This window comes from Triturus cristatus, chromosome 6 (assembly GCF_964204655.1).
Source record: "Triturus cristatus chromosome 6, aTriCri1.1, whole genome shotgun sequence".
NCBI lineage: Eukaryota > Metazoa > Chordata > Amphibia > Caudata > Salamandridae > Triturus > Triturus cristatus.
In genome coordinates this window covers 156112249-156256427 of record NC_140589.1, presented here as the reverse complement: position 1 = coordinate 156256427, position 144179 = coordinate 156112249, and the positions used below count along the sequence as shown (strand labels likewise).

At 48.1% G+C, this 144179-nt stretch overlaps 1 protein-coding gene across 3 annotated transcripts; it reads right to left on the bottom strand.

The window, feature by feature from the left end:
- Positions 1 to 28346: 28346 nt before the first annotated feature.
- MIXL1 (Mix paired-like homeobox) lies at positions 28347 to 140907 on the bottom strand. 3 transcript variants are annotated; one of them, XM_085610413.1, is made up of 3 exons: positions 140558 to 140907; positions 32004 to 32377; positions 28347 to 30223 (listed from the first exon to the last, which is right to left on the bottom strand). In XM_085610413.1, the coding sequence occupies exons 1-3, from the start codon at positions 140589 to 140591 to the stop codon at positions 29603 to 29605; spliced, it is 1029 nt and encodes a 342-aa protein (XP_085466539.1). In that variant the 5' UTR covers positions 140592 to 140907; the 3' UTR covers positions 28347 to 29602. The 3 variants fall into 3 exon arrangements, with proteins under 3 accessions (XP_085466539.1, XP_085466540.1, XP_085466538.1); XM_085610414.1 differs by lacking the exon at positions 140558 to 140907 and adding an exon at positions 46888 to 48251; XM_085610412.1 differs by lacking the exon at positions 140558 to 140907 and adding an exon at positions 34899 to 35364.
- Positions 140908 to 144179: the final 3272 nt, after the last annotated feature.

Genomic DNA, 144179 nt, shown 5'->3' with positions numbered 1-144179 from the left:
TGCATTGCCCTCACCCTTCTGTTGGCCAAGAGGCAGGTGGCCTGTAGGTGGGATAGTGACAGAGCCCCCAAATCCAAACAATGGCTGACTCATTTAATATAGTGCAATGAACAGTTTGAATTATACACTGACCCATTGCCTCTCAACCCCAAAATATTTGGATTCTGCTGAAGTCGCATCTACTAGTCCAAGCAGAGGCGTCCATGAGGAACTGAGGCGGGATTGGGAACCACCAGTGTAAAGCCCTTGCAGATTGAACCTGTTGGAATGGACCACGAGTCATGCCACATTGTCCTGTCTGCCTCAGCCATGTCATGCCCTGCTAAATGGACATCTTGCAATAAATTGCATCACTAAAAAGTGAGACGGGATCCCGCGCCGTGCGGGCGAGGCAGCTGGCGGGTTGGGCGGAGGCACAGGGCCTGTGCGACGTATGGCGGGTCTGGCACCCGCGGCAATACACTCACACCTCGGCCGCACATCACACCCATGCACGCATTGACGCGATTTTTGTCCCCCCCGCCGATTGTGTAGGCGTCCAGGACATCCGCATCCTCCCTAGGGGGATATCCGATCATTCTCCGCTCCTACTAGGCCTGGGTCCCCCGCCCCGCACGGCTCGCCAAATGTGGCGCTTTAATGCATGGTTCCTCCAGGATAAGACGCTCCGTAGGGAAGTGGGGTCCGCTTTGGCGCATTACTTTGGTGACAATGACGGGTCAGTCTCCTCGGCGGGTACCCTTTCAGAAGCTTGTAAGGCCACTTATAGGGGGGCCGCCAAGGCACATGTGGTAAAGCATCGCCAGACGCAGTTGCAGCAGCTCACCGCCTGTGAGGCCCGTGCGCAGCGCCTGGAGCAGTCTATCTCCGAATCCGGTGATCCGGTCGAGACTCGGCAGCTGCGACTCCTGCGTGAGGAGATTCGTCAACGGTCGCTTGACGCGGCCAAGCTCCTCTGGCAATCCTCGGTGGCGAGGGTATACGGATGGGGCGATAAGAATGGTGCACTCCTGCATCGGTTGGCCACTTACCCCAGGGCGTCACGCATCATCCCAGCGGTGACCGACTCTGATGGCACGCTCCAATCCTCCTCCGTGGCTATAGTGGACACCTTTGCTCAGTACTACTCACAGCTGTACCGGGCACGGGCGTCGGATCTGTCCCTGGCATCACTGCTTGCCGCTAGTAATTTACGACTTCCCCGACTCCGGTTGGGTGACTGGACGAGTCTGGAGGTGCCCATTTCTCCTGAGGAGATCGGGGACGCGATAGGGCGTACCTCTGCAGGGAAGACCCCGGGCCCGGACGGCTTCCCCCAGGAGTTTTATGCCACCTATAGGGATCAACTGGTCCCGCGGTTGGGTGCCCTCTATGCGGAAGCGGTCAGCAGAGGCTCCTTCCCTCCGGAAGCGGATATAGCCACGATTGTGGTTCTGCCCAAGTCCACACCGCCGCCCAGTGACAGGTCGGCCTATCGGCCGATCTCTCTTATCAACACCGATATCCAGCTTTACGCAGCTGTCCTGGCCCAGCGGCTCCGGCCCTTTTTATTGTGCTTGGTGCACCCGGACCAGTGCGGCTTTATGCCGGACCGGGGTACTCGACACTGCCTTCGTCGCCTTCATGTGGCCTTGGCACATTGCCACCGCATATCTCCTTATCTCACCCTCCTGCTTGCCGATTTCGAGAAAGCCTTCGACTCGGTGGGGTGGCCATACCTGTTTGATGTTCTGACCCACATGGGTTTCGGCCCCAAGTTTGTTGGAATGGTACGGGTCCTTTATGCACGCCCCCGCGCTAGAGTGTTGGTTAATGGGGCACTGTCGAGATCATTTCGGATCGGCCGGGGTACGCGGCAGGGGTGTTCGCTCTCGCCCCTCCTCTTTGCGCTTGCAATGGAGCCCCTGGCCGCCCTGATCAGAGCGGATCCTCTCCTTCGGGGCTGGGAATGGCCGGGCCTCGAGGCGGACAAGATCGCCCTCTACGCCGACGATGTCCTGTTGTACCTGGGTGACCCGGCGCGCTCAGGCCCCCTTGCACTTCATCTCTTGGGCCGCTTTGCCCCGCGCTTCTGGCCTCCACCTAAACTCGCGCAAGTCGGTCCTTGTGCCTCTGCACCCCTCTCGGGAATGTTTTGACTGGCAAGACACCATTCCCCTCCGCCGGATGTCCTTCAAGTACCTGGGCATCTGGGTCTCCCTCCTCCCGGAATTGAGCTGGGCACTCAAAGTGACCCCCCTGGTCCAGAAAGCCAAGGCGGATCTGGCGCGATGGCAAACACTCCCGCTCAACCCGCTGGGGAGGGTGGTGCTTTACAAAAGGATGATTCTCCCCCGGTTCCTTTATGTACTGCAGAACACCCCTGTGTCCTTTCCAAGGCTGTGGTTTCGCGAGCTGGACGGGCTGGCCACCAGATTTCTCTGGAGTGGTGGGAGAACACGATTGGCCCTGTCGATATGCCGCCTGCCCACCTTTGATGGGGGGCTAGGCATGACCAATCTCTATCTTTACTACCTGGCCACCCGCCTCCTGGTCATTCACGATTGGTTCGGGGGGGGATGGTCTGACCCGACCTACAGAGTGGAATTGGAGGACCTGGGTTTCTCCTGTATTCAGGACCGCCTGTACGGCGCCCCCATCCCCGCCTCCTACCCAGACATCACCAAGGCGATCTTCCTGGCCTGGCGAGTGGCGCTCCGCCACACCCGGTGGACTGGGAGGCTGACGCGCACCACCCCCCTCTGGCACGGGACATGGTTGCGGGAAGTTGCGGGACTGGAGGGTTTTAAATCATGGGATTTGCTCGGCATCTCCCAGCTGGGAGATGTCTGGCGGGGGGGACGCATGTGCTCGTATTCGGAAATGCAGGCGCGCTTCTCCCTCCATTCGTCTCAATTTTATAGGTACCTCCAGCTGCGACACGCTATACACACATACACCCCACTGGACATTAGACTGCCGGACCACAGCCCCCCGGAGGCTCAGGTCATGCTGGGTAACCTGGGGAGGGGGGGCATATCCAGAATATATCGCTCTCTCGTTAACAATACCCCTGCACCCCGGGAAGGGCTGAAGGAGCGGTGGGAGGAGTGGGTAGGTCCTCTGGACGAGGTCGATTGGCGGGACGCCCTTATGGCCCCCAGGCTGGTGACGGCCTCCGCCAAACTGAGGCTTATTCAAATCTATTACCTCCACACGGCCTACCTCACGCCGGCTCGCCTGTACCGTGCGGGCCTCTCCACTGACGCAGCTTGCCCTCGCTGTGGCTTCGATCCGGCCAACTTCATCCATATGGTGTGGTCTTGCCCGGAACTGGGGGGGGGGGGTACTGGAGGGGCATAGAAGCTGATCTCACGGAGGTCTTGGGGTGGGAAGTGCCACATGACCCTAAGCACACCTTACTGGGCATCACTGACGGCCTGGATGGCACTCGTGCTGAGAAATTGTTTCTCATGACAGCGTTAATGGTGGCGAAGCGAGATATTGCAGCGGCCTGGAAGCAACCACAGCCGCCTAGTTTGGCCAAATGGAGCAACGGAGTGGACTGGTGTGCGGCACAGGAACGGACTCTCTACCAGGCGCGGGGCTGTCGCAAAAAGTATCGAAAGGTCTGGGGGAAATGGTTAGGCAATGTATTGTGAGCATGTGGTCCGGGAGGGGGTGGGGGGGGCTTCGGGAGGGGGGCGGAGAGGTGGTGCGCTCTTAGACGGTGCTATTGTGCGATGATGGTCCGACAGGCTCACTGTTTTTCTGTTGTATCACGTAAAACAATAAAAACTTGTTTATCAAAAAAAAAAAGTGAGACGGGAGAGCTTTCTTCAGCTGTTTTTTTAATGTCCTATCATCATGTAATTCTGTATATTTCCTCTGTACTGTGCATTGTGCTGTCAAGGGAAGATATTGTGTAATGTTGATCTGTTACTGTATTAGTTTCCACTTTATACAATAAGAAGTCTGCAGGTCAGAGCTTCCATTCCATTGAGACAAATTAAATCGTTTTTTCACGAGCAGTGCTGGACCATCTGAACAAAGAACCAAAAGTTTGCTACAAATTCTTGTTTTTTTAAATGTCAATATTAAAATGAATGAGAAAAGAAATTTAAATGATGAAAAAAAGTTCATAATGGTTTAAAAAAAATATAGAACAGTTGCAAACAAATAAGTTAAAAATAAAAAAACTTTAAAAACGTGCAAAACAATAAGATATCATGTTGACAAAGCCCTGCGTCCAATCTCCTCTGCGCTCAGCTAGACATGGTGTGCAGAGGGAGTCAATCTGGATGCTTGCAGATGGTTGGGTGCAAGGCCTAACCAGAGGCCAAGTCTTGTGCGCAACCACCACTGCGCGTAGCTGTAGGCTGTGCACAATGGGTTTGCCTGCCTGAAGGTTTAAACATGCTAAATTTAGAATAAAAAATAAAGAACCCTAGGCATAAACTGAAAAACCCACAAAGGTTTAAGTGACTTCATAATTTGGTAAGATTCAAAGACTTGATGCACGGATAAAAAAAACTAACATTCGTTGGAAAACAATAGGAGATAAGAACTAATGTTCAAAACTCTATAAAAGAGCTGACATATTCGCCAGCTATAGTTTAAACTTGCGCCCCCATACTGCACTGATTATGACATTGCATATTATATCACTCATGTCATCATTGAGAACATCACTAACTTTTTTTCCAGTAAATATATATATACACATGTGTAGAGATATATATATAATGGATAAGCATTCTTATTAAATGTTTCAGTGGTTTCAAAGCTCGTATTTCACAGAAAAGAGGTGCAACTGTGAGTACATTCCCATAATTCACAGTGCTGAATTCATTTGAAGGTTTAACTTCCTTAAATAAATAAACAAGTTAAACCCAACGTTTCCTCTTTTTTTCCAGTGCTGCCAAAAAAGCCTTTAAAACGAGAGGGTTGCTCCTAGAACATTAATCAGCGCTCCTGACAATCTCGCCTTTGCAGGCCCAGCCTTGATACAAGCATCTGTCAATGAATCTTCCCCAGTGTGGGAAAATAAACATTGTAAGCGCAGAACACACTGGACTTTATTTTCTTCTTTTATATATGTCTAGTTACACCTACTCTATATGTGCCACATAAGAAAAACACATTTTAGGATGTATGTTTTTAATTTGCATTTAACATATGATAATTAATAAACATTCTTGCATAAAATAGTTTAATTACCACAACACACATTTCACAAAATATTTACAGACGTAACTACTGTCTCAGTCACACCATGATGGTCAAATATTCTACCACTTACTAAAGAGCACTAAAATGATTTAATAAATCGACGATAATATAACCCCAGAGTCACAGTGAGTGGAGTTGTCCCCCCTCAACCAGCTTCGTGGATTGATACCGCCTCTGTCTTTCTGGTTACCGATGCCAGCTTACCCTGAGTTCCAGCACCGGGAACAGATTCAGCATTGGTCTTCCAAGCAATTTTAAAAATAGTTCAAATGGCCGCAGTCCCCTCTGGTACGCCACCTGGCCCCACAGGTCTCCATGAGGCTTCATTCAACACCCATCCCACACCAAGTCTGAAAATGGCACCATGTCCTCCAGTGGGCGTCATTCCAGCTCATGTCATTCTGGCACTGCTTCCCCTCCTGGCTACCATTCCAGCACCATCACTGACCCCAGGACTGATGCAGAGTTCGAGCCCAGCTCCAGCGCCGTCGATGCCTGAAGCGATACCACCATCGCCCAGGCCAGCTCTACCCACAGCCAAAAAGGTTAGGTTGAGAACAGAGATGCAAAGTCTCCTTCAGGAGAAAAAGTACAGGGAAGACACTCAGTTTTTAATGGGACCAAGTTCATCACTTATCAGATTCAGATCAAAGTCAGCCCTGAGCACATGTAGTTTTGGTTCTACAGACAGCTCTTCATGAAGCCAGTAGACTTGACACTTTTCCTGAAATAGACATATATCAAGCCCCAGGTCACGCGCCACCAGAAATAGCCTCTTTTCATTTAGTTATTTAAAAAGTGACAGAAACGGTAGAACTTACTCTTCCCTCCGATCTTCATCCTAAGATTTTAGTAGATTCTTCTAACATGAACTCCATCTAATGAACCCTAGTTTCCATTTAATGAGGCATTGATAGAGGCAGTGACCCGGTCACGCCCCACTTCAGAGGCGAGCGGAGCTATAGCAAGCAGGGCTAGGGCAGCTCATAATGGTCCAGGCTTTCTTTCCCTTCACCCCTCTCCTTAGAGCTTAGCTAGTCAGGCCTCACACACCACTATACTGGACTAAGCCTGGGTGCCGTCCTCCCCCATCATGGAGATTGAGCGGAGCCATCGGAGTGCCTTTTCATTGAAGTTATTTTATCAGCTTGTCAAGCTTCTACTAGATCTGTCTGTTCTGGTGGAGAGCACAAATTTGTTTCCAGTGTTGACTGTCTGAAACCAAGCTTAGCCATTATCCTGCAGTTTGAAACGCCTTGAGCCCAAGAAGGTGTGCAGTCGGTACAATAAAAGTATATATAGCAGTCTTGTCAGCCTTTGTGTGCCTACCAGATCAGCTGTCTGTTTTCAAGTCACGAGTGAGCTAAGATCCTAGCATGCAGCATGCTTTCATGGTCACTACACACATGCCCTATGCAATATGGTGGTTTCCAGTCTGCCAGGTCACCACACTTTGCTGAGGTAGTGATGGACAGGGTGCAGCACATTACATAATAAAAGCTAGATTAGACAACAATGATTCCATTGGTCGGTCCATGAGCTCTTTAATCGCCCCCAGGAGACCTACTTGGATCCATTTCTCAGGCTTTTACAGGGATGGCTAGAATAGTTCAATGGACCTTCCTTTTGACGGAGAAATACTTTTTGGCCAAAAAGCCGATGCCACTTAAAAAAAAAGTTCAAGGAGAGTTGAGCTACAGCTAGGTCTTTAGGTCTCCAAGTATCAGTGTGAGATGCTTTTTTTATGCCAAGACCGATTTCTAGGTGCTGTCTCTAGAAACGACGCCAATTTTCATACGCTGCCTAGCAACAAGAGCCCAATCTCCTCATGCATCAGTACTGAGGCAGGTGAAAAGGCTATGCAAAACAAGTAGTATAGTTGGCAGGGTATGCCCAGACGTGGGTCCCTTGCTCACTTTACCACTGGATTCAAGATAGCCTAGCTGACGAGGGTTATGAACCCGAAACCGGTCCCAGGATGCTTGTTTCCAGTCCAGGGAAGACATGGCTTGGCAGTTCGGGCTGGACTGTTCGGATGAGGCACAGGGTCAGACTGATTTGCATATGGCCATGTCTGAACTGGGGTGGTGGAGTGAGCTAAAGAATGATGATGGATTAAACCCAGATCAGTTGACTGGGGGTGAGTGTTTGATTTGCTCAAACGCTCCGTCCATCATCCCCTCTGGTATCGCTTTGTTCGCTCATAGTTGGCAGGGTATGCCCAGACGTGAGTCCCTTGCTCACTTTACCACTGGATTCAAGATAGCCTGGCTGACGAGGGTTATGAACCCGAAACCGGTCCCAGGATGCGTGTTTCCGGTCCAGGGAAGACATGGCTTGGCAGTTCGGGCTGGACTGTTCGGATGAGGCACAGGGTCAGACTGATTTGCATATGGCCATGTCTGAACTGGGGTGGTGGAGTGAGATAAAGAATGATGATGGATTAAACCCAGATCAGTTGACTGGGGGTGAGTGTTTGATTTGCTCAAACGCTCCGTCCATCATCCCCTTTGGTATCGCTATGCAAAACAACTTCAGGTCTTCTCTTCCTCCTCCCTGCACCACCAGGGAAACCACGGAAATGTGGCCATGAAAGAAATAAACTGTCAGTGGGAGGACGGTTTGCATCTTTTCTACAACCGTGGATGGCCATTATTTGAGACCAGTGTGTCTTACAAATAGAAGAAACAGAGTATACTCTACCTTTACAGAAGCAACCCCCAGAATACCTCTGCGACTGTCCCTTCTATGAACACCTGGGCATCATGAAGCAGAAGGGAGCAGATGAGTTTAGAGCAGGATAATGGAGGGGAATACACCTCTCAGTACTACCTGACCCCAAAAAGGACGCAGTCTTTGTCCGATCGTAGACCTCAAGCTCTTGAATCTCTTTCTAAGCAATGAAAAATTCACGATGGTGTCCCCCCAGTTTAGGTCCTCCTTTCACTGCACACTGAAAACTGGATGGTGTCTTGTCAGCTTGTAGGAAGCCTTCTTTCACATCCCAGTCCTGCATTCGCACAAGAAGTATCTGCGATTCATGGTGTGGTCCACTCGCTGCCAGTTTGCAGTCCTCCCACTCTGCCTCACATTGGCTCCGCGAGACTTCACCAAGGTGATGGCAGCAGCTTATCTCAAGAGGTTGAGAGTTGCTGTGTTTCCTTAGCTCGACAACTGGCTGCTGAAAGCCGTTGCTGTTGCATCACATGCAAAGGACAACATCTCTGTTGTTCTACTTTGGGTTTTCAGTCATTGTACCCAAATCTCCCCTGGAGCCCTCCTAGCACCTCCTGTTCATAGGGGTAGATCTAGATATCACCGTAATCCGAGCATTCCCTCCTCCACAGAGGATTCAAAATATTTGGAACACTGTTCCGAGGTTTTAACCAGGTGCTCCTATTCCTATCCTGATGGTCATGTGACTGTTTTGTCTGTGTCTTCTTAGTCAATCGGACCAGAACTTAACAGTGAACATGACTCCAGTATGGTGCATCAACAAACAGGAAGGAGTGGGATCTCATCCGCTGTCTTGAGAAGCGTTGACACTCGGCTCACCAACAAGGGGTGTAGATGGTTGTCTACCAACCAGCTGGATCGCTCAGCATCAGAGCTGACAGCCTCACTCGGTGGTGTCTCCACCCAGAGGTGGTTCAGTGATTCTACACCTGGTGGGCCATCCCAAAGGTGAACTGTTTGCCACTTGTGAGAGTACCCACTACCTGGTGTCCTGTACCTTCCAGTGTCCATTACAGTGGGCCTTGCTATGTAGCGGGGAGTTTCCACCTCATTACGTTCTTCCACCCATACCCTTGTTTCCTAGAGTTCTGAGGAAGATTCAGCAAGACCGGGCACAAGCCATACTGTCCTTATTGCTCCAGACTGACATAGAAGAGTGTGCTACACCGACCTTCTACACCTTCACCTATTTACTGTGTTTCAACATCCACTCAGAGTGGATCTCCTCATCCAACCGGGAGGATAGATTCTACACCCCAATCTCCAGACTCTCCGCCTTCATGCCTGGACATTGAGCAGAGTCGTTTGAGTATCTTTTGTCTTCAACCAGAAGTGGTTGATGTTCATTTATCAGCTCATCGATCATCAACTACATCTGTCTCTTCTGGTAGATTGCACAAATGTGTTACAAGTAGTGTCTATCTGAAGGCAAGCTTAGCCAAATTCTTGCAGTTTATATTGTCTTTAGCCCTACAAGGTTGTGCAGTTGGTACAGTAAAAAGATAGATAGCAGTCTTCTTAGTCTTTGTGTTTTGAACACAAGTTGGTCGCACACTGCTCGTCACACCAGCAAGTTGCCCCAAAGGACTGTGGTGAATGTAGTGGCGACGGCGGGTACGCCTATGCCACGATGTGTAAAAAGAAAAAAGTATGTGTTGCATTTAGCCATCCCTGGACACGTGTTTCGAGTTAGTTGCCTCTCGTCAGCAGGGAGCAGGACAATGTAAAGGGGTGCCGAGTGGACTGCCAAAATGTAATTAAAACAGGTCAAATACCTCTCATGGCGCGCAGGTGCAGAACCAGGGCTCGTCAGCCCGATAGCTCGCGGGAGCCGTAATAATTTGAACACAAGTTGGTCGCACACTGCTCGTCACACCAGCAAGTTGCCCCAAAGGACTGTGGTGAATGTAGTGGCGACGGCGGGTACGCCTATGCCACGATGTGTAAAAAGAAAAAAGTATGTGTTGCATTTAGCCATCCCTGGACACGTGTTTCGAGGTAGTTGCCTCTCGTCAGCAGGGAGCAGGACAATGTAAAGGGGTGCCGAGTGGACTGCCAAAATGTAATTAAAACCGGTCAGATACCTCTCATGGCGCGCAGGTGCAGAACCAGGGCTCGTCAGCCCGATAGCTCGCGGGAGCCGTAATAATTTGAACACAAGTTGGTCGCACACTGCTCGTCACACCAGCAAGTTGCCCCAAAGGACTGTGGTGAATGTAGTGGCGACGACGGGTACGCCTATGCCACGATGTGTAAAAAGAAAAAAGTATGTGTTGCATTTAGCCATCCCTGGACACGTGTTTCGAGGTAGTTGCCTCTCGTCAGCAGGGAGCAGGACAATGTAAAGGGGTGCCAAGTGGACTGCCAAAATGTAATTAAAACAGGTCAAATACCTCTCATGGCGCGCAGGTGCAGAACCAGGGCTCGTCAGCCCGATAGCTCGCGGGAGCCGTAATAATTTGAACACAAGTTGGTCGCACACTGCTCGTCACACCAGCAAGTTGCCCCAAAGGACTGTGGTGAATGTAGTGGCTACGGCGGGTACGCCTATGCCACGATGTGTAAAAAGAAAAAAGTATGTGTTGCATTTAGCCATCCCTGGACACGTGTTTCGAGGTAGTTGCCTCTCGTCAGCAGGGAGCAGGACAATGTAAAGGGGTGCCGAGTGGACTGCCAAAATGTAATTAAAACAGGTCAAATACCTCTCATGGCGCGCGGGTGCAGAACCAGGGCTCGTCAGCCCGATAGCTCGCGGGAGCCGTAATAATTTGAACACAAGTTGGTCGCACACTGCTCGTCACACCAGCAAGTTGCCCCAAAGGACTGTGGTGAATGTAGTGGCGATGGCGGGTACGCCGATGCCATGATGTGTAAAAAGAAAAAAGTATGTGTTGCATTTAGCCATCCCTGGACACGTGTTTTGAGGTAGTTGCCTCTCGTCAGCAGGGAGCAGGACAATGTAAAGGGGTGCCGAGTGGACTGCCAAAATGTAATTAAAACAGGTCAAATACCTCTCATGGCGCGCAGGTGCAGAACCAGGGCTCGTCAGCCCGATAGCTCGCGGGAGCCGTAATAATTTGAACACAAGTTGGTCGCACACTGCTCGTCACACCAGCAAGTTGCCCCAAAGGACTGTGGTGAATGTAGTGGCGACGGCGGGTACGCCTATGCCACGATGTGTAAAAAGAAAAAAGTATGTGTTGCATTTAGCCATCCCTGGACACGTGTTTCGAGGTAGTTGCCTCTCGTCAGCAGGGAGCAGGACAATGTAAAGGAGTGCCGAGTGGACTGCCAAAATGTAATTAAAACAGGTCAAATACCTCTCATGGCGCGCAGGTGCAGAACCAGGGCTTGTCAGCCCGATAGCTCGCGGGAGCCGTAATAATTTGAACACAAGTTGGTCGCACACTGCTCGTCACACCAGCAAGTTGCCCCAAAGGACTGTGGTGAATGTAGTGGCGACGGCGGGTACGCCTATGCCACGATGTGTAAAAAGAAAAAAGTATGTGTTGCATTTAGCCATCCCTGGACACGTGTTTCGAGGTAGTTGCCTCTCGTCAGCAGGGAGCAGGACAATGTAAAGGGGTGCCGAGTGGACTGCCAAAATGTAATTAAAACAGGTCAAATACCTCTCATGGCGCGCAGGTGCAGAACCAGGGCTCGTCAGCCCGATAGCTCGCGGGAGCCGTAATAATTTGAACACAAGTTGGTCGCACACTGCTCGTCACACCAGCAAGTTGCCCCAAAGGACTGTGGTGAATGTAGTGGCGACGGCGGGTACGCCTATGCCACGATGTGTAAAAAGAAAAAAGTATGTGTTGCATTTAGCCATCCCTGGACACGTGTTTCGAGGTAGTTGCCTCTCGTCAGCAGGGAGCAGGACAATGTAAAGGGGTGCCGAGTGGACTGCCAAAATGTAATTAAAACAGGTCAAATACCTCTCATGGCGCGCAGGTGCAGAACCAGGGCTCGTCAGCCCTCTAGCTCGCGGGAGCCGTAATAATTTGAACACAAGTTGGTCGCACACTGCTCGTCACACCAGCAAGTTGCCCCAATGGACTGTGGTGAATGTAGTGGCGACGGCGGGTACGCCTATGCCACGATGTGTAAAAAGAAAAAAGTATGTGTTGCATTTAGCCATCCCTGGACACATGTTTCGAGGTAGTTGCCTCTCATCAGCAGGGAGCAGGACAATGTAAAGGGGTGCCGAGTGGACTGCCAAAATGTAATTAAAACAGGTCAAATACCTCTCATGGCGCGCAGGTGCAGAACCAGGGCTCGTCAGCCCGATAATTTGCGGGAGCCGTAATAATTTGAACACAAGTTGGTCGCACACTGCTCGTCACACCAGCAAGTTGCCCCAAAGGACTGTGGTGAATGCAGTGGCAACGGCGGGTACGCCTATGCCACGATGTGTAAAAAGAAAAAAGTATGTGTTGCATTTAGCCATCCCTGGACACGTGTTTCGAGGTAGTTGCCTCTCGTCAGCAGGGAGCAGGACAATGTAAAGGGGTGCCGAGTGGACTGCCAAAATGTAATTAAAACAGGTCAAATACCTCTCATGGCGCGCAGGTGCAGAACCAGGGCTCGTCAGCCCGATAGCTCGCAGGAGCCGTAATAATTTGAACACAAGTTGGTCGCACACTGCTCGTCACACCAGCAAGTTGCCCCAAAGGACTGTGGTGAATGTAGTGGCGACGGCGGGTACGCCTATGCCACGATGTGTAAAAAGAAAAAAGTATGTGTTCCATTTAGCCATCCCTGGACACGTGTTTCGAGGTAGTTGCCTCTCGTCAGCAGGGAGCAGGACAATGTAAAGAGGTGCCGAGTGGACTGCCAAAATGTAATTAAAACAGGTCAAATACCTCTCATGGCGCGCAGGTGCAGAACCAGGGCTCGTCAGCCCGATAGCTCGCGGGAGCCGTAATAATTTGAACACAAGTTGGTCGCACACTGCTCGTCACACCAGCAAGTTGCCCCAAAGGACTGTGGTGAATGTAGTGGCGACGGCGGGTACGCCTATGCCACGATGTGTAAAAAGAAAAAAGTATGTGTTGCATTTAGCCATCCCTGGACACGTGTTTCGAGGTAGTTGCCTCTCGTCAGCAGGGAGCAGGACAATGTAAAGGGGTGCCGAGTGGACTGCCAAAATGTAATTAAAACAGGTCAAATACCTCTCATGGCGCGCAGGTGCAGAACCAGGGCTCGTCAGCCCGATAGCTCGCGGGAGCCGTAATAATTTGAACACAAGTTGGTCGCACACTGCTCGTCACACCAGCAAGTTGCCCCAAAGGACTGTGGTAAATGTAGTGGCGACGGCGGGTACGCCTATGCCACAATGTGTAAAAAGAAAAAAGTATGTGTTGCATTTAGCCATCCCTGGACACGTGTTTCGAGGTAGTTGCCTGTCGTCAGCAGGGAGCAGGACAATGTAAAGGGGTGCCGAGTGGACTGCCAAAATGTAATTAAAACAGGTCAAATACCTCTCATGGCGCGCAGGTGCAGAACCAGGGCTCGTCAGCCCGATAGCTCGCGGGAGCCGTAATAATTTGAACACAAGTTGGTCGCACACTGCTCGTCACACCAGCAAGTTGCCCCAAAGGACTGTGGTGAATGTAGTGGCGACGGCGGGTACGCCTATGCCACGATGTGTAAAAAGAAAAAAGTATGTGTTGCATTTAGCCATCCCTAGACACGTGTTTCGAGGTAGTTGCCTCTCGTCAGCAGGGAGCAGGGCAATGTAAAGGGGTGCCGAGTGGACTGCCAAAATGTAATTAAAACAGGTCAAATACCTCTCATGGCGCGCAGGTGCAGAACCAGGGCTCGTCAGCCCGATAATTTGCGGGAGCCGTAATAATTTGAACACAAGTTGGTCGCACACTGCTCGTCACACCAGCAAGTTGCCCCAAAGGACTGTGGTGAATGCAGTGGCAACGGCGGGTACGCCTATGCCACGATGTGTAAAAAGAAAAAAGTATGTGTTGCATTTAGCCATCCCTGGACACGTGTTTCGAGGTAGTTGCCTCTCGTCAGCAGGGAGCAGGACAATGTAAAGGGGTGCCGAGTGGACTGCCAAAATGTAATTAAAACAGGTCAAATACCTCTCATGGCGCGCGGGTGCAGAACCAGGGCTCGTCAGCCCGATAGCTCGCGGGAGCCGTAATAATTTGAACACAAGTTGGTCGCACACTGCTCGTCACACCAGCAAGTTGCCCCAAAGGACTGTGGTGAATGTAGTGGCGACGGCGGGTACGCCTATGCCATGATGTGTAAAAAGAAAAAAGTATGTGTTGCATTTAGCCATCCCTGGACACGTGTTTCGAGGTAGTTGCCTCTCGTCAGCAGGGAGCAGGACAATGTAAAGGGGTGCCGAGTGGACTGCCAAAATGTAATTAAAACAGGTCAAATACCTCTCATGGCGCGCAGGTGCAGAACCAGGGCTCGTCAGCCCGATAGCTCGCGGGAGCCGTAATAATTTGAACACAAGTTGGTCGCACACTGCTCGTCACACCAGCAAGTTGCCCCAAAGGACTGTGGTGAATGTAGTGGCGACGGCGGGTACGCCTATGCCACGATGTGTAAAAAGAAAAAAGTATGTGTTGCATTTAGCCATCCCTGGACACGTGTTTCGAGGTAGTTGCCTCTCGTCAGCAGGGAGCAGGACAATGTAAAGGAGTGCCGAGTGGACTGCCAAAATGTAATTAAAACAGGTCAAATACCTCTCATGGCGCGCAGGTGCAGAACCAGGGCTTGTCAGCCCGATAGCTCGCGGGAGCCGTAATAATTTGAACACAAGTTGGTCGCACACTGCTCGTCACACCAGCAAGTTGCCCCAAAGGACTGTGGTGAATGTAGTGGCGACGGCGGGTACGCCTATGCCACGATGTGTAAAAAGAAAAAAGTATGTGTTGCATTTAGCCATCCCTGGACACGTGTTTCGAGGTAGTTGCCTCTCGTCAGCAGGGAGCAGGACAATGTAAAGGGGTGCCGAGTGGACTGCCAAAATGTAATTAAAACAGGTCAAATACCTCTCATGGCGCGCAGGTGCAGAACCAGGGCTCGTCAGCCCGATAGCTCGCGGGAGCCGTAATAATTTGAACACAAGTTGGTCGCACACTGCTCGTCACACCAGCAAATTGCCCCAAAGGACTGTGGTGAATGTAGTGGCGACGGCGGGTACGCCTATGCCACGATGTGTAAAAAGAAAAAAGTATGTGTTGCATTTACCCATCCCTAGACACGTGTTTCGAGGTAGTTGCCTCTCGTCAGCAGGGAGCAGGACAATGTAAAGGGGTGCCGAGTGGACTGCCAAAATGTAATTAAAACAGGTCAAATACCTCTCATGGCGCGCAGGTGCAGAACCAGGGCTCGTCAGCCCTCTAGCTCGCGGGAGCCGTAATAATTTGAACACAAGTTGGTCGCACACTGCTCGTCACACCAGCAAGTTGCCCCAATGGACTGTGGTGAATGTAGTGGCGACGGCGGGTACGCCTATGCCACGATGTGTAAAAAGAAAAAAGTATGTGTTGCATTTAGCCATCCCTGGACACGTGTTTCGAGGTAGTTGCCTCTCATCAGCAGGGAGCAGGACAATGTAAAGGGGTGCCGAGTGGACTGCCAAAATGTAATTAAAACAGGTCAAATACCTCTCATGGCGCGCAGGTGCAGAACCAGGGCTCGTCAGCCCGATAATTTGCGGGAGCCGTAATAATTTGAACACAAATTGGTCGCACACTGCTCGTCACACCAGCAAGTTTCCCCAAAGGACTGTGGTGAATGCAGTGGCAACGGCGGGTACGCCTATGCCACGATGTGTAAAAAGAAAAAAGTATGTGTTGCATTTAGCCATCCCTGGACACGTGTTTCGAGGTAGTTGCCTCTCGTCAGCAGGGAGCAGGACAATGTAAAGGGGTGCCGAGTGGACTGCCAAAATGTAATTAAAACAGGTCAAATACCTCTCATGGCGCGCAGGTGCAGAACCAGGGCTCGTCAGCCCGATAGCTCGCAGGAGCCGTAATAATTTGAACACAAGTTGGTCGCACACTGCTCGTCACACCAGCAAGTTGCCCCAAAGGACTGTGGTGAATGTAGTGGCGACGGCGGGTACGCCTATGCCACGATGTGTAAAAAGAAAAAAGTATGTGTTCCATTTAGCCATCCCTGGACACGTGTTTCGAGGTAGTTGCCTCTCGTCAGCAGGGAGCAGGACAATGTAAAGGGGTGCCGAGTGGACTGCCAAAATGTAATTAAAACAGGTCAAATACCTCTCATGGCGCGCAGGTGCAGAACCAGGGCTCGTCAGCCCGATAGCTCGCGGGAGCCGTAATAATTTGAACACAAGTTGGTCGCACACTGCTCGTCACACCAGCAAGTTGCCCTAAAGGACTGTGGTGAATGTAGTGGCGACGGCGGGTACGCCTATGCCACGATGTGTAAAAAGAAAAAAGTATGTGTTGCATTTAGCCATCCCTGGACACGTGTTTCGAGGTAGTTGCCTCTCGTCAGCAGGGAGCAGGACAATGTAAAGGGGTGCCGAGTGGACTGCCAAAATGTAATTAAAACAGGTCAAATACCTCTCATGGCGCGCAGGTGCAGAACCAGGGCTCGTCAGCCCGATAGCTCGCGGGAGCCGTAATAATTTGAACACAAGTTGGTCGCACACTGCTCGTCACACCAGCAAGTTGCCCCAAAGGACTGTGGTGAATGTAGTGGCGACGGCGGGTACGCCTATGCCACAATGTGTAAAAAGAAAAAAGTATGTGTTGCATTTAGCCATCCCTGGACACGTGTTTCGAGGTAGTTGCCTGTCGTCAGCAGGGAGCAGGACAATGTAAAGGGGTGCCGAGTGGACTGCCAAAATGTAATTAAAACAGGTCAAATACCTCTCATGGCGCGCAGGTGCAGAACCAGGGCTCGTCAGCCCGATAGCTCGCGGGAGCCGTAATAATTTGAACACAAGTTGGTCGCACACTGCTCGTCACACCAGCAAGTTGCCCCAAAGGACTGTGGTGAATGTAGTGGCGACGGCGGGTACGCCTATGCCACGATGTGTAAAAAGAAAAAAGTATGTGTTGCATTTACCCATCCCTAGACACGTGTTTCGAGGTAGTTGCCTCTCGTCAGCAGGGAGCAGGACAATGTAAAGGGGTGCCGAGTGGACTGCCAAAATGTAATTAAAACAGGTCAAATACCTCTCATGGCGCGCAGGTGCAGAACCAGGGCTCGTCAGCCCGATAGCTCGCGGGAGCCGTAATAATTTGAACACAAGTTGGTCGCACACTGCTCGTCACACCAGCAAGTTGCCCCAAAGGACTGTGGTGAATGTAGTGGCGACGGCGGGTACGCCTATGCCACGATGTGTAAAAAGAAAAAAGTATGTGTTGCATTTAGCCATCCCTGGACACGTGTTTCGAGGTAGTTGCCTCTCGTCAGCAGGGAGCAGGACAATGTAAAGGGGTGCCGAGTGGACTGCCAAAATGTAATTAAAACAGGTCAAATACCTCTCATGGCGCGCAGGTGCAGAACCAGGGCTCGTCAGCCCGATAGCTCGCGGGAGCCGTAATAATTTGAACACAAGTTGGTCGCACACTGCTCCCTGCTGACGAGAGGCAACTACCTCAAAACACGTGTCCAGGGATGGCTAACGCAACACATACTGTTCTTTATACATTGTGGCATAGGCGTACCCGCCGTCGCCACTACATCTACCACAGTCCCTTGGGGCAACTTGCTGGTGTGACGAGCAGTGTGCGACCAACCTTTGCATAATTTATTACGGCTCCCTTGAGCCAACGGGCTGACGAGCCTTGGATCTGCACCTGCGCGCCATGAGAGGTACTTGACCTGTTTTAATTACATTTTGGCAGTCCACGCGGCACCCCTTTACACTGACCTGCTCCCTGCTGACGAGAGGCAACTACCTCGAAACACGTGTCCAGGGATGGCTAACGTAACACATACTGTTCTTTATACATTGTGGCATAGGCGTACCCGCCGTCGCCACTACATCTACCACAGTCCCTTGGGGCAACTTGCTGGTGTGACGAGCAGTGTGCGACCAACCTTTGCATAATTTATTACGGCTCCCTTGAGCCAACGGGCTGACGAGCCTTGGATCTGCACCTGCGCGCCATGAGAGGTACTTGACCTGTTTTAATTACATTTTGGCAGTCCACGCGGCACCCCTTTACACTGACCTGCTCCCTGCTGACGAGAGGCAACTACCTCGAAACACGTGTCCAGGGATGGCTAACGCAACACATACTGTTCTTTATACATTGTGGCATAGGCGTACCCGCCGTCGCCACTACATCTACCACAGTCCCTTGGGGCAACTTGCTGGTGTGACGAGCAGTGTGCGAACAACCTTTGCATAATTTATTACGGCTCCCTTGAGCCAACGGGCTGACGAGCCTTGGATCTGCACCTGCGCGCCATGAGAGGTACTTGACCTGTTTTAATTACATTTTGGCAGTCCACGCGGCACCCCTTTACACTGACCTGCTCCCTGCTGACGAGAGGCAACTACCTCGAAACACGTGTCCAGGATGGCTAACGCAACACATACTGTTCTTTATACATTGTGGCATAGGCGTACCCGCCGTCGCCCCTACATCTACCACAGGCCCTTGGGGCAACTTGCTGGTGTGACGAGCAGTGTGCGACCAACCTTTGCATAATTTTTTACAGCTCCCTTGAGCCAACGGGCTGACGAGCCTTGGATCTGCACCTGCGCGCCATGAGAGGTACTTGACCTGTTTTAATTACATTTTGGCAGTCCACGCGGCACCCCTTTACACTGACCTGCTCCCTGCTGACGAGAGGCAACTACCTCGAAACACGTGTCCAGGGATGGCTAACGCAACACATACTGTTCTTTATACATTGTGGCATAGGCGTACCCGCCGTCGCCACTACATCTACCACAGTCCCTTGGGGCAACTTGCTGGTGTGACGAGCAGTGTGCGACCAACCTTTGCATAATTTATTACGGCTCCCTTGAGCCAACGGGCTGACGAGCCTTGGATCTGCACCTGCGCGCCATGAGAGGTACTTGACCTGTTTTAATTACATTTTGGCAGTTCACGCGGCACCCCTTTACACTGACCTGCTCCCTGCTGACGAGAGGCAACTACCTCGAAACACGTGTCCAGGGATGGCTAACGCAACACATACTGTTCTTTATACATTGTGGCATAGGCGTACCCGCCGTCGCCACTACATCTACCACAGTCCCTTGGGGCAACTTGCTGGTGTGACGAGCAGTGTGCGACCAACCTTTGCATAATTTATTACGGCTCCCTTGAGCCAACGGGCTGACGAGCCTTGGATCTGCACCTGCGTGCCATGAGAGGTACTTGACCTGTTTTAATTACATTTTGGCAGTCCACGCGGCACCCCTTTACACTGACCTGCTCCCTGCTGACGAGAGGCAACTACCTCGAAACACGTGTCCAGGGATGGCTAACGCAACACATACTGTTCTTTATACATTGTGGCATAGGCGTACCCGCCGTCGCCACTACATCTACCACAGTCCCTTGGGGCAACTTGCTGGTGTGACGAGCAGTGTGCGACCAACCTTTGCATAATTTATTACGGCTCCCTTGAGCCAACGGGCTGACGAGCCTTGGATCTGCACCTGCGCGCCATGAGAGGTACTTGACCTGTTTTAATTACATTTTGGCAGTCCACGCGGCACCCCTCTACACTGACCTGCTCCCTGCTGACGAGAGGCAACTACCTCGAAACACGTGTCCAGGGATGGCTAACGCAACACATACTGTTCTTTATACATTGTGGCATAGGCGTACCCGCCGTCGCCACTACATCTACCACAGTCCCTTGGTGCAACTTGCTGGTGTGACGAGCAGTGTGCGACCAACCTTTGCATAATTTATTACGGCTCCCTTGAGCCAACGGGCTGACGAGCCTTGGATCTGCACCTGCGCGCCATGAGAGGTACTTGACCTGTTTTAATTACATTTTGGCAGTCCACGCGGCACCCCTTTACACTGACCTGCTCCCTGCTGACGAGAGGCAACTACCTCGAAACACGTGTCCAGGGATGGCTAACGCAACACATACTGTTCTTTATACATTGTGGCATAGGCGTACCCGCCGTCGCCACTACATCTACCACAGTCCCTTGGGGCAACTTGCTGGTGTGACGAGCAGTGTGCGACCAACCTTTGCATAATTTGTTAGTCTTTGTGTCCCTGCCAGATCAGCCGTCCTTATTCAGGTCACGAGTGTTGCTTCACCTTTTTAAGGGAATCGGGAATTGATTTCCACCATCACCTTTTATTGTTCCTCAATGGGATTTGAAAGTTGTTTTTTTTTTAAATGGGAGCTCCATTTGTGCTTCGGCACAGTTTCCAAAATGTTTGTATTAATAAATGTATAATAATAATAATCTTTATTGATGTACCATTTCAATATAAATAATAAACTATCTAACACAAAAGACAAGACACCTGGCCTTACATGTAGAAACTAACACGTACTGGTACAGCCAATAGTTCTTGCCTTTATATGAGTGCTGAGCTGTTGGCTTTACATGTTTGTAAAACACTGTTTAAAAAAATAACATAAAAAAGAAAATACTGGAGGAAAAACAAACACACATCTTAAGGTATCTCAAAACTACACTAAATTTGTTTTAATTTTTTTATAAATTGCATGAATTATTTTTCAAATACTTTTCGCTCAGGAAACGCTGGACATAATTTAAAAATCAATAAGGATGTGACAGAATGTACAGAGAAATGATTCAGAAGTCTTAATTTACTTTCCACAGGATTCAGTCATTTTCTCACCTGCAATACCCCAGGGAGCAGATTTCAGGGACTCCAGGAGAAGTGCCATGCTAAGTACACCTGCTTTAGATACCAGCTGAGTGAGTGCAGGAGATGACCCTTCACCCAACGCCATGAAAGACTTTGTAAACCAAAGCTTGTGTTTTCACTCAATTTAGAAGGCAGGAGATAAAACAAAAACCTTAAAGTCTGCTTGTCAGCCATACCCTAGCAAAAATATCCCTGTTGCTTTTACAAAGAAACTTGGAGAGCAACACAGCATATGGGCAGGAGAGTTGTTGAGGGATAAAGCAGCCCGAGAGGAAGAGAGCTAGCAAACACATGCTCTCCCAGAGAGCTGAATGAAAACAATTAGGTCCATATTATCAACGGCCAGCGATAATTATCGCTGGCCGTGCTTAGCGATACATTTTTTATCGCAGGCTATCTCTGGAATGCATCGCCAGAGATAGCGAGGTTATCGCCGTTTTGCAGGGAACATCGCTAGTTTTCCAGCGATGTTCCCTGCAAAACGGCGATAACCTTGCTGATACGACCCTGTGGTCGTATCAGCATAATCCACCCCCTATGTAAAGCATAGGTATGTCTGGATTTTAGCAGACGTTAGTTTTTGGCGAAAACCGCAGTTTTCGCCAAAATTTAACGTGTGCTAAAATCCTGTGGGCTGCCTTGTAAATATCGCGATGTGAACATCAGTGATATTTGCAAGGTAGTCCTTCCGGGGAACGCCCAGTGACGCCCACTTTGCATCTCGTTAGAGACGCAAAGGGAGGCGCTGGTAAAAAGGGTGCTAACATACGATTATGAATGTTAGCACCTCTTGTAAATAGGGCGATATTTTTATCTCGGCTTTTTGGGCTTTTTAAGCCAAAAAAGCGGAAATAAAGCCCTTGTAAATATGCTCCCAAGTACCTTAAATGTGAGCAATGGAATGATATAAGTCAGCCAATCCAAAAAGAGACTATGGTACAGGGGAGAGAAAAGGCAAGCCATAGAATAAGAAGCAAGCAAATGAGGGACAGTAAAGTCAACCAATGGTAAGCTAAGGGCTGGCTGTAAGCTCTCAACAGATCTTTTACAACCAGACAGCAGGTGCTGTCTAGTAGGCTCGACCGAAAAATGATTCATCCCGGGTGTGCCTACCAAATAAAACTAACATGGAAGAACATTTTAGCGTTTAAAAATAAATTTGATGGAAAAATACAAAGAATTAAGACATCACATTTTTGTCTTGGTTAGCCAATATAAATTCAGTAGCGCAACAACCCCAGAGAGCCAGTGTGGGAGGGCTGACAGCAGATACTTTCTGCATTCCTCTGTAAAAGCCGGATCACGGAATAGAGCATGAGCAATTACACCGAGCGCCCTCCTGTTTTTCCCAAATTCCCCCCACATCAAATAGGCCGAAACGCAGTCTTAGATCGCCTATTTCCAGCCTCCAAGATACTGCGCTTCCCAGGTGGGGCTGTCATTGGCGACAACCGTGTGTGCGCACCACTAAACTACTGCGCCGCTTAGTATCTAATACCAGGAAATCTGCCGAAAAAGACTTGGTGCCTCATTTAAAGTTCCTGGAAGGTGAAAATTCACCAATTTCGTGAGGGAAGCCTTAAATAAGCAGTAGAATTACCCATGCTGAGGTCCCTCCACCCGTGGATATTATTGTAAAGGAAATTCAGCCGTTGAGTGTACTCAGTAGTTAGTTGTCTCCAGAAAAGGGAGGATTTTGAGTCCACTTCAACCTCTAAATAGGACCCCTGATCGCAACCAGCTGCAAGAAAGTGGCTTCAAGTGTTTCAATCGTAGTCCTCTTTTCCCACCATGTGCGCATGTCCACATCCATGTCCACATTAACCACTGCCCTATCAGGAGCCAAGGGCAAGGGTGAACGTCAGCAGGTTTGAGTGAGCCCTCCCACAGCCTTGGTTTCAGTGTATCTGCTCGAGCCTCAGCCCTCAGTGCAGCTGACCTGCGTCTGGAGCAGCGCGTGCCCGAGCTGTGGACCTCCGGGCGCTCCTGGGCCTGAGCAGAAGTGGCTGGAAGAGGAAGCAAATGTCTCAGTAAAATACATTGATTTCAATCCAGTCGACTATTAAAAGCCTCTAAGCCATAGCTCGTGGTGAGTGGGAATTTAGATCTGCAAGGGTGCCAATACGTATCCTTATTCTAGGCCTCTGTCGATATAAATTCTTCTGAGATAGTTGAGTTATGGCCTAATGTACTGTTGGGAAACCTCTGAATTGCTCTCAGTAACCCTGGTAGAATAACCCATGGTGGCCATCTTCTTCTACAGCGACCCATGGCTGGGCCATCAGATGCTGTTTTAAGCATGCGTAAAGCCTCTTGTTGCTTGTACGCATGCAGCGATGTATAAGCATGAACAGGATTACAATGTTCTCAAGCCTCCAACTAAAAAAGGTCTCACACCTTGTAAGAATATTTGCTTCAGTTACCTGCAACACCCTCGGCTCCAGTAGCACTACTACCGCCTCAGTGTCACTTCCCCTGGTACTACCGCCTCAGTGTCACTTCCCCTGGTACCACCTCCTCAGTGCCACTTCCCTTAGTATCGCCACCTCAGTGCCACTTCCCCTGGTACCACTGCCTCAGTGCCACTTCCCCTGGTACCACCACCTCAGTGCCACTTCCCCTGGTACTACCGCCTCAATGCAACTTCCCCTGGTACCACCTCCTCAGTGCCACTTCCCCTGGTACTACCACCTCAGTGCCACTTCCCCTTGTACCTCTGCCTCAGTGCTACTCCCACTTGTACCTCCACCTCAATTCCACTTCCCCTGGCACTACCTCCTCGGTGCCACTTCACCTGGCACTACCTCCTCGGTGCCACTTCACCTGGCACTACAACTTCAGTGCCTCTTCCCCTGGTACTACCACCTCAGTGCCATTTTCACTTGTACTACCTCCTTTCTCCTCGGTGTATCTTGGGGCCGACTGCCTCAGACTTTAAGGAGGTATGCTGTATGTCTCTGTAGAATGATCTACATCGGCCTCATCATCAAGAGAACTAACATACTCTTCCCATACTGGGTGGTGACACAATCACCACCCACCCAACACCCCTCCGTAAGCTACTCGCATAGCTCCAACACATTCTAGCGCTGCAAATCTCCTCTAAGACCAGCCGTTGTTTAGCTACCAAATATCTTGAGTGTATATAACATGCAGCATCCTAAACATATGCAGGTAGTCACTATCAGTATTTTAAATGTGCAGGTACCGACTGTCCCGTACTGAGTCCCTGCACTTCTTCAATTAGAACACGAGAGTACCTGCACTTCTCAGCACTGCTGCACTACATTTAATAAAAGAGTACCTACACTTCTCAGCACTGCTGCACTACATTTAATAAAAGAGTACCGGCACTTCTCAGCACTGCTGCACTACATTTAATAAAAGAGGACCGGCACTTCTCAGCACTGCTGCACTACATTTAATAAAAGAGTACCTGCACTTCTCAGCACTGCTGCACTACATGTAATAAAAGTACCGGCACTTCTCAGCACTCCTGTACTACATGTAATAAAAGTACCGGCACTTCTCAGCACTGCTGCAATACATTTAATACAAGAGTACCTACACTTCTCAGCACTGCTGCACTACATGTAATAAAAGTACCGGCACTTCTCAGCACTCCTGTACTACATGTAATAAAAGTACCGGCACTTCTCAGCACTGCTGCACTACATTTAATACAAGAGTACCTACACTTCTCAGCACTGCTGCAATACATTTAATACAAGAGTACCTACACTTCTCAGCACTGCTGCAATACATTTAATGGGAGAGTACCAGCACTTCTTAGGAGCAAACAGAAATAGTGAGGACCTGCGCTTCGATATTCCCGTTTAAAGCACTGGTCGCTCTTATTGGGTAAAATCTTGGCTTGAGGGAGTGTTCTTGGGCACTGAGTTCTGCAGGGCTGAAAATGATCTATCCAAGACGTTCTTGGAAGACAAACACTCACAGTGGAACCTTCACTAAGCCAGCACCTAACCCTGTATCACTCTCCCTATCAAAGCCCTATATATTTGGGAAAGACGTGTGCACACTCTGTGGCACCCACTGCAACAATGCCTATTCCCGTAGGAATCAGAGTATATAACAAAAAACCCAAAGGTGCACCACATACACAATATAAGAATAAGAAAGTCCTTTGTAAATAACAATTTTCTTCAGAGGTCACTTATTGTAAACATTTTTAATTTTCATTTAAATAGAAATTCCAAAACATATAATCAATCCATCAGTGTGATTTAGTGAACAGTCCAGCCGACGCGTTTCGTCCTGTAACAGGACTTCTTCAGGGCTGTCAAACAATGAACAGAGAGATATATACATATAAATAACATATATACACCAATACATAAATATACAATTATAAAAACACTAAATACATAAATATAAACACCCTAAGAGCAACAACAAGACAGAACGACATTTTTACTAAAGTGTATGGAAAATAGTTCCGATATGGGGTATATTCAATCCTATTGAACATTGTAATTTATTGTAACATAGAGCATTCGCTTGAGGTAGCCCGAGCGACGTGTTGGATCTATTGATTGTCCAAACAAATTAGCAAAAGGGAAGAGGGTAAGACAAGAAGAACAAGAAGAGGGGGCAACGGAAGAGAGAACCTCACCTACCATAGATTGATGACGTAATTCATAAATGGCAAAGTCCTTATGGATTAGTTTAATCCTTGTGAAGAGTAAGCAAGGGTCCAGTGTAAGATTCTATCAGCTGTACAGTCAAAAAAAAGGAATAAACATGAAAAAGGGGAAGGGGAGGAAAGTGGGAAAGGGAAGGGGAAAAAGAGAAAGAGACATGACTAAAATCAGTCATAATCACAGAATAATAACCAAAAAAGGTTGAAGTTAAGGGACTAATGCTATCATTATGATAAATATAAACCAATTGGGCTAGAGATGACTTACATAAAGGCGTCAAAAGCAAGTGAAAAGCTCCTCGTGGATATGTATCATTCCAAAGCCTCTTGTAATAGATGGAAGTGTTGTACTGACAGGGCTTGAGATTGTTACTAAACAAGAAAAAAGGAAGAAAGAGGGGGAGACACGTATATATAACTATCAAACAAAAGAATGCAGCAAGAAAAACAAGCGGACTTTAAAAAACCCTCATTATAAAAAATATATGCAAGGGAAGAAGATAAGTACAACTTACAAAAGACCGCCACATGTTGGGGGTGTGAGCTTTGGTAGTGCAGTGTGCTATTGCACGCCGTGATCTTCCTGTGAGTGCGACTGTGTATATAGTCATCTTGGATAAAGAATGTGATGTCCAAGAAGTCTATTTCCTGCTGATTGTAATATTCACGGGTTCTGTTTTCCTTTTCACTCGGGTTATCTTAACCCTGGGTATTTCTGTTTTTATGACAAGTCTTTGTTTATTTCATGATTTCCTGCCTCCTCGTTCCATCTGGGAAGTAGTTTTCAGTTAGACATATTCATGTTTTGTCTCATGTAATCAATTGACTTCGTTATTTTATTTTCTTATACATACACATTATTCATTCCTTTTTTAGAACCTTGGAATGATGTTTAATACAAACATGTTGTCCGCCTGAGATCAATTTTGACTGTGGAACCCCTGGGATTATTACCCCCCAGATGTTGGCAGCTACATTGCTTACTTTGACGTGGCGGTCTTTTGTAAGTTGTACTTATCTTCTTCCCTTGTATATATTTTTTATAATGAGGGTTTTTTAAAGTCCGCTTGTTTTTCTTGCTGCATTCTTTTGTTTGATAGTTATATATACGTGTCTCCCCCTCTTTCTTCCTTTTTTCTTGTTTAGTAACAATCTCAAGCCCTGTCAGTACAACACTTCCATCTATTACAAGAGGCTTTGGAATGATACATATCCACGAGGAGCTTTTCACTTGCTTTTGACGCCTTTATGTAAGTCATCTCTAGCCCAATTGGTTTATATTTATCATAATGATAGCATTAGTCCCTTACCTTCAACCTTTTTTGGTTATTATTCTGTGATTATGACTGATTTTAGTCATGTCTCTTTCTCTTTTTCCCCTTCCCTTTCCCACTTTCCTCCCCTTCCCCTTTTTCATGTTTATTCCTTTTTTTTGACTGTACAGCTGATAGAATCTTACACTGGACCCTTGCTTACTCTTCACAAGGATTAAACTAATCCATAAGGACTTTGCCATTTATGAATTACGTCATCAATCTATGGTAGGTGAGGTTCTCTCTTCCGTTGCCCCCTCTTCTTGTTCTTCTTGTCTTACCCTCTTCCCTTTTGCTAATTTGTTTGGACAATCAATAGATCCAACACGTCGCTCGGGCTACCTCAAGCGAATGCTCTATGTTACAATAAATTACAATGTTCAATAGGATTGAATATACCCCATATCGGAACTATTTTCCATACACTTTAGTAAAAATGTCGTTCTGTCTTGTTGTTGCTCTTAGGGTGTTTATATTTATGTATTTAGTGTTTTTATAATTGTATATTTATGTATTGGTGTATATATGTTATTTATATGTATATATCTCTCTGTTCATTGTTTGACAGCCCTGAAGAAGTCCTGTTACAGGACGAAACGCGTCGGCTGGACTGTTCACTAAATCACACTGATGGATTGATTATATGTTTTGGAATTTCTATTTAAATGAAAATTAAAAATGTTTACAATAAGTGACCTCTGAAGAAAATTGTTATTTACAAAGGACTTTCTTATTCTTATATTGTGTATGTGGTGCACCTTTGGGTTTTTTGTTATCTATCCAAGACGTTCCTTAACATGGAAGAAATGTTTAGAATGTTGAGTTTGGGACCCTAATTTGCATTTAGAGTCTTGGTCACACCTCCAATGCCCTCCATTGTAGCGCCTAGCTATCCAGCGAAGCGTGGATCTTTACGTTTCTACATTGACGCCAGTATGTCACCTGTACAGTGGCTACATTTTAGCTCACATTTTGGAACACATGGAGTTAGGGCGCCATCGTGTGGCAGTGGTAAATATTACAGGTGGGCAAGAGTTGGGATTGCCAATACTTCTTGCCTGAGTTACTAAATTACACACGAGGATGCTAATTTTTATTACACAGGAGATATGGCGACTGAGATTCCGCAGATGCGCCATACACTGCACCCCACACATACACACGTGCACACGTACGTATGTATGTGCACCTCTGCAATATGTGACTGTGTAAATCACATATATTTAATGCATGAGTAAACTGCAACTTTTCCTAGACATAATTGCATTTCTATAAAGCTAACGAGTGTGAACTGCGCCCTGTGGGTGCAACATTAATCGTGGGCTGTTTTATTCCGTGTTTAGGACTCTAGTTTATTCTCATATCAAGACTTGGAAACTTGTCCTGCGTGGCCCAGATCCGCTGTTCCCCAGGAGGGCGCGTCGTATGATGGCGCTCCGCCGCAGTCCTATGTCACCGGAAACCCTACATCGCAGCGATGTTTAGAAACCAGAATTGCAGGAGCCCTTCTCTTCACCGGGAAAAGACTTGCTTTTATTCTTAATTGCATCCTTTGAGACCACGAGGCTGCTTTTTGACATTTTATTCAATGCAAAGAAATTATCATACAAATAAAAAACAAAACAAAAAAAATTACAAACGTTGTGAACGTATATCTTTTAAATGACTGCCTACCTGTCTCCTTCAGTGTTTTTAAATAAAAACCCTCAAAGCTAGTCAATCATATACAGCAAAAAACTCTACTGTGATATATAGATTAAAAACAACTTTTCATCCCTGTTTACACTGCCATTGTATGGTGTCAGAACAGCACTACGTCAACCAGTGTTGGTGTTTGCTTGACCACAGCAGCGTCGATTGAGAAAGCTCCAGAAAGGGAAAAATAACGCCATAGCACCAAAAAATGTACATACTGCACACTGATATAATATATCAAAAATAATGTCTGAACTCTAGTCTTGTGTGACGTGCATGGCTTTTGATCGCCTTGAACAACAGCCCTGAATTTTGGATGTTCTATAAACTGGCTCCTGAGTTCGATTAAATGGCAACATCAACATTTATACAAATAAATCTTGTCGTTTTTGGTCACGCTACGGGTTCATCCCTTATGTCTAAAGAAGAAGAGTCCAAAGAGATCGTGTATACAGACTATTCGATTGTACCGAGGCGAGTAAACGCCTTACTTGTGGTCAGTACAACGTCAAACGCGTCATGTCGCGTGGAGTTATGTGCAGTGAGCATCACTCGTGGATAGCTACGTCTGATAGGCTCAGTCTGTCAAAAACGAGGAAGGAGGTGAACTACGTCGTTTGATTGTCTGACTTCTGTTGCTCAACCAAACTAAGGTGACACCTCAGGCCGACCAGAGCTTGCCTGAACAAATCGGCCCTCTTCGAATGACACCAGCATTAAGCCCCAGCCCCAGCCCTTTCTCTGTTTTTTGCATCTGCCTAAATCTGCTGAGAAAATCTGGAAGCCTGAGAAGGTCACGGTAAGCAAAATTTCCGACGGCCACCTTCAGGTTTGTTCGCAAGTAGAGAGTGGTAATCGATAGCTCAGCACTGGCCACAGTTGACACAATAAAGTGGACATCTTTGATTGGAATAATTCTGTTGCCCAAAAAATACAGTCATTGTGGCTAAAAATCTATAAGAAGGCCAGGACTGGATACTGGGGCGCAGGGCTTTTTATTTTCAAGAAATGTTGCATCATTTTCTCAAACTATGTGTCCGTGTTACTAATGTCAGGCAAATGTGGAACAGAAACCTTTTTTGCGCTTATGATCCAGGCTTTTAGTTGCCTTCCCATGGCTCTGGGCTGGAAGCTTGCAGCTACCATTCAGACCCGGACTCTGAAAACCTCTCGCTGCTGCTGTCGGATCCCGGGGAGTACTGCCCGTAGGGGCTGGAGTGTGAGATGGGCGCTGGGAGCTGGGACAGATCCACGTAGAGGCCGGTGTTGCTGCACCCGGTGTCAGTAGACAGAGGCAATGGGGGTATCTTGACGTTCATCTCTGGCCCAATGGTCTTGTTAGGGGGGAAATTGTCATATTCCACAACCATACAATCCTGGTGCTGCTTGCCAACATTGTTCTGAAAATCAAATAAGTAGGCAGCCCCCTTGTACTGTGGATCCTGCATTGGGTTGGAGGGCTGGAGGGTTGCGTCATGCTGCAGGTACTCCTGCTCGGGGCGGCCATGTTGCATTGGGATCATGCGCTGGGGGGTGGCGCAGAAGTTGTCTGTGGGAGATGCTGAGCCTGACGAGTGATGGGACAGGTCAGGCTGCTGGCTCATCTGACTTGCCATGGCCATCTGCTGCTGCGGCATGGGCCAGTAGGTGTATTTAGACTGGCCCCCGGTGTTTCCTGGAAAATGCTCCGCGGTCCCGGAGCTTCTAGGTGGATTCGATTTACAACGGCGGGACTTGGCACGTCGGTTCTGGAACCAAACCTGGAATGAAGAGGCAACAAGCATTTGTGTCAGGAAATAAAGTGAATTCCTCTCAGTACTATAGCAATATAGACTGCTGGTGAGCGCCATACCTGTAGTTAAATGCCCACTGCCCGAGTTATAGGCCTGAGTCACAGACAAGGTCCAGAAAGAGGGAGAGGGGTTTTAAGAACCGGTAGAGCCCGGGGCAGACAGGCAATCACGCTATTGGAACATTCCACCCACTGAGAACAGTGTGTTGTTTTAACAGAAAGGAAGAGAACGTTGAACACTGGGATGTGGGAGCAGAGGGCCTCTATCAGCCATTCTTGGCCTCTCAGCATTGCACAGAAATTAAATATATGAGGTTCAAAGACAGCACAAAATATGAACCACGTAAACAAGAGGAAACGAAACCATCAAGTACTGGAGGAGTCTTTAACAAACACTTGATGGTTTCAAGGTCCTGACTTGATGGAATATAAGTGGTTCATTCCATTCCAATTGTTTGTAATCACTATATTTCGAACTGGTGTTACTTTCCCAGTCTTTCTCACTCTCTTTTCTCCTAGTCACCTGCCATGCTTTCTGATTTCCTCTGGCACCTCTCACCTGGGAGAACAGAATTTATTGCACATCAGCTTCAAGAGCGAGTCTTCCTAAGAGCCTGGACAATCTTATAAGGAGGCGGGTAAAAGGGAATAAGGCTTATGTACATCAACAATAGCCGTTCTTTGGGAACACCAACCCCGTGGTCTGTGATTATGTGTAAGACAGTGCGGCTGCTTCAAGGAGCCATCCAGGCTAGCATCGCTAACCGTCACCAGCAGTAGGCATGTTAGCAAGTTCCTCTGGTGACGCCAGCTTGGGTTTTGAGTCCTCTTGGGACACTATTCGCTGAGTGACCCCTAAGACGTGTTCCTCCAGTCAAGGGGTAACTCAATGTACAGATACCAGAACCCTCTGCTCCTCATCTCTGCCTTAAATATAACACCGCCCTTTTTCAAACCTTAACTAACTCCCACTCAGCAGTGTTGCAGAAGCAGGCTGGCTCCTGCAATGAAAAGTAGAGTTTCTGTCCTGCCACTGACTCCCGGCATTCGGTTAACTCGCTAGACATTCCATGGCCCTACTGCAAAGGACGGGTGGTACCTGCGAGCGCATGGATGATACAGGAAAAGGTATCTTATTAAACATCCCTGATTCTAAACGGTGTATTGAGTAATAAAAGTTTCCTAACCTTCCATCATACTATGAAAGATGGGTTAGTGCTTCGCAGCAACCAAATGGCGATCTATCGATGTAAACAACTCGAAGTGAAGACAGCCTTTGTCAATCTCGTCTCAACAAGAAACGCTTTCTCCACACAGACATTCAATGCCACACGGGTTACTCAACAACATGGGTTTGCAGTCCCTCGAAAATACTGCCTTGCATTAAAAATGGAACAAAAATTACTATTCCTTTAAGAGGCAGGCATCTTCCAGCTGTTGCTATTGGTTCGCTGATTTAACTGAACAGAACTCTTAAGAGTATGAACAAGTTTCGACTGATCTTGTAATTGTGTCCTCCTTCATCAGGATTATACCACTGTTCAAGTGCAGTTGAATTGTTACTGTGTACATTCTGCTCTGATTGCTGATATTATATATGGAAGTTAGCAAATACCACTGTGCCCAAGCTCAAATTGGCCTATCAAACATAACCCACATCAGGAGCCTTCAAGAACTGTATTTGGGGTATATATGTGTAGTGATTATTTCTTCATTGGACTCGGGGGGGGGAGGGGGGGCGGTCTCACCTGGATCCGCGACTCTGGCAGCAGGGTGATGGCCGCCAGCTCCTCCCGCAGGTGGATGTCGGGGTACCCGTTGCTGCTGAAGACGAGCTCCAGAGCCTGCAGCTGGGCCGGGGAGAAGCTGGTCCTCTTCCGGCGGTAGGACACCGGGGTGGGCTGTGGCTGTTTCTGTGGCGGCGGCGAGGGCTGTGGGTGCTTCGGGGGGAGTTGCTGCTGTTGCCGCGGTGCTGGCTGCGGGGGCTGCTGGTGCTGGGCAGACTGCGGGTGCTGCAAGGCTGGCTGGTGCTGCTGCTGCGGGATGCCCAGCTGCTGCGGGCTGCTTCCGGAGGATGCATATTCCTGGAAGGTGCTGATGGCATTTAATCCTTCACCGCCTCCTACAAAAATAAATCAGAATTAAAATATGTAGCGGCTCTGTGAGCAGTATCACAGCGCTACGGGGAGCGCCTGCCAGTCACCACATACATACACACACACACACACACACACACACACAGGTGTGCTCGTTCCGCCCACCCCATCACTTCTGGGCTGTACAAAGCACTGAGCGAAGTCTATTTTTTAGGAACTGTGAGGTGCACTGTGGCTCTGTTTTAGAGACTAATTACCCCCACCCTACAGGTAGGCATGTCACAGGATTACTGACCCACGTGCGCAATCTCTGGGGCGGGCTGCTAATGTTAAGCTCCCACTCTAGCCCTTTGTCTATGTTCATTGCTAATAGCCTGCTATGGTAAGAAAAACAGGAGGGACAAAAAGTGAGCACTGAGGTCTGATTTTAGGAGCAGATCTGTGGGTTATGGAGAATAGTCCAGAAATGGAGGCGGCCACAACTGACACAACAAATTAAATATATTATCGACTTTATCGGCAATGTTGCCCAAAAAGTACAAGCAGACCGGAAAGTTACATATTCAATCAGATTGTCAAAAAATCATAATTTTCAATGTCCGACGCTGTCGGAAAACCAATAACTCATCTACACAAATTCTGTGTTAGTGATGGTAACGCGTGCAATAAATGTGAGGCGATCACTTCTGAACCGGGAGAAACAAACATTCGCTTGAGTTTCTTTTGATAGACCCGTTTTTGATAACTTGCTTCTTTACCTGCATTGCTCCCACCGTTGACTCGCTTTTAATGCTTGTCTCTTAAAACCCTTGACACTTCACTTGGCGCGTCGATATATGAAAGGAGCTGTGTCTAAGCTGATGTTAAGTATTTTTAAGAACTCTAATTCGTTGTACTTTCACTATAAATGTTTTCTTCCGGTTCACACAGTTGGGATTAATGCGTCTCTCTTTAAAGCTCTCTGATCTGAGGTCTCAAATGTTGGGAACGAATAAACTGATTTAGTCAGTGACTTGTAGATCAGTGGGTTCATCGCCTGCTGCAGCGAACCGCCTCATACTGTTTCCTGCCGTCGTCATGAAAATAAGACAATTCACCTGAGGAATAAACAGTTACTACTCAAACAAACACGTGCAGACAGTCCATTGCCAAGCTGTATTCGACACTGCACTCTAGAGGATTCTCCGCAGCGGGCAGTTAATCCCACCGAGCTACCCTACCCGTCGATGCCTAATCTTTCTGCCACACAGAAAGCAGCGGGAAGTGGGGCCAACCGGAAAACATGAGAATTATTTGTAAAAATAGGTAAATCTACTATATGGCCAACATTCTACACTCTTGAAAACATTACATATATGTGAATAAGCGCCATTTCACGCATTGCGCACTCCTCGCGCTTGTGGGGCGTCAAACATGCTGACACTTTTACATGTTTTAATGTAGCCAGCATTGTCAGTCATGTTTTCAAAAAAGACACTCTCGAACCATCCTTGAAAGCGCTGGCTTCAAAGCCGTGCGCGAGGCGACGAGCAGGTGTTTTAGAACCTGGCACTCCAGATATTAGGTATACTCTGCCAAAACTCACGGAATGGGAGCAAAAACAAGCCTTTGTGAACCCCCACAAATACACACACACACTTGTCTCCCCGCACACATTAACACAATCTGGTAGTGGGTGCGCATATGGAGGGAACACTGGATGTATCCTTGCAAATTCAGTAGCCTCTTGGAACATCCGGAGGCCACCCAATGCCCCAGGGGCCACCGGAAGAGTGAGGGTGGGGGTTAGGGAGGAGTGGGGGGCACGGGAGGGGTGAAGGAAAGTGGAGGGTGAGAAATTCTGGAAACAGGAAGGATACTGAAGAAAGTGTAGCAATAGAGGGATGGGGGAATTAGGGTCGAGGGAAGGGTGTGTGATATTAAAGGGGAGGAGGGGGGGGGCAGGGAGAGTAGAAAGTCAGGGACACTGGGAGAGTGAGGGGGTATGAAGGGGGCTCGGGGCAGAGGGCCTCCGATGGCGCCTGGAGTATTGAGGGGGATGTTGGGTGAGGTGCACGGGGGTGTGAGGGCCCTGCAGGATGGAGGGACACCAAGAAGCAGGGGAGAAACTGGAGGTGGAGAGAGAGGTGAGGGTCCGGGGCGGGTGAGGGGAGCTGGAGTGCTGTTGAACAAGCCAGAGGGTGATGGAGGGCAGTGGAGGGGTCAGGTAGAACCGCGGGGTCGAAGAATACTGATAGGATGATGAAGACAGATTTATGAAGCGCACAGATGCTCCTGGGAGTGCCATGGCGCTATATCATATTTTCGGAGAAGGCCGCCATACTCGGATCTAGCAAATCCGAGGCACCACATTCAAGTGTTCCCGAGGGCAGCGGAAGCAGCGAGTAGCAGGAGCCCCAGCGCGTGCATATGAAACTGAAAATTACCAGTGCTCGGGGTGCAGTGGGCGTCTCACTGCTCTGAGCCCCGGTGCCACTGCACCCTCTGCACCATGGATAGCCAAGTTCATGAGCGAGGCTGGGACTTCCAGCAGACGGGTGACCCTACCTGCAGTGAAGCCGTGCGGGAGGCTCCCATGGAGCCCGCCGGGGGCGCCGGTGCTCCCGCGGCCCGAGTACACCTCTCCGAGGCCCGGTGCGCACCTCCTGCCCCCCACGTCTGTCGCCGCCATGCTGCTCATTCCTTGCTTCCTTCTTCCGGTGCTCGCGTGCAGGGGTCGCCTTCCTGGGATGGTGCTGTCTTGTGGTCTGGGGCTGCCTGCCGCCCATAAGCCTCTTATACCGGGAGGAGGGCAAGGGGGGACCCCCGACTGATCCAGGCGCGCAGGTGTGAACCCCTCGCGGCGGGGCGCAGGCTGAGGAGGGCCGGGAGGAGGGGGTGACACTGGGGTCCCGTCCAGACGCCATTGTCAGGGCTTCCTCTGGGGGGCTGGCGGGGGTCCCCGCAGGCCGCAGACAATACACATCCCCTCCAATAATATTTTCTTTGTGTGCGGGAGCCGGGGCCATTGGAAATACACACGCCCGGGGGTACAAGTTCAAACAGGGCCCTGGGAACACAGACGCCCCACACCCAGGGCCGCACTACTGCCAAGTTAACAAACAGGCAGGGACTGTCCATCCAAGGGTTGTGTTATATATGGCACTAAAGAGCGACCCCCCGTCTCTTTAATAGCGCTACAATGTGGCTGAACATGGGCCAAGACTACTTATTAAGACTACTCATGCATGAAAGTTACTACAGGTTACTTTCGCAGGTTGTGTTGCTTTGCCAAAGATCACACATGTTGGTCACCAGGGGGTAGCCAGGATTGGAAAAGGGAAGTCCTGAACCAATAATGATTTAACCACAGGGCCATACCTCTCTAGCGCTAGAACGTTTGCCGTATGGCCACGTCTCTCAAGCGCTAGAACATTTACAGTTCACCAAAAAAGGGGTTAATCTGAATAGAAATAGCTCGAGAGCTTATGCCCATCCAAACATCACATCCTTTCAGCCGCGCTCTCCAAAGAATTACCATGGTGAGTGGGCGGCAGACATTAGGACCTTAACTGGTGTAGGTTTCAGTTGGCCAGTCACAAGTGGCTTATAATAGACCCAGTTACAGCATATGGGGTATTGTACATACGGTTGTTTATGTCTAGCTGACAATACAAGGCACATTCTACAGGTACAAAAAACACGCCAGTGATAAGACACACCTGGGGTTGTCTCCACAGTTGACCCGTAGATGTCGAACCACGCAGGTGCTGTCAAATGGGTCACTGAAACCACTTGTAAGGGGCAATCGCAATTTGCATTTATAAAACATTGCATAGAACGAAGACCGATTCAGATGCTCAATTTGCACATGTGCAACCGATGCGTAAACACACGACATGCATAATCTGAGATAGGGCGCACCGTGACCTGCTCACGTGCCTTGGATCCTACTGGCTTCTGGTACCCGTCCTACCAAACACACACGCACCCGGTCTCTCCTCAAACTCAACAAGCTGTTCACACAACTAGCAATGACAGTGAAAGATGGCCACGTGCACAGGAAGTGCCAAAGCGAAGTGCCTTTAGTTGGGGATACTTGGACTACATGCAATATTAGATTTATGGTGTATCAGAAACGTAAAGTAATTAAAACATTCTACTATAGTTTAAATGATTGTAATGATTTATACACAAGTGCCTTTAATGAACAAAAAGAACAGAAATGTGACAGAACAAAGACACCCTCCAGTTCCAGGTACCTTTCTGGATCTCAGAACTAATAACGGAATTATTTTTGCAAAGGTGGGTTTCCTGCTGGCAGTTCCAGTTCATCAGTAGCCATTGGTTTCTGCCGGATATGTGTTTTTTTGACATACACTTTTTGGACATCTGAACTTCAATTCATCTAGGATCTTGTTGTTGTTGTGTTTAAGTGAGCATTTGTATTAAACCAGCAGAGAATGACACGTTTCCATTTGATTGCACACATATCTTAGTCCGCACGCACATCTGCCATAACAGAATCCAGTAGAGACCATTTAGGAATGGTAAACTGGGCTTTCCAAAGGTGTTTCCGCCTCACCTCAGATGGACTACCATCCTTTTATAGAGACATTGAGACGAAAACTTCTCCGATGGACGCAGACACGTTGCCTTTTTTCCCTTTTTTAAGACACTGTTTAAAGTAGAAGGAGCTTATTTACAAGCCCCTTGCGCCGCCAATGCATCACTTTTATAATGGGAAAATGTGACGCAACGGCGGCGCAAGGGGTTTTTAAATAAGCCCCGAAATTTGTAAACTGCAGGCATTTTATTTTATCCCAGTAACTAAAAAGTCTTAGCTCTAACTGTAGCATTTCAGGGTCTCTTCTTCTCCGGTGCTCTCCTTCGACAGCCTTGGAGTGTCCCAGTGTTTACCCACATGAAATCCTCTTGAAACAAGTTTAATTGGAATGGACCTATATCCCTCGCCCCTGTGTTTGCTGGCTGGCTACATCTCAAGGCTTAATTGGTGCCGGTGGTTGCCGGTGCTCGGCACTTAATTGTCAAAATCAACGCTTATGACAGTCTGCCACAAGCTGGTGCTGTCTGGCTAATTTAAAGAGACCAAGGCAATAGTTAATTACTAATCCAAAATACATAAAAAATGACTATTACCTGCCGCCCAAGCCAATCTTATAGCTTTGGGGGCTTGGAATAGCCGAATTGTCACACCTGTAGGAGTGTGATGGTTAGTAGTGGTGTTGTTACTATCATTGGCAGCATGGCAGGGGCAATGTGTGGCCTCCTGACGAGAGCTTATTTTTTTTACAAATTAAGCACTGCTAAATCCACCGCACGTTGGGCCAGTCTCTGAGCTTCCGTGGGACATCCACCATGCTCCATTGTGCTTCTGCCCACCACAGCATACAGCATTGAGCTGTAAGTGAGCCCACTTCAGCCCCTGGCTGTCTTCAATGTGAGTGATGGCATTTTCCTCGTGCACTCTTTGCACATCTTCCTAAAACGTAATCCACGTCAGTGGCAGGCCTGATGACCAGTCACGCTTTCATTTCTGCTTTTTGTTCACTTTAAAAAAATATTATTTTTGTGAAGGCTCATTTTTTTGGCATTTGCATACATAGACACAACACCTTTGGAAGACAGCATTTTTACTTTGTACTTGACTTTTTTTTTTTTAATAAACTTTTTATTATGGTTGTCATCAGGGCACAAACAAATCAGGTATTTTGTCCAAATATTGAGAGCATTATATCCAAACATCTGTTATTTTACGATAATTGGCGTATGAGTATTACACATATCACAACAAAAGACAACAGTCCATGTATTACATTCCCAACTCCCCGTCATTTTCATTGTCAGATTCCCCCTCCGCCCTTATTTCTGGTGGTTCCCAGATATATCCCCTGTACTTATTCCAAGCCCCCCAAACCTTGCTCCATTTCTTAGGGCAGCCTCGATTGATAAATACTCCTTTTACGGCCACCATGGCAGCCTCAAGATCCCCACACCAGGCGGTGAGCGATGGCGACTCTCTTACACCCCACCTTTGTGCGAGGTTGCGCTTCGCCATCATTATCCCCAGTGTGGCCCATTCCTGTGCTGGGCGTGACAGATCGTTCGGCTCCCATACATTTAGTATACATCTCCTGGGTTCGGGAGCAAATGACACCTCCACCGTCTGTGATATGGTCCTCATCACTTTTACCCAGTACTCCACTATCCTGGGGCACTCCCACACAGTATGAAAGAAAGTACCCTCCTCCCCACATCGCCTCAAGCAGTACGGGTGTGGTGCTGACCCTATTTTGTGGAGAGTGTATCTTGTGTAATAGGTTCTATGTAACATTTTGAGCTGCACTAGTTTAAGTCTCGCGGGGAGGCCAACACCTCCCGCCATTCGGAGTCTTCGAAATCACCCATATCCCGGGACCATTTTTCCCTGAGGGCCACGTGGGGGTCCGGTAAATTGTTCACTAATTTTCGGTATGTAAGGGAAGTAGCCCGCTTATACATACAGTCTGTCAATAGCCTATCCTCCAGAGGGGTAGCCTCAGGAACCTCGGTGCCAGGTGGCAGGGCCGCCTGCAACGCATGCCTTATCTGCAGGTAGCTAAAGCGCTCAGAGGGCGCCAGTTCATATTGCACTTGAAGGTGTTCAAATGTAGTGACTCCCACCTCATGCCACATATCGCCCACCGTTGATATTCCAATTGCGTCCCACTTGTCAAAGCCCTTGCAATGCCGCAATCCACAGAGCCGCTGCGTAACCCACAAAGGGGTGAGTTGGGTTATCGTTCCCTTCCATCCTAATTTAGCATGTGCTTCATGCCAATGGTTGACAGTCTGCCTTGTGGGTCCGAGTAGCACTGGTGTACGCTTCCTGTTATAAAGTGCAGACATCATGCCATCAACCCCAAGCCTTGAAAGTGGGATCCGCCTGTGGAGCGTGGATCCACTGATTGATTACTTTCAATTGGGCCGCCCAGTAATACAGCTGTATGTCGGGCAGTGCGATGCCTCCGTCGTACCACCCTTTAGTTAGTTTGCGCTGTGCTATGCGTGCAGGTTTGTTCCCCCACAGCAGCCCGGAAACCTGAACCGCAATATTTTTAAAGTAAGTAGGTGGCACTGAGTACGGCGTATTTTCGAGTGCATACAAGAATCAAGGCAGCGCCATCATTTTAAAAAGCGCTGCCTTCCCCAACAGTGTCAGGGGCAGCGCCCCCCAATGAGTAGCATCTCTTTTTAAACGTTCCAGGGGAGGCATGAGATTTTTTTTAACAAATTCGTCAGGGTCCGCCGTATTGTAAATACCTAGATACTTGAATGCGTCCACCGAGATCTGCAGTGGGCAGTCCTCTGGAAGTTGCAGCGGCGGGCCCTGGAGCACAAAAAGTATCGACTTGGACCAATTTATAGTGTAGCCTGATGCCCAACCAAACTGGTCACATATATTTAGGAGTACCAGTATGGATCGCCTAGGAGCGGTCAAATAAAGTAAAACGTCATCCGCATACAGCGAGATGCGGTATTCCCATTCTGCCGTCCAGCTCAGGCCTTGGATCATGGGCTCCCACCTGATCCATGCCGCTAGTGGCTCCAATACCAGCGCAAACAATAACGGTGACAGCGGGCAGCCTTGCCGCGTGCCCCGGGACAGTGGGAAGTCATGGGATATATGCCCATTAGCTGCCACATGGGCCAGCGGCTTTGTGTAGAGAAGACGTACCCATGCACAGAACTTTGGGCCAAAGCCCAAATGTGCCAGTACCGCGAACAAGAAGGGCCATTCCACCATATCGAACGCCATACGGGCGTCCAACGACAGAATTACTGCTGGCTCATGAATATAAGGTATGCGGGCCATCACTCTGTGAAAACTCCTCAAGTTCAGTGCTGTGTTCCTATTAGGCATAAATCCGGACTGATCCGGGTGAACCAGGGTTGTGAGGTGAGGGGTAAGCCTGAGCACAAGGACCTTTGCTAGTATTTTAGCTTCAGCATTGATTAAGGAAATGGGGCGGTAGGAAGCACAGTCTTCCGGGGGTTTCCCGGGTTTCGGAATCGTCACCACTGTGGCCAGGCGCTGACCCTGCGGGAGTTCGCCTGTCTTCAGACTGTCGCAGTACATATTTAGCAGGTGTGGGGCCACTGTCCCCGCCAACCTTTTGTAAATTTCCACGGGGATACCATTAGGTCCTAGTGCTTTCCCAGATTGTAAGGAGCCAATCGCCGCCTGTAGCTCGCCGGTCGTCAGGTCTGCCTCTAGTGTAAGGGCCATTTCCGGTGTAAGTTTGGGCATTGCAATATCCTTGACATAGGTCAATGCCTCTTCCACTGACAGTTCCGACAGCGATGTGTACACCTGCTGGAAATGTTGTGCCAGCATGTGTACTATGGCACGTGGGTCTGTTTCTTTTAAATTATCTCTCGTTTGAAGCTGCGCTATCCACTTGTCAAGAATTCCTGTCATACAAGGGAAACACGCCCTTATGTAAACAGGAGAGCTGTTACATAACTCAAGGGAAACACGCCCTTATGTAAACAGGAGAGCTGTTACATAACTCAAGGGAAACACGCCCTTATGTAAACAGGAGAGCTGTTACATAACTCAAGGGAAACACGCCCTTATGTAAACAGGAGAGCTGTTACATAACTCAAGGAAAACACGCCCTATAAAGGGAGGAACCGGGAGGTACAAGGCTGTCGGATATTGTGTTTACACCGACGTACCTGCTTCGTGAAGAGCAGTGTTCCGGAGTGGTGCTCCAGTAAGGCAAGAACGGAGGTAGGTCGAGTCGTTACTCCCTGGGCCGTGTCTTGCCCCATCGTCACCTGTGAAGGACCCGGAAGCTCTACCGGTCAACCATTGAGCTTCGCTTTTTGACTCGGCTGAGTCCAAGCGCAGTGGCGCTTTTGCTGGTTGGAGTCGTAACTCCCAGCCCGACCAGAGACACAGGGACTGCCAGCTGTAACGCACACCAGGAGGTGTTTGCCGCGTTACAGACTCGGAAGTCCACAGGATCGATCGAGCGGCTGCTCTCGGTTCAGTCTTCTTGCTTGTGATTGGGGTATCGGTGACGCATCACCAGGAGGTGACTCCGCGTCCCGGTGCAGTCTGAGGAAGAGGTTGAGCGGCTGCTCCCTTCAGGTAGAGACCCCGGCTGGGTGTTTCCCTGACTCCTCGATTCTCCCCAACACTCTTCGTGCCCCTCACAGCCTACCGATTGGCATTGTCGGCCATTTCATTTCTGCCCTCTGTTGGCATACGCCGGGATCGGCGTATATGCAGAGGACGGTTAGGACCATCCGTGCTGTGGGCTGGTAACGTACTTAGCCTGGAGGATTCCAGTGACTATAACTTTTGTTTGTTCTTTGTATTTTATTTGCCTTCATTAAAAGAACTAACCCTTCACAAGTGGTTGCGTCCTCATTGTCGTGTCTGTTAAACGATCCTGAGACGTTCAGGGCGTTACACCACTTTCTGTCACGCTCCCTTTTATCGAGCCACGCCAGAAGCTTCCCAGCTTTATCGCCGGTCTCGTATAACTTATGTTTCGTAGTCGAAAGTCTGAGTTTAGTCACCTCCCCCAGATGTTCCCTATGCAGTTGCTGTTTGAGGCGTAAGCTTTGGGCCGTGGCGGGAGTTGGATTTTGAGAATTTTGAGCGTCAGCCTTCTGTAGTTCTGATTCTATAGCAGTGAGTTCCCACTGCTGTTCTCGCCTATATCCTGTTATAGAGGAGATGGCCTGCCCTCTGAGTACGGTCTTACAGGCCTCCCATAGGTTGGTCGGAGAGTGGACTGACGCAACATTTTCTTGGAAGTAGTGTTGTGTCGTGGTGAGCATAGATTTCATGATCTTGGGAACCCGTAAGTATCCAGGGAGTATGGGGAAAATTCGCCGCCGTCCTCCCAGGTGATACGTGTACGTTAAGATAATTGGTGAATGGTCAGAAATAACCTTAGGTCGAATTTAAATTGTGTCCACATGTTTGAGGCTTTCTGGGGATGCGAGAAAGTAGTCTATTCTAGACAAGCTGTTATGTACCCCTGATTGAAAAGTATATTGGCGCACGCCATGGGATGCCGATGCCGCCAGACGTCCGTAAGCCCTAGTGCCTCCAGAAAGCTCCCTAGGTGTGATACTCCCGAAGTCCGCTCCCTCACAGGGTGTCGGTCAACGGCCCCATCCACCACGGCATTAAAGTCTCTCCCAATCAGTAGTTCTCCCTCCGGGAGATCGAGGAGGAAGTCATTAAGGGCCGGAAGCGTAACTGCCTGTAGCGCCGGGGGATCATATACTGATACCATATTGATAGGGTGTCCTTCCCACTGACCTACCAGAGCCGCAAAGCGTCCGCCCGCGTCAGTCTTTGTTCTATGTATTATGAGTGGTGACTGTTTTCGTATTAAGATACCCACCCCTCTGGACCCCGACGAGAGCTCCGAGTGGGCAACCATCCTGAACCCCCACCTGTCTAACGCCTGTTATGTTATGTTATGTTAATTGCAATTTATAGAGCGCGCTAACACCAAAGGCTTCATGGCGCTTTAAGACAGAATGAGTGAGAGGGAAGCGTGAGTGACGATGTTTTTAACCAAGGGGTGGGAAGAGGTGAGTTTTGAGTGATTTTCTGAAATTCAGGAGGGAAGGGCTGGATTTGATGGAAAGAGGGAGAGGATTCCAAAATCCGGGAGCTAGGTGGGAGAAGCGACGACCACCGAATTTCTTGGTTTTGGCTTTGGGGGTGACTAGCAGATGAAGGTGGGCTGATCGAAGGTTGCGCGTTGGTCAATGGGGAGTGATTAGGAATTTGAGAAATGCGGGGCCGGCGCAGTGGAGGGCCTTGAATGTGAGGCAGGCCACCTTGAAAGCTGCCCTTTGGCTTATTGGTAGCCAGTGCAGGCTGTGAAGTAGAGGTTTTGCCGATTGCCATCTAGGAGTTATATGAATGAGGCGGGCCGCTTGGTTCTGGACAACCTGAAGGCGGTGCAGCAAAGATTGTGGGAGACCGTGGTAGAGGGAGTTGGAAAAGTCCAGACGAGAAAGTACTAGCGAGATGATGACCTGGGTGAGTGCGGCGGGCGGAAGTAGGTGGCGAACTTTGCGGATCTTCCGGAGCTGGTACATACAAGATGAGATGACCGCACCCACTTGAGCTCTGAGAGACAGTTCGGTGTCGATAATCACTCCCAAGCTCTTCACTGATTTGACCGGGACTGGGGGGGACCTAGCTCAGATGGCCAGAACTGCGAACCCCAGTGAGCATGGCTGAGTCCGGGGAGAAGGAGCTTGGTTTTCCCGGGGTTCAGTTTTAGCTGATTCAAGTTCATCCAATGTTGGATATGGATCATAACAGTTTGAGACGTATTGATGGCATGAGGTGAGTTTAGAGGGAGGACAATCTGTAAATCATCGGCATAGTTGTAAACAGTAATGTCCCATTTCTGAAGTGAGTGGATCAAGGGCCGGAGGTATAGGTTGAACAGGAGTGGTGAAAGGGAGGAGCCCTGAGGGACTCCACAGGTCGTGGGGGTTTTTGTTGCGGTATAGGGGCCCAGGCGGACAGCCTGTGTTCTTCCGGTCAGGAAGGACTCGACCCACTTAAGGGCGGTACCCTGGATGCCTGCCTGTCCGACACGGTGGAGAAGGATGTTATGGTCCACGGTGTCGAATGCGGCCGACAGGTCCAGGAGTACAAGGGCTTGGGGGATCCCTGCGTCCGCATTACTCCTAAGCGTGTCCAGGACTGCGAAAATGACGGCCTCAGTGGAGTGAGCAGGTCTGAAGCCAGCTTGGTTGGGCTCAAGGTGGCAAGAAGATTCAATAAAATTAGACAGGCATCGGGTGACGTGGGCCTCCATTAATTTGGAAAAGTAGGGAAGGAGGGAGATGGGACGATAATTGGATGGTTCCGCGGGGTCGGCGCCAGGTTTTTTGAGGAGGGGCACTAGGATGGCCTCCTTGAGAGAGCTAGGAACGATGCCGCTGCTGAGTGAGCCATTCAGCAGGGTTAGGATACAATCAGGTAGATTGAGGCAGATATTCTGTAAGACAGATGGCGGACAGCAGTCGTTAGGGGAGCCAGATTTGATACGAGTAGCGAGTTCCGCTAATGAGATAGGGTTTAGAGCCGGAAGGTGGTAAGAGTCAGGGGGTTGTTGGAGGAGGTGTCCGAAGAGTATGGCTGGGATGGGGAAGGGATAGAGTTTTTAATTTTTATGATTTTTTCCACAAAGAAGAGGTTGAGAGTGTCACATGTTTCTTGAGTGGGGGTCTGGGCTGGGAGGGTTCTGTTGTCTGTGGTGAGTTCATTCATGACTTTGAACACCTCCTTTGATTTATTAACCGCAGACGAGATCCTATTGGAAAACTGTTCCGATTTTGCTAGGGTAATGGCAGTTTTGTATTCTTTGCGTGCAGCCATGTAAGACAACCTGGCTGAGTTAGAATAATCGCGTTTCCAGATTCGTTCCAGCTGGCGCGTTTTTAATTTGTGATGCTTGAGGTCATCAGAGAACCACCTATGAGAGTTATGATGCCTAGTGCGGGGGAATTTGGTAAGGGGGGCAAACTGGTCCATGGCTGACCTCAGCCAGGAACCGATGTCATTTTCTATAACGTCGATGTTATCAGTGGGATTAAAGACTGGGCGGGTGTCGGCCAGGGTAGTGAGAAAGCCCTGGGAATCATATGTGCTCCATTTCCGTGAGGAGCCACCAGCCATCAGAGGAGCAGGAATCCGGCCGACGACAGTGATGGAAGTGTCAACTAAATGATGGTCTGACCAGACGCAAGGGGATATTGCTGGCTGAGACAGAGCCAGATTGCAGGTCCAGATCTGGTCCAGGATATGGCCCTTGATATGAGTGGGACGGGTGACCTGTTGGATAAGGTTTAGGCTGTTGAGAGACTCAAAGAGCTCAATAGCATGGGGGCCGGCGTTGGTATTGTTAAACCAGTAGTTCAGGTCGCCGAAGAGGGCGAAACTGGAGTGTTGCGTTAGTAGATTGGATAGCTGTTCGCTCATGATGGTGGAGAAGGATGGCATAGGATGTGGAGGCCGGTATAAGAGGAGGAAGGTGAGGGCACCGGCGTCAGTTTCCAAGCTAACCAGCAAGTTGTCCACCTCTGGAAGGGGGAGGGAGTAAGAAGAAGTAGAGTTCAGGCGCTTAGATATGATGGCTGCCACCCCACCCCCGGGCCGGTCACCGGGGCGATCGGCGTGGAGGATGTAGTAGTCAGGGGGGAGGGCCACCAGAATATCTGGGAGGGATTCTGATGTTAACCAAGTTTCCGTTAGCAGGAGTATGTCAGGGTTGTTATTAGACAACAGGATGTAAATGTCCTCGTGGTGTTTTACCAAAGAGCGGGTGTTCAGATATGACACCCTGATGGAAGTGGCGTTCCTGGTCGGTTTAACTGTAGGAGTGCGTCCACATGGAGAGAGTAGAGCAGGTGTATACGCTGTGTGTATACGGTTGTGGGAACTAGGAGACACCGGGGGGGGCAAGATGCTGTAAGTCTTTGAGAGCTTGTGCTGAGTATGAGATGGGACGGCCAGCATGGGTTGCCCTAGGGCCGGGCCTGGCGCGGACGGGCGCAGACGGGCTTTCCTTTGGCGCGCCTTTGGCGCGCAAGCGGCGCGCCCGCTGCGCTCGTCCGCTGCGCGTCCGAAAGATGCACATGATTTATAGGTCTGGAAGGGCGGTGGCGGGGGGCGTGGCCTCTGAAGGGGGCGTGGCCTGCGGCCTCGCCGAGATGGCGGCAGGAAGAGATTGTTTGCTCTGGGGGCCTCGGCAGCGCTAGATCCACTGCGCGGAGCACAACCGGAGCAGAGTAAGTGACACGTGCAACAAGTTAAAGTGGCAATCAAATTATTCGTACATTTTTTTAAAAAGAAGTAAAAACGCTCTCGGCTTCCGCCTCAAGAGCTCGGTTCAGTCTTAATGCATGCAGTACCAGTGAGGTGCGTCTCTTGCAACAGGACCACAGCCGGGGAACTTCGTTTAAGACATTGCAATACCAAACCTCTTTTAATTTTATCCCAGAGGCCGTGTACATTCCACGTAATTAGTGATAGGGACTTCACCTGTGTGGTAGAGATCCACCCTCGTTCAGCTGGCTGCGAGTGTGGTGTTGCCATAATTGTTGGAATGTGCAATCGTTATAACGGATTCACGTGAGCAGTGCCATTGCCAACCCTCATTTGAGAATGTGTCATACCTGAGTGCCTGCGCATAAAATGCTAACAAAAGAAAACCTAACCATAACAACGTACCCATACCCTCCACCCCCCCTCCCTGCCTCCCTGCTAGACGGACTTAAAACTACCCGCCACCCCAACTTTGCAGAGCGCTTCATGCCCAATCCCTGTAACAGTACTTGCGTTTCGGGGGTGAGAAGTCCGAGGAACACCGTAGTCTATCCCCTCCTTGAAGACCATTGTTCTTTCAAACCTTACTGCAGCTGCCGTGCAGGTCCTACATTCGTGGATCCCGGCCCACCCTCCCATCAGATGTGGACGATCACAAGAATCAGATACCATCTGGTGGCGTGTCCATTACTTCGCTATTATCTCCCCTGATTCTGTCCTTGCCGATCTGCGTGATCCGTGTGAGCCATGGTTCCCTCTCTCAGTCTTTAACCTCCGACCTGTGCGTGTTGTCTTCTTCCCGCGCTCGTCCGTGATCCCTGGGGTCCTTCTCCACCCGTCGCTGCTGCTGGTGCCTCTCCGACCGCTTGTGTCCGTCCATTCGTCGCCACCCCTCGAGCCAGTCATGGGTCTCTTCAGGATGATCAAAAAAACAAGTTTTGCCATCGGCTACGACTCGCAACTTCGCTGGGAATAGCATGGAATAGGTAATTTCTCTGCGCCGAAGATCCTTTTTGATCTCCAAGAAGCTTCTGCGACGTTTGGTAACTGCAGCTGTGAAGTCCGGAAAAAAGGAGACCACAGAGTTTTGGATGCGAAGCGGCGGGGCCACTCTCGCTGTTTGCAGTATGGCATCCCGGTCACGAAAATTGAAAATTCGGGCCAGTACAGGCCTGGAAGGCGCCCCTGGCTTAGGCTTGCCGCCTGGCATCCTGTGCGCCCTTTCAACTGAGAAAAAGGTGGATAGCCCCCTCGGCTGGAGTCTTGTCTTAATGAGCTCCTCAACATATAGGTCCATGGCCGGGCCCCCTTCACTCTCGTGTATGCCCGTAATTCGGACGTAATTTCGGCTAGAGCGCCCTTCCTGATCGTCCAGCTTCGCCGCCATTATTTTATTTTCGGCCTCCAGGTGGTTAACTGTTTGAAGCAATGTGGCCGTGTCCCCAACCAGGGTTTTCGTTATTTGTTCCACTTCCGTGACCCTTGCGGTCATTTTCTGGAAATCAGCCCGCAGGAAAGATACATCCATAGAAATGGTGCCCACTGTGGATTGCACCTGAGTGAGAGCGGCCATAATGTCATTGAGCGTTACTTTATTCGCTCCCCCGTTGTCCGGTGCGTTTTCTTGCGAGTCTCTGCGGTCCGGCATAGCCGGTGATTCCTTTGCGTAGGCATATTTGTCCAGTTTGCCCTGGGTGTTCGCGCGCGGGCCCCTGTCCCCCATACTTACTTGGGGAACTCTACCTCGGTCAGTAGTCGCCGCCGCCAGCCGCGGGGTTTTCCTTCCCCGCGCGGCCTGTCGGGTTTCTCGCCGTGGAGTCACCTGATATGTGTTGAGGCAGAGGGCCACACCGTTCACAAACACGCGGGTCCCGGGGGCCACCACACACAGCCGATCGACCACCAACAGCCACCCCGGGTATGTAAGCAGTCAGCACATAGGTAGCAGTGAGCCAATCCAATAATCCCCAGTGCAGGGGGGCAGGTCTACAACCGGCTCCAGGCGCCAATTTGGTCAGCTCCTCCAGGCACCGGCGTGGTTCTAGTAATGGCGGTGGAAGGCTGCCCCGGGCCGCACCGTTTTCCCCTGGTGCCGTCGTTCAGAGCCCACGATCATTCGGGTGGCTCCCATCAGGAGGTTCAGGGCAGTTGGGGCTGTGTCCCTCAGAGAATGAGCATCTGCAGATGGGGCTCCCTGGTAGTGGAGGGCCTGGTCCCCGCCGGGCTCTCCAGTCCTCACCCAGCACTGGGCGGGCGCTCTCACCTCTCCCCCACGGTCCGCTCCTCTCAGTCAGCTGTTTCCGGAGCTCGGACCCGAGTCGATCCCAGGCGGGCAGCGACCCACCGCAGATCCCAGCAGCAGCCAGCAACAAGACCGCCCGGCTCCACAGTTGCGCTGCTGCTTGATCAATAGCCCGCGTCGCAGGCAGTACCCCAATGATCGCCCCACCGTGCCGTAGCCTCGTGGGGGGGGGATAGGAGAGAGATCAGTACGTCGTCCGCCGCCATTAGTGGCGGCCGCTGAGTCCGCCGACGGCGCCCCTCAAACCAACAGTAGAGCGCCGTCTGCCAGATCTGACATTCAGGCCAGTCCCCGGCTTCGACTGCACATCTAGACCGCCCTGCGTCGTCCGATCTCACTGGCGCTCCGGCGGCGGCTCACGCCCAGAGGGTGGACCGATTGGGACTCCGGTGTTTCCGATCTGTGTTGGTGGTCTTCAGGGTGCGATTTGTGCACGGATTATGTGGCAGATTGTTTGGGGAAGCAACTCTGTCCCTGGAGCTCCTCTAGGCTGCGGCCATCGTGATCGGCAGCAAGCCACGCCCCTGCTACTTGACATTTTTAAAGATTTTGAAAAACACACTCAGGGTTATCATGTCCTGACCAATTGGCTCTGCCCATACTTGTAGCCAGGGCTGGTAACTCAGTGGATTAATACATTAGCGCCAGGGATAAAAAAACAATCCTAGCTATCTCGTCAAGAATTTTCAATTCTATTAAGGATACATTATCCTGGGTGCTACAATATGCAGTGTTCTTTAACCTGCAAGGGTTTTTCTTTTTGCAGTTTTATATAGCGTAAACCAGACGTGAAGGTTTTGGAGCGCTTAACATGAGCCTCAGTTACATTACACAAGTACAAATCGACAATTTATCGAACTGCATTAAGAAGAACTTATTAAAAGTGTTATTTTTGTATAACTGGCTGGTAAGAGCGCATTGCATTGATCCGAGGGCAGGCTGCAAGGAAATGTCACTTCCTTTTAGTAAAACATTAAACATTAAACCAAACCCTGAAAAAAAACAAGCATTGGCATAGCCAATAGGTCTCGTCTTTGAGACCTGCTGCATAACTAAATACTTATAAGGGTCCCAAAGGCGAGACCTATTGGCTATGCCAATGCTTGTATGTACGGAAGCCTTTGTTTCTATTCACGTTCAGTGACTTGTGTCACTGAAAGCAGAACAATTTCTAACCAAACCTGCAAAACTCAAATAAATGAGCTAAGATGGGCGATGAAGGCGGAGATGTTGAAAGCCTGCAGAGAGGTACTATAAGTGAAATACAGGTGGCAACAGGCAGAAACCCCTTCGCGACCCTTACTAGCAGAAGAGGAAATCTAAGCGTCCTATTTGCTTTATTTTGCAGGGTGAGTGACTGCAGTATCTGTTATTAAATACTTTTTGGGAAGCACTCACTTCAATTTATAAATGCGTAGTTACACATACAATATGCGAAAGCCATGTGGTACATAGTAAATGCATCTTTTGTGCAGGCATTTTAACATAAACACATTTTTACTCAGCGCCTGGCCTTATGCTATTTACATCCAGGGATGGCTAGAAGGCATTACAATTCATCTAGTGCATTCTTATTGAGTGCCAATGTTCTTGCATCTATTTGAATAGAAGTGGCAGGCCTCGGTTAATGCCGCACTAAAAAGTAGCAGTCTGTTGCGCTGCCCGGTGAGTGCTACACGAAGCTATTTACCATGAGGAAATGAGGGTCTCGGCCTCCCGAACGCTGAGGAGCCATTGCACATTCCGATCACAGGCCCGCATTTTAAATACGCGTTCCCACAAACAATAAATGCAAAGTCAATAAATTACCCCCAGCATAAAAGGCACATCTTACCTCGTCCCTATGTCAGTGGTGGGGAACATTTTCACTCTTTCCTTGGTAGCTGTATCATGTCTCCCCCGAGGATTTATTGCGTGCAGATAAAAGCTTTGCAGGTCTGAAGTCACTGCTGAGGCACTCTTAGAATCTGCTGCCATGTCCCACAGTCCCACACACAGCGTTTCCCTTGTGGGAGCCAGCAGGGGCACCATCTGTTTGTAAGATAATTCCAAAGCTCGCTCCCGCAAGGGAAACGCCAACCGTGCATGCGTTGCAATTGAAAGCAATGCAAAGCGTGCACGTTTTTGGGCAAAAAAACGAATCGATTCCAAGAGGTCCCATCCTAAGCAGCGCATGAGACCTAAAAAGGGACACACTCCTCCCATTTCTATCTATTTTACTTGTATTCCTGTCCAAACACGGATTACAAACTTTCGAAATCAGTGCAGGTATTAAAAATCAGATGAGGCCTGGCTCCAAATTCTACAAAGGGCCATTACCAGGCTGCGGAAAGAAACTGGATTTATGGAGCGGAGCTTGCTCGCGACCAAGATGGCCGCTTGAGCCGAATGCTCCGTGCAGTCGTCATACAATCCTGAAATTATCCTGCAACTGTGTGGAGGTTATGTTTACCTGCTGTGAATTCCGAGCTCCTGAACCCGGCGGCGACATACTATAGCGATTCCGGCCGGCCCGGGACACCTGGGGCCGGAGATCTGACGTCCATGAAGTTGCGGCCTGTCCTAGCCTGAGACGCTGAGCTCGAGTGAGTACTGGAGGCGGAGACAGCGCGGGCCAATTGGGGCTGGTGACGGAGGGGTGCGTGCTTGGAGCTGACAGGCGCTGCCATGGTGTCCCCCTTGCCTGCGACTCGACAGGACACCTCTACTGTGGGCGCCCTTCCTCTGATGGCACCATCGAGGGCTGCGGCGAGGCACTGGGAGGCACGCGGTGCATTGAAGCGGGAGCGGAGCCTGAGAGATGAGAGACCCGGTGCAGCGGGTCCTGTGGTGAACGGCGGAGGCCGCGCACTGCGTGCAATTGCTCCGGTGGCCTCTCAGCAGTGCAGGTAGGCGGTTAGCCCCCCTGCCTTTAGAGACATATCTAGCGGGCCTGTTTCGGGAGAGACTGCTGCTGATACGCGGCCACCATTGTTTTCTTAAGAGCCTGGGGGCACTGTAGGTGGAGACTGTGTATACCACTGACTGCGGGGTAGCAGCTGAGGCACTAGTGAAGCAACCTGGGACACCCCCGGTCGGCTGGGCATTGTGGAAAACAGCAGGGGGCAGCACTATTTCTTGGGGGTCACTTATGCAGCTCGGACCCTATTGAAGAGCGACTGATCTGGGCCCAGACGGTGCCTCTACTCTCCTAGAGCTCTGCGGGGGACTTGGTCGAGGTGCCTCTGCGGATACCACCTAAGGTCCGGTGAGGTGCCTCGTGACACCAGTTGCGGTCTGGGGCGCGCCCTTTCTAGGGGTCCCCCCTGTGGCTGCGGTGGTGGAGTTCACGTGCCTTCCTCCGCATCTGAGCACGTGGGGGATGGACAGAAGAGATTGGCGAGAAGGCGCAGAGAGGTGACAGAAAGTTGACGAGTCAGCCTCCCACTCCGCTTCGTCACGAGAGCGGTGGTGACCTATGGAGACCCTGGTGAGAGCAGCTGTGGGGCACGTCCGAATTGCTGGTCGCTGAGGTGGGACCTAGGGAGGAACCCTGGAGGAGCTGTCTGTAGCGTCAGAGATTGTAGTGACAGAGCCCTGGAAGCCATCTGGGGGGGTCCCATGGTGAATTGAGAGGTGACGTGGATCATTTGCTGAGTCCTGTGATACCGGTTGCTGGGATCTCCGGTTGTTGCGGCAGACAAATTGCTGACTTTTTGAGGCCAACTGTACACGAACGACCGCAGCGGAGGCGGTGTGTACCCTGTGCTGTGGAGGAGCGATACCTGCTGATGTGGTGAAGGTGTGCGTTGGTCCCTGGGGAGCGGGCACTTGGCAGTTACGAGACCGGGTTTCTGCTTTCTTGTGCTGAGGTCACCCTGTGTGGAGATACCACTTGAGAGCACGACGGTGCCCCAGTACCGACAAGATGGGAAGAGTGGATAAGGCACAGCCTAAACTCTTGTTTAATCAAACGAGATCTAAATCCAGTGACGCAGCCTCTGAGAATGGCACAGGAGACCGACAGCAGCCAGATGTAGACGCAGGACAAGATCTACGCAGTCTGCTGATCAATATGGAAAAGAATTTGCAGGGGAGTATCACGTCACTCGGTGCCAAGATCGACGCGATGTCCTACAGGATGGACCGCAGGCCGGAACGAGTGGACAAACATGCGGAACGGCTGGATATGTCGGAGCGCAGGCTGACAGAGACAGAGGAGGCGCAGTCTGCCTTAGACACTGAGCATAAACAACTGGGCAGGGTTCTGAAACTCTTACAAGACAAAACAGAAGATTTGGAGGCGCGCTCTCAGCGCTGTAACTTGCGCATTACTGGCTTTCCGTAAAACACCCAAACACGCAACATGGAATTTTATGTCGAGTGGTTGCTCAAAACCCTTCTAGGGGAGGCTTCCTTCTCGGATATGTTTGTGGTAGAGAGAGCGCACCGGTCACTGGGGCTGAGGCCCTCCCCTGGTGCGGCATCTAGGCCGATAATCGCTAAGTTACTCAACTACAGCGACAGAGACGTTGCGTTGAGATTGGCTCGTGAGAAACAGCCGTTGCGACATGAGGGCTCACCGATATCACTGTTTCTGGACTTTACGGCACGGGTCCAGGAGGCCCGCCGATTGTTTGCACCACTTAAGAGACAGCTGCGAGACCAGGGGATGGACTACGCCATGCTCTACCCGGCAAGACTTAGAGTTAATAGGCAGGGACGATCCCACTTCTTTACTGATCCCAAAGCCCTACAGTCGGCTATGAAGGGGCGGGAAAAAGAACGGCGACACAGCCCGGAGAAACACCAGACGGCAGGCGCGACGAGTGGCTTGCTGGATGAACAAGACTGATGCTTTGAAGTTCTCCTGGTGTGCTAAGTACCATTTTATGGGCGGGTGGGAGAGAAGCGGGGGGATGTTGGGGGTCAGCTGTACGGCGCACGAGTCGTTTCTGGGATGGCCCTTGGAGGTCTGCTGCTGAAGTCCCTGGGTTCTGGCTTCTGTTGAGACACGAATACCTTGTTAATGTCCTGTGGGGGTAACGATACTAGGGTTGAGTGGTATGGTGAGCACCCCAGTGCTATGTGTTAGTTCTGCAGATGTTTGGCGGGAGGATGTGAAGCGATGATTAGTTGGCGGAGAGGCCTTTGTGTCCTCGATATATCTTGAATTGACACACAATGAGCAGAACTTTTCCCTGGGGAGCACTTATCCTTCTCCACCTCTTTCTTATTTAGCACCCTGATGGGGGTGTTGTGACGCAGTTGTACACTATACATGTGACAATGCACGGAGTGGGACTCTATGTTTTTTTTTTTTGATGATCGCTTCTGTTTGTCGTTTGAGCAACATCCACCCACGCGTGTATCACACTGGCAAATGTTACATCTGGTTGGGGGGTGGGGAAGGGTAGGTTTTGTTGGTGTGTGAGGTTGTACCGTGGCCAAGTTGGGGCTGGTCTGACATGGGAGGAGGGTGTGGGGGGTTTGTACAATGTATTATTGTTTCATGTGTTAGTGGGTTTATTTTCACAGGTTAGATATGCGCTGTTGTGGTTTTTGGACCATGTTTGGTCTGGTATGACAGGTATAGAGGGGGTCAGTATTGAGACTGACATATGCAATGCTTTCAGTGATGATTCCTATTGCTGTGCCGATATGCACAGGTGGATTTTGACATGCCATGTGCCCACTTGACAGTACACTCTGCCCCCTCATGAAGGATAGTACCGAACACAGCACAGATAATGGCCCGGATACGCTAGCAGTGCTCACGTGGAATGTGCGTGGGCTGAACGATTTCCAGAAGACTCGGAAGGTGCTAAGTTACCTACATAGACATAATGTTGACATAGCTCTCCTACAGGAGACGCACCTCCCGGTTGACGGCCCTGTATTGTGTACAAAGGGGCTGCGAGGACAAATACACACATCCGGTTTCACCACGCATGCTAGAGGGGTCTTGACGTGGGTTAACCCCAAGAGGGCCATACAACTGACGCCTTTGGAGACAGATAGGGAGGGGCGGTATGTGCTCACCAAATGTAGTGGTAAAGGTTTTGACATGTTCATCCTAAATGTTTATGGTCCTAATTATGACAATCCAGATTTTTATCGCAAACTGACCGAGCTTCCCTTCTTGCACCTTGGGACGCGGTTCCTGTGGGGTGGTGACTTTAATTTTGTTAGAAATCCAACAGTCGATAGGTCTGGTGGTCCGAACAGGCGCGTGTTGGATTCGGCTGGGGTAGTAGACTCTGCACTGATACGATTGGACATGTGCGATGTATGGCGCACTAGACATGCAGAACAAGGGGGCTTCACGCATTATTCTGCGTATCACAATGTGCATACTAGAATTGACTATTGGTTTGCATCCCGGCAGCTATTACCGCGTATACAGATATGCACGATTTTGCCACGCACATATTCTGACCATTCTCACCCTCCTGATGGTCCTTACTGCGCCTAAACCGCGGGTACCCCCTTTTCTGTGGCGCTTTCCGCCATACTCCCTTCTGGACACAGTCTTCAAAGAAGAAATGGCCATAGCAATAAAGACGTTTTTTGAAATAAACATAGGATCTGTGGACTCTTTCCAAACAGTCTGGGAAGCTTTTAAAGTGTATATCCGGGGAGTTGCCATTTCTAAACATGCGGGGGTCCTTAATTCGATACGTTCTAGACTGTCTGGGTTGGAACGTAAGCTCAAGAGGCTGGAGACCTCTTTGTTAGATGGCCCGGATGATGTATGTCAGGCTGCGCTGACGTAAGCTCTACTAGAATATAATGAGGAGACAGATGCGGAAGTTAAACATCTTGGAAAGTATGCCACTGCCCGCACTTATAGCGGGGGGGAGCGGCCGGGAGCGATACTAGTGTGGCTTCAAAGACGGAACCAAAATGCCTTTGCGATTCCGGAAATCAAAACGCCGGAATGGGACACTTTCCTGACCGACGCCCAGGTAGCAGAGAAATTCAGGGGTTATTACTCAGAATTGTATTCCTCAAGAGGTTGCTGCCCAGATGAACAAATCTTGGACTATTTAGAGCATATCAAGTTGCCATGGCTGTCTAATTGGCACCGGGAGTTACTGATGCATCCGATAGAGCACGATGAAATAACGCTTGCGCTCTCTGGTATGAGGGCGGGCGGTGCAACGGGAGGGGATGGTCTCACCGCTACCTTTAATAAGGCGTTCATCGACCTGTTGTTACCGCACCTTCACACATTGTTTGAGGATATGTGCACTTCTGGGGAGATGCCCCCTACGATGAGGGAGGCAGTCATAATTGCTATCCTTAAGCTGGGCAATCCACCAGAAGACTGCGCCTCCTATAGGCCTCTGTCTCTGATCAACGTAGATACAAAAAATGTTGTGAAACTGTTTGCCAATCGACTGCTGCCCCTGGTCACGACCCTGGTTGCTCCAGAACAGGCAGGCTTTGTACCTAGTTGAAGCTTAACCCCTTGCGTGCTCATGACGGAACCACGCCGTCATGAGCCACGGGCGGCGTGTGCTCATGACGGCGTGGTTCCGTCATGCTGCGGCCGTTGGCGGCCGCTCCTCCCACGCGGCACTAATTCTCTGCCAGTGCGGGCGAAATAGAGAGTGGGCGAAATCGTGACGGAACCACGCCGTCATGAGCACAGCTCGCCCGTGACTCATGACGGCGTGGTTCCGTCATGAGCATGGCGGCGCCGCGCTCACCCCTCACCCCCCCCAGCGCTGCGGCGGAGTTCGCGCCGCAGCGAAGGGGTTAATGTATAACCTGCGCACAGTCTTGCGGCCTTCCAACACACTAGACAGGAGGTGCCGGCGATAGCAGTATTTTTAGACACTGAAAAGTCGTTCGACTATGTCGAATGGCCCTTCTTAAGACACGTACTTGCTCGTATGGGCGTGGGTGAGGTATTCTTACAACTTATAGCAGTACTTTATCACTCACCCACAGCGCGCATTAAAATAGGAACGCTAGTTACAGCTCCTATACAGATATGCCGAGGTACGAGGCAGGGTTGCCCCTTATCCCCCATACTTCATGCATTGGTGGCGGAGCCCCTGGCGTGTGCACTCCGAGAATACCACAGCCACAGAGGTATTCGCTTCCCGAATTACCGACTGATAGTCTCTACATATGCGGACGACACACTGCTTTACGTTCGCGATCCGGACAACAATCTCTCACCAGTTTTGTGAGAGATAGTTCTATATGGTTCCTTATCCGGTCTTCGGGTTAACTGGCACAAATCAGTCATGTTCCCCCTAACTCCTGCCACGAAGTCCACTGAGCCTGAATATCCACTACAGTGGACTACAGAAGCGGTGCGATACTTGGGGATTAGACTGCATACTGACTCTGTGGTGGTTCTAAGGGAAAATTACGGGGTTGCAGTCTCTAAATTGGAAGAGGAGGTAGCGCGCTGGAATAACCTCCCCCTGTCATTGATGGGGAGGGTAGCCCTTATGAAAATGGTCGTATTGCCACGATTCCTTTTCCTGCTTGTAAACATCCCCATGGTCCTACCCCGTGTGCTTTTCCATCGCCTAAGAACCATATTGGTCCACTTGGCCTGGGCTGGCAAACAGCCGAGGGTAGCCTGGCAAACGTTGACGTTGCCCTACTCACGGGGAGGTCTGGGAGCGCCCGACTTGGAATTATACTACAGCGCAGCCCAAAACTCTCAAGCATACCATTGGATACACGCCCCGGATGACATTCCACATGTGCGCATAGAGTCAATAGTAGCAGACTCTAGACCGCTTCCGGCTCTGCTCTCTACTCCGCCTGATAGGCGCACGTGTATTTTACAGTCCCTCAACTCAGTTGCACATGCCTGGCAGCGTCTGCTGTCTCTCCAGGCAGGGAACTTACTAAACTCCCCAGTGGCCCGGCTTGAATGGTGCTATTGGCTGGCGCCATGCAGAGAGAAGGGCGTAATAGCAGCATTGCACACTCTTGGTATCCAGACTGTAGGTGACCTTTTTCATGATGGGACAGCGCGCGCGTGGTCGGACCTACTGAGTGATGAGTCCCCCCCCACTACTGGCTCAATTTCAATTTCATAGAATCCGACATGCACTAAAGGAACTGTTGGGTGACGATATGGAGGAACCCCCTGAGGTTTTGGCTTTGACGGCAGTTATTAAAGCAAAAACTCGAGCTAAGATGGTCTCTAGGATATATAATATCACTATGACAGCCAGGGGAGACAAGCCTAGGCTGGCCTGGCAACACGATTTACAAATCGATCTCCCGGATGACAAGTGGTTCTATTGCTGCATGAGCACCAAAAGGGTCTACTTGAATGGCCGGCACCGGCTGGTGCACTTCAAATTCCTCAATAGGGTGTACTATACCCCGGAACAACTTCACCGCTATGGACTGCGTGATGACCCCCGGTGCGAGAGATGCGGTACACAGGTTGCAGATTTTTTTCACTTAGCCTGGACGTGCCCGGGGAGTGCTCGATTCTGGGGGATGGTTTTCGCAGAACTCAACCGGATTACGGAGTTGTCATTGTCTCCCGACCCACTATTGGTGCTGATTGGGTACTCTAAACCCCTACCCAAAGCTGCTCGACGTCTGATTGACATGGCATTGTTACCCACGCCCACTATAGTACAGTGGACCAAACATATGATTTTTTTGCTGTACCCAGTCTGAAAACTATAGTGAGATGCTTCCACCACGCAACCGCCTGAAGAACTTCTGGGCCATATACAAGAGTGGGATGGCAAACTCGGTTGGAACTGACATAGGTGCAGACACCGGGGAGCAGTGGACAGACCCCCAAGGACAGATAAACACCCCACAGTGACTGATCACTATCTAAAGGTCCCCCCTTATACGATTTGGGCTCTGCGCTTGGTATTCTGGGGAAAGTTGTTGTCATGATGTACGGCGATGTGTATTTTGGGCACTGTTAATGACCTGTGCGATATTCCCGATCTGCAATTGCTGTTGAGTGCTGCTGCATGCAATTGACCAACACAGCAATGTAACTCATATGCATGATATGTCAATGTCTGATTGATTATGTTAAACATTTAATAAAAACATTAAAAAAAAAAAAAGAAACTGGATTTACGTTTTTGGGGGGATAAAGCTGATCGTATTGCACTGTTTCTAAAATGAATAGCAGTTCAGAGCAGCATGTAAACTACCAGCCCCCTGGGGGTCAGAGTAAAGTTGCAGCACACCCGAACAGCCTGACATAGAAGCACCCCCAGATGCAGCACTCTGATAACAGTGTGAGGGAGCATTAGTGGAGACAAGCAAGACATGCAGCTCCGTGAGAGTAACGTCCAGTGGCAGTGCGGCAGGGGCAGCATAAAGCAGGCGAAGCGCTATGGAACAACCTAAAATACCGCAGCAGCACCTTGGGATAGTGAAAGCTAGCCGCCCCCTGGCACTGCATGAAGTTGAAACTCTGTGAAGGCAGCTTACCATAGCAGCAACCTGGCAGCAGCAAAGAGCTGCACTACTGTTGGAAAAGCATAAAGCAGAAGCAGCCTGGGAGCAGTGAAAAGCAGCAGCACCTTGGGATAGTGAAAGCTAGCCGCCCCCTGGCACTGCATGAAGTTGAAACTCTGTGAAGGCTGCTTACCATAGCAGCAATCTGGCAGCAGCAAAGAGCTGCACTATTGTTGGAAAAGCATAAGTAGAAGCAGCCTGGGAGCAGTGAAAAGCAGCAGCACCTTGGGAGACTCAACCCCGGTTCCCCAGCTCCAAATTTGGCAGCTCAGGCCGTACGCCACATCATCTCTCTAATGAAATACAATTATTAAAATAAAGAGGATCGTATCGAAAAGCGTATGGTCAAGTTGCATATGAGCAGGGTTCTGCTGCAGAGTAGGTTGAGCTTCTTATGCATGCTTCTTTGGTTGTGAGGCTCAAGATCCTTTGCCCTCAGCCAGCCCTTGCTCTTTTGTACCCAACAGCACTGTGCTGTCCGAGGCATGCTGTTTTGTTTTTAGCGGTGCGTGCATTGGTTTGAAAAGTCCCAGAATGCAGATAGTTGTGTGCAAATCGAGGGCTGGCTGAAGTTGTCACGCGTGACACAAGGCCCTTTGGCAGCTGTGCACTCATGGTCCAGACTTTACATCCTCCGCGTCCACCCAGCGTTGGGTAATGCTGCCCTGTCTGTGGTGCAATCTCATGCGCAGGGGGGGAGCGTTGCCCTGCCAAATTCTCTGCTCTTGGGGGTGTGGGGGAAGGGAGGTTTAACGACAGTAATGCGTCGCTGTCTTTTATATAGCTTTTTGAGAAGCCCTGCAGATTCGTGAAGCCGCTGTCTCATTGGATCTCAAAACCTTGGAAGGATAACCCGCTGATGCTGTCAAGCGCGACAAAGAACCTATAGCACTGTACATGGAGCTCTGCAGCAGAGGCTTGTACCCGCTAAGCTGCGCAGTCAGCTATTTTATTTATTCTATTTTATGCATTTTTATATAGCGCAGACTTTACCCAAAGGTGTCAGGGCATTACGATAGAACCAAGTATGCTACATGAGGAGATATACAAACAATAGAACTAAGTACATCACATGAGAAGATTTACAAACTTACACACGGGATAGTTGAAAAAGTAAAATAAAATAAGAGGTGGCAATCACAACAAAAAAACACATACATTAGGATTAAGTTAGTACAGGCATAGAATACATATTTACAACATGGCAAGAACTTACAACATCAGGAGAATGCCAAGCGGCCTTGAGGGACATGAAAAGGGATGTATTAATTCTGGAAATGTCTTTGGAAGAGAAGAGGTTTGCTTTGAAGTCCGGGTAGAGGTGGTGGTACGGAGAAATGGAGGAAGCGAGTTCCAGATTCTAACTGCATTGCCTGAGAAGGATTGAGTCATCGATCTTTCTCTTTTGAAGGTAGGGGGCTCAAGCAGTAAGTTTTCAGCATTACATGAAGGTCTAGACTAGAGCCTCCAGAGATTTTACGTTTATTCGCCGGGTATCAAGGGGAGGAAGTGTGCAAGTCTTTGTGGGTGATGCAGGTAGTCTTGTAGATTGACCTTGCTTCGATGGGAAGCCATCAAAAAGAAAACAGTATGGGTGTGATGTGATAATTTCTTTTGGCCCCATAAACAAAACAAGCATTTACAATGCAACGGTCTCGGCATTGTTAAAGTTAGAGCTGTTGGCATTGCTCATGACATTCTTGTATGTTTTTGTTTTTAAAACATGTAAAGAAACAGCATTGTTATTTACAATGTCAATAGCTTAATCACTCTCCAATGCGAGACCTATTGCATTTGCACCCACACACAGAGCCACCCACACACAGAGCCACCCACACACACAGAGCCACCCACACACACAGAGCCACCCACACACACAGAGCCACCCACACACACACAGAGCCACCCACACAGAGCCACCTACACACACAGAGCCACCTACACACACAGAGCCGCCTACACACACAGAGCCACTCACATAGAGCAACCTACACACAGAGTTACCCCCACACAGAGCCACTCACACAGAGCCTCCCACCCACACACACAGAGCCAGTTATGGGGCTCTTTGTGCTATTATTGCAAGCTCTTCAATAAAAAGAATACAAAAAAAAGATATCTACTACCATTAGCATACAGGGCAACGATTTACGAGGAGGCCTTTGGGGTGCAAGGTAGCTCCACAAGGGGATGTCTCCTTATATGAAAGAAGACCAGAGGGCATCAATTGCAGAAATATGCAGGTCAGCCACCTTGTATACGCCATGTAGCTTTATTAACATGTACAGGATAATACAGGATTTGGAACTTAAAGATGTTTTTGGTCCCAATGTTCTTGCCTCTACCAAGTATTAAGGACAGTCTTATTTTTATTGTGTGGCATCCAATAAGTGTAACGATTTTAAACAACTGAATCAATAAAGTTGTTCACCCAGTCATTGTAATAAAGAATTTCAACATGCAACCTTAAGCTTCCTGTATTCTTGCTTTCCTATATCTCATTTTGTCATGGAGGGAAGCACGAGGTGGTAATGCCTCAATTACTTACTGGTAATTTATTTACTCCGAGCCCTGCTTCCTCACTTTCATCCATTTCCCTTCTTCCCACCCAGTCCATTCTGGGGCAACTGGTAAAGTGGCATCTTATGCCTTGGTATTAACAGGACAAGATAAGGGGGTGACTTTATTATGCCAAACTATGCTGGGATTGTGTCTATGGAGGCATACCTGCCTCATTCTGTAATAGATGGGAGCAAGACAGAATAATACATTTAGCCAAGGCTTTAAGTGAGATGAAAAACCTGACTTGTGATGATGCCAGAAGGCAAGTGGCGCAGAGCTGAGAACAAGTCTTTAAGTTCCAATTATTCACATTGGTCACTTGACAACACCCCCAATCAACAACACATAATGTCAGGGCAGGGTACCCGAGTCCCAGTTGGTACCAATAATACGCCTAACGCCTCGTCTTTGGTAGTAAGCGCTATATAAATGCAGGTGAAACACAGGTAAGGCTGCGGTCCCAGAGATGCAACAGTAGGCCCACCCCTCGCTCACCTGTAAGGCAGTGGCCTTCTGTAGCAGCTGCTCCTTGGCCGCTCTGTAGTCCGACAGCTTCTCCCGCAGCTCGGCGTGCTTGGGCTCCGCCAGCAATGCCTCGCTGAGGCAGATGTCATGCTGGCTGAGCAAGGTCAGTTTGTCCGGCCGGTAGAAAGTGGCGAGGCCCCGGCTAAGCCTCCTGCTGCCGGGTCGGCCCTTTACTGAGCTCTTTTCAAGTTAAAAGGGTTGTTATACGTGCAACAGTTTATTGTGGGAATGTGGTCAGGTCTGCAGTCAATTATTTTCCTGTTGTGTCTGATCGAATAGGGCGCAGTAAGATGAAGTGTGTTTTTGTGGAATAGTTACAATTTCTTTAGCGCACACCCAGAATCCGCATTGCTTCTTGGCTCTTTGATTGAGGTGTTATGGTTAGCTGGCACAGTGAATGGTTGAATGGGAGGGTCCAGTCATGACCCGCAGTGTAAACAATAGTAGATGCGTAAAAGTGTCGAGCTCTTTGACAGGGATACGACTCTCTGATCTGCCTGAGTTAAGCAGAAGTGCGTTGGTCTTGTGAGCTACGTTAGGTTCACATGTGTGACCTGCAGGTTACAGTGGCAAACTCAGCTCGCAGGGGCTAGGCACCTGCTACTGTCATATTGGGTGGGACTGGAACTTGTGGCTGCAAGGTTCACATAGATAGATGTATGGAGCAGGTGGTTTAACCGGTTAAAGAAGTGATCAGGCATTTCCTTGCCTGGCTCTGTGCAATATCACGGGACCTCCTTACCTGCACACGTTTGATGCGTTGGATACCTGGTCATAAGACACTGTTTATAGTGCTTACTAGCCTGCGTCTTCCAGGAGTTATGGGTTGTGATAACCCTAGCGGTATTCTGAGGTCCGGTATCTCTCCGGACACATTTTGAGAACTGTTTAAAGGGCCATCTTTTCTCTTGAGGCCAGAGAGAAGGGTTATGTCACTAACTCCCAGGACCGGAAGCCTCTCGACCTCCGCTCAGAAGGGAACCAGTGTCCCGGAAACTACCAGGCGCACGTCTGAGGCTAGCGCGGTGCAACCCGCCACTGTGACTCCCCGAAAACAACTCTTCGATACATTTGCTGCAAACGTCTTTCACCCGTTTTAGTGGCAGAATTCTTAGAGGTGGCGTCTCTGTGTATTATCTATACTAGCATCCTGTAATAGGCAGTTATTTTAACGTGGTAGCTTGCAGCTAATTATGGCACCCCACCACACAAGGCAGCGGCGGTTTCGGATTCGGGGGCGTGTTCCCCTGTTGCCATTGGCTGAAGGAGATAATCAGAAAAGTTGGAAAAAACACGCCCCCCGAATCCGAAAAGGACGGGGCCTGTTCGGAGTGACGAAGCTCTTCTCCAATGGCTGGCCAGTATTCAAGAGGCCAGCCAATGGAGAAGAGGGGAGAAGAGGGGCGGGTTCAAGCCCCTCTTCTCCAAGTCATTAAATCTCGGAGCGAGACTGCGCAAGCGCAGCCTTCGTGCCGAGACCTAATGAGCCACTGAATGGAGTACGGATTTAAGAGGGGAAATGTGGGATTTGGGGAGGCCAGCAAGGAGAGAATTGCAATAGTCCAACCTAGAGAGAACCACAGATTGGACCAAGGCTTTTAGGTCTTGCTCCGGAAAGAAACGTCATATCCCCCAAAGAAGGCGCAGTTGGTAATGTGCATTGTTTGCAATGGAATTGATGTGGGAGTGTAAATTGAGCCTTTTGTCAAGTATGACACCAAGAGATTTAGCACTGTCGACAACTATAGGTTTGTTGTTACATAAATTCAGCTTATCCATCCAAGATTGAACAGGAGGAGGAGAGAGTGAGGTAGCAAGAAGGAGAAATTAGTTTTGGAAGGATTCAGAATGAGTTGATGAGCTGACATCCAGTTTTGGATAGAGTTGAGAGTAGAGTTGAGGATTGAGATGTCTTGTGCGGAGGACACCTCAATCCTCAACTCTCATCAGCATAGAGGTGATAAAGTATCCCAGATTTACTTAGGAGATTTCCCAATGGTTCAAATTAAAGATTGAACAAAGTGGGTGCGGGGATTGATCCTTGAGGGACGCCTTGACCTACCGCCATTGAAGACGAAAGGCTGTTAGATATTTTAATCACTTGAGATCCATCCGAGAGGAATGAAGCAAACCATTTAAGCACTGTGCCTTCCAAGCCCATTCTCTGTTTTAAAGTGTTCAGAAGAGTGATGTGATTGACAGTGTTAAAGGCTGCAGAAAGGTCTAGAAGAATCAGAAGACAAGAATCCCCTGAATCAAGAACACGCAGGGCATCGTGGATCACTTGCAGCAGGGCTGTTTCAGTGCTGCAGTCTTGCATGAAACAAGATTGGTATTCGTTGAGAAGATTGTTATCCTTGATATGTATCTTTCTGTGATTTTCGCAAGAAAAGGGAGGTTGGTGATGGGGCGGAAGTTGTTGAGGTCATTCGCATCAGCTGAGGGTTTTTTAAGAAGTGGGGTAGCCTGACCTGTTTTAAGGGCAACAGGAAGGGAGCCTTGGCTGAGGAAGAGGTTAACCAGACTGGTCCAATAGGAAAGAGCGTGGGTGTAGAAGTCAATGGAGATGTCACTAGCTATAATAAGATGGGGTAGAATATTGTTCTAAATACAGACAGGCTTGTAATATACTATGTTGAGCAAGTGACAGTCTCATCCTTTGGTAACTATCATTAAGCGATAGTATTTACCATTTTTGCACTCGGGTTTTCAAACTACCGAATAGAAATAATAGCGCGATATCTGTATTACTCTACTGCCGCTCAAAATCTAAAATATGAGCATTAGCGCGTACTTTTGGATCGTTTTGGCATCTGATTGCAGGATGATGCATATCTACTTTCTTGCAATGAATACCGTAATCCTTGAACTTTATAATCACACGTTAGTATACAGCACCCTGAATCAAAAGCATATCGCGCACACAAGTATTTGACAAACCACGTGTCAATGCACCATATTATTGGCAGCACATGACAGCTGCATCACGGTGTTTTGTTCCTTGCCTTTTCTAAAACTACACAACAATGCTATAGACTGATGATTTATTAGCATAATGTGTCATAATATTGAACATTAAATGACTTAGAACATGCTTTTATAACTTACTAGTAAGAGCGATAGAAACACTCTGATTTTGTTGCTGCCATTGCTGTAGGCAATGGTTTTTCTATGGAGTGATAGCTAAACTGTTTATTCATCCGTGTCCCACTGTGTCTTGAACTGTTAGGTACACCACCAGCACATCTTTTTAATAGATAAGTGTCCATACTATATTTCATAGTTGTGTGACGCAATTTTATTGTTTCAGAGCGGGGCTCCCTTCCCTGAGTTGTAACCAGGTTGAGGTGGGTTAGCTTATCCTACAAATGCGGGTGAGTAGATAATAAAGGAGTACCCTTTTGGACTTAATAATGATATGTGACTAATTCGTCATCATAATCATGTACCATGTTGGGATCTATACACTATTTTGACCTGTTGCAAATTTTCTGTGTCTCATGTTTACAGATAAGTTCCAGTGATGCCGAATTATACACAGGATTACTGGTTTTGTTTCATTGTTTATTTCTTTTTCACATCCACAGCAGCAGCTTTGTTTATTAATTAGTGGTCCTGATGAAAGCCTGTATACTTTTATAGATTGCAAGGGCTGAAACATGTCGACCTTTTCATACATCTTAGCAGTTTGAATTTACACTGCTTTGCACTGCTTTTTAACCCTGCCAGTTCGGACGAGCTAATAAAGAATCTTTTCGTCCTTACTAGGTAGTTTTAAATTCACTTTCACTCACGTATCGCGCTGGACCCTCACGACACCTTATTACTCACATATGGGTTTTTAGCATCCTCAACAACTATTGACAATCAAAAAACATCCCAGAGCTCCTACCTCACAGTGAGGGAGTTGTAGCCGTCAGTGGGACTAGGTTTTCCCACTGGGAAGAGAAGCCCATATGATGAAGCATACCACCTATGGTGGGTGAGGGCATTCGTCTTAAAAGGGATTGCTCCCCCTTGGGGTTTTTTAGAGAGACGCAGATTCACCTCTTTCTTCTTTTCTCTTTTTTTCCCAAACTGGTTTCAGGCTAGCATAGACCCGAGAAGTTTTTTGTGTTATGACCTCAAGAGATGTAACATGAACAGTAATCTTTCCATCTTGATCTTTAACCGCATGTGCCCCAACGTCATCTAAGCTGGTTTGATATCTGAACCTGCAGATATGAAAAACAATCGTAAAATAATGCCTCACCATAAAGAAAGCTGAAACCAAAGTGTGGGTTAGAAGATAAAATAATATCAAATAGATAGCCATCATGGTAACAATACTAACAATATTCTCCATAATACACATTATTAATCATAACTTCGGGTGGAATAATCCTCGTCTCCGTTTCCTTAATAGAAGTGAAAATTCTTGACGCAATAGCTAGAATTTTGTTATTCTATGTCAGGACCGGAGGCTTCAGATTATGCTAGTTTAAAGATGTGCCACCACCAATGAAGCGTCATCGACAATCGGTTTGTGATAAAACACCTTTCAAGTGGAATCTGATGAACAATCTGCCGCTTCCATAATGTTCTCAAATCTAGAGCCCATGGAAAAAGCTTTAGACGCCATGGCACCTCAAACTGAATGGGCCCCAAAAGTGGCCACATCGATTCCCGCTTCCGCCAAAAGCCATGAGACCCAACGAGCCAGTGTTGCTGAGGTTACAGGACAAAAGGGTTTTTGCAGAGAAATAAGCAATTGACCTCCTGGATCTCTGCGAATTCATGGGTACAATTCTCATTAGCTCTAAGGCACCTTACTACACACAATTTATAGTTATCAGGAAAACTGGATAAGTCACAGTACATGAATCAGCGTTAGTTCATTTGGCTATTCAGAAAGAAACGGCTGATGGAGTAAATACCTGCTATATCCATAGCTTTCACGTCAGGAAACTTGCCTACAAGAAATAAGGCACAGAAGCAAGGTCAATTTAGCTGACAGGTGTTTCTTTGTAAGGCCCTCATTTGCTGGCCAAGCTCTTAATAACTGAAAGACCACATTTACATCCCACAAAACTGAATATTTCGATTGAGGGAGATGAACCAACTTGATACCCCTAAGGAGTTTACCAATTAACGAATGCTCTCTACCCATGGATGACCTGCAAAAATAGCAGACCAAAAATTATGAACTGTTCTATAGGCTAAACCTTCCAGGTTGTGATGCGTGGAGCGGAGATCTTTCAGAATTCCTCCACTTTTTGCAATGCATAGCCCGCGAATGGTGACTTTAAAAGCCTGTGAGTTAGGGTTAGATGAAAGCACCAGGATGATTTGAGAATGAGGATTGAGTGGATCTGAAAATGAATAGGACGCGGCAACATTAGAAGCTTTGTTCTATGTAGATATGCACACGTACTGTACTTAAACATAATTGTGAGTCGGGACGAGCTTTTCCCATATGTTTTTAACAACGGTGACCTGACCATGAGTCGATTGAATGTTCCTTAGAACAAGAGCACCTGGAGGTACCATGGGTCTGTGCAAGTGACAATTCAAATAGTGTAGAATTGTCTCTATTCGACAAAGCTACGGTATAAATTCATGAGAAACTAAACTTAATAATTGATTGAATAAAGTTTATAAATAAGTACGCGGGAAAAATAATTGATTGTTTTTAAGTTTTCTACTGCGAAGCAGAAGAAATATCAATATCGTCTTGAGAAATGAACAGATGGATTCAAAAACAACATCAATGTGTAAGAGACTTGTATATGCTTTTATTTCTAGTGGGTGACTACAAGACGGCACCCTAATTCACAAGACCCGCATGGTGCATAGTAGCACTACCCAGTAGGTGAGAACAGTGAACTACAGGGGTACCATGTATCACCTAGAATAATTTAACATTAAAACAAGAGCATGTATATAGAAGGGACATGGTTGACAACATCACTGAGCATGTCACGTAGATAATAATACATGGCATCGTTGGTTGTCGCAGAACAACGTGATTTTAAATATATAATCACTTCTATAAAAACGTATATAAAAAACAAACATAGAGATCACAAAGGATAATTGGAAGTAGAAATAAGGAACTAGGTTGTAAGATAGTAGCATAAGTGAAACACCAATATAGAGACACTAAGCAGTGGTGGACACTGATCACCATTAGCACTTGGCCTGTGGAATAGATCACAGTAGATCAAGCATTTGTATATTTTACCAATGTTAGATCCTATCTCAGAAATTTAATTCTGCATACGATTGTGTTTTCTTTCTTTTTTCCAAAAATACTACTGGAACTTTAAGGAAAATAGGTGAGTGCAATAGGCCTCATACTTGTCTATGTTTGCATTAAATATATTGCCAAACAATAGCCAGGGACACCGAAGAGTAGATATTATAGCCCTGAAGAAGGCCCCAGACCCGGAAGGACTCACGTTGCGGGCCGAAACATGCTGGCACTTTAAAGTGGGTACATTTGAACCAAATAAGATCAAAAGAACCCCATTAAACCCACTGTTTTTATCTTAACCCCAGGTGCCCCACAAATAAAGCGAAGCATTGGGGTATACCTGTAGGTATTTTTAAATATATCACCAAACTGGTTCCCTGCATAACCAGAATTTTTTTTATATAAGAACTCCCATAACATCTTTTGGTTGAGTCCGCCCAGGTAGTACCATCTTACCTGGGTGTGGAAAGACGCCAATGATGAAGCATGTCACTATTAGTGAGTGAGGCGTCTTTTCCAATATCTTTGGATATCCTAACATCTACAATGGTTATGTATTAGGACAACATCTGTTGTATAGGATTCTTCGAGATAAATTAAATAATTGATTCCGGAAATCTGTTGAACAACTTTGGGAAACAGATACCAGCAGTTGCTCTATGTGAGAACATAATATTCGGGAGACTGCAACTGAACTGCTTTTCTCACTCTCTCTAGTGATACAAGACTTTAAAAGCCTCCCATATCGTGGAATATTGGTCAACTGAGCCTTCGTTGCGCAAGAAGAAATCCAGTATTCCTTGTTCCAGTTCGTGGTTGAACACCGGATCTAATAGATTTTGTGGATTCAAGCGCCAGGACTGGAAGGGCGAAGCGATTTGGGGGGGGGTAAGTGTGACGACTACTGGGGAGTGGTCGGAATATGGGCGCGGGAGAAATGACGCTCATGTCAGCCAAGGGGTAACACCCTTGGTAATTATCCAGCTGTCAATGCATGACCAAGAGGAGCGGGCAGTCGTGTAACAGGATCCCTCCCAGCGCTGTGGGTATAGATGGTGACAAGCATCCAGCAACTCATAGTCCTCAACAATCGGTTTGAAGGTGTAGTGTGCGTTTGAGTAGTGATGTGGCTGCGGATGCGACCGGTCCTCAGGGGGATCCAGGGTCACATTGAAGTCCCCACCCCATAGCAAGTGCGTGGACCCAATACCTAAGGTTTTGCCCTAGAGTATCCGGAAAAACTCTGGATCGTCTGTGTTTGGGCCGTAGCAGGAGACAAGGGTTACTTACTGAGCTGCTAGGCGGCCCCATATGATAGTGTAGCGCCCTTGAGGGTCTTCGTGAGATCCTATGGGGATATTGGGGAGAGAGCGTTTTACTAGGTTGGCAGTACCTCTTGCATAGGAGGAGTACGTAGAGAAGTAGGAATAGGCGGCCCAACAGGACGCAAACATGACGGTGGCTTGGGGGCTGAAGTGCTTTCCTGCAAAAACGCACAATGAATATCATGGCGGTCTAAATATGAGAGAATGTGTCGGAGCATCCGAGGGTTACCCAGGCCCCGCACATTCCAAGTTAGAAAGTCGTATGCAATGGGTATAGGGCGATCTTCCATGTATTGGTCTTAAACATATGATCTAGGATATGGACAGTGGCTGCATAGGTGCTGCTGTGAATGCATGAATCGACATAATAGAACTCAGGACAGTGGCATGAAGTAAACAAACCCCACATCTGCAAGAGCACAAACTCAGCTCTCCCCTCCCCCTCCCAGACCAGCAGCCCTATCCTGCTGTGATCCATTCTCCACCCCCCCTCCCAATCTGTCCCTTGCACCTGGTTCCCAACTGGGGAAGGTGGCCTAACCATAAACAAATGCATAAGATACGATACATAGGGTTCACCTGTTGGGTAGAAACTAGAGGGCAACCAGTCTCTCCTCGCCGGGGCGAGGGTGCTCAGCCAGTATTTCACAAGTTCATCTCATCACAGTGTCTGTTACTGTTCTGCAACTCCAGAGGTGAGTGTGGATCATCTCGGTGTCACAGGTACCGAGGGGGATCACAGGACTGAGCGCGTGGATCCGTCGCAGGTTAGAAATCGATCTGTGGCCAAATCCGGGCCCCTCTAGAAGGGAGGCCGAGAATCCAGGCAGGGCCACCAGACGGGATAAGTTCCGGGGACGCACCCATCCTCTTCTCGGTTTACATGCATCTGCAGGAGCCCACGGTTTTTCTGCGACAAATGCGTTCTGAGTTCTGCATAGTCTACAAATCACCCCGAAGGGGCTGGGTGTGTCAGTTCATTGTTCGCAGTGACACTAGCAACTGGAGTCTGTGTGTTGGAATGCAACGCTCCTCCCATCCAGGTAGAGAGTTGGCTCCCGGGAGTTTATTCTACGTCAGATGTAGCGCCATTTCTTTCCAGGCGGTGCAGAGGGGACGGCCGGTCCTCAGCGTCCCTGGGTAGGGTTACGAGGAAGTCCTGAACATGCAGTGGGTTATTGAAGAAATGCTGCTTGTGCTGATATGTGACCTTGAGACGGGCAAGGAATGGCATAGGGTATGTTTAGTTGTTGTAGTTTTTTCTTGACTTGTAAAAACTTCCGCCTTTGCTCTTGTACAGCCATGGTAAAGTCAGGGTAGATTGATACTTCCATGCTTTCGTGCCGAAGCGGACCCTTTTCTCTGGAAAGACAGAGGGCAGTGTCCCGGTCCCGATAATTGAGTAGTCGAACTACTATAGGACGGGGAGGGGTACCAGGAGTAGGTCGACTCGCCAAGGAGCGGTGTGCCCTTTCGACAATGAAGACAGGCGAGAAAACGTCTCTGCCAAAAAGCGTTGTGAGTAGGCGCTCGATATAATCTTCCATCTTGCCAGTGGCTGTTGATTCCGCCACTCCAAGAATGCGGAGGTTGTTTCTCCTCGAGTGGGATTCTAAGTCCTCGTTTTTGGCACCTATCACGTTCAGGACCTTTTCCATTTCGAGTGTGCGGCCAGTGGTGGCATTAGAGGTGTCTTCTAGGTCAGAGATTCTCCGTTCCGTCTCAGCTAAGCGGTCATCATGTTTCTCTACTCTGTGGGTTAGACCATTCAGTCTGGCGTTCATGGAGTTAATTATTATTTTTTTTTAATCTTTATTTTTCGTTTTCAACAAACAATCGTAATACTCCCCCCCCCCCCCCCGACATCAGAGCACGGCAGTACAGACAGGTCCAATCAAAAAAAAAAAACATGTATACTTCTGTGGTACCTCAAAGTGAGACATGGCCCAGGCCATAACATGCGAGTAACTGGTCCAGCCCCATTCATTATCATACAGGAGCAGCCTCGCCGTCATCGCCCCCCCCTCCCCCTCAGAAAGTAGCGGGGAATACAACTCTCCACTCGTTCCCTCCGACTCACTCTGCGACCCTTGTCCCTCCACCGCCAATCTCTCCATACACAGAGCTCGCCACGCCAGAAGGTCCTCCTGCAATTTTTCGTCCCTCCGAGAATACTGCATGTGTGTTTCTTCCGCCAGCGTCCATTCCCTCACATCCCTGAGCCACGTATCAAGCTCCGGGGCTTTCCGTCCCATCCAGGTAATTGCGACCCTGCGCCTCGCCAACACCAGCATTAACTGCAGCAATTTATAGGCTAATTTCCGTTTCCTTGGTTTGGGAACCAGGGCTAACAGGCAGTGCAGGGGTGTCCGTTGGATTCGGAGGCCAGTGGCAGCCGCGATGCGGCCTACCACTCCTACCCAGAACCGCTCGACCAGCGGGCAGTCCCAGGCCAAGTGTAAAAACCCCACCCCTGCCGTGCCACACCGAGGGCAGTCGTCGCCCCTGCCCGTTCCAAATCTACTCAGCGCCTGCGGGGTAAGGTATGTGCGGTGCATAAAGTTAAAATGGGTGAGCTTAAACCGCGCATTACAGGACACTCGCCTCGTCAATGCTCCGATTCGCGTACGTTGCCCTTGATCTAATGGCTCTCCCAAGTCCGCTTCCCAGGCCGCCCACGCCGGAGGCTCCGGAGGAGCCGAGTCCCGTTTCATCGCCGCATATAACAATGCAATCAATCTGCGGCCCCGGCCGCACGTCAAGATTACATGAAGGGTCTGGGTCATCGAGGGCATCTCCGGGCACTGCGGCCAGACCGAACGCACCACCGCACGCAGCCCTTGATAATGTAGGTATTGTCCCCCACGAAGGCAATAAAATTCCTCCTCTTGCTCGAATGACAGGAAGGTGTCCGAGGGGTACAGATCTGCCAACACTTCGCAACCCCCCTCCTTCCAGTCCCGGTAGGACACCTGGCGTTCCAGGTCCACCATGGGGGCCAGTATCCAAATTGGTAATTCCCTATGAAAGGGTGCCACACCTAAGACCCGCTGTCGTGTACCCCACAATGCTTACCTCGGCTGGTGGAGAGATTCCGCAGGGATGACAAGAGCGCCCGCCCCTGCACCCACCTACCCCCTTAAGGACAGCAGAACCCAGCGGGGATGAGATGGAAGCAGGGAAGGGAGCCAGTGGGAAGGCAGGAGGCGGCGGGTTGGGTCGTTGGACGGTGGCTGGAAGACAGGGAAACAGACCTAGTTAGTAGGTAACCCCCACTCTCTCTCTTCCCACCCCCGTAATCCACACACAAGAAGAACCTCGATGTTTCCTCTAGCGAGGACTCACCAGTGTTGGACAGGCTACGGGCCTTTGGCCTTATGCTGCTCCGGGCAAGGAAGGTGAGGGGCTGTAACGCTGATCCAATGCCCTTCAACTGTACCTCGCTTCTGAAGGCGCACGACGGCGCTTGGACAAGTGTGTACGGGCTCTTCCCCTTGGGTCGTGGTGAAGCAAAACAAGTAAAACCCAAAAAGCGCTCCTGCGCGATGCTAACAAAATAACTACGAGGCGCTCCTGCGCGATTCTAACAAAATAACTAAAAAGCGCTCCTGCGCGGTAACAAACAAAAACAAGCCACACAACACTCCAGTGTTCGCTAGGCTCCTGTGGTGGAGGAGAGGAATTACCTCGCCTCGATGTTCGACGTCGATCAGTCAGAAGGCTTCCCCAACGGTTCTTCGGATGAAGGGTCGGCTCTTGATCGATGCTGGGCTCCGGATACGATCTCCGCTCCTCGGAAATCAAGAAGGAATTCGAAGCGGTGAGTTGGCGGGAAGACGCGATGATATGCGTTCTTCCCGGAAGTGCTTCTCATGACCTTACGTCCGTGGTGAGGACTAGACCGGGAACTTGCTTTGGACCGGAAGTGAGTCTCCTGGTTCGTGTCTATGTGTGTGGATGCGGGAGTGCCGGCAACTGCCGCGACCATGACAGTACCCCCCCCGAAACAGATCCCCCACCCGCACCTCCGGAGACCCAGTAAGAGGGAGCAGGACGGGGGCTAACGGGATGACCCAGATGGAATGCACGGACTAGGTCGGGAGCATGGCGAACATGAGACAAAGGCTCCCAGGACCGCTCGTCCGGGCCATAACCCTTCCAGTCCACCAGGTAGTATAGTTTACCCTTAGTACGACGGGAACCCAGGATGGCCCTGACCTCGTACTCAACATGATCTTCCACAACCACCGGAGAAGGGGGAGACAGAACAGTACCACCCGGGCGGACCGGCTGTAGAAGGGACACATGGAAGACAGGGTGGATCTTCATGTGCGGGGGCAGCGAGAGCCGCATAGCCACGGGGTTAACCACTCTTTCAATGACATAGGGACCCACGAAACGGGGTAGTAGTTTCTTGGGGCCATGCACGTTGAGGTGCCGAACAGAAAGCCACACCTGATCACCCACGCTGTACATGGGTTCTTTTTGACGATGAGCGTCAGCGTGAGCCTTGTATGTGTCTTTCGCTTTGGCCAACTCAAACCGAGCTTGCTGCCAAAGGCTGCGCAGGGCGTTGTGGTAGGCACGCACAGTTGGCAACGGACTGGCCCGCGGTACCTCCCAGGAGGACGTGCGGGGGTGATGGCCGTGGAGACAAAAGAATGGAGACATCCCGATGGCTGTATGTGTTCCGTTGTTGTAGGCGTATTCTGCCATCCAGAGTACTTCGGACCATTCCTTCTCGACGGTTAGCAGTAAACAACGGAGGTACTGCTCCATGGTGTGATTTGTTCTTTCGGCCTGACCGTCGGTCTGGGGGTGGTATGCAGAGGACAAGCGCACCTCCATGTCGAGGATCTTGCACACCTCCTTCCAAAAGCGGGACACAAATTGCGAACCCCGGTCCGTTATGACGGATGAAGGGATGCCATGGAGGCGCACCACCTCCTGTACGAAGATCAGCGCCAGCTCCGCCGCCGTGGGTAACTTCGTCAAGGGCACGAAATGCGCCATCTTAGACAGGTGATCGACAATGGTGAGAACCGTGGTATGCCCTGTTTTGGTACGGGGTAGGTCCACCACGAAGTCCATAGAGATCGTGTGCCACGGGTATGGTGGCACAGGGATGGAACACAGAAGACCAACCGGGGGTTCTGACCTGTTTTTACTCAAGAGACAAACGGTACAGTTCTTTACATGGTTCTTCGTGTCCGACACCATAGACGGCCACCAGAACTGCCGCCGCACGAGGTCGAGCGTTTTGTGGAAGCCAGGGTGGCCTGCTAAGACATGATCGTGGCACAGGCTGACTGCCGTCCGCTGGCTGGAACACCCAGGAAGGTATAACCTGGCACCGTGGTACAGCAATCCGTCCACGCATGTTACCCCAGCATTCTCCGCCACCAGAGATTCCCTGTTTGCATGCTCCGTGTCCTTTTCCACTTGAGCCAGAAACTCCGAGGAGGACACAACACCCTGGAAGCGATCCTCCGGGAGTATGGGACCCGGTGCGATGGGGTCGGTTTCCACGTCAGATTCCCCTAGGCGTGATAGGGCATCGGCCTTGGCGTTCTCCTTCCCGGGGCGAAACGTGATGACGAAGTCGTATTCGTTAAAGAATAAGGTCCACCGCAGCTGTCGGGCAGTGAGGGCACGGGCCGATCGTAGGAATTGAAGGTTCCTGTGGTCCGTGTAGATGGTAACCGTGTGCTTCGCGTCCTTCAGGAAATGACGCCATTCCTCGAACGCGGTCTTGATAGCCAGAAGTTCTCGGTCGGACACCGTGTAGTTGCGTTCCGCTGGTAGGAGTTTCTTGGAATAAAAAGCCACCGGATGTAATAGCCCTGTGCTGGTGTTCCGTTGGGAGAGGACCCCTCCTAAGGCGTCCTTTGAGGCGTCAGCTTCCACCACGAAGGGCTGTTCGGTGTCGGGGTGCATCAGAACAGGGGCTAGGGTAAACCGTCTCTTCAGTTCCCGGAACGCGTGGTCCGCTTCCTGATTCCAACCAAATGGCACACCCTTGCGCAACAAGCGTGTAATCGGGGCTACCATCTCCGAGAACCCTGTGATAAACCTCCGGTAGTAGTTGGAGAAACCGAGGAACCGTTGAACCCCCTTTACGGATTCAGGAGGAGGCCACGATAGGATGGCGTCTACCTTCTTATCGTCCATCTGGATACCCGCAGGAGTGATGATGTGCCCTAGGAACTCAACAGAGGTGACATGAAAGGCGCTTTTTTCCAATTTGACGTACAAACGGTGTTTCCTTAGTTGTTGAAGGACGGAACGGACATGCTGGACGTGTTCTGCGGAGGACTGGGAGAAAATCAGGATGTCATCTATGTAGACAACACAGAAGATGTCTATGAATTCCCTCAACACCTCGTCTATGAAGTACTGGAACGCTGCGGGGGCGTTACAGAGTCCGAAAGGCATGACCTGGTATTCGAACAGGCCAAACTTCGTCCGAAAGGCGGTTTTCCATTCGTCACCCTTTCGGACTCTGACAAGATGGTAAGCGCCCCGCAGGTCCAGCTTTGTGTAAATGGTGGCGTTTTTCACCTGTTCCAGTAGGTTGGTAATCAATGGCAGCGGGTAGCGGTTTTTCACAGTGATGGTGTTCATTGCCCGGAAGTCTATGCAGGTTCTTAAATCTCCCTCCTTCTTCGATACAAAAAAAAGAGGAGAGGAAACCGGGGACCTGGAATGGCGAATGAACCCGTTGTCCAGAAACTCGTCCAAGTACGACCTTAGGTGGAGATTCTCTTTCTCAGTAAGGGAATATATTCTGCTGCATGGCAGCGTAGAGCCGGGAATCAGGTCTATCCCGCAATCAAAGGACCGATGCGGTGGCAGAGTGTTGGCCCCTTTCTTGTCGAACACATCGGCTAGGTCCTGATATTCTTCTGGTATCGCTGCTTGGGACACCACCCCCATACCCTGAAATGGCAGTGAGCGTGCTTGTATGGAGCGATCTCCCAGGATGTTGTCCGTAGCGTAACAGGTTTCACAACAATGTTCGGAATCCAAATGTATCACTCTGGTCACCCAATCAATACGGGGGTTGTGTTTCACCAACCATGGTAAACCCAATATCACCTTGAATTGAGGGGCATCAATGACGTCAAAGCTGATGGACTCAGCGTGATGATTCGCAAAGGACATAGTCATGAGCTCGGTCTGATGTCTGATAGGACCGGAGGTCAGGTCCGTTCCATCGACAGCCTTAACATTTTCGGGTTGGGCCTTCGACACCTTGTTCATGCCCAACGCCTTCGAGTAAACGGCATCAATGAAGCAGCCCGTAGCACCGGAATCCACCATAGCAGTCACCTGCCAGGTTCTGCCCGCCTGATTCTGTAATGAAACTTCCACCCCCATGTGGTGGTTACCGTCGAAAACGGCAGGGATCGCTATGGAGCAATACCGAGAACCCAGAGGACGGATCCCTTTGTCTACTGGGTTACCTCGTTTCCCTTCTGGTCGACTTTGGTGATAGGCAGGGCAAAGGGCCTTCGACCCCGAGGTTTTGATGGCTTTACGGGACATTCCCTGACGAAATGTCCGCTCTTGCCACAGTATAGGCATTGGTCCTGCTTCCTCCTTCGTTCTCGTTCCTGACTGGACAAGGGCCCTCTTACGCCCCCAATTTGCATGGGTTCCGCCACCTCTCCCTGTGGAATGGGCTCCTCTTTGGGTTTGTCCGTTCCTCTGTCTCCAAGGGCCAAAAACCGGTTGTCACCGCCCTTTCCTTTCTCGGATCTTCGTTCCTGGAGTCGGAAGTTCATTTTTACTACGAGATCGATGAAGGGGCCAATTTCGTCCGGTGGGTCGGGTAGTTGCGAGATGAGATCCTTCAGGTCATCGCGTAGTCCCCGATAGAACACCGACACCTTTTTGTCTTCAGGCCAGTGGGACTCAATCACTAGTCTACTGAACATGGTGATGTAGTGAAGCAATTCCTGGTTGCCATGCTTTAGGTTCAGCAACTCATTGTCCACTGCTTGCATGAAGGTGTGACGAGCGAACATGCGTCGCATGGCTTCCGTGAACGTTGGCAGATGGTGTAGCATGGGATCGTCATGTTCCACTAGCGCTATGGACCATTGAGCAGCGTCTCCACCCATGTATGACAGGATGTAGGCTACCTTGGACGTGTCATCAGGAAAGGCTGCGTTTCTGACCATGAAATGCAGGTGGCATTGATGGATGAAGATACCATACTTGGTAGTGTCACCGTAGAAACGTTCGGGTGGTGCCAGCTGTACGGGATGAGGGGCGATGACTTGAATGGCATTGTTCGGGTTGGTGGCCGTGGTGGACCCCCCAAAGATGAATGTGGGCTGTCTTAACACGCCTTCTTGCCCGACTCTAGGACTAGGGTTAGTTCCCCACGGGTTGGTGGTCCCAGCAGCCACCTGGCTCTGCAGGGCGGTCATATCTTGACGCAATGTCTGGTTTTCTGCCTGCATAGCAGCCAGCATAACGGCTATGTCGTTTAACGTAACCTCCGGGTCGCCCATGTCATCCAGGCGGAATGGTAAACGTGGGCTTCGAATTCTGTCGTGTACCCCACAATGCTTACCTCAGCTTGTGGAGAGATTCCGCAGGGATGACAAGAGCGCCCGCCCCTGCACCCACCTACCCCCTTAAGGACAGCAGAACCCAGCGGGGATGAGATGGAAGCAGGGAAGGGAGCCAGTGGGAAGGCAGGAGGCGGCGGGTTGGGTCGTTGGACGGTGGCTGGAAGACAGGGAAACAGACCTAGTTAGTAGGTAACCCCCACTCTCTCTCTTCCCACCCCCGTAATCCACACACAAGAAGAACCTCGATGTTTCCTCTAGCGAGGACTCACCAGTGTTGGACAGGCTACGGGCCTTTGGCCTTATGCTGCTCCGGGCAAGGAAGGTGAGGGGCTGTAACGCTGATCCAATGCCCTTCAACTGTACCTCGCTTCTGAAGGCGCACGACGGCGCTTGGACAAGTGTGTACGGGCTCTTCCCCTTGGGTCGTGGTGAAGCAAAACAAGTAAAACCCAAAAAGCGCTCCTGCGCGATGCTAACAAAATAACTACGAGGCGCTCCTGCGCGATTCTAACAAAATAACTAAAAAGCGCTCCTGCGCGGTAACAAACAAAAGCAAGCCACACAACACTCCAGTGTTCGCTAGGCTCCTGTGGTGGAGGAGAGGAATTACCTCGCCTCGATGTTCGACGTCGATCAGTCAGAAGGCTTCCCCAACGGTTCTTCGGATGAAGGGTCAGCTCTTGATCGATGCTGGGCTCCGGATACGATCTCCGCTCCTCGGAAATCAAGAAGGAATTCGAAGCAGTGAGTTGGCGGGAAGACGCGATGATATGCGTTCTTCCCGGAAGTGCTTCTCATGACCTTACGTCCGTGGTGAGGACTAGACCGGGAACTTGCTTTGGACCGGAAGTGAGTCTCCTGGTTCGTGTCTATGTGTGTGGATGCGGGAGTGCCGGCAACTGCCGCGACCATCACACCCGCTCGATAAACCGCTGCCATACCTGAGCCGTATGTGTCACCACATAGGGCAACGCAGCATCCGCCCCCGACCCTCGCATCAAAGCCAATTGAAGGTCCTTTGCCGTAGCCCTTCCCGCCAATAATCGCGTCTCCCACATGTCCGTGTCTGCAAACCATCTGGCTGCTGGTAGGAGCTGCGCTGCATAATAATACAAATCGAAGCGTGGGGCTTCCAATCCCCCCTCCTCATAAGCGCGCACGACCGTCCTGAGGGCCACCCTACTGCGTCCCCCCGCCCAAAGCAGGGAGGTCAGCAGAGAATTGAGGGTCCGGAAAACCCTAGGAGGGAGAGGGCACAGCGTGTTCTGAAGGACGTACAGCGTCCGTGGCAGCATTACCATCTTGGCGACAGCCAAGCGTCCCATTAGGGAAAGCGGCAGGGCGTTCCAAAACGTCACAGACTGCCGAAGTGAAGCGATTACCCGATCAATATTCTGTGCGAGCGCCAATCCCTCCGTGGCGGCCACCTGAATACCCAGATACCGGAAACTTGTTTGTTCCCAGCGCAACCCAAGCTCCGGCAGGTCCCCATAGGGCGTTGCATCAAAGCCCGAGAGCGGGAATATAAGAGATTTGCTGCGGTTAATTATCAGACCCGAGGCCTCCCCAAAACGATCCAGGTGGTGCAGCAAGACTGGAAGTGCCTCCGTCGGCGCCCTCAAATAAAACAAGGCATCATCTGCATAGAGCGATATGACATTACGCGTATCCCCCACCTGGATTCCCCATTGCTCCATTTCCGCCCGGATCGTGACGGCGAACGGCTCAATCGCCAGCGCGAAGAGTAGCGGCGAGAGGGGGCATCCCTGTCTCGTGCCCCGCCCCAGCCGCCACTCCTCCGATCTCGCAGCACCCAGGCGCACCCTCGCCGCGCTATATAAGATCTGTATCCACCGGCGAAAGTTGGGCCCTAGGCCCACCCTCCGAAGGACCTCCTGTAAGTACGCCCAATCCACGGTGTCAAACGCCTTAGCTAGATCGATGGAGACCAACACCGTCCGCTCCTCGCGGTTTCGCACTTCATGCTGAATGTGGTTCAGGCGTCTAAGATTCATCGCCGTATTCCTCCCCGGGATGAACCCACATTGGTCCTGGTGCACCAGATGCGCCATATGGGGAGCCAGCCTGGTGGCCAACAGTTTTGTTAGAATTTTGACGTCCGTATTCAGCATGGTGATCGGGTGGTAGGACGCCGGATCATACTTATCCCCCCCTGGTTTGAGGATCATACAGATTTCACCGTGGGCCATGGTCCGTGGGAGGTCACCCTTCTCCCACGCCGCATGGAACACTTGCAACAGAAGCGGGGCCAGCTCCTCCGTGAACTCTTGATAAAACTCTGATGGAAATCCATCACTGCCGGGCGATTTAGAACGCGGCAAGCGGGCCAGAGCCCCGCGGACCTCCGCCAATGACAAGCCCTCCTCCAATCCTTCCCGATCCGAGTCCGCCAGAGTCGGCATACTCAGCCCTTGTAAATACGGCAAGTATTGGGCCTCCGAGATATCTGGGGCCGCCTCGTACACCTTCCGCAAATGAGTTTGGAGTACCCCCAGTATTTCCTGCTCCGAGTATACCATGCGTCCGGTGGCTTCCCGCAGGGCCACAATACGCTCAGGAGCCTGCTCTCTCTGCAGGATCCATGCCAACAGCCGTCCCGATTTATCCCCCTCTCTATGGAGGCGCTGCCTATATTGGCCTAAAGTGAATTTGTCCAATCTATCCAAGGTGTCCTGCACCCGTGCCCGAGCCTCCCTTTCCTCCTGTTGTTGCGCCACATCGGGGTCCCCCACCCTCTGGATCTGTCGGAGAGACTCCTCCTCTGTTTGTAGATCCCGAAGAAGTTGTTTCCAGACCCTGTAGGTGAGCCCCATACATGCGCCCCTCACCACTACCTTCAGGGCTTCCTACTTTGTGCCCACTGCTAGGTCTCCCGCTCCCCAGTTGAGAGCCACATAGTCCCCTATGGAGGCCGCTACGCGCTCCCTCCCCACCTGGTCTCTGAGGAGGTCCGCCGGCAGCCTCCAAGTTCTAAGATGGACCACCGGAGGTACCCAATGGACCACGCAAGCCACAGGCGAGTGATCCGATAAAAAGCGAGCCAAGTGTGTGACCTCTACTGACATACCCCGCCTCTCCTCCGCCACCAAGACCCGATCCAGCCGACTATAGGTGTTGTGCGTGGGAGAAAAGCAGGTGAACACCCTCTGTGTGGGGTTCTGTTGACGCCAAACATCCACCACCCCTATGTTTGCCATCACCTTTCGGAGCTGGTCCGTCATACGCGGTTTCATCCCCTCGCGAGGGGGCGCCCTGTCCAGTACCGGATCCAGGACACAATTAAAATCTCCGCACCAGAGTATCGGGGTCCCCAGATCATAAGTCAAGACGTCCTGCAAGACCCTAAAAAAGGCTGGGTCATCTATATTGGGCGCATAGGAATTCAAGATAACTATTTCCCTGCCATCTAATTGCGCCCGGAGGAGCAGGTATCGACCTTCGATGTCCGCCTCCATATATTGGATGGCGAACGGCACCCCCGGTGCCACCCAAATCAGGACCCCCCTGGCGTATGTAGAAAATGACGCATGAAACAGCTGTCCCCGCCATTTTTTCCCTAACTTCTGCACCCCTTCATCCACTAAATGGGTCTCTTGTAGGCATGCTATCGATACTTTGTGCCGTCGAAGGAGGGAGAGGACCCTGTATCTCTTAGTGCACGTACCAAGCCCCCTCACATTCCAGCTCAAAAACTTATATCCCATGTTCCTCTAATCACCCTACCCTGCCTCGCCCAACCCGTCCCGACAGAGCCCCACTCCGGTACCTGACCTGCAATACAACTGATGTCAACAACTTTCCCCATCAACTTCCCCCCAACAATACCCCCCTCCCCCCACCCACGAGCACTATGCCAGCAACAACCAAACATGCCCATATGCCCTTTCCCCGCTGGTGCCAGGACGTACACAGCCACCCCATTCACACACCCACACTTGTCCCCCTCACTCAAACTACCACTCCCCCCCCACCCCGACCCCCGTTCTGACCCCGTTGCCAATCATGCATAGCAGGCACAACCTGCCCGAATCTCCTCCATGCACCCAATCCCCCCACCACGACTCCCTCCCACCCCACTGCTCAAGGCCCACAAGAACGGCCAATCCCTCCCGGGTTCATGTCACAGCCCCACACCTCCTATTCCAGGCACCTCCACCACGTCTTGTGTCCTATCCCCTCCCAGAGTCTCCAAGCCTGGACCACCTGTCGCATCAAGAGGGCTCCCCCCGGCCAGGAATCCCAACCCCCACAGTTTCCGGGATCACCAAAGTGGCAGCCACTGTTGAGGGCACCGGCCCCTCCACCGCTCCCGCTCGCCCCAACTGCAGAGCCCCGTCAGCTCCCACTGTCACTCTGCCACCATCCTGGCTGGCCGCCGGCCCCGATAAATACCTGCGCCTGTTGGGACGTTTCCGCGGTGGCCGCATTATCCACGCTCCACGGGGGCCTCTCCCCGCTCCCGATGGGACATCTTCTCCCCGGGCCTCCAACCATTCCCAGACCTCTCCCGGGGTCTCGAAGAAGTGAGCCTTCCCCTTACACAGGACCTTCAGTTTGGCGGGATAGAGCAGCATGTATTGCAGATTCATCGCCCGCAATTTCTGTTTAACTCCCAGGAATGACTTTTGTAGCTCCTGCACCTGCTGTGTATAGTCCGGGTATATGGAGATCCTACTGTTCTCATACGTAAGATTCGCCACCTCCCACGCCGCCTTTAGAATACAGTCCCTATCACGGTAATTAAGGATTTTGGCAATGATGGCCCGTGGGGGGGCCCCCGGTCTTGGCGGTGGCACCAGCGCCCTGTGCGCCCTTTCTATCACAAAAACCTCTGACAGCCCCCTGGGGCACAGGTACGTTCGAATCCAGTGTTCTAGGAACCGCTCCGCGTTCCCATCCTCCGCCCGTTCCGGCACACCAACGACCCTGATGTTACTGCGGCGTGCCCTCCCTTCCGCATCTTCCGCCCTCCGTTCCAGGGCACCGGTCGTTGCCTGAGTTGTGCGACTGTCTGTTTGAGGGTCATCACCTCACCCTGTAGTTGCTCTATGTTCCCTTCTGCATCGGTCACTTTATCCGCAACTTTCCGGAGGTCTGTCCTGAGCAAATTCACTTCGATTGAGACCATTTCAATTTGTCGCTCCAGCGCCGAGTGGGATCCCTGTATTGCCTTTAGCAGCTCCGCCCGGGAGGGCTCCCCAGGGTCCTCCTCCGCCCCGCTGAGGCTCGTCCGCCGTGTGAGCCGCTGAGATGGCTGCTGCAGTGTGGTATATTGCGTTATCGTATTCGGCTGCGTTGAGCGAGACATCTTACCCTTCGTCATCCCCAATGCCGCCGATAGCGCCCAACGCCGCTGCAAAGCCGTGCCGGGGTCCGAGGTTGCCACGCTCTCCCAACCGGGCGGGGCGCTCAGGTGAGGTCGGTGGCGAATGTCCCGGGGGTTGCACTGACTCCCCCCGCCTCCACTCCCGGGCGTCACTGTCCGTGCCCAGCGGCCGCTCCCTCGTCCGTCCCCACTGCGGTGGCAACTCGGTGGCAGGTTAAGTATCCGGAGCCGGCCCTCTCCCGGCACCACGCTGCATGCTCCGCCGCTCACTGCTAGGCCCCGCTCCCCTCGCAATGGCCAGGTCACTCACCTCCGAAGCGCCAATGCCCTCGCAGCCGGTCCAGGCGTCACCGGCCAGTCCCCACAGGGCCCCCCAGCGCTGGGGCAGTCGTAGGAGTGTTCAGTACAGGCCGGTGAGAGCACAGCCCAGGGGAACCTCCAGTATCCCCACAGCGGGGTCGTCCCCAGTCTCTGTCGCAGCTCTGCACCGCAGGACACCCCGGGGCTCACGGGCCCGGGCCCCCACCGCCAAGTGCAGGCGCTATGTACTCCCCCGCAGCAACGGCGCCGTCCTCACTGCTACTCCGGTCGGGCCCGTCAGCCCCTCCTCTCCATCTTCTGCCGCCGCCTCAGGCTCCGATCCACGGGCCTTCTCTCCACACTCCTCGCCAGGTTACCATTCCAACGATGGCGGTGGGCCGGAACCGACACTCCAGCCTCCTCGCTCCACTCCACCACAGCCTCAAGCCTGCCGGCAGTCCCCTATGCGCCCGTCCTGGCCTCCCGCAGCGTTCCGAGGATGAGCCGCCCTCCGGCCAAGGCAGCGGACCCGTCACCCCGGGGCATCCGCCGTAGTTCGCAGTCCCGCTTCCCCCGACGTTCAGGAGTCGGCCTCAGACCTCGGCCCCTCGTCGTACCGTATCCAGGCTGGGGATCGTAGGGACTGTCCTCCGGCGTCTCCTCTAGGGGCTCAGACAGGCTCCCATCCGCGAGCCCCCCGTCCCCTCTCCGCACCAGGATGTCGTATTCAGCAAGGGAGGTAGGCCGGGTCAGACCCGCCAGCCACTCCGCCACACACCGCCGCGGCCTCTGGGTGATCGGATGCCCCCGGTACACCCGTCTCGGCCTCCCGTGCCAGCCCGAGGACGGGCCCCCTCCCGGCCAAGGCGGCGGCCTCCCCGCCTCCGATCCTCTGCCGTTTTCCGTGCTCCGGCCCTCTCCAGCAGCCGGGAGTAGGCCCCAGACCCCGGCCTCGCGCAATCCAGTATCCGGGCCGGTGAAGGCAGGGGCTGTAGCTCGGCGGCACCGCAAGGTACCCGCTCCTCTGCGCTCCGGGGGTATCCCCGGACCTTAGGGGGTTGATGCGCCCTCCAACTGTCGGCACAGGGGCTCTGGCAGGATCTTTTTTACAGGATTTTGGGGTCAAGGCATCGGGGCCGGTGGAGCTCACGTCCTGTCGGCCATGCTGCTTGGCCACGCCCCCCATGGAGTTCATTTTTGACTCAAAAGATGTCAGGCTCGATTGCACCACTAGTAGCAACTCTTTCAGGTCAGCATTAGAAGGGGTTAGAGCGTCGGGTTGATACTCCTCTTGCTCCGTGTGAGAACGAGGTGTCTTGCACGTATCGAAGCTTAGCTTCGGCTGTTTTCCGTCCGTTTTTTTCTCATGGCCGCTGGGCAGGAGAAGCAGCAATGTAGCTATGGGGGTAGTCCGCATCGTGTACTGGTCATTGACTCCTGACTCCGCAATGCGTATGGCACGTGATAAGCCGGCGGTTAGACACTTTGTGCGTTTTCCAAGTCAGTGTGCCCCAAGGCCTGTCAGTAGAAGAGTTGTGAAGCTAACAGCAGTAGATCAACAAGGCTGCGCATATGGGTCAGGCTGCGGTGCACTCCCTCACAAGATCAAGCCGCGCCAGGGTGCAGCACTCAATTCAGGGCGGAGGTGGTGGAATCTGAAGGTTCCCGGGTTGTGCCTGCCGTCAGGGGCGCGTGTCTGAACACGTCTCTCGAGTCAGCAATAAGCTGCTCCGCATTGTTCTCTCTCTTTGCATGCGCTGGGGGCGCCCAGCACAGCAGCCCCTAGATCTCAGCCCGATGAAAGCAGTGAGGGGAAGTGGCAAACATCTCACTGCTGCCTCGTAAGGAGCATGGCTGATGCATTGGGCTCCCCCGCGCTTGTGTATCAGCTCATCCAATACCCGGAGATGGGCCAGGGGGGTATTGAGGTCGCAGCAGCAGCCCCAGGCAGCCCGCAGCAGCCCCGCCGGGGAGCTGCTGCTCAGCAATCACGGGAAACATCCTTTACCACAATGGCGTTACAACGAGGAACGTTTACCACGCTACACTTACCTCGTAGACGTCTTCACCACGCGTTCTTCTTCAACGAACATCTTTACCACACAAGTCTTCTTCCGCCTTCATCGTCTGCTACGTCCTGCGTTTAACGTCATTAGTGTAGTCCTTTTTTACTGTCTAAGGTGTTGATGACGCGAGTTAAAGGAAAAAATTTGAAAAAAAGGGGGCTTGGGGGGTCTCCCCCCAAAAAATAAAAAGTAAAAAATAAGAAAAAAAAGGGGGGTGGGGGCGGGCCCCCCCCCCCCCAAATAAATAAATAAAAATAACGTGAGGAAGGACAGGAAATCGACGTCGTTTTATGAGAAAGGAAATGACGATTCAAATTTAAGACGTAACGTAAAACAGGAAGGAAGAACGAAGAGACGACGTGAAGAGGTAAGGGAAATACAAATTTAAAATACATATATATATATATATTGAGGGTAACGGGAAGGGATAATTAAAAAAAGTATTGGGGGAAGGGGGATCACGTAAGGGTACAGGGGAGGGGTATAACCTTTACCAAGAGTATTCCATTACCATGCAAGTATGCGTGGTAAAGGAATATTAGTGGTAAAGATTGAGCGAGGAAAAATCATTCCGTTGTAACGCATGCGTGGTAAAGGCATGCGTTGCAACGGAATTCGTTGTAACGACATATATTCAGCAATCACAGCTCGATCGTGCCGGCAATTATCCCGCCCGTGCCAGGCTCCACAGCGCCTCGTATCCGCAACGCTGGCCGGGCGGGTGTAACTTTACAGGAGAACCGGGATGCCGCGTTAGAACTCACCCGCTCCGTGCAGTGCCTGTCCAGGGCCGCGGCGGCTGGCCCCCGCAGCCTCCCGGGCCGCACACCAGGGCCCCGCCAGCCGCGGCTGCCCAAGCAGGAAAGAGAGGCGCAGCGGCGGAGCAGATGACATAAGGGAGGCAATCCAGCTGCAGTGGTGCCGCTAATATCATCAAAGGCTCTTAGGGGGACCGCAGGCAGTGCAGCTCACTCACCACCTCCAGGGTCCATCACTCCTCAGCAGCCACAGCCGTTCGGCGTTCCCAGGTAGGCCCGCCAGGCCACAGCAAAGCCGCAGAAGGCCGCCGATCAGGTTCCGGTGATCGGAGGCGGCAGGACGGCAGTCCAGCCCCAGCCGGGGCCCCGGCAACGTACAACTGGCAGAGGGATCGGCAGATGCGGGTGTGGGAATGGCGGGTCCTCACTGCATGGATTCTCCCCAGCTCGGATCACTCAACAGCAGGCCGCGGTCGCCATGTGTGAAGTCCGGTCAGGTATTTCGCTTCATGGAGCTCTGGTTCAGGGTGGTTGTGTAAGCAGCAAAGGGGCTCGCCGATCGCACCCTGGTTGTGGCAGTCAGTTAGCTCCGTTTGGTGGCATATTAGACGGGAGAAGAAGAGGATATTTGTTGGATAGAAGGCCGAGCAGCAGGAGCCTCACACAAGTGCGGCCATCTTGCTCGGCGCACTCTAGCGCCCTCCTTCTATAGGCTAAACCTTGTGCAGCCAACTCTGATAAGAAATTAATAATTACCGAAACACTTGCCCCCAAGGTATCAGTCTCCCGCTCACTAAACCAATTAACCCATCTGCGCCAGAAGGCAGCATATCGTTTGTGAGTACTGGGGGCCCAAGACTGGGATAAGAAGAACATAGCCTGCTGTGAAACACCCGGCACGTTCCACTCTCTCCTTAAATCCTCCACACCATGAGGGACAAGTGGTCCTGAATAGCCAACTAGTGTGGGAGACCCAACAGATCTGCAAGAAGGTGCCAGGATGTTTGAATCCAAACCGATGGGGCGCAAGATTGCGTCATCGCCACCGTGAACCAGGATTGAGCCTTCTAAAATGTGGTCACAAGAATCAGATCCACGTTCTGACGACAAGTTTGAGATATAACCCTCTGGATCATCGAGAAAGGGGTAAATGCATAAAGCACTTTCCCCGACCAAGATTGGAGAAAGGCATCTGAACTAGCCACTCCAGAGTCTGGCCTCCAACTGTAAAAAAGTTGAAAGTTGTGTGTTGAGCCATGAAGCAAAACGATCCACCTCGCAGGGCCCCATAGATTGTTGAGTGCTCTGAAAATGTATGTATGGAGCCTCCATTCGCTTGAATTGCGGAGAAAGTGAGAGTTCCAATCTGCCACCTCATTCGCCCGACCAGGAATGTATTCCGCTGTCACCGATATGTGATCTTGTAGGCAATAATGCTATAAGTCTTTGATCATCTCCACAAGGAGAGGCAACCTTATCTCCCCAAGCCTGTTTATGTAAAGAACCGTTGAAACATTGTCCATCCGAAGCAGGATGCAACATCTCAAATTGTGTGGAGTCAAAGTTCAAACCGCAAAGACCCCCACCAGAACCACCAGGCAATTGTTATAAAGATTGAGCTCCTCTGGAGATCATCTGCCCCTCGTTTCTATTGGGCCAGATCTCACTTCCCAGCCCCATCTGCTGACATCTGACTCTATTACCATCTCCGGAACAGAGGCAAAAATGGCCTTACCGTTTAGGCGTCCATATGGTCCATCCACCAGGAGATTTCTATTCTGGCCGCCTCCGACAACCCTATGTGTTTCAAATAGGATAAACCTTTATGGACATGTAGTAACTTGAGGCATTGTAACACTCGGTAGTGAAGGGGACCTGGGAAAATGGCCTGAAGAGAAGACGCAAGAAATCCTCAATGATATAGTCTGAGAGGGAAGGGCCTTCCTCAACTCTTTTTTTCGTGGATTACATCTTTGTAAGGGGCAATTTGAGTGGAGCCAATACTGAATCCACTTAGAATCTGAAGAATTCCCAACTCGGATCTGGAATTAGGACAGATATCTCCCCATTGATGATGAATCCCAAATCTTGGAGGAGTTGCACTGCCCAAGAAAGGTGGATCAAGACTGTCTCCCTGCTTTGTGCCATAATGAGGATATCGTCCGGGTAGATAGTCATATGCACTCTCTGGGGAATTGGACGTAGTATCTTGGTGAAACACCAGGGAGCCGAAGATAGGCTGCAGGGCAGGGGGGTAAACTCGTACCACTGGTGACAACAACAAAACTGCAGAAATAGACCGTGTAAGGAAAAAATAGGGGTTGACTGGTAGGCATCCTTGAGGTCAATCCGCACCATCAATTCCCCTTCCTGCAGGATGTTTCGCAGACGGTGGACGCCTTCCATTTTGAAATGCTAATATACCACCCAAGAACCGAATTGTTTGAGACGGAGCACAAGGCAGAAACCGCTGCCCTATTGGTATACTAGGAAAATTGTGCTTATGAAGTCTCGAGCGTGAGGGAGCGAGGTGCTATCGCCTCTTTGGTGAGTAAGACTTGGATTGTGACATTGATAAAAAGATTCTCTGACTGGAAAAGAAGTAGAGGGGGAGGAATGTTTTCATGTGAAGGAGTCCCATAAAAGTCTAATTTGAACCCCTGCACTATTTCCAGGACCCACGGGTCCTGAGTGATCATCCGTCAATTGTGCTGGAAATACCTGACCATGCTCCCCAATGCAACCTCTGAATAGGAAATTAGTTTTAGTTGAATATAAAGCTTCTCCTGATGTGTTTCCACCATGGTAGCCACCCTGTTAAGGCATCCTCTGCCTCTTCTACTTCGTGGCGGGTAGAAGTTATTAGGTTCTGAGTAGGACGCTGCACCTCTGCCTCTGTGAGGGCATGCTCTGGAGGAGGTCTGTGAATAACCTCATTCTGGAGCCGGACCTCTGAAGCATCCAGCCCTTGTAAAAATGCCAGTGTGAAATACCTTTTTATAGAGGACTGAGCCTTGTCCATTGCTGAGAAAGTGGCAACGTACTTGTGCAGATCCTTCATCAACCTGTCACAAAACCGAATGCCGTTCGCCGAAGGGCCTGCTTCAGTAGACGCCAGTTCGGTCAATTTAGGGTCGATTCTTATCAACAGGGATTTCTGGCCCTCAGCTGACATGGCACAATTTGCACAAGACGTTGAGACCATTCTAGTAATATGTTCGGATCAATAGTGGAATTCGAGTCTTTGGCTTGTACAGCCAGCTCTAACATTTTTGTAAATGGGCCAGAGAGGTCTAATAAGTTGTCCTAACAGCCATGTCAGGCACTATCAATCCCTTTAGCGAACTTCTTTAAGAATGTCGCCATATTTGGGTCTCACTCTGGGGTGTCTGCGATCTGGCTTGTAAGCAACGGTCGTGGGCATTCAGAATGTAAGGTGTTGCACACCTCCTTTTCAATCCCTTGCGTAATCAAGCTTGGACAGTCTGTAACCTCAGGAAAGGGCACCGAGCCTGTAAAGCGTGGATGAATGATGTCATCCGGGTTAAAGAGTCGATTCAGACTACAGGGTTCTGCTGAGGCGGTATCGGAATGATGTGCACTTGCGCTTTGAGGCTGGTTGAGACTCTCCTTGAGAGTGTTCACGGCTCGAAGTGTTGAGAAGATTAAGAGGAAGAGTCATCCATGCCTCGGTCCTTTCTATTGGGAATTCCAGAATGTCCCAGTGCTGATGAGGCCCCACAGTCATGGTCCAAAACCGAAGAGATCATGTACCCCCCACCTCAATGAGGCCGTCCACAAGACCCTTTCCAGGCCTACCAATGTTAGTGGTGTTCACCTTCAGAGAGATGGGGTCCCCCAAATGGCCAGCACTTATATCCTTCTCCCATACCTAATGAGAGTGTGTGTAAAGGGACGAAGTGTTCCGAATCAAGGCCGTGTTCACGGAATCATGCATATGGTTGTCCAGTGCTTCCACCAACCTTCCCTCAATCTATTGTTCATATGGGATATCAGTATATTCATAATTCACATACCTTACAAGGAAGGACTCCTAGTTTGGCGAGGGGCCGTGAGGAACTCTATGAGGGAATACACCCTCCCGTGGGTTAACACTATGTCACTATAAGTACTCCTGTGGTTGACCAGTCAGCAAACAATAGATGTAGCTAACTAAAACAAATTGCTATTGGTGGAATGATGGTATACCCTATTTGAAGTGAGTGACACCACATAAGTGTGGGGAAGGAAGCAAGTCCTTTTGTTATTATATTCCCTCACACACCCTAGTGGTGTCATGCTTCATCATCGGGACACCCCGACGCCTAAAAGTCAGGGTGGGCTCAACCATTATTTCAGGGAGCACTTATTGAGATGATATTTGGCCAGGGGGTTAAAGATTAAGAACCGGTGTCAGACCCCAGTTTCCCTTTATTCTTGTGTCTGGCACTGATAGTAAAAACAAAAATTGAGGGTTTCTAGGGATATTATGGTCCTAGGACCCTATTGCCAACATGTTTCTGTCCCTGCTGCCCCATAAAGGGTGCACAGACTTTCTTCAGGGCGTAGGCCCCCTGGAAGATTTAGGAAAGTACGAGGGTTTTTCCCTACACTACTATGCAGTAAGGGCAGATAGCTGCTCCTTATAGATCAAACGATTGTCGTGGTAATCACTCCATCTGTGAAAAGCAGAAAAACAAAGACAAACGTATATAGCGCGTTATATCCTACTTAGTAATGAAATAAATCAAACATATGTATATACCTTCGTTTTTTCACATCATCATACGTGAAACACAAATAGAATGTGCGCGTGATTAGAGCATAACCCATCGTATATATCCGCGAATGGGCATGGCCACTAACCCCCGGAAGCAGACGGGAGCGTCTGGGTATGCCCAGACGTGGGTCCCGTAGCTCACTACGCCACTGGAGTCAAGCTATCCTGGCTGAGGAGGGGTGAAACCCCGTAACCGGTCCTAGGATGCTTGATTCCGGTCCAGGGAAGACATGGCTTGGCAGTTCGGGCTGGACTGTTCCCATGAGGCACAGGGTCAAGACTGATTTGCATATGGCCGTGTCTGAACTGGGGTGGCATGGTGAGCAAAATAACGATGGATTAAACCCAGATCTGTGACTGGGGGCGAATGTTTTGCCAATGTGCAATATTCCGTCCATCATCTTGTGTGTTTTGCATGTACAAGGCAGAAATACTGCCAAATGAGTGAACTGCCACTTGGCAGATGAGGCTAGGTGATGGATATGAAGAGAGATAAGTGATTTGCCCAGGAGCACAGAATTCGGTCCACTACTGAGCTAGGATTAAACTCAGATCTCATGATTTCTCAATCACCATTACATCCATGAGAACATGTGTCTTCTAATGTGGAGTTGTATTTTTTTTTAACTAAGATTCTAGACAGACCAGAGTATAGAAAACGGAGGTTCTGAGATATAGGTGGAGATGGCCACCACATTAAGAGATTTTAGGAGCGGTGAGCAATTATTGGTCTTTTAACCAAGAGTCCTTTGCACATCTATGCTCTCCTATATGAAATTGAAAATCACTGACAGTCATTGAGGAAGCCAGAATCCTTGAGACTCCAAGTTCAAATAGGAGCAATCCTTCTCCAACAGTACCACTAGAATTTGGAATTAAATTCCACCGGCTCTATGTACTATTCCCTGTTGTGCAACTTTTAAAAGAGCAACTGAGATTTCTCCTGTTACACAGGCACACTGTGAACTAAGAACATTAGACACTCCTCTAATGTATATGCATTTTTGCATTATCCCGAAACGGTGTAATTCTAATCCTCTTACTGCCCTCTGAATGCTTATTCACCTCTCTTCTGAGAACTCTTTTCCACATTTCCCATCGCCCCTTTCTGTTGTCACTTTCTTGTATGAAATTAACTTGCCTTTGTTCTCTCATTTTGGTTGCTTTGTGTTGCACTTTTTTTGTGTTTATCATTGTTTGTAACTTTTTTTTTTGCCCCTTTTCAAAGCACTATAATACCCTTTGGCCATGTCTTTGTTATAGAAAACTGCACAAATAAATCAACGATGATCCTTAGGCAAAACTGGGGTTCTGCAACACACCCCTGATCTATGATCATCAGTGAGGCGCCTGAACGTTGAACTCCATAAATGGTGCTGTAGCAAGAAAAACCTCGGAAACATTCCACACAAAATGATGAGAGGTCAGGCTATGTTTCATCACAATAGGGTGCTTCTAGTTGAATGGCCACAGATGTATTGATCAATTCTTTAGGTGTTTTGCGATTTCTTTCCTGGGAAAAGGTGTGGGGGCGGGGTGGAAGGTTGCCTTTGTGGCAGGGTATCATCAGGGCTGGATTGGGATCTTGAAGCAGCCATAATAAAATTATTGAAACCAGTCCACGCTCCTTTCCCCTCTCTTTCTTTGCAATTTCTTTATATATTTATATTATATATTTATATATATATTTATCTTTACTTCTCTCTTTCTTTTTGCCGGCTGCCAAAATTCTGAGGAAGCTGGAGAAACAGGAGAGGCCCTTGAATTTCAAAACCTCCTCCAGTATTATAAGTATACCCCGCCATATTTTATAAGGATATTTCAAGTCCCAGAGGAGTTCCTTTATAAAGTCATGGAACTCCGAGGTGAGTTGCGATATCCTTTTAAAGTACGTAAGGCAGAGTGTAGTTTATCTCTTATAATACATGGTCATATGTATTATCCCATAAATCACTTAAATCATTAGAGTCTTGCTCTCTCTTGTTCACTGCAGACAAGAAGAACACAATCAAAATCTATACTGGGGACAAGAAAAGCAAGCAAGATGGCGGTCGCATGAGTTAGGCCATTTGCACCCTCCTGTCCTGCCCGATCCACTAATGATGGAAAGGGCTCTCTTTCCTCTGAAAAGGGGATGAAGTGGCTGGAGCACGCTCTGGGACTGTTTTGATTTGATTGATTTCCTTGGAGCAGTTGTGTCACGTTTGATTCGGACGTGCCGCGTTTGGAGGCAACTCGGCCGGCAGCTGGCTGTCCTCACGGTCGGCGTTGCTGTTGGAGGACGGAGCTGCTCGAGAGGGCAGACCGGCGATGTCTGCCAGAGGCATGAAGGGCCGGGGAGGAGCTACAGGCTCAGAATTAGGTCCCGCTCCTTCTGAAACAGGTGTTTTGTCAAAGAAGACTGTAATTAAAGTAAATTTGAATTCGGGGACCGTCACAAAGGGCCCTGCTGCAATTGAATCTGAGGGATCTTGGTCAAATGTATTTAAGAAACCCCCACAAACAACCTTGAGAGAGAGAGTGGAAAAGCTTCTGCTGGGAAAGCTGCGGTGCTTGAGCAGTCCTCCCAGGGGACTGTGGGAGAATATGAAGAAGGCGATACCTGTGGCCGGAAGGGCTGCTCCCCTCAGCCTCTGGATTCAGTGCTCTCTAAGGAACAATTCCAGCTGGCAATCATAGGAGAAAATCTGCCATGCCGATCTGCGTTACAAGGGGCAGAGGAACCGGGAAGGGAAGACAAGATCTTCACCCAGCATAGGGAAGAAGAACTGACCTAAACCGTGACTCATAAGGTACATAAGTCCCCCCGTCCTTTGTGTAGGGCGGGCACACCTAGTGGGAAATCCAGCGGTAAACGGGGGTAGGAGACTGAGTGCGGGGATAAATTCTTATTATTATCCGATATCTCTGATTGGTCAGACGCAGAGAGTCATAGTCATGAGAGTGAATCCAGCAGTCCAGAGGGCAAACTAGATGACATCCCAAAGGACACAGCCACAGTGAAAAGGAGCATAAAACTATCTTCACAAGAAAAAACAAGCAGAAATGAAGCAAGAGTTCGGGGGCTTCTCTGGGATTATTCTATCTCCCCAGTCTTGGAAGGGGATGGCACAGTAACTGGCAATACCTTACAGGGAGGAGGGGAGGCTGCCTCACTGGAGTCTATATATCAGAGTAATATGGTTCACAGGGAAGATACACACTTGGAAAGCCGTAGAGTCCAGATAGCCTGCAGGAAGATGCAGGGGACCATCTGCAAGGTTTCTAAACTGTGCTCTGAGTTTACTTAGAGAATGACTGTAGCGGAGAATAGGGTTATCATGCTGGAAGATGAGGCTTAATCACATAGAGAAATGACAGCATCCCTGGAAAATCAAATGCCGAACACTCAATGGAAAATGGAAGACTTTGAGAATAGACTGAGGTGAAATAACTTGAGGGTCTTAGGTATCCCAGAGGGAGTAGAGGGAGACTATGTGCAGAAATTTGTCACTGACCATTTTAAAGGGGCTCTCCCCGAGCTGGGGCACTTGGATTGGGCTCAGAAAATCCAACGCGCTCATAGATTTCCATTTAAGCAGAAAAGGTCTACCGCAATAGATGGGAGCAAACCTCAAGCAATCCTGATATATATTGAAAATGTTCTGCTCCGTCAGGCGATTTTTGATCTGGCTCGTCCAGATCGGCAGCGCTCCTTCAACGGTCATACCTTTTTTGTTAGACCTGACTTCTGCCATTCAATGGTGGAATGTTGCTGGCTGTTACGCCAGCTGATTCAACCATTTCAGAGTAAGGGAACTCAGGTTTATCTACTGAATCCAGCTAAGCTAAAAGTAGTCTGGAGGAATAATCCTCATTTTTTCACATCGAAGATTAAGGCTAAAGAGTTTTTGCAAACTCTTGTTTAAGTTTGTTGTATGATTGGGGAAGAAGCAAGTGGTTCTTTCTTCTGTTTCACAGGGAGGAGTAATGAGGGGGACTATTTTTGGGGGACAGGGTTAGTGCGGCCAGGTGGGAAGGGTAACACTCCATCACAGGACCTGACTTGTCCAACTGCTTGTGTGAGTTGGTGGGGGAGGAGAAAAGGGGTTTGGGAGGAGTAGAAGGGTGGGGCAGGGGGAGATAATAGTGGTATCTTCTGTATTGATAGTCATAGCATCCTCAGCTTTGTAAGGAGGAAGAAAATGGTTACTATAGCACGTATTAGTCTGATGTGCTGTATCAAAAGATTACGGCTATTGGATATGAATAAAAAAATTGCTAACATACGCTCCAAGAATTTTCAATTCTATTAAGGACACGGAGGCGAGGATTATGCTTTCTCTTTCTTTACTGAAGTTTAACAGCAGGCAATGAAATTTTTTTAAACTCTTTATAAACTATATTCCCCACCATGCCATGGTGTAACACCACCAACCATAGTGTATGTGTCCCTATCAGAAGGATACTCATCATGAACACTTCCTCTTTCTTTGCCTTGAACAAGCATTGTCTATAAAATTCGCAACTTGTCCAACGCCGACAACCTTGCAGAAAACTCCAAAGGGCCTCACCTGGAGCAACTTAACAAAAGTCCCAATAGAAGAAGAATACAGGACATGTCATCGGGAATATCCAAAGAAACAACAGATTACTCCCCTTTGTGATCTGCTCCTAAAACAGAAAATATCGATTCGTAATAACTGTGGCAGGCATTTGAATCAGGGTGGGTAACATCATACAATAACAAGCATGAAATGTACATTTGGGCGGGATAATCCTCGCTTCTGTGTCCTTAATAGAACTGAAAATTCTTGGCGCGAATGCTAGCAAATTCTTTATTCTATTACAGGACCGGACGTTTTGAATTATACTAGTTTAACACTTCTCTAGTACCACAGAAGAAATATCGCCCAAAGGTTTATAATAAGATTGTTTGAATGTAGAATCAGAGGACCAATTAGCTGATTTCATTATGTCTTGCACCCTGGTACCTAACATGAATGATATCGACGCCATATCGCCTCTCACAGAGTTAGCACCAAATATTTGAGTATCAATTCCAACCTCTGCCATTACATATCTGAGCCATCTCGCAATAGTAGCAGAGGTAACAGGCTTAAAAGGCTTTTGCTGCGCTATCAAAAGTCTTGTACAACCTTCCGGCCATATGGGTCGGGTACACTCTTCATAAACTTTGAGACATTTCACTACACACAATTTAACGTTAGCCGGAAATGCATTGTATTTAATAGATCGTGAAAAAGTCTTTGTCCTTGCAGAAATCACAAATGAAACCCCTTCTGGGGAAAACACCCTACCTGTAAGATCGAGAACTCTGACATCAGAGACTCGTCAGCAAGCGGATAAAGAAAGAAGCATAGCTAATTTAGCTGATAACTGTTTCCTTGACAAATTAGTATTATCTGGCCAATTCTCGAACGGGTTAAGTACTTTAGACACAGTCCATAAAACAGAATACTTAGCCTTAGGAAGGTTCGCCATTCGAATTCCTTTTAGAAGTTTGCATACCAAAGAGTGCATGCCTACGGGTCTACCGTCTGTTTGGGCATGTCTCGTTGAAATAGCAGATAGGAAATTGTTTATTGACCTGTAAGATAACCCCTCTAAGGCTTTTTGCGAAAGAAAGTTTATCACCTGAGGGAGTTCTGCCTCCACAGGATCCACGTGCTTCTCCAAGCACCAACCCAACCATGCTCGCCATGCCGAGGAATATTGTTTTCTGGTGGAAGGAGCTCAGGCCTGTTGGATGAAACCTGAGGCCTCATTTGAAATTCCTGGCAACACCCACTGTTGCCTGAAGGCATCCAGGCCATCAGGGACAACTGCCCCACCAAGACCAGTGGGTGCAGTTCCCCCTGAGGGCCCTGGAGCATCGTCTGCGACCATGGCAGAAGAAGAGGTTAATCGCACGCTAACTCCAAGAGTATGGGGAACCATGGTTGGGCTTTCCACAGCGGCGTGATTAACACAATCTCCCCATTCTGGCGGGCTATTTGATTAGCTACCCTGGGAATTAGAATGGAAGGGGGAAACGCATAGTTCAATGTCTTCAACAAGTCCTGAGTGAATGCATCCGTGGCTTCCGCTAGAGGATCTGGTCTCCAACTGAAGAAGGTCTCTAGTTGGCGATTGAGTCTGGAGGCAAATAGGTCTATGTTGGAAGGGCCCCAGATTGAATCAATCATGTGAAACAGAGAAGGATGGAGCTGCCAGCCGCTGTAATCTTTCAAATGACGGGCATTCCAGTCCGCTATTGTGTTGTCCTGCCCCGGAAGGAACTCTGCTATCACCGATATTTGGTGAGACAGGCAATAATGCCAATACTCTTTGGCAATCTCCGCCAGCATCAGGGATTTCATTTTCCCCAGCTTGATACCTTCTTATGAGAGAGGGTTTGGATTGCAAAAGATCCCACCAGGATTTCCAGGCAATTTATATGTAATGACAACTCCTGGAGGGACGAGCTGCCCCCTATGGCTATCTCCCCACAATACGCCCCCCAGCCCCAACAGTTGGCATCGGACTCTATCAAGCTATACTGGACACTAGCGCGACAGTTGACTCGCGCATTTAGATCTGCTGTAAGCGCGCTATGTGTGTCTCATTTTAAAATACCCTGTTTTGTATTTTGTTTGGTTTAAGTTATTCTTCCCTGGTTTTAATGCTGGGGCTGCCCTCTTACCTGCATCATAAATCTGTTTTCCACCGCTGTTAGAGCGGGCCCTGTCCCTGGGGTCGGGTTGTTGTGATCTCGGCGGCCATTTTGGATCGGGATCTGTGGGGGACGATATTGGACGCCATCTTTAGCGTCGTAGCGACGCTTTCTAGACGCTGCCTACCCTACTTAAGGCGGTACTTTCTGGGGGTCAGTCTTGACAAGCTATACTGGACACTAGCGCGACAATGACTCGCGCATTTAGATCTGCTGTAAGCGCGCTATGTGTGTCTCATTTTAAAATACCCTGTTTTGTATTTCGTTTGGTTTAAGTTATTCTTCCCTGGTTTTAATGCTGGGGCTGCCCTCTTACCTGCATCATAAATCTGTTTTCCACCGCTGTTAGAGCGGGCCCTGTCCCTGGGGTCGGGTTGTTGTGATCTCGGCGGCTATTTTGGATCGGGATCTGTGGGGGACGATATTGGACGCCATCTTTAGCGTCGTAGCGACGCTTTCTAGACGCTGCCTACCCTACTTAAGGCGGTACTTTCTGGGGGTCAGTCTTGACAAGCTATACTGGACACTAGCGCGACAGTTGACTCGCGCATTTAGATCTGCTGTAAGCGCGCTATGTGTGTCTCATTTTAAAATACCCTGTTTTGTATTTTGTTTGGTTTAAGTTATTCTTCCCTGGTTTTAATGCTGGGGCTGCCCTCTTACCTGCATCATAAATCTGTTTTCCACCGCTGTTAGAGCGGGCCCTGTCCCTGGGGTCGGGTTGTTGTGATCTCGGCGGCCATTTTGGATCGGGATCTGTGGGGGACGATATTGGATGCCATCTTTAGCGTCGTAGCGACGCTTTCTAGACGCTGCCTACCCTACTTAAGGCGGTACTTTCTGGGGGTCAGTCTTGACAAGCTATACTGGACACTAGCGCGACAGTTGACTCGCGCATTTAGATCTGCTGTAAGCGCGCTATGTGTGTCTCATTTTAAAATACCCTGTTTTGTATTTTGTTTGGTTTAAGTTATTCTTCCCTGGTTTTAATGCTGGGGCTGCCCTCTTACCTGCATCATAAATCTGTTTTCCACCGCTGTTAGAGCGGGCCCTGTCCCTGGGGTCGGGTTGTTGTGATCTCGGCGGCCATTTTGGATCGGGATCTGTGGGGGACGATATTGGACGCCATCTTTAGCGTCGTAGCGACGCTTTCTAGACACTGCCTACCCTACTTAAGGCGGTACTTTCTGGGGGTCAGTCTTGACAAGCTATACTGGACACTAGCGCGACAGTTGACTCGCGCATTTAGATCTGCTGTAAGCGCGCTATGTGTGTCTCATTTTAAAATACCCTGTTTTGTATTTCATTTGGTTTAAGTTATTCTTCCCTGGTTTTAATGCTGGGGCTGCCCTCTTACCTGCATCATAAATCTGTTTTCCACCGCTGTTAGAGCGGGCCCTGTCCCTGGGGTCGGGTTGTTGTGATCTCGGCGGCCATTTTGGATCGGGATCTGTGGGGGACGATATTGGACGCCATCTTTAGCGTCGTAGCGACGCTTTCTAGACGCTGCCTACCCTACTTAAGGCGGTACTTTCTGGGGGTCATTCTTGACAAGCTATACTGGACACTAGCGCGACAGTTGACTCGCGCATTTAGATCTGCTGTAAGCGCGCTATGTGTGTCTCATTTTAAAATACCCGGTTTTGTATTTCGTTTGGTTTAAGTTATTCTTCCCTGGTTTTAATGCTGGGGCTGCCCTCTTACCTGCATCATAAATCTGTTTTCCACCGCTGTTAGAGCGGGCCCTGTCCCTGGGGTCGGGTTGTTGTGATCTCGGCGACCATTTTGGATCGGGATCTGTGTGGTACGATATTGGACGCCATCTTTAGCGTCGTAGCGACGCTTTCTAGACGCTGCCTACCCTACTTAAGCCAGCCCTTTCAGTGCGCAGCGGTGACGCGCAGCGGGTGCGCCTTCCCTGTGCCTGAGTCGTGCCAGAGTCCTGCTCGTCTGCGCTCGTCCGCGCCGAGGCAGGGCTCGAGGCAGGCCTCATAGGTGTTTTCCCGGTGCTACCGTGATCGGATAGGCCAATGCGGACTTATACGCGCATGGAGCTGTTGCGGCTCCGCAATACTCCGCACTGCACCCAAGTACATCTACATCCCTTCTCGGGTCCTTATCAGTGTCAGGAATGCGTCTTTAGATTACCATCTCCTGCTCTTATTCATAGTCTCAGGATGGCTTCCCGTGAGTGCCTAGATCGACCAACTACACCACGAATTATTCCACAGGCCCCCTATGATTTGAAGGTCTGTCATCTTAATGTGAGATCGTTGGTCAAACATCACTTGGATATCCATACTCTACTTACGGAAGAAAGTCCTGACATTCTTTTTATGTCAGAGACATAGCTGCCTTGGCCGTGGTCAATCTAGCCCTTCCTGAAGAGTATGTGATTTATACACATAATCGTAACTCACGTGGTGGCGGTATTGCGGCCGTGGTCAAATCTTGTTATACCTGCCTATGGACGGGGTTGCAAATAGCTGGCTGCGAATGTGCCCATTTTCGCATTTTTGTTAGTCCGCATTTTACCTTTTCCGGACTACTTATTTATCGCCCACCAAGGCCGGACGCGGCTTTTAGATCTGCTCTACCTGAAGCTGTTAGTGCTTTAGCTTTAAAGGCTGCTAATTTCAGTTTCCTAGGTGATCTAAATCTGCATCTGGATACTCCCCATTCTTCTGCGGTCTGTAGCGTCCTCGCCGATTTGGAAGCTCTTCAGCTATCTCAGCTGATTAAACACAGTTCTCACACTGGTGGGCACATTTTAGATCCTTTTTTCACTAATTTATCTATGGTGAAAGTGTTGCCCCCCAGGCCTATGGCGTGGACTGACCACCATCTTATAAAACTGCACCTTCGGATTGAGGACTCTCCTTTTAGAGCAGCTGCGCCTGCGTCTCTCAGGCGCCCATGGAAAAAACTAAACTTAGCTGACTTCCATCGGCATCTTAGTCTACATCCTTTGGGCCCTTTTACTGATATTGCAGTGGGTTATGATCACTTCTGTAGCTGGCTGACGGGAGCTTTAGACTGCTTGATTCCCATGACTGAGTGTAAGCGCCGATTCGCCGGACCCAGCCCTTGGTATGACGACTCACTTCGGCTCCTAAGGAAATCTTGTAAACAAGCTGAAAGAGCCTGGCGTAAGTCATATCAGCCTGATCAAAAGGTACTGTATCTTGCCAAGATAAAAATCTATCATAGGGCAATCTGTAAAGCCCGTGCCGCTTACTTCTCTCGTGAAATTAACTCGAGCTCTAACCCCACTAAACTAATATTCAAGGTGCTCAAGAACCTCACTGCCAGCAGAGTTCCAGCCGCTGATATTTGTTCAGCTAGTCATTGTGAGGGTTTGGCAGCCTTCTTTGTGGAAAAGGTGGAGGCTATTTATTGCTCCTTCCTTAGTTCTTCCATCCCTCCGGAGAAACTGGCTTCTGTTTCAAAAACTACCAAGGTTTTGTGCTCCTTTCCCGAGCTCTCGATGCACGAATTTGATAAGATCGCAGGGAAAGTAAAATCGGGGTCTCCTATGGATCCTCTTCGGCCTGCTCAATTCAGGGAATCTGCAACACTTTGCTTTCCTTTGCTTCGCGATCTTGTCAACTTATCTCTGAAGTCGGGCTCCGTCCCGGACAGTTGGAAACAAGCACAGGTGATACCTATTTTAAAAAAACCTGCTCTTGATCCGTTAAAGTTTGAGAACTATCGCCCCATCTCTCTCCTTCCTTGGGTGGCAAAATTGACGGAGACCTATGTAAATACCATCCTATGTAATCATTTCCTCTCTGCCAATATTTTAGATCCTTCACAGAATGGTTTCAGGCCTGGCCATAGTACTGAGACCGCGCTTTTTTCTATGGTCGAATACCTGCGAACTTTGGTGGACTCTGGTCAAACGGCGGCTCTAGTACTTCTAGATCTTAGTGCTGCGTTCGACACCGTCTCCCACACAATTCTATTGCAGCGTTTGGTTGAGGCTGGTGTCGATCACGTGGCACTTGAATGGTTTCGATCGTTCTTATCTGGTCGGACTTTTAGGGTCGTCACCCCTCCTTACCAGTCTGAGCCCCATTCTATCATACAGGGTGTTCCACAGGGGTCAGCTCTTAGCCCCACACTCTTTAATATCTATGTTCAGCCGCTGGCTGCTGTCATCAAGCGCTGTAATCTGACTATGGTGTCCTATGCTGATGACACGCAGCTAGCGGTTGCAATAAGTGGGGCATCTGACCTAGAGGCCACCAAGTTCTGTGAGGGAATCAGGTCAGTGGCCTGTGGGTTGACTGATAATTGCCTGCAACTAAACGCAAAGAAAACCAAAATATTGATTGTTGGCAATCAGAGCCACGTATGGGGAGAACGTTGGTGGCCATCCGAGATTGGTCCCACCCCCCTTCCTGTCACTGAGGTAAAGAATCTAGGCATTTGGCTAGATTCCAAACTTAGTTTTGTCTCCCATACTAAGAAAACTGACGCCATTTGCTTCGGGATTCTCCGTAGGCTCAGACCTATCCTCAAATTATTTCGATGCTCCAACCAGACAGCTTATTGTACAAGCTACCATTCTGTCTCGGTTGTATGATGCGAGCTCCCTTTTGCTTGGAGCCAATCAGGCCGAACTTTGTAGACTCCAACGAGTTCAAAATGCTGCAGCCAGGGCTCTTGTTGGTCTGCCTAGATTCTGTTTGGCAAAAAAATCTATTTTTAGACTTCACTGGCTCCCTGTCTCCCAGAGGATCAAGTTTAAGTCTCTTTGCCTCTCGTTTAAAATTTTGAAACATTCTTCCCCCCAGATTTTGGAACATCTTATTACACCATATGTACCACCGCGGTCCTTAAGATCTTCAGGTTTACATCTGGTTACAGTTCCACGCTTTAAAAGGGTTAGGGCCGGCGGCCGCTCTTTCAGTGTGCTCGCTGCCAAGCTGTGTAACTCACTTCCTGCCCATATTCGCGCCATTGATGAACATCTGACTTTCAGGAAAGCCGTTAAGACCCTTTTGTTCTCTTCGGGTGCTTAGCTTTGATCTGGCTCTTCTTGTAGTGCTTATGTGCCGGTTCCTTGTTTAAGAAGCGCCGCGACGCCCCTTTGCTGGGGCAGCTGTGCGCTATATAAATCCGGGTAACATAACATAGCATACCTCCGGGCAAGAGCCGAATCTTGCCCAACCGTTCTAGGCGTCCACGTGGGCTAGTCACCACTTGAGTTCCTCCCTGACCTCGTCCATAAGGTGAACCTGATCTGAATACGATAGCCCTTCTGAAGGTGCCGTATCTTTAGGCGCTGAAGGGCTCGATTATGTAAAGGGCCCGGAAATATTGCTAGTAGCGATGAGGCCAGAAGCCCTACTAGGCGAGCTACCGCTCATAATGACATGTCCTGTTTGGTTAACGTTACCTTCAACTCCTTCTTCAGATCTCGTAACTTGTACTTGGGAAGTTGAAGTTGGGCTGACTGGGAGTTGATCACAAATCCCAAGAACTCTATCGACTAGGATGGGCATAGAACTGATTTGGATGAATTGATCACAAACCGTAGGTATTCAAACCGGGTTTTAGTTGTGTGAAAATGTTGAGATGCTAGGGAAATAGTCGAGGCATTGATGAGTATATTGTCTAAGTAAATTATCAGACAAATGCCTTGTTTCCTGAGGTGTGCAGCCACTGGCTTCATCAACTTGATGAAACATTAAGGAGCTGAAGAAAGCCTGAAAGGCAGGTCAAAGTATTCCAGCCATCTGTCCTTCCACCAGAACTGTACAAAAGGCCATTGAGGAGGAAAGATCGGCACAGTTAAGTAGCGTCTTTGAGGTCCAGGCGGACCATGCAATCTCCCTGCCTCTAAATGTTTGTCAAGAGATGAATCAATTCCATCTTTAAATGCCTGTATTGGACAAATTGATTGAACTCTTTTAGGTTGAGGACCAGTCTGTGACCGCCACCTCTTTCTGTACAAGGAAAACATTGCTGCAGAAACCCGTTGGATTGGTGTTGCAAAATGCCACAGCGTGTTTCCCCAGCAAATCTCCTATTTTGAGATCTATAAAATCTTTGGCGTATTGGGAAAAAAACAACTGAGATGAGAACAAATCTGGGACTGGAGTCTGAAAGAAGTCTATGCAAAACCCTTGAACTGTTTGTAAAACCCACAAATCTCGTGAATTTCTCTCCAGTTGTGCAGATATAGGCGAATATGACCCCCCAGAGGACCCAACAGTGAATTCAGAGATCCTAACAGAGGTAATCTGGGGTTGGAAATTTCCCCGTTGTCCCCCTCGGTGGTTTTGAAGAGACAGGACACATCAGTAGATTTAGGATGATTTATTTGGATATCAGGAACGACCCCTGGAAACACCAGCCACCTTCCTCTGCAACTGCCTTCTCTCTCTGTCTCTCCACATTCCACTCAGACCAGACAAGACAGGTTGCTAGGGAGCGGCCAGTATTCCAAAGCATCTCATCAAATGCACAAGTGAAAACACTTTAATCAATTTGGAGAACATAACACATCTCCCCTTTTAAGAACATTTCAACAAAAATAATAATATAAATTACGAACAAATATAATCCTCATATTTTCTTGGCATTACACGTATGCGTCCAGAACCAATTCTATTCGTAGTTACATCCCTTGAATCAGAAACAGGTTTACTTGTGACACTGTCATGGTGACCATTAGATGATGCAACAACTTCAGTATCAGAACATGGCGATACTTTTCTGGTGTTCCACCAATTACCGTCTGATAACTTCAAACTGTTTCCCTTCACAAGAACCACCTTTTTGGGAGCAGACCATTTTGAACAACCCTTCCTAGATTTGTCACCCAACCATACTCTTACAAACATTCCCTGCATGAACAAACGCCTGTGCTTTATGATATTTTTATTGTGCCTATGACAATATGCTTTTTGGTATTCTTCTATTCTGTGTCGTACCTTTTTTATGTCTGCCTCATATTTCCCAGCTTTATTCATCCAAGCTGGTACAGCTACAGAACATGGTACTCTGCCCTTAAGTAACGAAAAAGGTGTCTCCTTGGTTACCGAATGAGGGGTAGTGCGATACGACCATAACATGTCTTTTACCTGTCGCTTCCAACACTCACCACTCATGCACGCTAGTTGTATACATTAGACCAATACTCTGTTAAAGTGTTCCACAAGCCCATTTCCCCTGGGGTGATACACAGGTGTTCTGGTGTGTTTGATGCCCCACCTAACAAGAAATTTCTCGAATTCCTCTGAGATAAATTGAGGACCATTATCTGTGACTATCTCAGCTGGGCAACCCTCCCTTCTGAATATGTCCTCACAAAATGAAATGACATTACTGGACTTAACTTCTTTCACGAAAGCTACTTCTGGCCACTTAGAAAAATAATCAACCATTACTATGGCAAATCTTTCAGTCACATTTAAAACATCAAAAGGTCCACATATATCAATTGCCAATTTATCCCAAGGACCTTTAGGTATGGCTGATGACACAATAGTGGTTTCCTTGGATGAATGGGTCTTGTCACTGCATGCACAGGCTATGCAATCACGAGCATATCGCTCAATTTGTATGTCCATTCCAGGCCACCAAAAATCCTCCCTCACTCTCCTTTTCATGGCGGACATCCCACCGTGACCTTCGTGCATGATGCTTAATAATTTTTCTCCTAATGTCATGGGTACTACCAGCCTATTACCTCTCCAAAGTAACTCATTTACCACATTTAACTCTGACCAAATCAATTTGAATGACTCCAACTCTTTATGCAATCTCCAACCATGTTCACGATTTAAAACACTCTTGATTTTGGTTAATACTACATCTTTATCAAGAGCCTCCCTCCAGTCCTCTTCACTGATGGCACTACAAACGTCTTTTACTTCCGCTACCATCCATTCATCATCCTCTTCGTCTTGTACATCATCTAAAGGTAGTCTAGATACACAATCGGCATTTATGTTTTTTGCACCAGGAATGTATTTGATTTCAAAAGTGTATTCCTGAAGACGATATAACCACTTTGCTATTCTGGATGTAGCTTTACCCGCCCCTTTGGTGGAAAAAAGATCCACTAGAGGTTTGTGGTCTGTGTGTAATTTAAATCTAGTTCCCCACACAAAAGTTCGAAAGTATTGTATTCCCCACTAGAATGCTAAAGCCTCCTTTTCAATGGTGGAATATGTGTGCTCTGCACCTTTTAAGGTGCAAGAAGCAAAGGCCACTACTCTTTCGTTGCCTTTATGTATCTGACTTAGTACCGCACCTAAGCCCTGATTGCTGGCATCAGTGGAAATGATGGTTTGGATCAAAAGGTTTCAAGGTGACCGCCTTGGAGATATCTTTTTTAATGTCATCAAAGTTTTGTTGACATGCTTCAGACCATTCAAATTTGACATCCTTTTTCATTAATTTTCTTAATTTGTGTACTCTTCCAGAAAAATGATGTACAAATTTTGAGTAATATTCAGCAAGTCCAAGGAACGACCTAAGTTGGTCTTTGTCACTAGGAGCAGGCGCTTTCTCTATAGCTTCAACCAAGCTTCGTTTAGGTTTAACTCCATTGCATGTCAAAGTGTGGCCTATGTATTCAACCTCACTTACACCAAATTTGCATTTTTCTAAAGCTATGGTAAGCCCAGCCTCCAAGAGTTTCCTGAGAACTTGTTCTAAAATTTTGTCATGGCTGATCTTATCACATCCCCAAACTAAAACGTCATCTTGGAACACTAAAACATTTTGCAGCCCTGCTAATATAGACTGCATCACCCTTTGAAATACGGCCAAAGCCGATGCCAGACCAAATGGCATGCGAATGAATTGAAAAGCACCCTCTGATGTAATAAATGATGTGACATGTCTCGAATCTTCATGTAATAGTACTTGGTGATATGCGTTGGATAAATCCAACGTGCTGAAATGTGTACCTCCCTTTACTCTTGTTAACATTTCATTGATACGAGGAAGAGGGTGTCGATCTATCCAAATGTTTTCGTTCAGGTCTCTCAAGTCAATGCACATTCTAATATTTCCGTTAGGTTTCCTGGCCAAAACTATCGGACTTAACCATTCGGATGACTCAATGGGCTCAATTACTCCATCCTTACTAAGTCTTTGTAATTCATCCTTAAGTTTGTCTCTTAATATAAACGGAACGTTCCTAACTCTATGCACCTTGGGAATGCCATCTGTTTTTAAAATAATCCGATGTTTACATTTTTTTAAAAATCCTAGTTTTTTACTGAATAATTCAGGAAACTTAGTGACCCAGTCAGTAGTGTTCCCTGTGGATGTTAATAGTACTTGTTGTGGATTATTCGGATTTAATATTATGTCAAGAGCTCTTTGTTCTCTCCAGCCTAAAAGTGATCCACCTTTGTGTACCACATACAATTTAGCTGTGGTTTTCCTATTCAGAAAGCACATTTCTGTTTCAACGTAACCCACAACAGGTAGTTTTTCCCCACAATATCCCTCAGGGATAACATCAGTGGGTTGTAAATCCTCCAATTTTCCCCCCAAGTTTTCCCATACGGATTTATCTACGATGGTGAATGGGGAGCACGAATCAGCCCAGACTTGCACATCTTTGCCTTTGATTCTAATAGTACATTTTGGGGGACAATAATTATCATTCTTTCTTGCTTCACACTTCAGAACTTGATTGGACTCTATGACCATCACTTCTACATTGTCTTCATCACTGTCGAATGAAATTTCTTCCTTTTCAGAAATATCTGACTCATTTACCATGTTAACGGACTTAGAGACTACAGATGGTACGGAGCTTTTGCACCATCTAGCAAAATGCCCAAATCTTCTACATTTGTAACATCTGCTTTTAGCAGCTGGACAATGACTGGCATCAGCCGTATGCTTGGGACTGCCACACCTAAAACAAAATTTGGGCTTGGGTCTTACTACATCATGCTTTTTCTCAGGAACAGTTTTTTCAATAGGTTTTTTTACACCTCCTTTTATGCTATGTACGGTTTCATCGTGTACCACTTTTTTAGATAACGAGTTAAGTTCTTTAACGTATTTAGATGTATTTTCCATTCTCTTAGCAACAGATAATGTTTTATCTAAAGAAGGATCTTTTAAGTTTAACAATTTTTCTTGAATCTTGAGATTCGACATTCTGTTAATTAATTGATCCCTAATCAGGTCATCCCTCATGTCGTTAAACTTACAAGTGACCGCTAACATTCTTAAATTAGCGACAAACTTCTCAATGGTTTCTTCTGATAATTGCGCACGTGAAAAAAATGTGTGCCTTTCTACCACAACACTCACTTTTTTTCCGAAATTCTCTTCCAATGCTTTAAGCGCAATATCATATACATCAATATTACTATCCCCACCAGCTTCTTCTTCTGTGTTCACTTCAATATTGCTAGCTTCTACCATAGGTAGCGTTTTTAACACATTTCTGCCTTCTAACCCTAAAAATTGTTTCAAAATTGCTAACTTTCTTTTTGAGACATATACATTACCACCTATAGCTTCTAAATATGTCTCAAAAGTCTCCTTCCATTGTTCCGACATCATACATGGTTGACCTGGATTTTGCAGAAAAAATGGTGGTGCTGGAATCACTTGCGTTGTCATAGCTGTCCGTGTTACAATAGTGTGTAATATACTTAGGTGGGAAAAAATAGAATTAAGGTGTCAGTTGTGATGTAATAAAAGATGTTGAAGTCACTATTGATAAGTCACACAAAAAAAACGCTGTGCATGCTGCATATTGAATAATGGACGATTCATACCCAAAATGTGGCTTCCTTGTTCGGAGATGCTCTTAACAAAATTCTGTGGTTCTGGCCAATGGTGTCTCAATGAGCAATAATTTTGTTGCATAAGACGCTGTGCAGAACGTGACACACTGGTAACGGAGAGCGTGTCACCGAAGAAGGTTGAAATAAACAAAAAAAAACGCAGAAAGCTTAAACACGGCACTTCCTGGTGCGCGTGTAACAGGGAGCAAAATAACCCTAGACCGCTCACTTTAAATCTGCTGGTGGCACGCTTCCGGGTTGCAGTGGTGTGCGTGTCACCTATGTTGAGCTTGATTTATTTCTCGCTCAATACTTTCAATATGGCGGCACGTATTACGTGAACGTCGAGCCTGGAACGTCTTACACAGCTCCGTGGTCGTGCGTCATACAGCCTGTTCGCGATGAGGCGTCCTCGGGAATAGGGATGGATGGCGATGTTTGAAAATGAGCGGCAGACCAGTTAGGCGCACGGGCTTTCGGTTTTTAAACTGAAGTCTTTGTTTGGAATCAAATTTGGCACTCAGATTTGGTCGCGCCGAAGTATTTCAGACTGTATAAATGCGAGCACATGAATCCTTCAAGTCCAAAGTTACAGCATGGTCACAACTTCAGTTTACTAGGACCAAAACGCAAATTTTAATAATTACTGCCAGCACTCGTCAAGTAGAGGAGAAGAAATATAAACGATCACACCCACATCGCGTTACCAGTGGGAACAGCAGATCCTAGATTGGCTAGATGGACACCATAACATGTGTGTCAACACGTGTCTAACAAAAAGACAGTCCAGGGGTCACTCACGATTAGAAGTAAGTTCCTTCACAAAGAATTGTTGAATTGAAGCTTCATACGTTGGTGTCCTTTACTTAAAAAAAAGGCCATCCCATCCTCGTCGCCAGTTTTGAAGAGACAGGACACATCAGTAGATTTAGGATGATTTATTTGGATATCAGGAACGACCCCTGGAAACACCAGCCACCTTCCTCTGCAACTGCCTTCTCTCTCTGTCTCTCCACATTCCACTCAGACCAGACAAGACAGGTTGCTAGGGAGTGGCCAGTATTCCAAAGCATCTCATCAAATGCACAAGTGAAAACACTTTAATCAATTTGGAGAATATAACAGGTGGTACCGGCGATAGGTAAATCTTCTTGTCTGGTAGTAAGTATCGCCTCTGGTGCTGTCGTTCCAGTCCCCTCTACCGCAACCATAGCCACCTCTGGGAGGGCCTTGATAGTGCTGGCGGCCTGGCGAGTGGCCCCTGCCTCGCCCGGCCCATCCAAAAAGGCCAGCCTGGAATACCCTTTTTATGTTTGTCTTCGCCTTGTCCAAAGACGTGAAAGTGCCAACATACTTCGACACGTCCCTTACAAACTTGTCAACAAAAATGAGACCTTCCGCTGACGGGCCCGCCTCCGTGAAAACTAACTCCGTGAAATTGCTGTCCATTCTCATCAGCAGGGATTTCCGTTGCTGGTTGAAATGGCACAGCTTGCATTGCCCAAGAAACAGATGGCCCGTTGGGTCCATTAGGCCAAAATGTCTGGATCCACAGGAGCCCCGTCTCCTTAGCCACTAGCGCCAATCTTTGCCAGGGGCCCAGTGATGTCTAAAAGCTTGTCTTGGCAACCCCGCCAAGCTCGATCTAAGTTCTTTTTAGGATCCTTGGCGAACTTTTTAAAGAACGCCAGCATGTTGGGATCGATATCCAGAGTGTCGGGTACTTTATCCGGAATACCGGGCCAAGGAGACTCTCCTCTGAGCCTGGTACAGGCATCTTTATCGAAGTGCTTGCAGAGGTTTGGATGAATGTAGTCAGAGACTTCCGGGGCAGGGGCCCAACCAGAAGATTTCAGATGGACAATATCTTGGGGGTTGAAATCAAAGGGATTTGCCAGTTGGAAGTTGGTAGGAGTGGGCGGATTTACTTGTGCTGACTTAGCCTTCTTCTTTCTAGGCAGGGAGTTAGGGGGGGTAGAGACAGTATCAGTACTGGAATCGGTATCCTGATCCTTTGGACGCAGGAGGCGTAACCGCAGGAACAGAGTATTGATGTCCCCAGTGGCGGCTTGGGTCAGTTTCACTAAGGCTGGGCATGCGGCCATGTCGATGACTTGGCTTTGTTCTTGGATTTTCCTTCCGAGGAACCAGGCGCTGAGCCTGCATTATCAGGGGCCTGAGACCCTTGCCTCTTCACAAATTTTTCCACCTGGGCAATAATGGGCTTGAGCGCTGCTGCCAGGGCTTGGTTTACCATATGGGGAATGGCTGATTCAATGGCCCAGTTTACTGATTGTTGCTTCGATGCATCCAAGGCATCTACCAATTTGTCCTCCAGGGAAGGGCCCTGTTGCTCCTCATAATAGCCGTATTTACCTTCTTCAAATGTGGCCCAGTGTTCCATAATGGATGTTTTTTTTTAACTTTTGCAATAATTTGGTAACAATGCCAAGTCAAATTCCAGAGGAATTAGAAGCGGGGGAGCCTCCCACAGTACACTAATCAAAGCTCGCTCCTCAGCCCAGCTACAGTTTACAATTACTGACTGGGGGACTCGCGCAGTATTATATCGCGGAGCAAGGTGGATTTTTTTAATTTGGGCATCGCGTAGCCAAAATGTAGCCCAATTGGGCTACGTGACGTCCGGCTCTGTTTGCACAGGCCCGATGAAGGAAGGCTTCCGCGATCTCGAGTCAAAGACGCGGTGACAACTATGGGCACAATGAGGGAAAATCGGTTGCAGCGAACCGGTGCGTGAGAGTCGCGTTGACCGTGCTCGCCGCGTGCCGATGCGGAATGGTCTGCGCAGATTTTCACAGCAATGTGTAAACACAGGGCTTCTGCGACCAGCGGATCACGTCAAGCCCCAGTGAAATTGGGAATTTATCAGAAATAACAACGATGTCAACACAGTAATACAGTAAGTTATATCAACAATATTGATTTGACTATGACAAGATAGAAAATTAAAGGAACACTTAACTCGGCTGCAAGCAGCAAAGAAAGAGTAAGTGTTCATGATGAGGATCCTTCTTATAGGGACACATACTCTATGGTTGGTGGTGTGGCACCATGGCATGGTGGGAAATGTAGTTTGTAAAGTGTTTAAATGTTTTTCATTGGCTGTTGTTAAAATTCAGTAAAGAAAGAGAAAGCCTAATCCGATAGATTTACAATGATTGGTGGTAAAATTCAGATATGCTCGATGAATGTTTGTGGCCTCAATGAAAATAACAAAAGGGGCAAAATAGTCAAAACCCTTCTATTTATGCAGGTTGATCTGGTGTGCCTCCAAGAAACTCATATATGATGGAATAAGCGATGGTGGTTGAAGGATTTGGGGTATAATATAGTAGCATGCACTCATCACGGGTCAACATCTAGAGGGGTGGCAATTTTAACAAAAAAAGGAATAGGCATTTGTAAGCGTGTCAGAGAAGATAAGTTGGGGTGGTGGCTATCATGGAATATGGGTTGACTTTTATACCCACTTATACAAAAGCTCCGGACACGGAGAGATGGGAGGGATCACTGGCTGTTTGGCAGACCTCCCCCTGCACACACTTGAGGAGGAAGAGGCAGCACTGCTAGGGGCTGAGATCACGGAGCAGGAAATCAGAGGGGCCGTTAAAGCCATGGCACGGGGGAAAACCCCGGGCAAGGATGGACTACCTCAGGAATGTTATGCCACATATGTTGCAAAGCTAGCGCCCAGACTGGTAGAACTCTACGCGGAGACGTGGGACAGAGGGATTTTGCCACACACTACGCGGGAGGCGGTGGTGATCCCCCTGCTCAAGCCCGAAAAAGACCCGACAGAGTGCACTGCATACAGGCCACTATCAATGGTTAATTTGGATTTTAAAATACTAAGTAAAATATTGGCCACCAGACTGCTGCCACATATGACCTCTTTAGTCCATCAAGACCAAGCAGGATTCATCCCCAGCAGGAACACAACCCTTAATATCAGACGACTTTTCGCCATTCTAGAACGGAGTGGGGAGGAGACCCCAGGTGGAGCAATATTTGCTATTGACATAGAGAAGGTATTCGATAGTCTGGAGTGGGAGTTTCTGTATGCAGTGTTAACACGAATGGGGCTTGGACAGGGGTTTGTCGGGTGGGTGAAAGTACTATATAAAGACCCTGTGGCGAGAGTTCGCATGGGTCGCACCATCTCAGCACAGTATCGGGTGGAGCGGGGCACGAGACAGGGGTGCCCCCTCTCCCCCCTTTTATTCGCCTTGGCAGTGGAGCCGCTAGCGTGCAGAGCACGCTCTGGGACACCCTATGAGGGCATACGTTTAGCTGACCAGACGCATCACATTGCATTGTATGTGGACGACCTTCTGCTATTTTTAAAGGACACCAATGCGGATCTGAGGGGGGCCAGGCACACGATGGACGAGTTCGGGGCCCTCACGTGTTAACTGGCAGAAATCGCGACTCTTTCCAATGACAGGAGATACCTCACCCCCCATAGGGTTGGAGGGACTACAGTGGGAGCCTAGCTGTTTTAGATACCTAGGCGTGAAAGTATACCACGCCCTCACCGATGTCCTAGGGGGGAAATTAGGGGGGCCCTATGATCGTTGAAGAGTTGTATGGCCTTCTGGGGAAGTCTACCCCTGTCGGTAGTGGGGCGGATTTCCCTACTGCGGATGATAGCGCTTCCCAGGCTGCTATACTACTTCACCACATTACCGGTGTGGATCCGGTCCCTTGACTCCCTTCTCATTACCTTCATTTGGGGGACAGGCAGAAATAAAGTAGCCATGACAACATTGCGGAGGGCACAGGCAGAGGGGGGTCTAGCGGTCCCGGAGATGGGGAATTACTACTTAGCAGGACAGCAGGACAGCTCCAACGACTTACACAATGGGTGGCAGGGAGCTTAGACCCAGGCAGAAGGAAACCCCCATTCACCCCAGATTGGGCAGATGTAATGAGCACACTAATGGGCACCATTAAACTACAAAGGGTCTGCTCCTCAGAACATAAAGTGCTGAGGCGGTGCTGGGCTAGATGCCTACAAAAACAAGGACCAAACGTCCACACTCCCCAGAGATGTCAGTGGCATTACTAGAGGTGCTCCCGCATGGGGGACACTGGCGAGGAATAGAGGTATGGATGCAAGCGGGGGTAACTAAAATAGGGGACCTCTATAGAGACGGAGAGCTACTTTCATTCGCGGAATTCCGAGAGGGCTGAAACATTCCGCAGGGACACTTTTTACTATATGGGGCGATCACAGGGGCCATGCGCAGACACTGGGGACAGGGGACGACCGAACCGACCACACACTCTGGCAGGGGGCGTTATCAAGGCTGTTTCATGCCTCTACCGAACCATTCGACGAGACTCCACAAAACCACTGGAGGGGTTACGAGCCAAATGGGAGGCTGACCTAGGTAAACCCATAGAAGATAAGGACTGGGAAAATACTCTCCTGAGTGCCACTAAAGTATCCCGAAATGCACGATTCCAGTTCATCAGCTTTTACACTTTGCATAGAGGCGGGAGCTAACTATACCCACATAATGTGGAGTTGTCCGCAGCTTGAAGTGTATTGGCACGAAGTGATCAGAGTAACAGCGCGCGTCACAGGGAAAGAGATACCATGCACCCCAGACCATGTGCTACTTAACCTGTTCACCCACTCTGCAAAGACCAAAGTCACGGCGAGGTTCCAAGACCTAGCCTATATACTGGCAAAGCGCCAACTGACGAGCAAATGGAAGACCCCCACAGGGCCTAGTATACTAAACTGGAAGCGGGAGCTGGCGAAATGGGTGGGCTGCGAAAATAGAATACTGCTACGGAACGCAAAGCGGGGAATAGGCAGGCTAGAGAGGGTGCAAGCCTGGGGAGCCCTAGTAGAAGACCTGAAAAGTACAAATAGGGAATCCGCTCCAAGCACCCCACAGGACAGGTCCCGACCGGATAGCCTAACATTCCAGATCAGGAGAGAGAATAAGGGGCGTAGCACAATAAACACTGCCTCACAGTGATGGCAGCCCTGGGAGCACGAGGGAGCTATACTTCAATGGGTGCACACGGAGAGTGACCCAGGCTACACACACGACGGGTGATGAAGGGCCCCACTAGTCGATAGCAGCACGGGGTGGGGGGAGGGATAGAGGGGAAGTTGGGGAGAAAATGTTAGACCTCCACAGATGGCATAGCAGGCCCATAGATAGGGACAGCACAGGGATCTGAAATATAACAAGAAATAGGTAACAAAAGGAGACAATAGATGGGTAAACAATGAATGCAAGCTGGGAATGGCAACAGTCAGTTATGTGAATGTAAATGTAATATGAAGGTATTGCCGATACTTAAATGGCAATAAAATGTGTTTAAGAAAACAAAAACATGGAATATGGGTTGGGTGCTAGGAATTCATCTCTGACGATTTGTTCAGTGCATGGGTCCAATCTAGATGACCCTGAGGTACGGGACTATTTAAACACAGAGCTAGCATCATGGCCGCACCCCTTATTCCTTTGTAGAGATTTAAATAGCCATTTAGATAGCCAATTCAATCTCAATGGGGATCAACTATATCAGGGGAGGAAAGTGAAGGTTTTTAAGGCACTGCAAGGCCTGGTGAGGGAGCATGGGTTGGAAGATATCTGGCTTAAATACAAAGTATCTGTTAATGTTAATGTTATGGGGGATTTGTAGAGCGCACGGCTACTCCAAGGAGTGTCCCGGCGCTGTAAGATCCCCTTGGAAGAGAGATAGTATACATTCTGAACCTCAAATACCACCGTTACTGCTGGAACAGCCAGGTCTTAAGCTGGTGTCTAAAATTGAAAAGCTCCTATTCCTGTATGAGAGCGAGAGGGAGAATATTCCATAATTTTCCCACAGCAACCTGGAAGGAGCGACCCCCCCTTCCTAGTCCGCAAAAACCTGGGTACCAGTAACAGGTGTTGAGTTGAAGACCTCAAAGTCCTGGCCGGGATGTAAGGAATGATTCTTTTCCTGATGTACTGGGCCCCACTGTTATGCAGAGCCTTAAAGGCCAGCACAAGAGACTTGAAGATTTTCCTGGTCTTCACTGGAAGACAGTGTAAAGCTTCTAAATGAGTCGTCATATGGGTCCTAGGCCCTACCAGAGAAATAACTCTGGCGGTCGCATATTGGACAACCTGCAGACGACCCAATAAATAATTTGGAATTCCCAGGTATAAAGCATTTGCATAGTCCAGCCTAGACATAATCAAGGCTTGGACCACCGTTTTTCTGTGGGACAAGGGAAGCATTGGTAGAAAGTTTCTCAATATTCTTAACAGTCCAAAGCACATATCAGCCACGGATTGCACCTGTGACTTCATAGAAAGGTCAGAGTCAAGCATGACTCCCAAATTTTTAACTGTGGTAACTGGGCTGGCAGGTGGCAGTTGATTCTGAGGCCACCAATTCCGCCATTCATCCCCAGGAGTGTGACCGAAGAAGATTATTTCGGTTTTGGCGGAGTTGCAAGAGAGTTGGTTTTGTCTGAACCAGTCAAACACTTTTGTCAGGCATAAATGGATTAAGTTTTCATTAAACGACTAGTCCTTCTCACACGTAAACAGCAATAGGGAGTCGTCCGCATAGGTTCTAACATGTGCTCCATATTGTTCTGCGAGGGGTGCCAACGGTGCAAAATAGATATCAAATAACGTTGGGCTCAGCACTGAGCCCTGAGGCACTCCAACATTCATTATAGGGACATATGCCGAAAAAGGGGGAGACCACACAGATTGCTGACGGCCTTCCAGGAAGGAAGAGAACCACCTGAAAACCGTGCCCCCAATACCACATTCACTAAGTCTCTGTAGGAGCCGTCCATGAGGCACGGTATCGAAAGCCACAGAGAGGTCCAGCAGTATCAAGACCGCCTTACCTCCTCTATCAAGGCTGGCTTTGATGGTTTCAGTGACTTCCAATAAAGCCGTTTCAGTGCTATAATTGGCTCTAAAACCGGATTGACTGGGATGAAAAACCTTGGTGGTCTCACAAAAATCGGTGAAGACCACGTCCACGTACTTCTTCAAAGGAAGTAATGTTATGGGCCTATAATTGCTTACCACAGCAGGGTCTGCTGAAGGTTGCTTCAGGAGGGGAATAATCTTACCCTGTTTCCACCTCACTGGGACCATACCTTCTGACAGGGACAAATTCAGGACTTGATTCACAGTTGGTTTCAAGACCTCAGCTACAGATGACATTATTTTCGCTGGACAAGAATCGGATGGCGACCCAGACTTAAGTGCCTTCAGGATGGCATGCGAAGTCTCCAGGGACATAGGGGGGAAATCCCAAAACATATTTTCCCTAGAAAATCCTTCAGGATCTACCACAGCATCCTGGCTCATACAAATAGATTTAGCAAATGAGTCTTGAATGGACTTAATTTTATCGAAGAAAAATTCTGCGACCTGATTCGTCCATTCAAGGGTAGGGGTAAAAGGGCTCTGAGTAACATTAGGAGAGGAAAAATCTTTCACAATTTTAAACAATTCTCGACTTTTATTTCTGGCTAAATCAATTTTAGTGGCCAGAAAACTTTTTTTCTCCTCCCGGACTTTAGCACGGTGAGCTTTCAGTGCTTGTTTATATATATTTCTTCTTATAGTATCAAAATCCTTTCTCCATAAACATTCGAGACATTTACACGCCCTTTTGCTTGTTCTTAAAGCCTCCGTAAACCAGGGCGCAGAAGTTTTACCCTGCACGGAAATACGCATCTTGGGTGGGGCAAGAAGAGATGCCCAATTATGGAGCCAATTTTCTAGAGCGTGCGTCACCTCTTCTGAAGAGCCCCTCACAGGAATAGGATTGCAATTCAAAATTTCCGCTAGGGAGAAAGGCATTATCTGCTTAAAAGATCTATATTCTTTAGCTTGTTGGGTATGATGAGGCTGTATTCTACTCTAAACCTTTTTAAGCCTGAAAGTAAGCATAAAATGATCAGACCAGACAATAGGAAGGGGGTTATCTACTACAATATTACAGGTAGAGAAAATCTGGTCCAATATGTGACCCTTTTCATGAGTAGGGGACATCACATAGAGTCAAGCTGAGGATATCCAGGGATTCGCACAGCTTCATAGTCTCGGGGTTATCCTTTTGATCTAAATGTATATTAAAGTCCCCAATTACCAGACATTGACTGAATCTAGTTGCACTAGGTGCAATAGCATGGCCGATGGACTCCAAAAAGCATCCAGTCGGCCCTGGTGGTTGGTAGATATCTCTAGATGAAAACCTAAGGTTTCAGCGCCCTCCAAGTCAGTGATAGATATAGGCGCGCAGGGGTGAGACCTTTGGTGGATAATCGCTACCTCCCGCCTCTACCTCCCTGTCTATCTTTCCTGATTATCATGTACTCAGGAGGTATAGCATTAGCCAGACTCTGATTAGATCCCTCATAAAGCCAGGTTTCTGTAATGAACAGAACGTCTGGCTTAACATCCGAAAGGAGGTCATTGAGTTGTAATTCATGTTTCTTGATGGATCTGGCATTAATCAGGATAGCTGTAAAATATTCCCTGGTCACATCATTGACGAGGGTTTGTGGACGAGGAGTGTGGTCATGTTCCCTAAGAGATATATTAACTGGCAGCCACGTGCACTCAAGTTCCCTAAGAGCACATCCCGCTCCTAATCTAGGGACAGCCTTCCAATTACAGGCATTACAATACAGTGGTTCAGAGTCAACCAGAAGCTTAATAGTGGAATGGCACGTTGTCTGCCTGCCCATTGTTAGAAGACTTTCCCTGCTATATGTAACGCTACAAGAGCTCATACCTCTATTTCCCCCTATAGGTCTGGCAGCGTTTCTGGCGCCGGCCGCCTCCAGGATGCTGACTGGCGCAGACGGGCTTGCCTTAGGCACGTCTTCGGCCTGCCAACAGCGTGCCCACTGCGCGCGTTAGCTGCGCGCCAGCACAGCGTCCCTTTTGGAGCCCTCGAGTGAGCCGCTAGACCACTCACCAGGAGGAAAAATGGCAGCTCGGAAATGCCAGTAAATGAACAGCACCGGTTCGAGCCCCGCCTGCCCCCAAATACAGATGCCGTTAAAAATTCCCACAACAATCAAGTAAACACTTTTCCAACGATTTAAAAATACATCAGGGCAGCAGATTCAATTTGAAAATAGGTGCAAAAATGCTTAGTGCAAAAGGAGCACAGAAAACAGCATCTGCTCTTACCAAGGGTCATTGGGAGGACAAGTTGTGTCAAAGCAAACCGTATAATAGAGAACTTATTAGAGGAATAAATCCACATAGGGAAGACACAGGGAGACGGAGATATGTTTCTCTGTTACCCTTACCCTTAGCACTGCCCCAAGTATGTGTAACCAGTCCTGATGATGGCCTAGATTGTTACAGGCCGAAACGCTGTCGACTTCAACAGCGTTACTTTTGGCGCCCTTTTTACCATGGGCATTTGCTCTACTGTTCCTTAAAAATTCCAACATTAATTGTGTGAATGCCCTAACTTCGCCAGATTTAATGTACCATTGTTCTTTCTGTTGCGTCTTTTTCACCGCTGTACATACCACTTCATGTGTCACTTGCGCCGTCACAATTTTCACGAGCACTTGTGCACAGTATTTTGTTGTTACATTGCCATTAATTGTCACGCAGTGCTTCTCGTCCATATGATATGTACATATGACGTAATATGTCCATCATGTGTTGAACATTCTCAAATATATTTCTCTACATCCTCCGTCTCCCTGTGTCTTCCCTATGTGGATTTATTCCTCTAATAAGTTCTCTATTGTACGGTTTGCTTTGACACAACTTGTCCTCCCAATGAATCCCACATTGAGACATTGTTGTTTGATATAATGTACCACCCCAGTCTCACTGTGGTTTATGGGCTACCTCCTGTGGTCTGATACCGCTTACCAAGGGTCAAGCGCGCTAGCGCGGCGTCCCTTTTTGAGCCCTCCAGTGAGCCACTAGACCGCTCACCAGGAGGAAAAATGGCGGCTCGGAAATGCCGGTAAATGAACAGTACCGGTTCGAGCCCCGCCTGCCCCCAAATACAGAGTTCCTGTTAAAAATTCCAACAACAATCAAGAAAACACTTTTCCCACGATTTAAAAATACATCAAGACAGCAGATTCAATTTTGAAATCAGTGCAAAAACGCTTAGTGCAAAAAGAGCAGAGAAAACAGCATCTGCTCTTACTAAGGATAAGCATCTGACCCAGGTTTTACATTTTATTCAGTTCCCCATAACAAACTAGTAAGGCTAGATTATTATTTAGGCTCAAATACATTAGTGGGGCAAGTTAGGATCAGAAGTTTCTCAAGGGCTGTCTCAGATCATAATCCCTTGGTGATAGAATTTCCAATGAAGTGAGTCACAAGAGAACAAATTTCATGGACCTAAGAGCGAAAGCTTTTATGAAATCAGACATACAGAGATCACATGGCTAAGTAGATAGTAGATTTTTCCGATATTGATAGGGGGATGGCCTGAGACATTATAGTTTGGGATACCTTTAAAGCCAGGGTTCGAGGGGAAACCCTGAGCTTCTCTCTTCAGCATCAGAAGATGCTGCAGGCCGAGATTCGGGTTAGTATGAGCAACTAAGAACAGCAGAAATTGAACTTACGGGCAAAGTGACTAAGGGGCAGGATACTTAGGTTTGCTAACAAGCAACAGCAATTTTAAAATCTAAAATCAATCAATGTTTTGGGATCGAGGTGGCAATGAAATTTGTTCAACATAGGGCTGAATCCTATGAGTTGGGGGAAAATACTGAGCGGTTATTACCAAAGTGTCTGAGACAGCAAGAAGTAGCCAACCGAATTCCTAAGATCAAAGATCAGGTAGGCCGAGTACGTGAGTCAACACTGGGGTATGCTAAGTATCTTTAAGGAGTATTATAGGCAATTATATACAGGAGGAAATAACTTAATTAGGGGCCAAGGTCTATGAACACTTATTTGAAGACCAAGAGACAACAAAAGCCACACCTGAACAAAATGACAGGCTAGAACCTCAGTAAGTAGGGAAGAGATGGAAGAGGCTATACACTTGCTGGCTTCGAGTAAGGGCTCTGGACCAGATAGCATCCCTCTGGAATGTAATAGAACATTTTCCCAGGTTTTACAAGAGGACAGGCTGCAAATCTTTCTGCAGTCACATAGTGGATATGTGCCTCCCTTGTGGCAGAAAACCACCATAGTTATGTTTTAAAAAAAAAAAATTAAAAAGGAAAACCAGAATTGAGCCCTGGCTCATATAGACCAATCTTTCTTATCAATTGTGATAGCAAAATCTATTCTAAGATATTTGCAAATCACCTGGGCAAGATTATTACCCCTCTAGTCTCAATGCGCCAGCATGTGTTCATTCCTGGTAGAGACACGAAAGATCATATCCGCCAGGTCGTAGCCCTTGTAGACTGGGCACAGGCCACGAAGTCACCATTAGGAGTAATCCTGTTAGACTCTGAGAAGGCGTTCGATCGGGTCTCATGGCAATTTCTCTGGGCAGTCCTTAAAGGGAAAGGTTTCTGTAAGGAGTTTTTCGAGGCAATCAAAGCATTATACTCTTTACCAATGGCCGCCATCCGCATAGCAGAGCAGGATTCAGCTCTTTTTGATAACACGAGGGGCATTTCCCCTATATATTTACCCTTTTTTAAGGAAACTAGAGGTAAATACTATAATCACACCGGTCATAGTGAATGGATTTGAGTATAGAGCATTGGCATATGCAGATGACATAGCTGTACTTACCGCAGACCTGGTTACAGCACTCCCGGAGATTAAGACCTTAGCTGTACGGTTTGGAGCTTGTTCGGGATACAAACTAAATGCCGATAAAGCGCAGATCTTATGCTCAGAAAAGTTACAGAGCGTAGATCCATAAGTAGTTACTTAGGCGGTTTATCTAGGGATCAAAATTACAACTGTCATCGATAAAATTGTTGATTTGAATTTGGCTCCGATATTAGACATTGTCAGCAGAGAATTGGAAAGATTGGATTATTTACATCTTTCATTGTTTGGTAGGAGTAATGTGCTTAAGATGTAGATTCTGCCTAAGGTGTTATATGTTTTCAAGACTATCCCTCCAGAAATGTCCTTGTCTTGGATGTCGAGCCTGGAAAGGATATGCTATAGGTTTTCATGGAGGTATCGCAAATCCAGGAGGGCATCTAAATGGATGGTTCTCCCAAGGCAACGAGGTGGCTGGGCAATTCCCAGCTTTCTGTGTTATTATTCAGCCTGGATGTTAAAACATATAGATATCCTTTTTTCCGGGGGTCCAGTAAAGAAGCTCAATGTAGAGAAACTGACTATTTGTGTTCTAGTCTTGGGGAGTGATATTAAGGTTGCCTGATCAAGCAATTAGAACCTAGTTATTAGGCAAGTCAAATTTAAAATCTCAAAAGCAGTCTGCAAAGTATCGAGGCAGATCAGGGGTAAATTAAATATCCTAAATTTAAATGTTTATACACCATTGATGGCGGCAGGTAACCTTTCGTCAATCTTCCAAGACCAAGTAATGTTTAGATGGGGGAGGAGGGGGATCTAATTTTTGGGCAATTTATAAAGGGGAGGGCAGCTGCTATCCTTCCTAGAATTGCCAGATCTGTATGAATTAGTTAGAGGAGATTTGTTTTGAATATCTACAATTATGGTCCTTCCTCATTAGAAACATGAAAAGCGCAGGAGCAACACTGAAAATATCTGTGGTTGAATCAGTGAAGACAAGGCTTGGATTGGTAAAATCTATGAGATATTGATCAATGCATCCCCTGATGATATAGAGGTCCAGAATGCAAAGTTTGAAGTTAAGCTGGGGAAAGAGGGACGCTATATTCAAGATTCACTGTAATTGGCAAGCCAGGTGTTAATAACAGGACCCGATATTTTATGTTGATTTTTTACCTTTACTATACACCGGAAGAAGTAGCTAAATGGGCCACTGGGAGGGGGGAATGTAATAGATGTGGGTTACAATCAGCTGATACCCTCCATATGTTCTATTCTTGCCCTAAGTTGATTTTTGTTTCCGGGATATTGAGGAATTCTTGGGAAAGAATTTAGGTGTACCAGTTTCTATCACCCCCACCCTAATGATCTTGGGGGGTCTTAGATAGTACAGGTGAGATCGTAATGGCAGAGACAGGCTTTCTGTTTTTAGCAATGGCTATTGCTAGACTCTTTGTCACATCGCAATGGTTAAGTGTTGATCCACCCACTTTTAGTAGTTAGCGGGCTAAAATATTAAATATTTATATATATATGTATATATACACTCCACAAACGAATGGGAATACCCGCTGTCTCCAGATCAAAGGGCGCGTCGAAGAAATGACCTCCCAGTCACAGTCATCAATATTCCACCAAACTTTCACCACAAAAGTAATCAACGCCGTGTCTGTGCTCAAAAATCAATGTTTAATGCCAGCTGAAAATGGCATTTTCAGCTGGCATTAAACATTGATTTTTGCGCACAGACACGGCGTCGATTACTTTTGTGGTGAAAGTTTGGTGGAATATATGTATATATATATATATTTCATAAGCCAAACGAAAGGGATCGTCTTTCCTCTCTCAAATTGAAAGGCACTCACAGGTGCATTTTAGTGCAAATACTTTATTGTGCAGACCCCCCTGCACTGACAGACGCGTTTCGCCTTGCGGCTTTTTCAATGTCAGTTTCCCGTGTAACAAAAAGCAGTATTTCAACATAGCAAGTCACATGATTATTCAGCAAAAGAAATGATGGACTAACATTGCATTGCATTTCTAAAGCCATGGCAGACATCTTAGATGATGTTTGTAAAGAAGCATTACAATGCTATACTGCTAAAAAGTGAATAATAAAGTGCATAGTGCAAAAAAGATAATACGTTAAAAACATTCGTTTTTACAAAGAGGGGAAGAGCAATAAATATTAATACACGCTAATTAATATGAACCTAATTACATATATTTCACAATCGTTTAGCTGTATTATTAATATAACTTTATAATCAATTCATTCCTTATATAAGGAGATTGCTAATACCCCTGTTTGCCACAATTGAGCCCTGAATGGGCGAAAGTCATAAAGTGCTAGGTTGGGATTTACTAGTAGGGTTTATTTACTTACTAACCCATCATATCTTATCTGACAATTTCATCTACAGATAGTGAAAAAGGTGTACTCATTTATTTAAGATGAACCCATAGCTCTCCGTCGTTATTCAATCCTATTGTAAATTTAGTCTGGAGATCAGTAATATATTTTGATTCCAGCGCCCGCAATTTCCTGACTCTACCCCCCCCCCCTCTTTCGTCTCTTCCTACCTGATCTACCCAGTAGTACTTTAAGAGGTTTCTGTTGCTTTGGTGATATTGCTCAAAGTGTCGTGCAACAGGATAGTTGACATCTTTATTGGTTATCGCACGTAGATGTACTAAAATGCGTTTTCTTGCCGGGTGTATTGTACTTCCAATATACCGCTTGGAGCTTGGGCACTCCAGGCAGTAAACGACGTAATCAGAGTTACAGTTCAAAAGCTTTTTTATTTGTCTAACGAGCCTGGGATCCCCCGGTCTACCCTCAAAGGTCGTGACTTTGTTGCTGTTTTACATGCTTTGCAGCGTAAGCATGGGTAAAAACCCAGAATGTCAATTTTATTTTTCATAATTTTTGGATCTTCATAGTGGCTATGTATCAGGTGATCTCTCAAAGATTGGCAACGTTTATAGGTGATTAGCGGGCGCTTTGGTAGGTGTTTTTTCAAGACATTATCTGTTTCTAATATATGCCAGTTTTTCTTTAAAATGTTCACAACTTTATTAGATTTGGTGTTATACGTTGTGATCATTCTGGCAAATTCTCCATCTATGGGCTTCCCCTTACTTTTGGTTATTAGTAAGGTCTTCCTGTCCACTGTCTCCGCCCTTTGTTCAGCATGTTCAAGAGTTTTGTTGTTATACCCTCTTTTTTTAATCTTTCGAGTGCTTCATTTTTGGCTGAAGTAAAATCTTTAGAATTTGAACAATTGCGTTTTAAACGCATAAGTTCTCCGCATGGAATGTTTCTTATCAAGCTTTGAGGGTGGTAACTTCCTGCGTGTAACACAGTGTTACCAGCAGTTGGTTTTCTATACAGGTGTGTAGATAGTATGTTATTATCGACGAAAACTTCTAGGTCCAAATAGTTAACAGATTTGTCGCTAATTTGGCCTGTAAATTTCAAATTAAGATTATTATCATTGAGAGCGGTTATATATCCCTCAGCGGAGGAACGACCCCCTTCCCAAATAATAAAAAGATCGTCGATATGACGTGCCCATAAGCTAATATTCTTTAGCCACAGTTCATTAGAGTCCGCCCATGCCACGTGCTTCTCCCACTAGCCCACGAAAAGATTCGCGTAGCTGGGGGCAAAGCACGTGCCCATGGCGGTCCCCCGCTGTTGTTTGTACAATTTTCCTGCAAATAAAAAGATGTTATTTGTCAAGCAATAGTTTATCATTTGTAAGAGCATGTCATTATGTTTCTGAAATCTTAACGATCTTTTGTTTAGAAACCATTTCACTGCAGTGATTCCATCTGAGTGATTGATACAAGTATATAAACTGGTGATATCTAGAGTTATTAAAAGCATATCAGATTCCCAAACAATACCCTCCATCAGTCTCAGAAAATCTTGGGTATCCCTTATGTATGATAAGTCTTTCACAAAAGGGGCCAAGAAAAAATCAATATAAATGGATGTGTTTTCCAGTAAACTGTTAATAGAGGCAACTATGGGTCTCCCTGGGGGATTAACCATATCTTTATGAACTTTTGGGAGATGGTAAAAAGTCGGGAGAACTGGTGTATCACAATAGAGGAATTGAAACTCATCTTGATCTAGCATTCCTTCATCCCTCCAAGTTGTCAAGAGAGCATGGTATGTCTCAATACACTGTAACCAATAAAGCGGGGGACGTATGGGGCTTTTTCCACTCATACAAGAGTGGAAGGTCCAGCATAAATGAATGTCTAGAACAATGTTTATCAAGAAAGAGGTTATGCCGTTCCTCTCAAAAAAGGGAGTGCAGAGTCAGGAAAGACAGAAATCCCAGGTGCCCCAAGGAATTGGGCCCGTGTGGGAAATCCATAGATCGGATAGTAATGCCCTCACACACCCTTGCAGGTGTCATGCTTCATCATCTGGGCTGCTCCTCGTCGGGTTGGTGGTGCAATACCCGACGGGCTCCCTATATTAGGGGCTCTTTGTCGGAGATCTTTTTATCCGAATGCCATATGGTGTAGTGCGGGTGTGGGGGCAGAATCGTCTAGATGCAGTGAAGTGAGTTAAAATAGGGTTGGGAGTACCAAAGTAAACCACTATTTATTCTGGAGGTCTCCTTCCCTAAGTAAAAACCGAAAAATTCAAGTATTACGCGCCTCAAACATAAGTAGGAACTTGGGCTTTAGCGCGCTGATTTCTTCACTGAATGTAATTTTTGCTAACCCCTTCCCTAGGATAATCTTTCTCTATCGGACGATTCTCCGACCGAGAAAACTAACACCTGTTAAACGCCCATCCAGCAATCCTTTTGAGCACGGGGCTGCTACGGGTAGTGAACGCCTGTTACAAACACATACAGAGCAGACGTTGTTTTAAACCACAATGGATTTAGAGCATTGCACCATCTCTTAGCAGTCGCCACCACTGTGGATAGGGAGGTACTGACGTGCCTTCGACGCTAGCGGTTAGGTTTTTTGGCAAATACACGTCCGATTATTTAGGTTACACTAGAAAGATCTGGAAACACGGTTTACACATCCCCGTGTCACGGACGTTAGTGGCTTTAGCGCTTACTTATATTTGGTAACATTGTAGTACACCCCATATTGAGTAATACATGGGAGACCATCCAATACGGTCTTCGGTTGAGTTTATATTATTTTATTTTATATGATTTTACTCACCTTTGGTATAGAGAACACCAACAGCGCTCTGTTACAATATAGCCAACTTTACGTTCCATGTCTTTGCACTTCGCAAACAGACCATACACATAATAAATGTCTCCTCCCTTAACCTACATATTTATCAAGCCCATATAGGGAACAAGATTAGACTATTCTTATAAGGGCAAACAGACTAAGCTATATCTTTTTCTTGTCACTTCACAACAAATACCGTCATCCATCATATATGAATTGTCTCTTTGCTTAGGTCTATAATTCTAGGAACCAAGCGCTATACATATCCCACCGGGCACTGTTGAAGCCTGGGGATCATACTAAATAGGGTGAGTACCTTATGTTATTTCTGCTGCATCACGGTATTCCATAGGGGCTTATAGTCACATTAGCCCACTATGGAGACCCACCACGTGTTTTTCATAGAATGTATATATTTTTCTAAATGTTCACTTCACGTTTGTTTTTAGATCATAAGTTAGAGTCACCGATAGACAATGCCTATACTTAAAGTGTACCTTCTCAACCTAAACGATATCATTATATGGTTTTGTCTCCCACAACCGGTAGATCCAGGTACCATAACCATTAGGCACCACCGTGAGTAGAATACCTACCACACAATTTAGTTGTAGATAGTTCCTATTTTAGGTCCTGAAGAATCGCGTAGGATATTATTCCAGGAGCGAGAAACATGTTGACCCACACTTGAAACAAGGGATTACACTACACGAGACATTATACTCGGGCTAGTGCCCTGTTTTTTCGGTTTTTACTTAGGGAAGGAGACCTCCAGAATAAATAGTGGTTTACTTTGGTACTCCCAACCCTATTTTTACTCACTTCACTGCATCTACATGATTCTGCCCCCACACCCGCACTTCACCATATGGCATTCGGATAAAAAGATCTCCGACAAAGAGCCCCTAATATAGGGAGCCCGTCGGGTATTGCACCGCCAACCCGACGAGGAGCAGCCCAGATGATGAAGCATGACACCTGCAAGGGTGTGTGAGGGCATTACTATCCGATCTATGGATTTCCCACACGGACCCAATTCCTTGGGGCACCTGGGATTTCTGTCTTTCCTGACTCTGCACTCCCTTGTTTGAGAGGAACGGCATAACCTCTTTTTTTGATAAACATTGTTCTGGGCATTCGTTTATGCTGGACCTTCCACTCTTGTACGAGTGGAAAAAGCCCCATATGTCCCCCGCTTTATTGGTTACAGTTTTCTGCACGGCTAAAACCCGTGGGACCTGTGTTTTGGTGGGTGAAGTTTGTTCTATCCCCCTTCTCTTTCATTATCAATCTCATTCCACTACATTTGAGTGGTTTGTCTTTCTTTATTGAGTTTTTCGTTTAAATTACCAGACTTTTCCCTGCCAACTCCGCTATGGAGGGCCAGGGTTTAAGTTATGGTGAGGAACAAGCAGCAGAAATTTTAAGGACACCCTCTATTCTTCTGAGTGACATTGATGCCGCGACAGGGAGTCACACGGAGCACTGGCAGTCTCTATCAGCCATGAAGAAGGAATGGGTAAAAATTACCCTGCATGGTGCTCTTATGACAGAATACCTCGGGGCCAACATTTCGCCCAACGGCCTCATAGTCAAAAACTTTCCAAGGATCTTTTGGGAAGATGGACAGTTTAAGGTCGAATGGTCACAGATCTCTTGGAAATGTACCAGGGATCTTTTGATATTGATTATCAACACTGCCAAGAGACTGGCTGATGACTTACTGACCTGCATTCAAATAGTGGAAAGCAGTTTGAAGAGTGCTGCACCAGGCCCTAGTTTTAAGACCAAATTAACAGAACTTAACAACGAAATTGCTGAGCATAAAGAATATCTCATGAAGCAGAAAGTCACTAAACTTCAAAAAGACATAAAACGCTTCGACAAAGAAAAGGTATATCCTTATCTTAAAACCGACTATGTACCGCCTGGAACAGGCTATTTATCAGACAATAGCTCAAACTCCACCAGAAGAGGTTCGTCAAGTAATAGCGAATCTAGTGGAGAGAGATGGCAACCTAACCATTCTCGGAGAGGGGGGAGACAAGCTTATAATACCTATCCCCCTCCACCCCAATATCAGGGGCCTGCTTTTTGGCAATACCCTCTCTTCCAACAATGCCCCCCACAATTTGCACCCCCGGGCATCAGCCAGCCTTTTTTAGGCAGAGGTTGGGGCAGAGGGCGCGGGCGAAGAAGAGGGAATCAGCAGGAAAAGCGGGTCCAGTGGGAGGATCCTCAACAGCGGGTATACGAAACCCGGAGTCACACGAACAGCAGAAAAAGACCTTAGTGGTCAATTTGTTCCCCAGAATACTGAACAAATTGGAAGAGGAGGTACTAGAGAAAGGTCTGGGGTTCGTCCCCACACCAAGAGTGGATCACTTTAAACAAACATGTGAACTACACCAATTTTTCCGGAAAGTACGCCTCAAAGCATTCTTTGATGGCAAAAACTATCAAAGGGAGGATGACTCAGGGCTACAAAATCCATCTACCTTCACTCCCAATAATGGGATGATACCCACTGAAGTAATTACTTATGAACAAGCAGTACTCAAAGAGGTAAAAGCTCTCGCCCCCTCTAGACCCTTCTACAACATGTCCAAGAAGGAGATGCTTGCTGTGGAATCATTACCTAATGATCCCACCATCACAATCAAACAAGCTGATAAGGGTGGGGCTACAGTAATAATAGCTACCCCGGACTATGACACAGAGTGCCTGAGACAATTGAGCAACAGGAAATACTACACCCCGATTGCCAGAAACCCCACAGAGCGTCTGAAGAATACCATTACAAGTATTGTTGACTCAGCAGAAAATCAGGGATGGCTGAGTAAGAAGGAGGCATTATTTCTAAATAAAAAAGACCCTAAGACACCCTACTTCTACATTCTCCCAAAAATCCATAAGGGGACCGTTCCGGTACCAGGGAGACCCATTGTCTCTGGTATAGGTTCGATCTTGGAACCCTTATCACAGTTCGGTGATCACTTCCTGCAACCGTTGGTGAAACTTATACCTTCATACATACAGGACACTACGGATGTATTACACCTACTCCATCAATTCCCACGGACAGATGAGATTGACTTCCTCATCACACTCGATGTAGAAGCACTCTATACTAACATCCCACAGATGGCAACTCTGGAGGTGATAGAGGAATACTTGCACCAAACCACCTGGGAGGCAATGACACCCCCTAGCTTTATCATGGAATGTGCAGCACTGGCATTGACTGAGAATTTTTTCGAATTCAAGGGGCAACTTTACCACCAGACTCAAGGTACTTCCATGGGGAGTACCTTCGCCCCCAGTGTGGCATGCCTATACATGGCAGCTTTTGAGAGACAACACATCCATCATCACTCGAACCCATGCCATGATAATATTATGGTTTGGAAGCGTTTCATTGATGATATCCTAATCTTCTGGAAAGGGAACCCAGAATCACATAGAGACTTCTTGAAATGGATCAATAACCTTAATCCTTTTTTGAACTTCACCATCACTGTCTCACCCACACACATATCCTTCCTAGACCTTACTGGGAAAATTGAAGGAGGTCATTTGGTCACCACCATGTACAGGAAGAGCACCGATCGCAACAGCCTTCTCCATTTTGGCAGCCACCATCCCAAATCACTTAAAGAAAACCTACCCTTTGGGCAATTCCTCAGGATTAGAAGGAACTGTAGCACAGTGAGCGGATTTAAATCTGGGTCTGACACCCTTGCGATGAATCTGACAGCAAGAAACTACCCACCAAAGAGTGTTGCACTTGCAAGGAAGCGCGCACGCAACAACAACAGGGAGGGCCTTTTAGAACCAAAAGATGGGAGTCTATCTGAGACCGAGACGTTGACTTGTGTCACAACCTTTACACCAAGCTCCAACAGACTCACCAAGGTGTTACGTAAACACTGGGGTATACTTAATACGGGATCCCTACACCTTGAACAACCACGATTTGCATTTAAACGCTCAAGAAATTTAAAAGATATGCTCATCAATACCAGACCTAGACTAAAGAACACTACTAGACAGGGGACACTCTGGCAACTACCGAAAATCATTGGTCATTACCCCTGTGGGTCCTGTGCAGTATGTGCCTTCACATCCATACACAAGACCATCACACTGAATGAGACATTTGTCTGGGAAATGAGAAGCCACACGAACTGCAACACAGCAAACTTTATCCACTTACTGACTTGCCCTTGTGATCTCCACTATGTGGGCATGACCACCCGACCCATCAAACTGCGCATCTCAGAACACCGCAGCAACTTCAGCTGCCGTAAAAATAACACTAAAATGTGTGTCCACTTCCTGGAAAAAACACACTCTCCAGACTCCCTGAAATGGGTTATCCTTGAAACCGCACAGAACCCTACTAAAACCAGTTTGTTCACCAAGGAACAGAGATGGATACATCGTTTGTCCACAAATAACAGAGGTCTTAACGACGATATTCCTTGGAGCTCCATCAAGATCTGAATATTAATATTAGGGCCTACATTGGAACGACTCGTATGACCCACACAATAATAAATTAGATACATATTTGCCTTGGGGAAAAGAAAGAAAAAGAAAAAGAAAAAGAAAAAAAACCCACCCCCTCATGTCCCCACTATGAGTATCATTGACCACCTTGTGTACCAGACTAACGTGTGCCACTTCAAACGATTCTAATTGATTGTTGCTCGCGAGCACACCCCATGTACTTACTATTGCCATTCGAGTTGTTCCCTCACCCCACTCTTTAAGTTTCTTTTACTCCACTCGATAAGATTATCGAGGAGATGTTTTCCACTAAAACTAATGTTTCATATTTTGAATAGAGGGTTTTTCCACACTAGTTCAGCCCGCCTTTTTAAACACGACAGTACATAGGGAGGTCATACGTTAAGTTACGGTCCTCTGTTCCTCTACACGAACACCGTCTCAATAATACTTTGTGTTAACCTCCCTTCATATATATTTATACATGATTGAGAGCCTACATACGGATTGCTTATCCTTGTAAATTGACTCCACACGATCGTAACTTTTTACGATTTATCCCTCACTTTCTAAGTAAAAAGACACCACTTTAAAATGGCCGCCACATCAGCTACACAATAGATGAGGCTCAAATCTTTGCCTGTCAATCTTAAACACGTGACCAGCACTGCCGACTTAAATCCGTGGAGGTCTCTGACTCTGCACCTCCCGGGACCCGGTGGACAGGGCAGGGCTACATTCAAGTATTACGCGCCTCAAACGTAAGTAGGAACTTGGGCTTTACCGCGCTGATATCTTCACTGAATGTAATTTTTGCTAACCCCTTCCCTAGGATAATCTTTCTCTATCGGACGATTCTCCGACCGAGAAAACTAACACCTGTTAAACGCCCATCTAGCAATCCTTTTGAGCACGGGGCTGCTACGGGTAGTGAACGCCTGTTACAAACACATACAGAGCAGACGTTGTTTTAAACCACAATGGATTTAGAGCATTGCACCATCTCTTAGCAGTCGCCCCCACTGTGGATAGGGAGGTACTGACATGCCTACGACGCTAGCGGTTAGGTTTTTTAGCAAATACACGTCCGATTGTTTAGGTTACACTAGAAAGATCTGGAAACACGGTTTACACATCTCCGTGTCACGGACGTTAGGGGCTTTAGCACTTACTTATATTTGGTAACATTGTAGTACACCCCATATTGAGTAATACATGGGAGACCATCCAATACGGTCTTCGGTTGAGTTTATATTATTTTATTTTATTTGATTTTACTCACCTTTGGTATAGAGAACACCAACAGCGCACTGTTACAATATAGCCAACTTTACGTTCCATGTCTTTGCACTTCGCAAACAGACCATACACATAATAAATGTCTCCTCCCTTAACCTACATATTTATCAAGCCCATATAGGGAACGAGATTAGACTATTCTTATAAGGGCAAACAGACTAAGCTATATCTTTTTCTTGTCACTTCACAACAAATACCGTCATCCATCATATATGAATTGTCTCATTCCTTAGTCCTATAATTCTAGGAACCAAGCGCTATACATATCCCACCAGGCACTGTTGAAGCCTGGGGATCATACTAAATAGGGTGAGTACCTTATATTATTTCTGCTGCATCACGGTATTCCATAGGGGCTTATAGTCACATTAGCTCACTATGGAGACCCACCACGTGTTTTTAATAGAATGTATATATTTTTCTAAATGTGCACTTCACGTTTGTTTTTAGATCATAAGTTAGAGTCACCGATAGACCATGCCTATACTTAGAGTGTACCTTCTCAAACTAAACGATATCATTATATGGTTTTGTCTCCCACAACAGGTAGATCCAGGTACCATAACCATTAGGCACCACCGTGAGTAGAATACCTACCACACAATTTAGTTGTAGATAGTTCCTATTTTAGGTCCTGAAGAATCGCGTAGGATATTATTCCAGGAGCGAGAAACATGTTGACCCACACTTGAAACAAGGGATTACACTACACAAGACATTATACTCGGGCTAGTGCCCTGTTTTTACGGTTTTTACTTAGGGAAGGAGACCTCCAGAAAATATAGTGGTTTACTTTGGTACTCCCAACCCTATTTTAACTCACTTCACTGCATCTAGAAGATTCTGCCCCCACACCCGCACTTCACCATATGGCATTCGGATAAAAAGATCTCCGACAAAGAGCCCCTAATATAGGGAGCCCATCGGGTATTGCACCGCCAACCCGACGAGGAGCAGCCCATATGATGAAGCATGACACCTGCAAGGGTGTGTGAGGGCATTACTATCCGATCTATGGATTTCCCACACGGACCCAATTCCTTGGGGCACCTGGGATTTCTGTCTTTCCTGACTCTGCACTCCCTTTTTTGAGAGGAACGGCATAACCTCTTTTTTGATAAACATGTCTCAGTACACTCCATGTATTCTCTTCTATTAATCCCGACATAACACTCTTTATCATCCAGTTGTCGTAAGGCTTCTTATTGGTATTGTTCTTTATAAAAAATGACGAATTTTCCTCCTTTGTCAGAAGGTTTGATCTCCACAGTCTTATCCATCTTTATATTTTGTATCGCTTCCCATTGTTTTCTTGGGAAGTTGTAGTTATTGGTTTTGCGATATTTGTTTTTTTCCAAAATTTTCAAATCAGTCAGGACGGCTATATTAAAGACGTCTATCGCATCAAAGGGAACTTGTGGCATCACTCGCGAACTTCTTTTGAAATGACTTTGCCCGCTGGATTGTGGTATATCCGCTGTTTCTTTATCCATAATTTCATTGTTCCTCTCCTCTGATGATCTTCCACTAGATTCTAGGCTTTGTAAAATCATCAAGGCCTCTAAATCTTGGCCACTTAGTAAGTCCATATCAATATCTTCCTGTGTTCGTGTGTCTGTAGCTTTGTCTACTTTAGGATGTAATAGGAAGATTTTTTGAAACTTCAACTTCCTAATGTAAGTAAACAGATCTATCCTTGTCTGTACAAAATTATATTCCGATGTTGGACAGAAGCTCAGACCCAATTGTAGGACTTTAAGTTCATCTCCAGTGAGTGGTCATTTGCGAGGTTTATGACGGTTTTCTTGTCATCCTCTACCATTTGCCCCTTCTCCCCCTGCTGCGTGTAACCATTGGTTTCGGTGTTTCTCCCCCTTGATGATAAAGAGTGTTATGTCGGGATTAACAGAAGAGAATACATGGAGTGTATTGAAACATACCATGCTCTCTTGACAACTTGGAGAGATGAAGGAATGCTAGATCAAGAAGAGTTTCAATTCCTCTATTGTGATACACCAGTTCTCCCGACTTTTTACCGTCTCCCAAAAGTTCATAAAGTTATGGTTAATCCCCCAGGGAGACCCATAGTGGCCTCTATTAACAGTTTACTGGAAAACACATCCAATTATATTAATTTTTTCTTGGCCCCTTTTGTGAAAGACTTATCATACATAAGGGATACCCAAGATGTTCTGAGACTGATGGAGGGTATTGTTTGGGAATCAGATATGCTTTTAATAACTCTAGATATCACCAGTTTAAATACTTGTATCAATCACTCGAATGGAATTACTGCAGTGAAATGGTTTCTAAACAAAAGATTGTTAAAATTTCAGAAACATAATGACATGCTCTTTCAAATGATAAACTATTGCTTGACAAATAACATATTTTTATTCGCAGGAAAATTGTACAAACAACAGCGGGGGACCGCCATGGGCACGTGCTTTGCCCCCAGCTACGCTAATCTTTTCGTGGGCTGGTGGGAGAAGCACGTGGCATGGGCGGACTCTAATGAACTGTGGCTAGAGAATATTAGCTTATGGGCACGTTATATCGACGATCTTTTTATTATTTGTAAGGGGGGTCGTTCCTCGGCTAAGGAATATATAACCGCTCTCAATGATAATAATCTTAATTTGAAATTTACAGGGTAAATTAGCGACAAATCTGTTAACTATTTGGACCTAGAAGTTTTCGTCGACAATAACATACTATCTACACGCCTGTATAGAAAACCAACTGCTGGTAACACTGTGTTACACGCAGGAAGTTACACCCTCAAAGCTTGATAAGAAACATTCCATACGGAGAACTTTTGCGTTTAAAACGCAATTGTTCAAATTCTACAGATTTTAGTTCAGCCAAAAATGAAGCACTCGAAAGATTAAAAAAAAGAGGGTATAACAACAAAACTCTTGAACATGCTGAACAAAGGGCGGAGACAGTGGACAGGAAGACCTTACTAATAACCAAAATCTCAGATAATGTCTAGAAGAAACACCTACCAAAGCGCCCGCTAATCACCTATAAACGTTGTCAATCTTTGAGAGATCACCTGATACATAGCCACCATGAAGATCCAAAAATGATGAAAAATAAAATTGACATTCTGGGTTTTTACCCATGCTTACGCTGCAAAGCATGTAAAACAGCAACAAAGTCACGACCTTTGAGGGTAGACCGGGGGATCCCAGGCCCGTTAGACAAATAAAAAAGCTTTTGAACTGTAACTCTGATTACGTTGTTTACTGCCTGGAGTGACCATGCTCCAAGCTGTATATTGGAAGTACAATACACCCGGCAAAAAAACGCATTTTAGAACTTCTACGTGCGATAACCAATAAAGATGTCAACTATCCTGTTGCACGACACTCTGAGCAATATCACCAAAGCAACAGAAACCTCTTAAAGTACTACTGTATAGATCAGGTAGGAAGAGACGAAAGAGGGGGGGGGGTAGAGTCAGGAAATTGCGGGCGCTGGAATCAAAATATATTATTGATCTCCAGACTAAATTTCCAATAGGATTGAATAACGACGAAGAGCTATGGGTTCATCTTAAATAAATGAGTACACCTTTTTCACTATCTGTAGATGAAATTGTCAGTTAAGATATGATGGGTTAGTAAGTAAATAAACCCTACTAGTAAATCCCAACCTAGCACTTTATGACTTTCGCCCATTCAGGGCTCAATTGTGGCAAACAGGGGTATTAGCAATCTCCTTATATACGGAATGAATTGATTATAAAGTTATATTAATAATACAGCTAAACGATTGTGAAATATATGAAATTAGGTTCATATTAATTAGCGTGTATTAATATTTATTGCTCTTCCCCTCTTTGTAAAAACGAATGTTTTTAACGTATTTTCTTTTTTGCACCATGCACTTTATTATTCACTTTTCAGCAGTATAGCATTGTAATGCTTCTTTACAAACATCATCTAAGATGTCCGCCATTGCTTTAGAAATGCAATGCAATGTTAGTCCATCATTTCTGTTGCTGAATAATCATGTGACTTGCTATGTTGAAATACTGCTTTTTGTTACACGGGAAACTGACATCGAAAAAGCCGCAAGGCGAAACGCGTCTGTCAGTGCAGGGGGGTCTGCACAATAAAGTATTTGCACTAAAATACACCCGTGAGTGCCTTTCAATTTGAGAGAGGAAAGACGATCCCTTTCGTTTGGCTTATGAAGCGCTTCACCACCGTGGAAAGAAGCACCCAGGACACAGTGGAGCGGCGATGGTGACGGCCGGTTCTTAAAACATATATATATAGAGAGAGAATATAGAAACCCCCTTATATAATTTGAAAATACAAAGGAAAAAGGACTTAGGACAAAAAATCTGGGCCCGTTTGCAAGGTGGGTGAATGAGGCAAGCGTCTCTGGGGCCCCAAATTGAGAGCTTCCATTGGGTAGTTTATTCATGGGGTGTCCCAAGGAGCCCTAAGTGGTTGGTCTGGGATCCGGAGAAACATAGGTTTACCTGCTTTCTGACTTCGCCCTTCTCAGGGTGAGAGGGTAAGGGTTGAGAGCTATGCTTATAATATATATCTTATTCCTTTTTTATTCTCTTCCATGTTTCCCTGCAGTGGGGTAAAATGGGTCCTTTTAGAATAATGATATTGTATTTATTCATTTGAGGCACTTGAACTTTGCTTTGATAAGGATAATTTGTAAAGCTGATGTATAAGAAAATAGATGAGCTATAATTTGTTTTCTGAATATTATTTTTTATTTTGTTTACTTATTATATGTATAATGAACTATGCTCTCAAGAAATTGTATCCTGTTGCATCAGGCACCTGCACTGCTTTTTAGAAGCTGGAATATTTTTTAAGTTGTTCTGTATAATTAAATAGACTCTTGCTTTGTATATATCTGCTGTAAGGATTGCTTTGATATGTATAAATTGGTTTAATGAAAAAGAAAATAAATAAATTATTAACTAAAAAATCTATACTGAGAAATTCAACACACCTAACAGCAATTAGTAATTTTGCAAAAAAAATATTTGAATCTCTTTAATGTAAATCAGGTTAAAAAAAATGCTAGGGCTAGGATTGTGTAGAAATAGGCAGAGTAGCTACCTTTCCTTCAATGATCTATAGTAGTGGTTCTTAACCTGTGTTCCTGTGAGTCCTGGGTGGTCCACAAAGCCTAATCAGGGGCTCTGTGACTCCTTAGAAAATTAAATAATATTACCAGATTGATAAAGTGTATATGAATAAAGAGGCAAAAAGTACAATTGAAAATTTTAGAGCATTCTGTAAATGTGAAGTTATTGAAAATGGAGGAAATAAATGTAGTATCGTCATATTGATTTGTGGGAGCAGTGCAAGTGCATTAAATCCAATATAGTATGGATGATTAGTGGCCACAATTGAATTTAGAAAAGCTCCAACCTTCCTATTAAAATGATGATTTTTTAATATTTGTTTGTGAATTAAATAGAATATTTCATCATTTCTGTATTTATTTGATGAATGCACGTTTTTGTATTTTCTTTGTATGTTTTTTAGGTTTAAATCATGGAAAATGCTTAGGCCTGGGTCCTCGGCTTCCAGTAATGACTTAGTGGTGGTCCCCAGATTCCAATAATGATTCAGTGGGGGTCCCTGGGATCCAGTAATGATTAAGTGGTGGTCCACAGAAGTCAAAATATTAACCCCTTCGACGCTCATGACGGAACGGTTCCGTCATGAGCGTCGGTTGAGCTGTGCTCATGACGGAACCGTTCCGTCATGACCACGCCCGCGCAGGTAACGGTCAGCACCGCGGGGGAATCCGCCCCGCATGGAAGGGGTTAAGAACCACTGATCTATAGTTTGTATAAAAACAAACATGTTGCCATTAATATCTCCTTTCTTCTGATAATTTTGGGGAAAACCGGTTCTTCTTTTCCTTGTTTAAACTGCAGCTGTAATTATGCTCATTTAACTGCCTTTTTCCCAGGCCGCTTTTTCTGGCAGCAGGCGTTGTTATATCAGAACTCACTGTAATAACTTATTACAGTTGAGCAACCACGTAATTTCTTTAATATATGTAAATAGAAACATCACACTCCATTCTATGCCACATTACTCCACTCTATGCCACTCCAATCCACAACCCTTTACTCCACTCTACGACTCTCCACTCCACTCTATGAAACTCTATGCTTCTCCACTCGATGACCCTCCACTCTACGGCACTCTAGTCTATGGCATTCTACTCCACTCTGTGCCACTTCACGACACTGTCCTCCACTCCAATCTATGACACTCTACTCCACTATACACAAATCCCTCTATGCCACGCCACACTACTTTACTCGACTCGACTCTACTCCACTCCACTCCACTGTCTGACATTCCACTCTACGATACTCTACAACATTCTACACAACTCCACTGTACGCCACTCTATGCCACCCCACTCTCAACCCCCTATGCCCCTCCACTCTATGAAACTCTACTCTATGCCCCTCCACTCTACTTCCCTGTACTTCACGACACTCTATTTCACTCTATGCCGCTCTATGCAGTTCTCTCTATGCCATTCCATGCTACTTTACGCCACTCCACTTTGACACTCCTCTCTACAACACTCCACTCTATGAATCTCCATGACTCCACTCTACACAACTCAACTGTTTGCCACTCTATGCCACTACATTCTATGCCCCTTCACTCTACAACACTCTACTCCACTCTGTGCCACTCCACTCTATAACACTCCTCCACTCTACACCACTCCACTCTACGCCACTCCACTCTATAACACTCTGCCACTCAACTCTGGAACACTCTACTCCACTTTACATCCCTCCACGCTATGCCACTACACAATACTCTATACCACTCTATGCCACGCAATTCTACGACACTCTACTTTGCTCCACTCCACTACTCCACTCTACGCCATGCCACTGTATGTCACTCCACTCTACAACACTCTGTGCCCCTTCACTCTACGACACTTTACTCCACTCAGCGTCACTCCAAGCCACTCCACTCTACACATCCCACTCCAATGTGCACAACTGCACTGTACTCTACAACGCTATACTCCACTCTATTCTACAACACACTATTTCACTCTACTACAATCTTCACCACTACTCCACTCTACAGTACTCCACTGTATGCCATTCTATGCAACTCCACTCTGACACTCTACTCAACGCTACTTCACTGTACGCTATTCTACTCCACTCCACATCATTCTACTCTACTCTACAAATCTCTACGCCACTCTTCACCACTCCACTGTACAACATCCCCCACCCCATCCCCCATCACTTTTAGCCAGTGCTTTAAATGGACATATAGAAGTACAGGTACTCACTATGAACAATACCTGTTTGCTCCTGAGAAGTGCAGATACTCTCCAATTAAATCTATTTTAGCAATACGGAAAAATGCAGGTACTCACACGTTGACATAAAAGTGCAGGTACTCAGTACTGGAGAGTACCTACCCATTTAAAGCACTGCTTTTAGCCATGCCGAACAGCAGCCAAACTGGTGTACCACATGACTAAAACACATTGGCAATGCTGACAGCTCTTCGGACCTATTGGCTTCGCTAATGCGTGTTTTTTTTAGGCACGGGGCGATTAAGTTATGTAGTATGTACCCTTTATGCTCTCGCCCACTGTACAAGCCCTCGGTTTAGAAGTTCGTTTGAATGACTGGCATGACTGGGGGCTTCTCTGTGGTTCATTTGCACCTCGTGCCCTTAAACTGTACCAGAGCCGCAGACCCACTAGATAGAAGCAGCAGGGGGGTCCATGCAGCCCCGCCCCCCCGAACGGTTTACCTGCCAGAGGTGTCACCTGCCGGGGATCACGCATGCAGATTCGGCGCTGGGAAGGGCCTGTCCAGACAGTCCTGTGTGGAAGGCGTCAGACTCGGCTGTCACAGGAGTGACGTGGGCTCACCTCCTCACGGCCACCCGCAGGGGCGGTCCTTCAGGTTGTGAATTGCAGGCCCGTGCCAGAGGAGCCCGAGTCCCGCAGACATCCTGTGCTCGGTGCCCCGGCGCGTGGGTGTCGGTGTCCGCGAGCGGGCATCTCAGTACACACCCGCGTGCACCCTCTGAGGGGCCGCGTGAGGTGCGAGACGCGCCGGAGTGGCGGCAGGCCCATCCGGCCTTCAGTGGTAGCGTACTCAGAGGCCACGCTAGGGCCAACCCTCCACCCCCCTTCGACGCTTCCGTGCTGCTGTGTGTGTTTTGCGGGCGAGTTTTATTAACTTCAGGTCAGACGCTACGCTTTTCGCATGTTTAGTACTTGGCATCAGAAATTATCCCCAGATATAGCCCGTCATCTGCCTCTACCGCTTGCTCTTCCGTATCCTAGCGTTTCCGCTCCAGCCCCACACTATGCCTCCGTACCGCGCCCCATGCACAGCTGCCAGGGTTTCGGGTTCCGCCTGTGTGACATTTTCATAATGTCAGTGTAATTATGAGTGACATTCAGCGACTATCAGTGACACTTTCTCACGAGCAAAATCAAGCAATGAAGACGAGGTAAACATATAAATATCAGAAATGACACCCACTTGAGCACCGAGAAACTCCCATCCTAGACTCTTACTCATCCGGTCCTAAGCCCACATCCCGCACCCATATCCCAGCATTCCTCCTAGCCCAGCATATGCCCAGCAGCAGACATGTCTACCAGAAATGGTCGCTGTTTTGCAGGACCTGCCGCTGCTAATTTGCACAATGAAAACGTCTTTCCTTATCTGCTACCTTCACCCTCTCTCCTCCTACCAACATCCCCCTCACTTTTCTAAAATGGCCCCTATATATACTGCACCCAAGAGGTCTGCACCCGAAATGCCTGGCCTTTTTAGGTCTCGCCTGAGACAGCGCTTTAGCGCTGCTCTGGCAAGACTTATAGTAAGCGAGTTTTGGCAGTGCAAACAGTGGCTTTTCAGGCCTCCAAATACAGTGCATGTGCGTCGGCCGGGCGCGCGCACCATTTGGAGGCCTGAAAGCACTTTCGCAGACACAGCCACCATCTGTCTCCGTCACGGGTCATTAAGTTGCATTCTCCTCTGCCTCCGCCCGATCACTTTTACTTTCACTTTCGTGGCTTGTTATGGAAATGTGTTTGCAGTGCGTGCTTTTAAAGGGAACACATTCTAACAAGGAGATTTTAATAAGGAAATGGGAGTTTTATGGCAGCGTGTTTTTTCTTGGGCTTCTTTGAAATGTTCCAGCCTGCGCGAGCTTCTCCTCCCATTTCCTTTTCCCGTGCCGTGTGGGCTTCACTAGACTTCCCATATATCTGCCTTTGACAGCCGGCTCGTTTACATGCTCTGTGGAGCCCCAGCTATCATGAAACAGCCCAGCATCATGTGCTGTGCAGATGTTTGTGTAATGTGCCCCAAGTGTGTCAGCCGGTGCCATCTGCAGCGCCCGCAGCAGCGTCTGGTGGTCCTGCGACAGCCCAGTCTCGGGCCAGAGGATGTGTAAAGCGCCGGGTAATTGCAATCACCTCCGCGCGGGGCCTCCCAGGTCAGCCCACCGGCAGCATCCTTCAAGACGGCCGGCCGCATCTGCGAGGCCTCCGTTTATCATCTCTGATACAATGAAAATGGACATCAATCTGGATAATTTCACTAAGTGTTTCCCATTCCTGAGGGTGTGTCAGCCTTTTGTGGAGCTCTTTTCCGTCCTCGTCCAATAACCTTAAATCAAGCCACTCAGTGTCATATTATATAACCGCTTTCTGGCAGTGAGGCACATGGACGGGGAATTGAAACAAGCATTTGCAATGCATTAGGTCTCGCATTTACGCAAGTTTGAACTATTGACATTGCAAATAACAATGCCTATTGGCATTGTCATTTACAATGCCAATAGCTTTAACTCGTGTAACTGCGAGACCTATTGCATTGCAAATGCTTGTTCTGTGTTGACTGACAGTGTCATCTGAAAAAATTTCACATTTCTTCCTGCTCTGCCAGACTCACCCATGTGTGGAAAGGGAAAGGTACAAACCCGTCGTATGTGTTTCACAACTGGTACCCACTTTGGCACGATTAGTCTGACTTTCACGCCAACGATTACTTTTGTGCATTGTGTTGTGTTATACTGCAAAGCTAGGTTCTTTTATATGGGTGGGTGGAACTCCGCGGAACCACGTTGAGTTTTAATCTATCTCAGTGGAATTCCGCGGAGTGCAACTCTGCAAGTTCTGCCCACCCCTAATATTACCTTCCAAACTTTTTGGAACCACTACTAAATGTTTAGTACAACAGACTTCCACAGCCCACCTACCTTTAATGGACATGAGGAGGGCGTTTTTTTTATTTCATGTGATGAATGCATCGTTTTGTTGCGCTCTCTCATTTACAATCAACATATTTTTCATTGAAATGGCCACTAAATTTACAAAGACATACAGTACTGATAAAACTATGTTGCACATGGATGTTAATGTAAGAAAGTTGGGTTTCAATGAATATTTATAATTTGTGCATCACCAAGTAGTCTTGATGTGTTTTGATTCTATTAAAATCTTTTCCATTACACTTCAGAATTACAAACAAATGTGCTTCATTTTCGCTTTCCTAACTGCTTAATGTGCACAGTTCATTTCCATTTTGTTATTTCCTTTTGTTGTGTTAAAATAAAATAGCCTCCTACATGTATTTACATAATTCACTTTACTTTTCATTTTTTCACTGGAAAGTGAGAGGAGCTTGTAAACACCAATTCCTATGTCAAAAACCACAAGAAGCAATTTGTCAGAAGACATAGCCTGACATTTGACGTCTGTCATTGTAGCGAACTAGATGTGACAAGATAAATACCGAATTTACAGGCATTATTTATAGTTTGGATTTTGGCGAACCACCCAAAAACAACAACAAAAAGCGGCTGCATTGAATAGACATACATTGAGACACAGAAAGATGAAAGATAAAAATAGAGCGGCTGCTAGCTAGAAAGATAAACCATCCCGTAGACGCGTATCTTGGAAGAAAGATACAGACCGAAGCAGACAGTAAGGAGATAAAAAGACAACCACATAGGCAGCTAGAGACAAACATAGACACAGATAGACAGCTGAAGATAGATGTCGCTATTTTAATAAAAAAAAAAACGTGTTAGCAGTGGCTGCACATGTATTCACGACGGGCCTTCCTCACACAAGACCGCGAACAATTGCCCTCTCTTCCCATATCACCCCTCGGCTCCAGGGGAGAGGGCGGGGCCTCGCCCCAGTCACCTGGAGGTTCTCCAGCAGGGAGCCTGACGCGGGAGGAGCGCTTCAAAGCCCGTCCGCAGTGAGCTGCTAATGCCCCATTAAGCCCGGAAAGTTATTCTTTCATGCTTCTGTGTTCTTCCCGCCCCAATAAACAACCCGAGTGAAGTCCAGGGTCTACCCCGGCTCACTGGCAGCAGCCGTGACAGGTAGCAACAC

Coding starts and splice junctions, on each gene's coding strand:
- MIXL1 (XM_085610412.1), bottom strand. CDS start 35,031: ATGAGCAGCATGGCGGCGACAGACGTGGGGGGCAGGAGGTGCGCACCG. Junction 32,378..34,898: donor CCCGCACGGCTTCACTGCAG/GTAGGGTCACCC, acceptor TTATTTTTGTAG/GAGGCGGTGAAGGATTAAAT. Junction 30,224..32,003: donor TGCCAGAGTCGCGGATCCAG/GTGAGACCGCCC, acceptor TCTTCATTCCAG/GTTTGGTTCCAGAACCGACG.